Source organism: Tiliqua scincoides, chromosome 5, assembly GCF_035046505.1.
Source record: "Tiliqua scincoides isolate rTilSci1 chromosome 5, rTilSci1.hap2, whole genome shotgun sequence".
NCBI lineage: Eukaryota > Metazoa > Chordata > Lepidosauria > Squamata > Scincidae > Tiliqua > Tiliqua scincoides.
The window spans coordinates 136991437-137135085 of record NC_089825.1 but is presented as its reverse complement, the minus strand read 5'-3'; the positions used below and the strand labels follow the sequence as shown (position 1 = coordinate 137135085).

Below are 143649 nucleotides of genomic sequence, written 5' to 3'. Positions count from 1 at the left end.
ATTATTTCCACCACCACTACCATTACCACTACCACTACTAGTACTACTACTAGTAGTAGTATACCTCTAATTAATTATGCCTCTGAATATCCAAGTCCTTGGGAAGGACTTGATATTTAGGAAATACTAGCCACTATCAGGTGGACTGTGATTTACTACTACTACTACTACTACTACTACTACTACTACTACTACTACTACTACTACTACTACTACTAATAATAATAATAATAATAATAATAATAGACAAAGAGATGGGGATACTGCCTTTCTAAAAAGGAAGTGCACCATTCTATACAACAAGTGAGACCAATATTATCATCAGCAGGTTCCTGGGATGGGTGTGGAAAGAGTGGAAAACATGAAGATCTGGGAAAGAATGCCAGCCAGGATGAGGTCTCCAGACTGATAATACAGGTGCTCGTTGTGGGGAGGGTCGCCAATGGCACATTTCATGGGAGCATTGCAGGCCACCCAAGGAAGCAGTGCTGAAACAGAGATCATGAATAGCAGAGTCTTGCCTAAAGGTCTTCTTCCGAGGCACAAATTGACCTGCTTCCACATTGGCATGTGCGTGTCCCTCAATTGAACAGTCCCAGTTGTGCTGCCAGCATAGAGCTCTCGTGATCACACAGCCTGTCTCATCACGCTGACTGTCTCGTACCTCAGCATCTTAAGGGGTGGGGGCAGCCAGGAGACATGGGGAAGGCAGATCGCACTGTTCAGGGGGGCTACAGGGGCTTGGGTGCACTTGCAACCTCCACGGGGTGTGGGGAGCCCTGCACAACCTTCGGCAGGGCTCCCCAGGTCAGGGAAAGTGAAAGCGGAGCAATCGTGTCCCGCTCCACAAAACCGGAAGCGGAGCACAATCACTCCGCTTTCCCTCCTGATGGGGCTGCAGGGACTGGGGTGCACCTTCCAGTCCCTGCAGCAGCAGTGCCTGTGTGCGGGGAGCCCTGCATGTGCGCCTGCAGAGCTCCCTAGTTCAGGGAAGGGAGAGTAGGGTGATCATGACCCTGCCCCTTCCCCCTGCCCCTGCTTCCTCCCCCCCACCCCCGCAAAGACTTACTGTGGGTTTCAAATTCCCGGAGAGTTTGAAAACCTCAGCCTTACCTTAAGGAAGCCCCCTTGACTGCCTCCCCACTGCAGGAGGCAGTGCACACTACATTCGCAGAGCTATGTCAGTGCCGAAAAGTTGGTTAGGATTGCACCCTTAGACTATATACCATCTTACTCATCAGAAACAAACTGTACATTACTGGAACCTCCCGAAGCCTCTCCCGGCCTGGCAACCCGCTCTAGAGGCCTCTGAGAACCTTAGAATGGCGTTCAAAAGACTCCATAAGCCACTTCTTGTTTTCAGAACCAATTCCAAAAACCAGAAGTGTCTTATGGAGACTTCTCAAGACCATTTCGAGGCCTTCTGACACCTGTAGAGTGGGTTACTGGGCCAGGAGAGGCCTCCAGCACCATCAGGAGCATCATGACCCACCATTTTTTTTAGACTTGTGCTATGGTCTTACGCCAAGCAGTGGGCTCCGTTGATGCCCCTGAGGAGTGCCTTATAATGTCCTTTGAACTGGGCTCTGTGACAGCATGTGTGACTTTGCAGCTGTTCATTCTAGTGTTTGGCGTCCTTAAAATAAAAATAAAAACTTCTGTCATGCCTTTTACTTGGCACTCCAACAAACCTTCGGACCCACAGCCGGGGCATACAGCAGTCTGCAGAAAGAGGGGATAAGCAGCACAACCGGTGCTAACAATCTGCATGTTTCCCAGCAGCACTTGCCAACCAGAAGTGGTGGGATTTTCCTCCAATGGTTTGCCTGTTTGAGGGCAGTACATTTACTGTGGTGGGTGAGGCCAGTGATGCTCGCAGCCATGCCAATCCTTTGAGAATACCTACGCTTTCATTCCCAGAAGTGTGCTAAGGATTGCAGCATGATTTCTGGTGTCTTCCCCCACCCCTCAAGCTGCACAGAGGGGTTGATGTTCAAATCAACATGTTTTCTTCTGAAATGTCTCAGGGTGTCCATAACATTCAGGAGATGATTTTCTCCCCTTGTCATTATCAAATTAAGTATAATGACTTGATCGATTTCTCCAAGTCTCATGGGAATCATTGCTCTCTTCAGAAACATCTAAATATTTGGTGCAATCTGGATACGGTGAATGGGTTTACAAAAGGTAGATAGTCCTAGAGGATGTTGCAATTCATGGTGTTACTATTAATATGCCTGCCTCAAGGAGTGTACAGTACCCCTATTACGAAGTGTGCCGGAGGCGAACATGTTCCTCTCCATTACAGTTATTATGAGTCTGGAGACTTCATCATTGGTGGCATTATTTCTCAAAGCTACCTGATTTCTGACCCACAAACTTTCAGAAGACATCCATCTCAGGGACTGCTTGATGATCGCCTGTAAGGAGCTGACTTTCTTGAAACTTTCATGCATGTTTTCAGATATTATGTTCAGAAATACTGATTGGGCAGGTTGAGATGGGATTGAGATAGTCATGATTGCGATTGGAATGACTGGCAATAAGAAATTCCTTATCATAAAGCGAATCTTTTTGTATGACATGTAATACAGCATTAAATTGTTCCAATTTTTAGTTGGGTGACTAGCTGAGTGGGTGATGGAAATGCTGAGGACGCTATTTGTCCTGATTTTAGGAATACATTTGACAAGTGATGTATTGAGTTTCATATGAATGCCAGCAAACAGCTGAATCCTAACTAGAAATGCAGCCAGGTCAATGGGTTGCAGGCTGCGTCATACAGGAGGATATACCGCTATTCAACAGAAAGTTCACAAAGTGGTTTACAGAGAAAATCAAACAAACAACTAATGGCTCCCTGTTCTCACAATCTAAAAAGATGCAAAAGAACACCAGCAGACAGCCACTAGAAAAGACACTGCTGGAGTGAGGGGGGCCAGTTACTCTCCCCCTGCTAAATAAAAGAAGGGCACCCCCTTAAAAAGTGCTACTTACTGAGTTAGCAGGGGTTAAGAGAGCATTTGTTCCCTTACCCGTGGGGCATGTTTCTGTTGCTCCAATGTACCTCCTTGGAGTGTTCCAACCATTTTGCTGCAGCAGAAGTGAGGAGAGTAAGGGAGAGGGAAGAGAAGAAGTAATGGAGATGGAGTCTTTCCATATGCCGGTGTCACTGGGATCCATCCCCTCTCTCCTGCATTCCACCTCCCATCCTCCTTTTCCCACATGCCCCATTCCATCCCTTTCCTGACCCGCTCCTCCCACCACCCACCATCAGAGCCAACATCCTGGCATTGCTTCTGGGGACACTTGTGTAAACCACCCTGAATTGGCTTCCTCCTCTCTGGATGGTCCCTGAGAGAGTCACTCTGCCCAACACAACTTGAAGGAAATGGGCACAGATGCAGTCGCATGGATCAGCAGTGAGCCTTTGGGCAGCTGCCTAAGTACCCCAACCTCTGATGCAAGTCCTGGCAGCTGCAGTAATAAAAAAAATGTCTAGCTGGCAAGCATCTATGGATTTTCCTTCTGTACTTCCTTTCCATGCTTGCTTCCATATGCAGGAGGCTCCACTGCGTCTAGCAAAGCTTCCTTAAATTTAAGTGTAGTTAATGTCATATTGTGGAGTAAATGTGTTGCAATGTCTTATCACATTCTTCGTAGTCATTCAGAATTGCCAGCTGTTATTCAGAGAAGTTTACATTCCAGGTCTAGGCACCAATGGCTCTTCGCACTTCATCGATTGTGACTATTCTATTTTTGTAGTGTCGTTACCAAATATATGTTGGATTTCAAAGTGGAAAAAGTCATATTGTAAAACATACCCACTGTGATAGAACATGCAACTCTCGTTGTAGGGTTTTTATTCAGGCCTACCAGCATATCCTGGCCTTGGAATTTGCCATGAATGAGATAAATAAAAATCCCCATATCTTACCCAATGTCACTTTAGGCTTCAACATCTATAACAGTTATTTCTCAGCTAGCTGGACGTACTTTGCCTCGCTAGGACTTCTCTCCACAAAGGGCAAATTCAAACCCAACTACAAGTGTGACCTACAAGACAATGTAGTAGCTGTCACTGGGGGACCCAACTCTCCCATGTGGAATTACATAGCAAACATTCTGTGCAACTACAAGATACCACAGGTAAGCTGCCATCAGATTTCATTAAACTGCAGACAAGTGTAAGCTCTATGTCAGTTGTTTGATCAACTGGAATGATAGTTAGATAAATATGCATAAATATGCATAAATATAAGTTTATAAGTTTACTATCCATTCATAAATATTACCCTGATAACCAGTGACAGCCTGTGTCCCCCCCACTTTTGCCACCCCCAGGCTCATTTGTACATGCACCTGTGTAGATGAAGGGACAGGGCAGCTGGGGGATGAGTAAGCAAGGGAGACAACATGTGTCCAAGGCAGAGAGGGGGAACAGTGCCATCCACACCTCCCTTCCCTCTACTTAGAAGCAGAGCTGACCTTAGAACATTTGTGGTGGGGCCCCAGGTTCACAGCCACAGTCTGTAGTATCACAGAGCTATAAATATCACTTATAGATGTTACAGATCTATGAAAGGATGGAAAGCAATCAAAACATGTGCTTAAAAAATGCATGTGAGTTAATGCACCAGATGTATCCAAGCTCATTTTAATATAAATCATATACTAGGCTAGAGTCAATTTACCTAGCTCGGGGCCCAATTTGGAGCAATCAGTCCAATTAGCCTAAAGCTGGACCTACTTACAAGAGGTCTGCCTGCAGCCTCTCTCTCTCTCTCTCCTCAGTGTGGCTTCTATTTGAAGTGAGCATGAGTGGTGTGGGCTGGGAAGGAGAGGCTGCATGTAGAAGTCTGATACGTGAATGGGCAATTCCCAGTCTAGGAAGGGAGGAGGGGTGCCCCACCTCCCTTTCTCTTCACTTTTCCTTTGCTGCTCCTGTTCTTTTCAAACAGAGGAGGAGGAGAGGCTGTGTGCAGATCTCCAGTCAGTCCAGCTGAAAGGGTGGGGGAACCTCTGTCCTCCTCCCTAGCCAAGGGAGGGGAACCTGCTAAGCCATCTATGAACAGCGCTGCTCCTCATTGAAAGTCACACAGAGGAAGGAGGGAGGCCAAATGCCTTGTTCTGGAAAGAATCTGGACAATTGTGTACCTATAAGGGTCTGAGAAGAACATAAGTTGTTCTTCTTCCTCTAATTTATTGGCATGTTTTTACAACTTTAGTGCACCTCATTCCCCACATTGGGAAGCCTTGTGCATTCTCATGCCCATTTTCCCCAGCTATCATCTCTCTTTAGGTCTGTAATCAGTCTTGCTTTCTCTGAAGTTGCTTCCTTCCTCTTCCCTTCTTTTGATAGCATCCATCTTTTCACCATGCCTTTCATCTCTCCAGATCTGTGAAGCCTTGTTTACTCACATGGTAAGAAAAGCCCTGCTGGATCAGGCCAAAGGCCCGCCTAGTCCAGCTTCCTGGGTCTCACAGTGGCCCAAAAGATGCCTCCGGGAGCACGCTAGACAAGAGTATCTCAGAATACCTCCAGACTCTGGTTGCATCCAGAAGTCATAGTGGTCGTAGTGAACTGGACTTGCATATTCACTTATCATGGGTTTCAGTATCCATGGGAGGTCCAGGAATGGATCCCCTGTGGATACCAAGTTCCCACCTGTACTCTCATAACCCTCTCATAGAAAGAGAGACACAAGCATTTGTTTCTGTGTAGACATGTATCATTCCATTTTTTAATGTTCTCCAGCTTGTATATAGCTCTGTCCCAGTTCTGAATCTTGAAACCAAGGCTGTTTTCTTTCACCGGATGTTTCCAAAAAGTGACCAACAATATAAGGGATTTCTCAAGTTGCTGCTGCATTTCAGGTGGACGTGGGTTGGGGTGATTTATGTACCTAGTGACAGTGGAGAGTGGTTTGTTCAGAACGTGCTCCCCACATTCACCCAAGAAGGCATCTGCTTTGCTTTTGTAGAAGCCTTGCCCAAAGAATCTTTCTCCAATGAAATCTATGAAACGGTGGAGTTGTGGCATGGGGCATACAAAACGATATTAGGAAGCACTGCCACTGTTGTGCTCTTATATGGTGAAATTCAGGTCACTGCACTTTTTAGAACATTCCCCCTCATGAAAGAATATGAGGGTGCACCAATGAAGACAAAAGGCAAAGTTTGGATTATGCCGGCCCAGTCGGATTTCACATCACTTCCCTTTGAAAGAACCTTCAGTGTGGAGTTCATGCATGGCGCCATCTCCTTTGCAGTGACCTCAAAGGAGGTTTTGGGATTTCAGACATTCCTTCAGAGCAGAAACCCTGCCCCAGCTAGAGAAGACAGCTTTATCAAGGTCTTCTGGGAACAGGCCTTTGATTGCTTTTTCCCCGACTCTAACAAAGACAATGACAATGGAAATCCCTGCAGTGGGGAGGAGAAGTTGGAGACTCTCCCCTCATCTGTCTTTGAAGTGAGCATGACTTCCCACAGCTACAGTGTCTACAATGCGGTCTATGCTGTGGCACATGCTTTGCATGCCCTTCATTCATCCCATTTGAACCACAGAACAAAAGTGAACAATGAGAGATGGAAGTTTCTGAATCAGCAGCCATGGCAGGTAATGTCCAGAGCACATCATCTCTATCTGTGCAACCACTGTTGGTTGTCCCATAAATCTGTAAAATATTCTCCATTGATGTCAGCACTAAACTTTTGGCATTTAAGAGTCAATTCACCTGCCATTTTCAATGAGTAGTTTGGCCCTGAAATTTTGATTTGTTGTTTGTTTAAAAATACAAAACAACAACAACAAAACCTTGATTTGTGGCTGTGGGAGCTCAAGCAGAGTTGTGAGAGAGATGCAATAGTGGCGTCATTTACACCAATGACTCTGGAATGTTACTGGGGGGGATTTTATTTTATATGAAAATACAGTTTTGGTTGGATTATGCACATTTTAGTACATATATTAACATATATGAACACTTACACATTGTTGTACATATATATTAACATTTATGAACACTTATACATCATTTAAGTATATAGAGAGAAATTTTATTTAAAATATTTTTGAAAGAATCTTGATTTACACTATCTTGAATCATGTCACTTTAACCTTTCAAATGAAATACAGGTGTGCACCGCTTAACAACTCTTCGTTTAACGACAGACCCCATATATGATGGTGGTCACAGCACAATAAAGATGTTCTTAATGAGGCAATCACATTTCCCATAACCTGCAGCAAAGGGTCTGTTTACACAACAGAGAGGCTCTTAATGCAAAGAAGAAAGCGTCTGTCTCCAGTAGCCTGTGCAGCCAACTAGTGACTGGCAGGGATTGTCTGCACAACAAGGCAATAGCTTGGACTGAATGTTCACTTAATGGTCTAATTGCGTATCTAAGTATGTATCTAAGAATGTTTCTAAGAGAATATATCTAAGTGGCGCACACCTGTAGTATTAAGATCCACATTCTCTTACATAAAGATGCTACTCATACTTTCGGACCAATCATTAGATTTGGGTATTTCCACATTCTTGAATATCACGATTAATTGCCTTCTTCTGCATCAATTTAGCTCCACCGCTACCTGAGAAGTTCCATGTTCAACAACAGTGTTGGAGACACACTTTCCTTTGATGAAAATGGGGAATTAATAGCTGGGTTTGATATTATCAACTGGATCACATTCGCAAACCGGAGCTTTCGTAGAGTTAAAGTCGGAAGGATAGACCCCATGGGACCTGAGGTCCAAATGTTCACCATTGCTGAAGATGCCATTGTGTGGCCCAGCGTCTATGACCAGGTAGAGACTTCACCTTTCAAGGTGAAAGAATCCCTTTCACCATTTTGCAAGCTGTGCTTCACCACATAGCCTGTACCCAACTGCACTGAAATCGTTCTATCTCTGTGTCTTGTCAATCAGATGAGGTTGACCCAGATTCTGATTCTATACCCCAAATCTTCATTTTGCAAAATGTTGTCCCTGTCAGGTTTATATGATTCATGTGAATGAGAATGTTGTCAGGGCAATACTGCTGTTCGTATGATTCATGAAATCATGTGAAACAATGGAATTAACAGCTGAGCACTAATCAAGGGGTAACCTGCCACTCATATGTTCCATTGGAGAAGACTTTGGATAAAGTCTGGAGACAGTAAAAATAATTGTCCAATGAATGTTGTCATATCCCCCAAACTCTACAGCACTATGTCCAATGAGTTGGACATTGCAGGGCACTTAGTACTAACTAGAAGTAATGTGACCAAACGCTGGACATCTGTGAATAAAGCCTACATTATTTAAGCAGAAGTCAGGAATATCAGGTTGCAACTTTCTGTTCGTACCACTTCCGTTCTGTCATGCCGGCATTACTCATTTCTTAAAAGTAAAGTGATCAGTGAAATATAAAGTCCAAACTATGTCTTCTGAACATATAGTATGTTTAGATGCTTTCATAATGTCTTTCTGCTTTTGTTTACGGACAGGCACAACCCCTTTCTCTATGTAATGGCCATTGTCATTCTGGCTATAGCAGGAGAAAGGTGGAAGGACAACCCTTTTGCTGCTATGATTGCCTCCAGTGTCCAGAAGGGAAGATTTCAAATCAGAATGGTAGGACATGCCCTGCTTAAAGTTCATCAAATACATTGATGATAATCCAGAAATTTTCCTAATGGTGGGTAGCCGAATCCTGAGCAGACCGGCATGCTGGGCTGCAGCAGTGCCGGAAATGGCTTCCGCTGCATCCAGTAAGCTCCAGGCAGCCGCCGGTGTCTCCTCAGAAGAAGGGGACATTCATCCCCTTCCCCGTGGGTAAAGCAAGTAGCCCTGCAATGGAACTACTTGATTCTATAGTGACCCAAAGGTCAGCGTAGACTCAATAGACAGAGCCCAACACAGAGGCTCTCTGGATCTGGTGGAGTGAAGCTTCACCGGTCCTGCCTCCCTCTCACCCTACTCCCTCCCCTCGGAATGGCTTCTCCCCGCTCTCTCCCCACCCTCCCTCCATCTCCCCCCTTCCTGGAATGCCACTTCTCCACCTCCCCCCATGCCTCCATCTACCTCGCCACTGCTGAACAAACGCCGCCCCCCCAAAAAGTCTCATTTCCCTTGTATTTAAACAATTGTTCAGAATTCATAATGTTGAGCACTGATCAGAGTTCCTGGGCTGACGGAATCAATGATATGTGCAATCCTGGGTAGAGCAGCACCCATTTCACAGAAACAGAAAAGGGAACTTTTGACTTATGCAGACAAGTTGAATGTATTGAAAAGTTCTCCTTTGTGATGCCTAAGGTGAGAATAATGCATCTTGGTAATGAACGACAGGAGCCAACAACCTGGATTGGTCGTGGTTAACTGGGGATTGCCAAATACTTGGTTGAGAAAGGTAGAAACATATTTGCATTTGGACCTTGCGGCCCTCATTTAAGACAGCAGTCACCAAAGTCACATCTGCTGTTTGACGAAAATGCAGTCCCCATTCAGAACAGAACTTACATTCTGCTTCCGTGCCTCAAGTATTTCCAGTAGATCTGGGCACCGGGATGCTCTGGGCAGTTGCCTCTGTTACCCGGTGGCCCAGAAGGCTGTGCAACAGGACATCCAGGCAGATATGACTGCCCAGAGTGTCCCGGAGCCCAGTTCTACTGGAAATGCTTGCAGCATGGAAACTGCTAAGCTCTACTCACGGAGAAAAGGACTTTCCCCAAACCCTGGATTTGGCCCTTGGTTCAGGGTTTGGAAAGCCCTGATTCAGGACTTTCTAGTAATGCTTAAGTACATCACTGAACTCTATCCTGAGGGCCCAGTTATAGAAAATCCCCATGTTCTTTTTTTCAGACATGGATGACTGTTTTCACTGCCCAGAAGACCAATATCCCAGTAAGGACCAGGTTTTGTGCGTGCCAAAAGAAATGACCTACTTGTCTTATGAAGAAACTTTGGGGATCATTTTAGCAGCTCTGGCTTTTTCCTTTTCTTTCATCACTGCTTTGGTGCTTGGGATCTTCATGAAGAACAAGGACACTCCCATAGTCAAAGCCAACAACCGGAACCTCACCTACGTTCTTCTCGCCTCCCTCTTGCTCGCCTTCCTTTCTGCTTTCCTGTTCATCGGTCGACCTGAGAAACTGACATGCCTCCTTCGACAAACTGCTTTTGGCCTCATCTTCTCAGTGGCCATTTCTTGCGTGTTGGCCAAAACCATCATTGTGGTTCTGGCTTTCCTGGCCACCAAACCAGGGTCCAGCATAAGGAAATGGGTGGGCACAAGACTGGCGTTCTCCATAGTTCTTTCTTGCTTCCTAATGCAAGCTACTCTTTGTACTGTATGGTTAGCAAAGTCTCCCCCATTCCCAGATTTTGATATGCACTCAATGGCAACAGAAATTGTGCTGGAATGCAATGAAAGTTCAGCTGCCATGTTTTACTGCATTTTGAGCTTTATGGGTTTCCTGGCCATAATCAGCTTTGTTGTGGCTTTCCTAGCCAGGAAGTTGCCAGACAGCTTTAACGAAGCCAAGTTCATCACCTTCAGCATGCTGGTCTTTTGCAGTGTTTGGTTGTCTTTTGTGCCAACCTACCTGAGTACCAAAGGAAAACACTTGGTGGCTGTGGAGATCTTCTCCATCTTGGCCTCCAGTTTGGGGCTCCTGTTTTGTATCTTCTCCCCCAAGTGCTACATTATCATTGTGAGACCTGAACTGAATAAAAGGGGGCAGCTAATTAGAAGAAGGAATTAAGAAATCTTAAATGACGTGGACCCAAAATATCAAAAGTTAATTGTGGCTACGGCTGTAATGCGATACACACTAACCTGGGAGTAGGTGTCATTGAACCCAGTGGGATTTACTTCTGAGTTGACGTTAACTGGGGTGGGCAGGCCAGTTCTATGGAAATGCCACTGCACTGATGCCTTGTGGCATATACTGCATCCTGCAGGGGAATCGAGGTCTCCTTAAGGTAAAGGGACATTTGTTCCCTTGCCCTGAGGAAATCCTTAGCCGCTGTAGCAGATCTACTCAAACCTGTGTCTGCTAAATTGCTGGCACAGGTTTAAGGAGACCTATGCTGGAAGAACTTGCCTGAGAAGGAAAGCATATGCTTATGTCTCTATAGGTATACTGATAAATACTAATAGACTTGCAGAAAGGGCTAGACTTCAGCTGTTTTTCCAGAATTCATGAAATTGGGTCCCACGCTTTGGTGTGGCAAGCGAATCGGCCATGATCATAGCTGGGATCTCTGTGTGTTAAAGACTGGCAGAGGAGCAGAGGGTCTGTGCATTAGGCCCACCCACCTGCCCCTGTCTCCAATTGGCCTGAAATGGGCCTTCTGGAAGTGGTTGCTGGTGATGACATCCCATTACTTCCAACTACGTATTTTGGAATCAGATTTGCATGAAGCACTACCAGTGCTTGATTTGCTGCGGCTGCAGTTGTCACAAGTGCAATGTGAGTGGGATGCCCTGTTGGGAGGGTTGGGGGCATGGAAATGCTCCACTTTCGTCCCTCCCAGTCCTGTCTATACTGCACCATGAATGTTTAAAATCCACTTTTGAAGTCATCTAAACCCGTGCCCAACAACATCCAAACGTCCCACCAGTGACATCACTAGGGTTGGTGTCACCAATTGTGGTAACTCTTGGTGTCACCCCATTAATTTAGGACACAATCGTGGGGTGACCTTGGGCCAACACAAGTTGCTTGCATTGCAAAGCACAATGTCTTTATGTTGTGGGTCACAAATGTGCTGTAAAGCATGTTTGCACTTCCTTTAGAGTTGGTTTGGCCAGCACAGGGATGCACACCAGCCCACAGAGGCTGAATCCAACCTCCGCGTCGACTTAGGAATGGAGCCTTGTGTTGGCCAAGGTTGGCCAATGCAAGGCTCTGGGGTGGGCAGGAAGGAGGTGGGAGGGAGGTGTTCCGGGGTGGGGGGAGGCAGATGGATGGCGGCCCCAGGAACTGGGGCTGGGATCCGGCTGTTATGCCAGATCCTAGCCCCCATTCCTTAGTAGTGAGGAGTGGCTCTAAGCCGCTCTGCTCTCCTCGAACTTATGTCACCTCAGGAGGTGACGCAAGTCCGAGGAGACCCTTTCTGGCTACAGTGGCTTACCCAGGGTTATGGGAGTTTCCCCTTAACTTTAGCTGAGCCACTTTGGGGCCTTATCTTGCACTTGATACAGCACAGGCCTCCTGGCCTGCCTGTTCCAGCACAAGATAGGATGGCTCTGTTAATTTATTTGTTTTACTATATAACAGTACAGATCACCCAATAAATCAGTAACCAACAAAAAACCAATGGACAACTTGATAAGACATACCCAACTGAATAGGAGTCCTATTATTAGCTCATGGAAATGAGAACTGACTCATACCAACACCTTATCAGCTCCATCATGGGTCATAATAGCACCTCAGTGGCTCTCAGAACAGTCAGACTCATTGGTCAGCTCTGAGTTAAAGAAATCCACTTTTTGTAACATAAGGCGGTTGTGTTTTCCTTTTCTGGTTATTTTGCTATAACTGATAGAACACAGATAATTCAACAAAGTTTGTTTCAATGCATTCATTGTCAAATGACCAATCAAACAATCTACACCTTTCCACTATTATTCATAAACACTACACTACAGTTTCCACAGTGTTGGCCACTAGTTGTGCCACCCTCCCAAGAGTTTCACACAATTTGATCCCCTTACCCCTTCTAGCTGTGCCACTGATTCACACTCACACTCACACACACACCCTGACCCAACAAACAGAGAATGATTGCAGGTACAAGGTCTAACTAGAAACACCCTATCTAGTGAAGGTATGGAAGTAGAAACTCAGATCATGGTGGTATCTCTCTGAGAGAAAAGGCATGGGCTAGCCTGAAAGAGAAAGGTTCTGGCATATGCTTGTGCCCTGAGATCCACCCCTCCACCCCTCCCTCTTGTCCCTGCCCTTCCAGACCCTCCTCCGTGGCCCTCAAAACTCCCTGCTTTTGCCTTCCCTGCCCACAATGCACTTCTGTTGCCAATGTACTGGTGCTGAGGGAGACCTCTGGAGCCACTGCTGCATAAACGGAGCTGCTGCCTTTTTGCTGCAGCAGCCATCAGCAGCCTGGTTTTGTGCTACCAGAATGAGAGTTTGGGCAGTGCAGGGAGACCATAGTATTTGGCCCTTAAAGCCCCCTGTGGGCAACTGGCATTATGATTTAGAGATGGGTCATGCATCATTTCCACCTGAGATAGAACTGTAGGATACCCTTCTCCTTCTCACTTCTATGGCACAGAAGGCATATGCTCATCCAGTGTCCTGGCTGTCTTGCACTACAAGATGCCCACTATCAAGCCTCCCAGAGAAAATGTGGTATCAACCCTTTCCCAATCTCAAATCCCATTATCTTTCCGTAAACATAAAAGAATGTTCCCAAACCTGGGAGCCGGGCATTGGCCATCATTAGCAGGAGGTCTGGTCTAGAGGGTAGAGCATCCGTCTGCCTGAAGATAACATCCACAAGGCCGCCAGTTCGAGGCCACCAGCACCGTGCGACCTTGAAGCAGCTGACAAGCTGAAGCCGAGCTATTCCATCTGCTCTGAGCGTGGGAGGATGGAGGCCAGAATGTGAAGCCAGATTGGAATGAAACACCTTGAATGTAGTGGTTCTTGAAAGAAAGAACCTTCTTTCAAATTGTAAAAATCCCTATTTAATAAGGGATTTAAATAAAGCCTGCCTATGTAAACCGCCTTGAATAAAGTCTTGAATAAAGACCAAGAAAGGTGGTATATAAATATCTGTTATAATTATTATTATTATTAGCTTTCAGTGGGAAAAATCAGGAAAGACTCTAAATATTGTATTTAAATTCATGGTCAGAAAACCTAATAAGAAACCGAATCACAGACCCCCAAATTCTTCATTATCCCTCTCCTTCTGCTGTGTTTGAGAATGACCTACTAGAGCGTGTCACACACTCCCATCCATCTGCAATCCAGGACTCTCTCTACGAACCTGGCACCTCCAACATTCACTTCTTTGCTTGTACAAGTGTGTCCATTCTTTTACGCCCTTCCCTGTGCCTTTCCCTATTGTCCAGATGCAATTGTTCAGAGCCCACTGGGTCTTACCGATTGAACTTCGTCTTGCCTATTGCCTTCCACCTATGTCTTCCAACTCAACCTCAAAAACCTAGCCTCATGGTCCCCTCCCAGCCCAAGTTCCAAAGAAACTATCCCAGAAGTTGGAGATGTTATCCAGACACTCCCTGTCTTCCTTTTCAATGCTTATCACCCACAGACAAAACTGTTTGGTAGTCATTCACCAGTCACTTCCCCCGTGGAGTGAAACTCTCCTCAGATTCATTGCTGAATTTCTTGAAGTTCTAGAAAAGTTCTGAATGAACCGATTTTCCAAGAGCAGTAAATGAGCAGTAAATGAGCATGTCATAGGGAGCATATTTCCAAGAAAACTTTGTAGCTGAATTTGAACATTGTGTATGTGTTCAATCTGTGTGGTTTCAAGTTAGAAAGCTGATTTGTGCTGTCATTCAGAGAAGTTTACATTTCAAGTCTATGCACCAAAGTTTCTTTACACTTCATAGATTGTGGCCATACTATTTTAGTAGTGTCATTACCAAATATATGTTGGATTTCAAAGTGGCAAGAGTCATATCCTAAAACATACCCACCGTGATACAGCATGCAACTCTCATTGTAGGGTTTTGATGCAGAACTACCAGAATATCCTGGCCTTGGTGTTTGCCGTGAAGGAAATAAATGAAAATTCCAAGATTTTACCCAACATCACCCTTGGCTTCAACATCTTGAATAGCTACTTCATGGCAAGATGGACCTATCTTGCCTCAATGGAACTTCTCTCCACAAAGGGAAGATTTATCCCCAACTACAAGTGTGACCTGCAAGACAACATAGTAGCTGTCGTTGGAGGACCAAACTCGCACATCTGGAAGTACATAGCCAACATTCTGTTCAACTACAAGATCCCACAGGTAACTTGAACACATGGAACTGGAGAAAGAAATTAGGAAGGCATCCAAAGGAACATGTATGATAGTAAAGGGTGACTTCAATGATCCCCACACAGAGTGGGAAATTTCTTGTTTGGACCACGACCTACAGAGAAAAATTCTGGAGGCACTAAATGACTGTCAGTTCAATTCTAATTTGCACTGGAACAGGTAGACAGAGTTGCCTGTGTTGTATCCAGTTCAAGGCAGGTACTGGCTGGAGCGCAACTCAGGTTAAGGGGATATTTTACTCCTTTTCCCATGTTGCACAGCAGCCACCTGTATGGGGCTACTCAGATTTCCACCAGCGAATCCGTCAACACAAGTCTGAGCAGCCCATGTAAGACCGATCAGGTCAGAAGTGGGGATAGGATTTGAGCTGTGCTTCTGCATTTACAGGCCACTGACTCCAGCACTGCTGTTGACTATTTCCCATTCAACCAAGATGAAAATTATGACTATTTGTTTTTCTGTCCTGTTTGTGGCTTTCCCAAAAGCAGCTGGTTAACAACTAAGGGAAACAGGGTCTTCAACTAGACAGACCTCTGGCCCAATCCAGCAGGGGTCTTCTCACATTCTTATGGCACTGAAGGAGTGAATACAAGGGGAAGCTGACATATGTGTGGTGGATGCAAGTATAACTTACAGCCCAGTCCTCTCATAGCTTCTCCATTAAGGGCCCAATCCTATCCCATTTTCCAGTGCCAGTGCAGCTGTGCCAGTGGGGCATGTACTGCGTCCTGAGGTGGAAGGTCAGTCTCACAGACCTTCTCAAGGTATGGGAACATTGGTTCCCTTACCTTGGGGCTGCACTGCAGCTCCACCAGTGCTGGAAAGTTGAATAGAATTGGGCCCTAAGCCATTTCTGCCCAACATTGCATATATGCAACAGGAACAACAACAACAACAACAGTATTTATATACTGCTTTTCAACAAAAAGTTCACAAAGCGGTTTACAGAGAAAATCAAATATCTAATGCCTCCCTGTCCCAAAAGGGCTCACAATCTAAAAAGATGCAACACCAGCAGACAGCCACTAGAAAAGACACTGCTGGGGTGAGGTGGGAACCAAATGTGTACATCTGTGGGCTGGGCAAAAATGGGTTAATATTGAGCTAAATGTGAATATTTAGGTGTCTTATCATCTTCCTGTCATGGTTGCGCTGCTTATTTTACAAGACAACCAACCTGTACAATGCCGTTGAATTGGGAAAGGCAGGCCAAAATGGAGGGCAAAGAATGACATCCATTATGTCAAGGGTTCCCCATCACAATGTTGTCTCAGTTTTTGCCTCATTAACACCACCAGAATAATAGAATCAAATGTTGAATTCTCTTGCCTTCTAGATCAGTGAGTTTCAACCACTGTGCTGTGACACATTGATGTGTCTATGAATGGTCCACAAGTGTGCCACCTAATCCTGGGAAGTGTCATGTATTAGTAGGACCATAGGGGGATGTGAGCCCATGGCCAGCAGTGCAGTCTGCTCTTTCAACTGTCAAAAAAACTGATAGTGTCCCTTGACAGTGCCATGAGATGAAAAAGATTGGAAATCACTGTTCTAGATACATAATATAAATATAAATACCAACTAAAAATGAGACTTGATCTCAGTTGATGGGAGTCAATCCTCTGAGAACCAGACAACTGTGTCAGTTCCCTCACACATGAAATTCACAAACCAGAAGTGAGTTACCATTGCATTTTTTTCAAAATATTGAGGCAACGGGACTCCCTGCGCCCTTCCCCTGAGGTTGGCACAGACTGAAGTAAGTAAAACAAACAAACAAACCCCTTCTATCCCCGGCAGCAGCACAATCCTGGTGGCTGTAGCTCCCATTCTCCGTCCTGCCTCTTAAGGGGGAAAGACAGTGCTTCCTGGGCTGGTGGGTCATGACCCATCAGTTTACGAACCACTGCCTTAGCATATATGTGAAGCTTTGGTTTCTTGCCTCGATGTGTGTTTATACTTAATACTTTGTAAGTATATAGTTTATACTTACGTGCAATGAAGTACATCTGTCATTCTGCTGCCCATTCTCCCAGTTTGGAGTGATCTTTCTGGAGCTCTTCACACTCCCTTCTGGTCTTCACCACCCACTATACCTAAGCACAATTCCAACTGAGGAAACTTGAGTGAAACACTACCAACTTGCTTCATTCACTAGTGTTTTGTCAGCATCCAGTTTACTTGGATACACAGCTGTGACCATCACTCGCCTTCTAAAGATGGCATATTCTGGGATTCTGCTAATACTTGGGTTTCTTTTGCTCCAATTTAGCTCCACCACTATCTGAGAAGAGTCTCATTTAACAACAGTGCTGGAGATGAAATTTCCTTTGACCCAAAAGGGGAATGGATAGCTGGATTTGATATCCTCAACTGGATCACATTATCAAACCAGTCTTTTCTTCGAGTTAAAGTTGGAGAGATCGACCCAATGGCTCCTACGGACAATGTGTTCACTATAGATGAAGGTGCCATTGTTTGGCCCAGCGTCTATGACCAGGTAGACCCTGTTCACTTTTCAGGATCTTAGAGCTCCTTTCACCACATTTCAGACTGTGCTTCCCCAATCCAGCTGTACTGAACTGCACTTCAACTGGCACTGAAATCATTCTACCTTTGTGTTAAGTGTTGATTCAGGTGCTGACTCAAATTTGAGGAGAGGATCAGAACAAGAATCCTTTTTGATCCTGATGCCCCAAGTCTTCACTTTCCAGAATGTTCCATGTTCCTTGGCATGATTTCATGATCCACATGAATCATTGCGCCACTGAATACAGAAGCTCTTACTTGTCAATCATGCTGCACTGATCTGTTTTGGACAGAATCTTCGTGGTTGTGGAGGCTTTTTGGTGTCAGGGTTGTCTTTCTGTAAACTCAAACAGTCCTCAACAAATGGCAGTGACAGCCAGTTTCAGGGGCTTTGGAGGGAATTACTGACCATGGTGGTGGGCTTCTTTTCATTGCACTTTGGATAGCTGCAGTAACAGCACTGCTTCTCTGCTGGCTGCACAGCTACATCCAAGAATTATTTTGTACCCCACAGTCTATGAGGACACATAACATGCCCTGGTGGGTTTCAGTAATTAGCCAGAAGCCCAGCAGAGAATGTGGCCTTGCACCGATATCACTGTTGTCAGAATTAATGGCATATCATGTGCTAAGGAAGTTATATCCTCCCTTTGAAAAAGCCTGCTGATTTTGGGGGGTACCATTAAGTAAAAGAAGGCAGTCCTACCATTTCCCCTGGAATTTCTGGGTTATATAAAATGATGCAAGGGGGAGGCACTATCTTAAAGAACTTTTAGGAGTGGCAAAACATCACAACATTATGAATAACTAATATACAGCCATGAAAAGCAAATACATTGAATCTAACAAACGAACATTATTACAAAATATTTTAACATGTTCCCACTGAAAGGATGTTGTATAAGGTCAGGATCCAGTGAATATAGTTCCCTGATTAATGTTATCATATACATATATGGGGTTTCTGTTTTGTGGGCCCAGTGGATACAGAAACAGCAGATATGGGGAACTTTATATTGATTTCAATGCACGTCAACCATGCATCCCAACCCTATGCATGTAACCTTTTTTTTTTCTTTGCTAGCTGTGGAAGCCTACATGTGTGCTTTTTTTTTTTTTTTTTTAAACCCAAGGGTATTTTCCTGCTTAACTGAAGAACGCAACATGCAGGGCAAGCAACACGCATGCTACAGGGAGGAGAGTAAGCGAACATTAACAGGAAGCAGCTTCCTGTTAACTTTCTGGCTGTGTCCTTCTACCTTGCAGGATTAACTGTTTCATAAGTGCTGCAGGGGGGCTGCAGAGAACCATGGCTAAGTGAAACTAAGTGCATACTCGATCCGCTGATACGGAGGGATTGCTGTACTAAAAAGCAAACAAACCCTGCCATGGTGGAGAAGCTATCCTGTCAGCAGGACATTGTATGCCACATGGTGACAACTAGAAGTGAGAACACAAAGTGCTGGACAGCTTTCTTTCAATTTTATTTATTTATTTTTAATTAACACACACAAACATACAAACATATAACATACATTTGGGAGTGCTAAATACCATATGCCATTACGCATTAATCATACTATATCTCCTAATCTCCTACTCATCTACTTCTGCCTCTTATTAGTTTATCCATTTATTTATATAATATATGCTAAATTTTCCCTAATGCCCTGTACTATATAAATTTTCACTTTCTATCAAACATAAACTTACTTCAATTACTCATTAATATTAAAACAAAATAATCTAATTACCAAAATATAACAACATATAAAACAATTCTTCCATCTACGTCTAACTCTTCTACTCATTTATATATATCTTATATCAAATATAATAGATTTTTCCTAATTCCCTATGATATCTTTTCTAAATATTCACTTTTTATCATTTAACATAATAACCACCTATATAACAATTCATCCACATGCTAACATTTCCAGCTATTTTTTCTAATTCATTCTAATTCATATATATCAATTTCATATGTATTTGTTTTTTAAGTAAATTTAAACCAGTTATTAACTAAATAAAATCCTCCAATTCTCTTTAACCCTCAGGTTTCTTTTTCTTTCTTTTTTTCTATTTTTTCTCCTGTAATATCTTTAATAATTTATTTCCATAACAGAATCCAATAAGCCCACACTTTCTTATATAAGGTATGTTCATTCTTCCAATTAACTGCGATATGTTTTCTTTTTCTTGTTCCAACAAATTTTGTATTTTGTGCACCCATGTTACTCTGTCCATCTTCTCTATTTCAATCTCCATCAGCGTCCCCTCTAGACCCCGTTGATATTCCACTATTCTAATTTCTGTATCCACTCTTCTAATGATGATTTCATCCCTCACCATCATCTTTTCTGCTTTCTCTTTCTGTGTATCTTCTACTTGTTTCTTCATATCTTCCAGTTTCTCCTTGAACACATCTATCTGTTGAGAGAGAGTTTTTAAACTGGTCTGAATCTTCAATGACCACCTCAATTGCTATCTTCTCATTGTGAGCAATTTTTCCAAATTTTTAAGGATCATTTGAGTCCAAATATCTGGAACAGGTTCCATTTTGCAATTTCTCTCTAATCCACAAATTGTCCACAGTGTATTATTCTCCTTACTTCAATAACATGTTTCTTCAGTCAGGCATTCTTTGAATTTTTCTGACAGATAACAGTGTGGTTAATGGAGAAAAACAAAACAAAACAAAAATCTCAAGAAGACAAAACTCTTTCAAGTCTAATGAAAATTATGTCCACAAGCAACTCTGGATTTTAGTCCACACATCAAATTATATTTATAGTTATAAACCACAACCGATTTATTCCACGACAAAGATAAAGAGCACTTTCAACATCCTTAAAAATTTTCTCATTAAGGCCTTCAGTGTATCCAGGGCATTTAGCCAAATCAGTCAATCAAAGCCGGGGAAAATACTAACACATACTTATCTTAAATTTCCAACTTAAAATTTACGCTTCATGCTTTTTCTTCCATATGGTATCTTAGTCACCAACTTGATTGCAGACACTGCACCTCCCCCAGAACTATCCCTGACAATTAGGTTTCCGAGAAGAAAGCCCCCCCCCCAAGTCGGGCTTTCAAAATCTCAGATACCTGCACCTTGGAAAGATCTTATCTCTCCTGATAAAGATCTTCAGACCGTCTTTAGACCTGCAGTTTTTTGGGGGAAAACAGATGTCTCTCAGGAGCCCCTGGAGACATGTTTGTTCATCCACTGTTGGCTCCTCCTCCTCATTCAGTGCTGGACAGCTTTGAATAAAATCTAGATCATATGGGGAAAAGACCCCCAAAACAGGTTGCTACAGTCCTCGTTGTGTCCGTATAGATCCATTTCTTGCTAGTGTGGCTAATGAGACATGATATTCAAAACTCTGAATTTTCTGAATTTTAAAACTTCTTCTGCTTTCTTTCCTGGACAGTCACAGCCCCTCTCGAGGTGTAACCCACCCTGCCATCCTGGGTATCATAAGAATAAGTTGGAAGGGCAGCCATTTTGCTGCTATGAGTGCCTTCCATGCCCACAAGGGAAGATTTCAGATTGGAATGGTGAGAGACATGCTGAACAGAATTATACCAGTTGTATTGGCTGTCATCCAGGATGTGAACTTCAGGTTGGACCAACACTGGTGGTACTAGTTGCTGAGAAGTTAATACTGTCTGATGTAACCATTGATGTGCATGTATGCGCTTTTTTGAAGCACTTCCTTCACAGGTACATACTGTTTGGTCATCCTTATTCGCGGGTCCAGGACCTGTGAATTTGGCTTACCACAGGTCCCGACTTGCCATTGGAGGGCCTCACTGAACCGTCCGGGCACAACCAGACGTAATTTCCAGTCACACTTAGAAGGTGTTCTGAGGCATGGGGAGACCACAAGCATCCTCCCTACTCCTCAGAAAGGCTCCCAGAAGTTTCTAAGGGGCACTTCTGTTTTGACAAAACTAGAAGTGCATCTCAGAAGCCTCCGGAAGGCCTTCTGAGGTAAGCATAAGTCGCTTGTACCCTTCCCACATCTCAGAAGGGTTCCCAGAGGCTTCTGAGAGGATCTTCCAGTTTGTTAAAAAACAGAGGTGCTTGTCAGAAACCTCTGGGAGGACCCTGAGGTGTGGAGAGGCTGCATGCGGCCTCCCCACATTTCAGAACGACTCTGGACGCAACCGGAAGTCACTTTCAGCCATGTCCAGAGGTTGTCTGAGGACTCCCTCGTAGATATTAATATTCTCAGGTTTGGTATTCGTTGGGTGTCGAGGAACAGATCCCCTGAGGATACTGAGGGCCAACCTCCAAAAAAGGAAATATGAGCATATCCACACTGGAAGAAATAAGAGATAACCCTTTAGGGCGCAATTCTAACCCCTTATATCATTGCTTTCCAGCACTGGCATAGCGGTGCCAATGGGACATATTCTGCATCCTGCAGTTGGGTGTCACTCATGGAGGCCTCCTCAAAGTAAGGGAATGTTTGTTCCCTTACCTCAGAGCTACATTGCCCTTATGTCAGTGCTGGAAAGCACTGACATAAGGGGTTAGGATTGGGCCCTTAGGTGTTTTCCATTTATTACTACACCTAATACCTTAATACCCTCTTAAATACCCCTTAATACTGGTTAAGGACCCTTTAGTACTGCCTAAATACCACTTTGTAAACTCATTGTATCCCTTAATAGGTCCTAAGGGACTCTCAATAACTCCTTAAAGACCCATTTAGAGGCTATTAAATGGTTCTTACATAATATTTTTTATAGAAACTTTGGGGATTTTTAAGGTGCCTTTGGGATGCGCTTTAATATTAATACCCCTTTATTAATACCCATAAATGTGGGAATATTAATACCCCAAAAGAACCTTTTAGAGGTGTCAGTGGTGTTAGGGTTATTTTTATCCAAACTATTTTCCTTTATGTTTTTCTAGGCTAATAGTTTTTCACTTTACTGCACTGGTTCAGAAGAATAATTAGAATGAAAATAGTCAGAAACAATCTTTTCTTCCAAGATGACATGGGTGGACAGTCAAAACAACTCTGGCTCTGAAAAGGCCTGTCCTTATACCATTCACAGTGTAACTATCAGGTCTTTTGGTGGGGCCAATTTTAATAAACCCAATTTAAAAAACTGATGCCTGAACAAGTCATTCGTAGAAAGTGGGTTTTTAATGAAGTGCATTCTACACAACTAACTGCTTTCTCATTTTCAGATATGGCTAACTGTTTTCCATGCGCAGAAGATCATTATCCCAACCATAATAAGGATGTCTGCGTTCCAAAAGTTTACAGCTTCTTGTCTTATGACGAACCTTTAGGGCTCACTTTGACTACAATCACCCTTTCTTTTTCCAACATCACCACTTTGATCCTCAAAATATTCATTAAGCACCAGGACACTCCCATTGTCAAAGCCAACAACTGGAGCCTCACTTACGCTCTTCTCATCTCCCTCCTGCTCTGCTTCCTTTGTGCTCTGCTGTTCCTTGGACAACCCAATGCAATCTCATGTCTGCTTCAACAAACTGCTTTTGGCATCATCTTCTCAGTGGCTGTTTCCTGTGTATTGGCCAAAACCATCATTGTGGTCCTTGCTTTCATGGCCACCAAACCAGGGTCCAGGGTGAGGAAATGGGTGGGAAATAAATTGGCAACCTTGATTGTCTTTTCCTGCTCCATCCTTCAAGCCATTGTTTATGCAGTGTGGCTGGCAACCTCCCCTCCATTCCCAGATCTTGACATGCACTCAGTAACTGGATTAATTGTACTGGAATGTAATGAGGGCTCCACTCTCATGTTTTACTGTGTCTTGGGCTTTCTGGGTCTCCTTTCCATTATCCATTATGTGGCTTTCCTAGCCAGGAAGTTGCCAGACACCTTCAATGAAGCCAAGTTAGTAGTAGGAAGTACATACCTTATGTCAAACTAACTTTGACAGCTGGTCCCGCCCCTTTTTACTGTAAATCCCGCCCCCTAAGGGGGTTCAAGTGACCCCTCAAACAATACTCCCCGACACTTGGTTTGGCGGGAAAAGGAGCCCGCCAATGAAGTGTGGGAAAGGGGGTTCATGTGACCCCTCAAACAACTTGCCCCGTTCCCCTCGACCGCTAGGGAGGGGTTTTGTAGCACCCTGACATTTGGTTTGGCAGGAAAAGGAGCCTGCCAATAAAGTGTGGGAAAGGGCTTCATGTGACCCCTCAAACAACTGCCCCCATTGTCCTCGACCACTAGGGAAGGGTTTTGTAGCACCCCGACATTTGGTTTGGCGGGAAAAGGAGCCCGTCAATAAAGTGTGGGAACGGGGTTCATGTGACCACTCAAACAACTCGCCCCATCGCCGCCGACCAACAGGCGCAGGTTTCATAGCTCTCGGACCACCGTGTGGAGCCAATGGGAAAAAAGGGGGGAGTGGGAACAGGTCCAGACATGTCCTTGTATTTAAGGCCCAGGGCCTTCGGGGGGAGGGAGAAAGTCGTTCAGCCTTTGCGGTTGCTGTTGTTTCTGCCATGGCGTCCCCTCTGAAAAGCTCACCCACTTTGCCTTCTGAGACCGAGACTCCCCAGTTGGAGTGCGAATCCCCTGCCGGGGAAGAGAGTGAAAATCACACTATGGTGGTGGTCAAGATGGAGAGCCCCGAAGAAGAGAAGGAGAACGTGCCGCCTTCTGAGGGGTGGGAAACCCCGGTCAGACCCATGGATTCTCAAAACTACGTTCGCAAACTGCTCAAGATGGAGAGCTGCGATGAGCCGGAGACCCCAGACAGACCCACTGATTCTCAAAGCCCACCACAGGCACCTATGAAGAAGAAGCAAAAATGTAGGCGCTATGAGGATGACGGGGAGGATGAGGAGGATGACGTGTTACCGTTTCCATCTTTGAACCTGGTTTACCAATTTGCAATGGAAGAACCACCTGTACCTAGAGAAACTGAAGCAGAGGTAAATCATTGTGCTTGAGTGCATACGTGAGTGTGTTGCCTGAAATGTAAAATCAAAAAATACTTATTTGTGTTTTTTTTGTAGGCTATTCCAAAGAAGGATGTGAAGCAAGACGCTTTCAAAACGTTACGGAACATTTTAGGTGTTCTCCCGCTGGACAGACAGAACAAAAATCTGACATCACAGACAAGGCAGAGAATCACAAAGAGTGTGCTGAGAGCAAGTTTGTTCACCATTGTGAAGTATTGTGTATCAAAATTTCTCAAAGTGTCCTGTGAGGGATGTCGAACGAAGGCCCCAAACCAGGACGCCCACGTTTGCTTGGACTGGACTCAGGAGTTTATTCGAGACATGCTGCGCAGGGTTATGAAGAAATTGGATATTAGAAGTCTGCTGCACACGTGTATCTGTATTGCATTTTCATTAGGTTGTCTCGAGATGAAGCAGGAATTTCCTGAATATGTCATTACTGGATCATGTATATAAATTTGAATCTGAACCCCATAAAATAGCCGCTAAATTGCTTCAACCGCAAGATCGTGTTTTTCTTTTTTCTGTTGAAAGAGTGATCAAAGCCAAATCTTTTTGGTTTTATCTGAGATGAGCGGGTGGGGCTGATTTATTAATATCTGATTGTATGAAATAAAATACAGGTCTTGCATGCTAGGGAAAATGAACATAATGTAGAAGACGTGGATGAGGGAGGGGGTGCTTATTATTGTTCTATGTGTGTGTATGTATGTATGGAAATAAAAAAATAATTACAGGGCTCAAATCTTTTTGGTTTTATCTGAGATGAGCGGGTGGGGCTGATTTATTAATATCTGATTGTATGAAATAAAATACAGGTCTTGCATGCTAGGGAAAATGAACATAATGTAGAAGACATGTGGATGAGGGAGGGATTGCTTATTAAAATGTGCATGTTTAGGAATAAAAAATATATTCTTTATATGAACTTTTGACTGTTCTGTTGCTTACAGGGGGATTAATTCAAATGAATTTAGAAGACATGGGCCTGGGGGGCATGGGAGAATAGAACCTGCTCACATAGGGGCTACACCAAAAAAAAGGACTGAAAAATCAGAAGCTGATCAGACACATTTCTTTTGCTATATGGGAAAACAATTTCAGCTATTTTATATTCCATGAGACAGGGAATCAGATTCTGTGTCTGGATTTTTACACGTGCAAAAACCAGACACAGGTCAAAAACAGGGGTTAATCCAGGACTAATGCATTCCAATAACTTGGAAATTTTTCAAACTTTGACATGAGAACATAATCTGTATCTGGATTTTGCATGTGCAAAAACCAGACACAGGTCAAAAACAGGGGTTAATCCAGGACTAATGCATTCCAATAACTTGGAAATTTTTCAAACTTTGACATGGGAATCAGAATTTGGGGTCTGTTTTTCACGTGTATAACATCCGACACCCGTGACTTCTTTTAAGATTTATGGTGTGAAAATAAAAACATACTAACTTACCAACATTTTTGTTCATTGTATGGGCCTGGGAAGAAAAAACTAATTGGAATGTCCAGATGTGAGGCTTACAGAGATTTTTCCTATAAAAGGGGACACCTTATTGTGTGTGTCAGAACATCTTCCAAAAGAACTGCAACCTTCTTTCTTTTGGTAAGCATATTGCTCTCTCTCTCTCTCCTTTGCCTTGGAATTTGTATGTGTGGGGCATGTATGTGAATCTGATAGAATTAAATATTGCTTCTCTCTATCTATCTGTATGTCAGAATCTGTATGTCAGACTGCTTTTATTCAAGGTTTGTATTTTTCACTCTGCAAGTGCTCGGGGGCATTCTTGGTCTGAGAAAATCTTACACCTATATCGACAATATTACACCAATTTTGTATGATTGTACTATGCCAGCCAGCATGTCTGTGTGAAACTTGTCCCTCTGTGTGTGTGTGTGTGTGTGTGTGTGTGTGTGTATGATCCTATTAGGAAGCATGTCTTGAAATTTTGTCCATTAGGACAAAATGTCTGGATATTTGTGGGGTCTGATGTCTTTTTTTTTTCTGTGCATGCTCAGGGGTTATGTATTGACAGGAGTTTTTAAAAAATCCTAGCTCTCTCTCTCTCCTTTGCCTTGGAATTTGTATGTGTTGGGGCGTGTATGCTCCAGATACATCAGCCATTGTATAGCCGCAGAGGAAAATCGCTTTTTTATCAAGTCGTAGTTGTCCCATGGTAGAATAGCAATGGCATTGCTTTCTAAAAACATGTATCTAAAGATGGCCATTGCGACGCTAGCTATGGTTAAGTATTGAAACGGATCTAGCCCGTCCCTCCCTTCCGATTTAGTCATCCGTAGGATCTCATCCCTGGACAACATACGGGCCTTCCTCAATATTTTTACATCCTGTTGGCAGTAATGCGCTAGCTCTTTCTGGAGATTAAAAATGCTGTTCTTATTTTCCTCATACCACGTGAGAAAATCTTTTTTTCTCATCAGGCATCATGGTGTCATACCTGTAAAATTTCGGGTGGGGGAGAGGGCCTTGGTAATCCCAGTTTTCAGCAGTGTTAAAAAAGTGGGGAAAATATCCTTTACAGCCCTCAAACCCCAAAGCCTTGGGAAGTTTCCCAAGCTTCATGGGGAGGAAGTTTAAGCTGTTGATAAATTTTAATTTCAATTTTTTCACCGTCACGCACATAAGTTTACCTCCCTGTACAGTAAGTTTCACATCCATCCTTCCCTTCACCAGCTGGTTTGAGATAAAGTAGCTATAATACCCCTTTGCATTGTGTGCCAAAAAGGTGAATCCTTTGAACTTTGGGGAGATAAAAGTTGAAATGAAGTCTGAAAGACAGCCTTCGCCCTTAAACTCCCAAGTTTTCCCTTCCTTTGTCCCCATCGCATATATATAATTGGGAAAGTGAATTCCTGTCTCCTGAGTACACTCAAAGTCAAAAAAGATATACTTGTCTGAAAGTTCAGGTTCCCTAAGAGGGGGAATGTAACAGAGATGGTCAGGTAAAGGAATTCTGAGACACTCCAAGCACTTTCGTGGCTTGCATTTGTGTCTTTTAGCGACATAACCTCCACATTCTTCACACAGCCGTTTAGAGAAACAGTCAATCTCCTCTTTGGCCGCTAATTTTTTATGGATCTTTAAACAGGCCCGAGAAGGGCATATCAGTCTGCAGCTTTCACACCGCACCTCCACCTCCCTGGTACACTGTCTCCGTAAACAAAAATGACAGCGAAACCTACAAGTGTGTGTATGAGCATAAGGAGTTCCACAGATGGAGCAATAATTTCTAGAACCAAAGAATCCTTTCATGTTTAGAATACCATAATAATGCTCATCATGTAGCAGCAGAAAGTAGGACTTATCATGTATAAGTAGGCCCGATCTGAAGATTTCCCAGCCTTTATCACCATGTAGGACAACCCCTATATTCACTTGTAAATACCTTTCAAATCTCCTCAGGTCTGATAGTAGTATTTTTTTATCAGGGGCAATCCCAACTGCTGCATACAGCTGTCTTGCCATCTGTAATAAATGAAAATCAGTATACCCTTGGCCATTTATGATTGCTAAGAGACTCCCCCCAAAGCAAAGGTTGCTGCCCTCATTATTCAGGTCAACAAGGTGTTGTCTTTTCTTTTCTATGATCTTGCTATAAAGGACAGTGCTTAGCAGTCTTCGGCCCCTCCCACCTCTGTTTCTGATAACAGAAACAATGAGACGCAACAGACCATGAAGATGAACTTCTGCATTGCTCTGAATGAGATTCCCTATGTTAGCAAAAAATGATGCAGCGTCCAGAGCATTGATGTGTCTCCTCAAGGAGAAGAGGGGGTTATTTAACCCCCCTCCTTCAAGACGCAGTTGTACTAAATCCCCCAGATGTATTTCGCTACGTAATTCATCCATTAATTCCTGAATGTTATTTATTATGGTGTGTTCAACCAACAAAGGGTTACTTAAGTGCTCCAAGTTTACAAAACGGAAGGAAAAAGTGTATCGGGAGACAGGTAGTCTCTGAGCATGCCATTCCCAGCGCCCCTCCCTTTCCAGGTAGACTCTTGGTTCAGGCTCCTCCTCCCCCCCTGTAGTGTTCATGGTGGAATAACCGCTATCGGACAGAGGGTTTGGATTAGAGGAATAGCCACTATCAGAATGGTCTTCAACCATATCAGCACCTGCATCTGGTGTATGAACAGGTGGCCCCTGGGGGATGGGAGAAAGCCCTATATCATCATCCTCTGAATCAGAGGAGTCCTGTGGGGAGTGTGGGAAGCCTGCCCCAACCTGATTCACCCCTGCATCAGGTGGAGACTTGTGTGGTGTCTGGCTCAGGTCACCCTGCAGACTATCAGGATAGATGTGGAAGTTTTTAATATTTTCTTGAAAAGAAACAAGCATCTCTTTATCAAGCCCCTTCCCCTGAAACAACGAGCACCAGTGTTTTTTTAACTCTGAATTCCAGTAGATAAGCTGAGCTGAGAATTTTCTCTCCTTCTCAATAACAGAATTCATACACTGGTTCAATAATCCACCCAATTCAAAACATTCATCTGGGTCAAGGTTTCTGGTTTTCTTCTGTTTTTTCTTTGGAGCAAAATCTTCAGATTCACTTTCAGACAAGGCACCAGCATGACGCTTCTGGTCAGGGAGCGGTCTGCCCGTGGGAGTGACAGTTCCTAGAAGGAAAAGGCATAATTTTCTTTTACTGAATGGGGAGACTACATAACTGAAATAGGCAATTTATTATCATAAGAACAGACCATAGGCCCCCACCTAGTCCTGCGACCTGTATCTCACACTAGGTAAAAAAGAGACTCCCTTGCATAGTCCACTTCTAAAATCCTGGCTTGTAACCCACAATGGATTTTTTTTCCTTCAATCCCCTCTTAAAGGCATCCTGTCCCAAGAAGTAAAGAAATATTTTTTTGTCAAATTGAATGGAAAAATTTATACAAGTGGTTACCTTTCTGGTTGGGAGTAGTTGCTGAATTTGAAGTGGAAGGCCGCCCAACAGCTTTTCTTTGAAGAATATTTTGTACAGGCCCAGTATTTCCTGAATGTGGAAAAACCAAAATTTAAAATCGCAAGAAAATAGTGGCATAGGCTTTCCCATTAAAAAATATTCCTATTATGTAATTTATACAGGTAGTTACCTTTTTTGTGACTGTCCAGAGCAGGTGGTTTGGACGTGCTAGGCTTTGGACTCAATGGAGATTTTCCTCGGGATCCATTAACACCTGCGTGATTTTGCACAGGCCCAGTATTTCCTGAATGTGGAAAAACGAAAATTTTAAAATCAGTTTTCTTTTTTTTTCTTTTTTTAAAAAAAAACTGACCTCCATAAAAAAAAAAAAAGGCCTAGGATTACCTCCCCCTGTGCAGGATTTTGGTGACCCTCTAGCAACTAAAAGAAAAAAGGAAAATCTTTTTAATTTTTTATTGTTATTAATCAGGTTCATTACCTCTCTTTAAATGGTTTGTGCAACCATTGCAATTGGCTGAAACTAAATTTAGCTGCAACAGCATGGTTTCCTACAACTGAAATAACCAATTTTATTTTTTTATAATGTCTGATTATAGATGTGCAATATTAGGGACAAAACCATTTTTCCTTACCTCTCTTGAAGATGTCAGGTGAATCTCCTTCAAAAGAAATAAAACAGAAAAATTAATTATAATTTTTGTAGGGGAGTCAGAGTCAGTTTTGTTTTTTAAAAATAAAAGGTATAGTATAACATACCAGAACTTGGGGGAGTTAATCTGATACTTGAAGATACTCCACCAGTTACTTTAAAAAAGAAAAGGAAGGCCACATTACTGGATTTTTAAAGAAACTCTAGAAACTTATTTTTTTAAAAAATATAGGCACATACCTTTACGAAAAGTGCATGCCCTTTCCTTACACCCTGTAAAAATGTGGAAAATCAAATTTTAAAAATAGGCTTGATTATTCAGTAACTTTCCAGTTAAAATGTTATAGGCCCCTCTTACCAATTTTGCCATCTGACGTAGCAGGGCCTGCTTGAGTAAGTGGATCTGCAAAAACATAAAAGAACCATAGTTTTTTTTGCTTGCTCAGTTTTTATCTTAGAAAGGAAAATAAAAATAAAAAAAACCACTAAGAATTACCTTGGTTAGGAGTAGATTCGTTTAGGGCACCCATAAAGAGAACTGGATTTGAAACAGAAGACAAAAAAAAAATTGTATTTTGTACTTTTAAAAATTAATAGGATACTATTATTTAAGATGATTCTCGCCATCAGATTCTTGTGAATTTCCATCGTCGTCCTCAGACATTTTCAATCTAGAAATTATAACACAACAGGAAAAAAGCTCATTCATGATTTTCCCCATATCAACACACAGTCACACAGCACCTGCAGTGCTGAAAATGGTACAATCATACAAAATTGTGCAGCCAGTGATATAGGTGTAAGATTTTCTCAGACCAAGAATGCCCCCGAGCACTTGCAGAGTGAAAAATACAAACCTTGAATAAAAGCAGTCTGACATACAGATTCTGACATACAGATAGATAGAGAGAAGCAATATTTAATTCTATCAGATTCACATACACGCCCCACACATACAAATTCCAAGGCAAAGGAGAGAGAGAGAGAGCAATATGCTTACCAAAAGAAAGAAGGTTGCAGTTCTTTTGGAAGATGTTCTGACACACACAATAAGGTGTCCCCTTTTATAGGAAAAATCTCTGTACCCCTCACATCTGGACATTCCAATTAGTTTTTTCTTCCCAGGCCCATACAATAAACAAAAATGTTGGTAAGTTAGTATGTTTTTATTTTCACATCATAAATCTTAAAAGAAGTCATGGGTGTCGGATGTTATACACGTGAAAAACAGACCCCAAATTCTGATTCCCATGTCAAAGTTTGAAAAATTTCCAAGTTATTGGAATGCATTAGTACTGGATTAACCCCTGTTTTTGACCTGTGTCTGGTTTTTGCACATGCAAAATCCAGATACAGATTATGTTCTCATGTCAAAGTTTGAAAAATTTCCAAGTTATTGGAATGCATTAGTCTTGGATTAACCCCTGTTTTTGACCTGTGTCTGGTTTTTGCACGTGTAAAAATCCAGACACAGAATCTGATTCCCTGTCTCATGGAATATAAAATAGCTGAAATTGTTTTCCCATATAGCAAAAGAAATGTGTCTGATCAGCTTCTGATTTTTCAGTCCTTTTTTTTGGTGTAGGCCCTATGTGAGCAGGTTCTATTCTCCCATGCCCCCCAGGCCCATGTCTTCTAAATACATTGGAATTAATCCCCCTGTAAGCAACAGAACAGTCAAAAGTTCATATAAAGAATATATTTTTTATTCCTAAACATGCACATTTTAATAAGCAATCCCTCCCTCATCCACATGTCTTCTACATTATGTTCATTTTCCCTAGCATGCAAGACCTGTATTTTATTTCATACAATCAGATATTAATAAATCAGCCCCACCCGCTCATCTCAGATAAAACCAAAAAGATTTGAGCCCTGTAATTATTTTTTATTTCCATACATACATACACATAGAACAATAATAAGCACCCCCTCCCTCATCCACGTCTTCTACATTATGTTCATTTTCCCTAGCATGCAAGACCTGTATTTTATTTCATACAATCAGATATTAATAAATCAGCCCCACCCGCTCATCTCAGATAAAACCAAAAAGATTTGGCTTTGATCACTCTTTCAACAGAAAAAAGAAAAACATGATCTTGCGGTTGAAGCAATTTAGCGGCTATTTTATGGGGTTCAGATTCAAATTTATATACATGATCCAGTAATGACATAACATATTCAGGAAATTCCTGCTTCATCTCGAGACAACCTAATGAAAATGCAATACAGATACACGTGTGCAGCAGACTTCTAATATCCAATTTCTTCATAACCCTGCGCAGCATGTCTCGAATAAACTCCTGAGTCCAGTCCAAGCAAACGTGGGCGTCCTGGTTTGGGGCCTTCGTTCGACATCCCTCACAGGACACTTTGAGAAATTTTGATACACAATACTTCACAATGGTGAACAAACTTGCTCTCAGCACACTCTTTGTGATTCTCTGCCTTGTCTGTGATGTCAAATTTTTGTTCTGTCTGTCCAGCGGGAGAACACCTAAAATGTTCCGTAACGTTTTGAAAGCGTCTTGCTTCACATCCTTCTTTGGAATAGCCTACAAAAAAAACACAAATAAGTATTTTTTTGATTTTGCATTTCAGGCAACACACTCACGTATGCACTCAAGCACAATGATTTACCTCTGCTTCAGTTTCTCTAGGTACAGGTGGTTCTTCCATTGCAAATTGGTAAACCAGGTTCAAAGATGGAAGCGGTAACACGTCATCCTCCTCATCCTCCCCGTCATCCTCATAGCGCCTACATTTTTGCTTCTTCTTCATAGGTGCCTGCGGTAGGCTTTGAGAATCAGTGGGTCTGTCTGGGGTCTCCGGCTCATCGCAGCTCTCCATCTTGAGCAGTTTGCGAACGTAGTTTTGAGAATCCATGGGTCTGACCGGGGTCTCCCACCCCTCAGAAGGCGGCACGTTCTCCTTCTCTTCTTCGGGGCTCTCCATCTTGACCACCACCATAGTGTGATTTTCACTCTCCTCCCCGGCAGGGGATTCACGCTCCAACTGGGGAGCCTCCATCTCAGAAGGAGAAGCGGGTGAGCTTTTCAGAGGGGAGGCCATGGCAGAAACAACAGCAACTGCAAAGGCTGAACGGCTTTCTCCCTCCCCCCGAAGGCCCTGGGCCTTAAATACAAGGACATGTCCGGACCTGTTCCCACTCCCCCCTTTTTTCCCATTGGCTCCACACGGTGGTCCGAGAGCTATGAAACCTGCGCCTATTGGTCGGCGGCGATGGGGCGAGTTGTTTGAGTGGTCACATGAACCCCGTTCCCACACTTTATTGACGGGCTCCTTTTCCCGCCAAACCAAACGTCGGGGTGCTACAAAACCCTTCCCTGGCGGTCGAGGGGAATGGGGGCAGTTGTTTGAGGGGTCACATGAAGCCCTTTCCCACACTTTATTGGCGGGCTCCTTTTCCCGCCAAACCAAATGTCGGGGTGCTACAAAACCCTTCCCTAGCGGTCGAGGGGAATGGGGGCAGTTGTTTGAGTGGTCACATGAACCCAGTTCCCACACTTTATTGGCGGGCTCCTTTTCCCGCCAAACCAAACGTCGGGGTGCTACAAAACCCTTCCCTGGCGGTCGAGGGGAATGGGGGCAGTTGTTTGAGGGGTCACATGAAGCCCTTTCCCACACTTTATTGGCGGGCTCCTTTTCCCGCCAAACCAAATGTCGGGGTGCTACAAAACCCCTCCCTAGCGGTCGAGGGGAACGGGGCAAGTTGTATGAGGGGTCACATGAACCCCCTTTCCCACACTTCATTGGCGGGCTCCTTTTCCCGCCAAACCAAATGTCGGGATGTCCCCAAAACCCTCCCTAGTGGTGGGGGGCAGTGGGGAAAGTTGTTTGAGGGGTCACTTGAACCCCCTTAGGGGGCGGGATTTACAGTAAGAAGGGGCGGGACCAGCTGTCAAAGTTAGTTTGACTTAAGGTATGTACTTCCTACTACTCAAGTTCATCAGCATGTTGGTCTTTTGCAGTTTGGTTGTCCTTTGTTTCCTCCTACTTGAGCACCAAGGGGAAGTACATGGTGGCTGTGGAGATCTTCTCCATCTTAGCTTCTGGGGCTGGTTTACTGTTTTGTATCTTTGCCCCCAAATGCTTCATGTGTTGAAATGCAAATGTGTTGAGGCCTGAATTGAATGAACGGGGGCAACTGATAAGAAGAAAGGAATATAATATCTAAAATTTGTGGACCCAATCTAGTTCCAGTTAACTGTTTCTTACCAAAAGTTAGTCCAATGTACTTAGAGGTGCAGTGTTGTAAGCTTGATTGTACAAATAAATGCCCAACAGGGGATGTAGACCTCATTTCTGGAGTCCCTCCCATGCAGTGGGTTAGAACAGCATTTCACAAACTGTGGGTCCATGTGCGGTGGGTCACAACTCCATGTGTGCCAGACCCAACACAATGCTCCTGGTAGTGCTACAATGCCTAATTGGGAAGTTGTGGAGTCCTCTTCACCAGGCCTGTGACCCACTTTTTTGGTCACCGCAGGCCTCAGAATGTCCCACAGAACCAACTAGAAGCAACTTTTGGTTTGTGGACACAACTTCTCATTTTACCAGAAATTGCTTCCAATGTTTCTGCAGGGCATTCTGAGGCCTGCAGCTGCCAATATAGTGAGTCATGGGCCAGGCACGACCCAGCCTAGGCCTCTGGGGCCTGCAAATGGTTCTGCAACACTGCCAAGAGGGTGGGGAGGATGAAATGTGTTGTGGCACTGAAATGTTTGGCAACCATTGGGTTAGAACATTGTCTCTGGCTTAGCTTTCATTACATCTTTCAGCTCCTGCCAAGATTACCCGGTTCAAATCAACATGTTTTCTTCTGAAATGTCTCAGGGTGTCCATAACATTCAGGAGATGATTTTCTCCCCTTGTCATTATCAAATTAAGTATAATGACTTGACCAATTTCTCCAAGTCTCATGGGAATCATTGCTCCCTTCAGAAACATCTAAATATATGGCATAATCTGGATACAGCGAATGGGTTTACAAAAGGTAGATAGTCCTAGAGGATGTTGCAATTCATGGTGTTACTATTAACATGCCTGCCTCAAGGAGTGTACACTACCCCTATTATGAAGTGTGCCGGAGGCGAGCATGTTCCTCTCCATTACAGTTATTATGAGTCTGGAGACTTCATCATTGGTGGCATTATTTCTCAAAGCTACCTGATTTCTGACCCACAAACTTTCAGAAGACATCCATCTCAGGGACTGCTTGATGATCGCCTGTAAGGAGTTGACTTTCCTGAACCTTTCATGCATGTTTTCAGATATTATGCTCAGAAATACTGATTGGGCAGGTTGAGATGGGATTGAGATAGTCGTGACTGCGATGGGAATGAATGGCAAGGCTGGCATTTTAAGAAATTCCTTATCATCAAGTGAATCTTTTTGTATGACATGTAATGCAGCATTAAATTGTTCCAAATGTATTTTTTAATTGGGTGACTAGCTGAGTGGGTGACGGGAATGCCGAGGATGCTCTTTGTCTTGATTTTGAGAACACATTTCACAAGTGATGTAATTCTGAATTGAGTTTCATATGAATGCCAGCAAACAGCTGAATCCTAACTAGAAATGCAGCTGGGTCAATGAATTGCAGGCTGCATCATACAGGAGGATATACTGCTATTCAACAGAAAGTTCACAAAGCGGTTTACAGAGAAAATCAAACAAACAACTAATGGCTCCCTGTTCCAAAGGACTCACAATCTAAAAATATGCAAAGGAACACCAGCAGACAGCCACTAGAAAAGACGCTGCTGGAGTGAGGAGGGCCAGTTACTCTCCCCCTGCTAAATAAAAGAAGGGCACCCACTTAAAAAGTGCCACTTACCGAGTTAGCAGGGGTTAAGGGAGCATTTGTTCCCTTACGCTTGGGGCATGTCTCTGTTGCCCCAATGTACCTCCTTGGAGTGTTCCAACCATTTTGCTGCAGCAGGAGAGTAAGGGAGAGGGAAGAGGAGAAGTAATGGGGATGGAGTCCTTCCATATGCCGGTGTCACTGGGATCCATCCCCTCTCTCCTGCATTCCCCCTCCCGTCCTCCCTTCTCCCACGCGCCCCATTCCATCCCTTTCCTGACCCGCTCCCCCCACCACCCACCCTCACAGCCAACATACATGCATTGCTTCTGGGGACACTTGTGTAAACCACCCTGAATTGGCTTCCTCCTCTCTGGGTGGTCCCGGAGAGAGTCACTCTGCCCCACACAACTTGAAGGAAACGGGCACAGATGCAGTCGCATGGATCACTAGTGAGCCTTTGGGCAGCTGCCTAAGTACCCCAACCTCTGGTGCAAGTCCTGGCAGCTGCAGTAATAATAATAAAAAAAGTCTAGCTGGCAAGCATCTATGGATTTTCCTTCTGTACTTCCTTTCTATGCTTCCTTCCATATGTGGGAGGCTCCACTGCATCTAGCAAAGCTTCCTTAAATTTAAGTGTAGTTAATGTCATATTGTGGAGCAAATGTGTTGCAATATCATATCACTTTCTTCGTAGTCATTCAGAATTGCCAGCTGTTATTCAGAGAAGTTTACATTCTAGGTCTAGGCGCCAATGGCTCTTCACACTTCATCGATTGTGGCTATTCTTTTTTTGTAGTGTCATTACCAAATATATGTTGGATTTCAAAGTGGAAAAAGTGTTATCCTTAAACATACCCACTGTGATAGAACATGCAACTCTCATTGTAGGGTATATATTCAGACCTACCAGCATATCCTGGCCTTGGAATTTGCAGTGAAGGCGATCAATGAAAATCCCCATATCTTACCCAATGTCACTTTGGGCTTCAACATCTATAATAGTTATTTCTCAGCTAGCTGGACGTACTTTGCCTCGCTAGGACTTCTCTCCACAAAGGGCAAATTCAACCCCAACTACAAGTGTGACCTACAAGACAATGTAGTAGCTGTCACTGGGGGACCCAACTCTCCCATGTGGAACCACATAGCAAATATTCTGTGCAACTACAAGATACCACAGGTAAGCTGCCATCAGATTTCATTAAACTGCAGACAAGTGTAAGCTGAGGGTCAGTTGTTTGATCATCTGGAATGAGAGTTAGATCAATATGCACAAATATCTATGGCTCTTAAAGCAGCACGTTTTATAAGGACAGTGAACTTCCCATTCATAAATATTACCCTGATAGCCAGTGACAGCCTGTGTTCCCCCAATTTTGCCACCCCCAGGCTCATTTGTACATGCACCTGCGTAGATGAAGGGACAGGGTAGCTGGGGGTGAGTAAGCAAGCAGACTGGGGAGACAACATGTCCCTTCCCTCTACTTAGAAGCAGAGCTGACTTTAGAAGCTGTGGGGAAACATTTGTTGTGGGGCCCCAGGTTCACAGCCGCGGTCTGTAGTATCATCTTAGAGCTATAAATATCACTGATATATGTTACCTATGAAAGGATGGAAAGCAATCAAAACATTTGCCTAAAAAATGCGTATGAGTTAATGCACCAAATGTATCCAAGCTCATTTTAATATAAATCATATACTAGACTAGAGTCAATTTTCCTGGCACGGGGCCCAATTTGCAACAATCAGTCCAATTAGCCTAAAGCTGGACCTACTTACAAGAGGTCTGCCTGCAGCCTCTCTCTCTCTCTCCTCAGTGTGGCTTCTATTTGAAGTGAGCATGAGTGGTGTGGTCTGGGAAGGAGAGGCTGAATGTAGAAGTCTGATATGTAAATGGGCAATTCCCAGTCTAGGAAGGGAGGAGGGGTGTCCCACCTCCCTTTCTCTTCACTTTACCTTTGCCGCTCCTGTTCTTTTCAAACAGAGGAGGAGGAGAGGCTGTGTGTGGATCTCCAGTCAGTCAAGCTGAAAGGGTGGGGGAACCTCTGTCCTCCTCCCTAGCCATGGAATGCGAACCTGCTAAACCATCTATGAACAGCGCTGCTCCTCATTGAAAGTCACACAGAGGAAGGAGGGAGGCTGAATGCCTTGTTCTGGAAAGAATCTGGACAAGTGTGTACCTGTAAGGGTCTGAGAAGAACATAAGTTGTTCTTCTTCCTCTAATTTATTGGCATGTTTTTACAACTTTAGTGCACCTCATTCCCCACATTGGGAAGCCTTGTGTTTCCTCATGCCCTTTTCCCCAGCTACCATCTCTCTTTAGGTCTGTAGTCAGTCTTGCTTTCTCTGAAGTCACTACATTCCTCCTCCCTTCTTTTGATAGCATCCATCTTTTCACCATGCCTTTCGTCTCTCCAGATCTGTGAAGCCTTGTTTACTCACATGGTAAGAAAAGCCCTGCTGGATCAGGCCAAAGGCCCACCTAGTCCAGCTTCCTGTGTCTCACAGTGGCCCACAAGATGCCTCAGGGAGCACACAAGACAAAACAAGTGTCTCAGAATACCTCCAGACTCTGGTGGTCGTATTCAGTGGTCATAGTGGTCGTAGTGAACTGGACTTGCATATTCACTTATCATGGGTTTCAGTAACCATGGGAGGCCCAGGAATGGATCCCCTGTGGATACCAAGATCCCGCCTGTATTCTCATAACTCTGTCACAGAAAGAGAGACACAAGCATTTGTTTCTGTGTAGACATGTATCATTCCATTTTTCAATGTTCTCCAGCTTGTATATGGCTCTGTCCCAGTTCTGAATCATGAAACCAAGGCTGTTTTCTTTCACCGGATGTTTCCAAAAAGTGACCATCAATATAAGGGATTTCTCAAGTTGCTGCTGCATTTCAGGTGGACGTGGGTTGGGGTGATTTATATACCTAGTGACAGTGGAGAGTGGTTTGTTCAGAACGTGCTCCCCACATTCACCCAAGAAGGCATCTGCTTTGCTTTCATAGAAGCCTTGCCCAAAGAATCTTTCTCCAATGAAATCTATGAAACGGTGGAGTTGTGGCACGGGGCATACAAAATGGTATTAGGAAGCACTGCCACTGTTATGCTCTTATATGGTGAAATTCAGATCACTGCAATATTTAGAATGTTCCCCCTCATGAAAGAATATGAGGATGCACCAATGAAGACAAAAGGCAAAGTTTGGATTATGCCGGCTCAGTCGGATTTCACATCACTTCCCTTTGAAAGAACTTTCAGTGTGGAGTTCATGCATGGTGCCATCTCCTTTGCAGTGCCCTCAAAGGAGGTTTTGGGATTTCAGAAATTCCTTCAGAACAGAAATCCAGCCTCAGATAGAGAAGACGGCTTTATCAAGTTCTTCTGGGAACAGGCCTTTGATTGTTTTTCCCCCGACTCTAACAAAGACAATGACAATGGAAATCCCTGCAGTGGGGAGGAGAAGTTGGAGACTCTCCCCTCATCTGTCTTTGAAGTGAGCATGACTGCCCACAGCTACAGTGTCTACAATGCAGTCTATGCTGTGGCACATGCTTTGCATGCCCTTCATTCATCCCAGTTGAACCACAGAACAAAAGTGAACAATGAGAGATGGAGGTTTCTGAATCAGCAGCCATGGCAGGTAATGTCCTGAGCACATCATCTCTATCTGTGCAACCACTGTTGGTTGTCCCATAAATCTGTAAAATATTCTCCATTGATGTCAGCACTAAACTTTTGGAATTTAAGAGTAAATTCACCTGCCATTTTCAATGAGTAGTTTGGCCCTGAAATTTTGATTTGTTGTTTGTTTAAAAATACAAAACAACAACAACAAAACCTTGATTTGTGGCTATGGGAGCTCAAGCAGAGTTGTGAGAGAGATGCAATAGTGGCATCATTTACACCAATGACTCCGGAATGTTACGGAGGGGGGGGGGATTTTATTTTATATTAAAATACAGTTTTGGTGGGATTACGCACACTTTAGTACATATATTAACATATATGAACACTTTCACATTGCTGTACATATATACTAACATTTATGAACACTTATACATCATGTAAGTATGTAGAGAGAAATTTATTTTTATTTAAAATATTTTTGAAATATTTTTGAAAGAATCTTGATTTACACTATCTTGAATTGTTTCACTTTAACCTTTCAAATGAAATACAGGTGTGCACCGCTTAACAACTGTTTGTTTAACGACATACCCCATATATGACGGTGGTCAAAGCACAATAAAGATGCTCTTAATGAGGTAATCGAATTTCCCATAGCCTGCAGCAAAGGGTCTGTTTACACAACAGAGAGGCTCTTAATGCAAAGAAGAAAGCGTCTGTCTCCAGTAGCCTGTTCAGCCAACTAGTGACTGGCAGGGAGTGTCTGCATAACAAGGCAATAGCTTGGACTGAATGTTCACTTAATGGTCTAATTGCGTATCTAAGTATGTATCTAAGAATGTTTCTAAGAGAATATATCTAAGTGGCGCACACCTGTAGTATTAAGATCCACATTCTCTTACATAAAGATGCTGCTCATACTTTCTGACCAATCATTAGCTCTGGGTATTTCCACATTCTTGAATATAATGATTAATTGCCTTCTTCTGCATCAATTTAGCTCCACCGCTACCTGAGAATTTCCGTGTTCAACAACAGTGTTGGGGACACACTTTCCTTTGATGAAAATGGGGAATTGGTAGCTGGGTTTGATATTATCAACTGGATCACATTCGCAAACCGGAGCTTTCGGAGAGTTAAAGTCGGAAGGATAGACCCCATGGGACCTGAGGTCCAAATGTTCACCATTGCTGAAGATGCCATTGTGTGGCCCAGCATCTATGACCAGGTAGAGATTTCACCTTTCAAGGTGAAAGAATCCCTTTCACCATTTTGTAAGCTGTTCTTCACCACATAGCCTGTACCCAATTGCACTGAAATCATTCTATCTCCGTGTCTTGTCAATCAGATGAGGTTGACCCAGATACTGATTCTATATCCCAAATCTTCACTTTGAAAAAGGTTGTCCCTGTCAGGTTTACATGATTCACTTGAATGGGAATGTTGTCAGAGCAATATTGCCGTTCACGTGATTCATGAAATCATGTGAAACAATGGAATTAACAGCTGAGCACTAATCAAGGGGTAACCTGCCACTCATATGTTCCAATGGAGAAGACTTTGGATAAAGTCTGGAGACAGTAAAAATAATTGTCCGATGAATGTTGTCATATCCCCCAAACTCTACAGCACTCTGGTCTGAGTTGGACATTGCAGGGCACTTAGTACTAACTAGAAGTAATGTGACCAAATGCTGGACATCTGTGAATAAAGCCTACATTATTTAGGCAGAAGTCAGGAATATCAGGTTGCAACTTTCTGTTTGTACCAGTTCCATTCGGTCATGCCAGCATTACTCAGTTCTTAAAAGTAAAGTGATCAATAATAATAATAATAATAATAATAATAATAATAATAATAATAATAATAATAATAATAATAACAACAACTTTATTTTTATCCCGCCTTTCTCCCCAAAGGGACTCAAGGTGGCTTACAACATATAAAAACAGAATTTAAAAACAAATAAAAACATATTAACACATCATAAAAAACAGCAGTCAGAGTAAAAAATAGGTAAAAAGAGCATAGAGCAGCAGCAAGTCATAAAAGAAACAGGCCAGTAAAAATATTAAAAGATGTTAAAAAGATGTTAAAAGGCCGAGAACTCAGAAGGCCTGTTTAAACAGAAGGGTCTTCAGGCCTCGCCGAAAGGTCTCAAGAGAGGGAGCCATTCTTAAGTCAGGGGGAAGGGAGTTCCATAGCGTTGGTGCCACTACTGAGAAGGCCCTATTTCTTGCAGCCGCCCCACGTACCTCCCTAGGCAGCGGCACTTGTAAAAAGGCCTTCTCTGATGACCTGAGAGGGCGAGCCGGATTGTACGGGAGCAGGCGATCTCTAAGATACCCTGGTCCAGAGCAGTATAGGGCTTTAAAGGTCAATACCAGCACCTTGAATTGGGCCCAGAAACGAATGGGAAGCCAATGCAGCCGCTGGAGAAGCGGACTGACAGAGTCGAACCGCCTACCTCCAGTAACCAGTATTTCTGATCAGTGAAATATAAAGTCCAAACTATGTCTTCTGAACATATAGTATGTTTAAATGCTTTCATAATGTTTTTCTGCTTTTGTTTACGGACAGGCACAACCCCTTTCTCTTTGTAATGGCCATTGCCATTCTGGCTATAGCAGGAGAAAGGTGGAAGGACAACCCTTTTGCTGCTATGATTGCCTCCAATGTCCAGAAGGGAAGATTTCAGATCAGAATGGTAGGACGTGCCCTGCTTAGAGTTCATCAAATACATTGATGATAATCCAGAAATTTTCCTATGGTGGGTAGCCCAATCCTGAGCAGCCTGGCGCACTGGACTGCAGCGGTGACAAAAAGGGCTGCAGCCACATTCAGCGCACTCCAGGCAGAAGCCGGTGGCTCCTTGGGAGAAGGGGACATTCATCCCTTTCCCTGCTGGTAAAGCAAGTAGCCCTGCAGTGGAACTACAGGTTGAGACTAATTATTTGCATGGGTTCCGTTCCAAGCAGTCATGTGGATAAAAAAAATGCACTATAGCAAATCAATTTTTAAAAAAAGTTTCTTTGCTCCAGTGATTGAAAAACAGCCTTGCTGACCTTTTGACTCTAAGATAACAGTCATTAAGAAGACAATCCATCAGCACTTCACTCAGCCCCTCCCTTCACCAATATAAAATGATGATGTATCTTTCAAATGCTGAAGGAAGGGAGGGGTCTGAAGGAGAGAGAAGGATTGAAGGATTGTTAGCCTGCTGCCCTCTCTCTCTCTCTCTCTCTCTCTCTCTCTCTCTCTCTCTCATTAAGGAGGCTGTTGTTAAAGGACTGTTCAGTTTTTTAAACTGATTTTAAAGGGGTGCATTTTTCCCCTTCTCCAGGGATCAGCACATTCTTCCTCATTTGCAGGGGCCATTCGTGTTGAGTCAAATCCATGTATAAAAAATCTGCGTATAATTAGGTTGGACCTGTTCTCGATTCTATGGCAACCCAAAGGTCAGCGTAGACTCAAGAGCCTCTGTGTTGGACACTGAGCCCAACACAGAGGCTCTCTGGATCTGGTGGAGTGAAGCCTCACTGGTCCCGCCTCCCTCCCACCCTACTCCCTCCCCTCGGAACGGCTTCTCCCCACTCTCTCCCCACCCTCCCTCCATCTCCCCCCTTCCCGGAATGCCACTTCTCCACCTCCCCCATGCCTCCATCTACCTCGCCACTGCTTGACGGTTCACACCCCCCAAAAGCCTCATTTCCCTTGTATTTAAACAATTGTTCAGAATTCATCATGATGAACACTGATCAGAGAGCCTGAGCTGATGGAATCAGTGAAATGTGCACTTCTGGGTACAGCAGCACCCATTTCACAGAAACAGAAAAGGGAACTTTTGACTTATGCAGACATGTTGAAAGTATTGAAAAGTTCTCCTTTGTGTTGCCTAAGGTGAGAACAATGCATGAACCACAGGAGCCAACAACCTGGATTGGTCGTGTTTAACTGGGATTTCCAAATATACTTGGTTGAGAAAGGTAGAAACATATTTGCATTGGAACCTTTCAGCACTCATTTAAGACAGCGGTCACCAAAGTCACATCTGCTGTTTGACGAAAATGTAGTCCCCATCCAGAACGGAACTTACCATTCAGCCTCTGTGTCTCAAGTATTTCCAGTAGATCTGGGCACCGGGATGCTCTGGGCAGTTGCCTCTGTTTCCCGATGGCCCAGAAGGCTGTGAAACAGGACATCCAGGCAGATATGACTGCCCAGAGTGTCCCAGAGCCCGGTTCTACTGGAAATGCTTGCAGCGTGGAAACTGCTAAGTTCTACTCATGGAGAAAAGGACTTTCCCCAAACCCTGGATCTGGCCCTTGGTTCAGGGTTTGGAAAGCCCTGATTCAGGACTTTCTAGTAATCCTTAAGTACATCACTGAACTCTATCCTGAGGGCCCAGTTATAGAAAATCCCCATGTTCTTTTTTTCAGACATGGACGACTGTTTTCACTGCCCAGAAGATCAATATCCCAGTAAGGACCAGGTTTTGTGCATTCCAAAGGAAATGACCTTCTTGTCTTATGAAGAAACTTTGGGGATCATTTTAGCAGCTCTGGCTTTTTCCTTTTCTTTCATCACTGCTTTGGTGCTTGGGATCTTCATGAAGAACAAGGACACTCCCATAGTCAAAGCCAACAACCGGAACCTCACCTACGTTCTTCTCGCCTCCCTCTTGCTCGCCTTCCTTTCTGCTTTCCTGTTCATCGGTCGACCTGAGAAACTGACATGCCTCCTTCGACAAACTGCTTTTGGCCTCATCTTCTCAGTGGCTGTTTCTTGTGTGTTGGCCAAAACCATCATTGTGGTTCTGGCTTTCCTGGCCACCAAACCAGGGTCCGGCATAAGGAAATGGGTGGGCACAAGACTGGCTTTCTCCATAGTTCTTTCTTGCTTCCTAATGCAAGCCACGATTTGTACTGTATGGTTAGCAAAGTCTCCCCCATTCCCAGATTTTGATATGCACTCAATGGCAACAGAAATTGTGCTGGAATGCAATGAAGGTTCAGCTGTCATGTTTTACTGCATTTTGAGCTTTATGGGTTTCCTGGCCATAATCAGCTTTGTTGTGGCTTTCCTAGCCAGGAAGTTGCCAGACAGCTTTAACGAAGCCAAGTTCATCACCTTCAGCATGCTGGTCTTTTGCAGTGTTTGGTTGTCTTTTGTGCCAACCTACCTGAGTACCAAAGGAAAACACTTGGTGGCTGTGGAGATCTTCTCCATCTTGGCCTCCAGTTTGGGGCTCCTGTTTTGTATCTTCTCCCCCAAGTGCTACATTATCATCATGAGGCCTGATCTGAATGAAAGGGGGCAGCTAATTAGAAGAAGGAATTAAGAAATCTTAAATGATGTGGACCCAAAATAGCAAAATTTAATTGTGGCTAAGGCTGCAATCTGATACACACTTACCTGGGAGTAGGTCTCATTGAACCCAGTGGGATTTACTTCTGAGTTGACGTTAACTGGGGTGGGCAGGCCAGTTCTATGGAAATGCCACTGCACTGATGCCTTGTGGCATATACTGCATCCTGCAGGGGAATCGAGGTCTCCTTAAGGTAAAGGGACATTTGTTCCCTTGCCCTGAGGAAATCCCTAGCCACTGTAACAGGTCTACTCAAACCTGTGTCTGTTAAATTGCTTGCACAAGTTTAAGGAGACCTATGTTGGAAGATCTTGCCTGAGAAGGGGAGCAGATATGGTTTGCTAGCGCTGCTGATCCTGCCCCCTTCCAGAACCAGTTTGCCTCCACACCCTTCCCATTAGTCCTTTCCTGCCCCTCCCCTTACCTGCTTCTGCGTACCGTGTTCCTTATACTAGCAGGCCTTCCTGCATTAGCCCCAAACGTACGCTGTCACGAAGTGCTTTATGGCACTTTTGTGACAGCCTGAGCTGGGAAGCATGCACCTTAGGCTGTAAATACTTTTATAAGCAATGTGGATTAAATCACACACGACTGAATACCCACATGGGACTCGATTGTGAGGGATCAAATTTGTTTGTTTGTTTGTTTGTTTTGTACTTCTGTTAATATTTGAATGGAGAAGTTGTGAAAAGAGCAGAGTTAACCTAGCAGTGAATGAAAATTTAGGTTGTATGTATAGAACTATTTCTTGTTCCATCCTTTGGGCCGCAGTCCTAACCCACTTTCCAGCATTGTCTTAAGGGCAATGCAACTCCGAGGTAATGGAACCAACATTGCCTTACCTTGAGGGGGCCTCTATGACTACCCCCAAACTGCAGGATGCAGCACATGCCCCACTGCACAGCTATGCCAGCGCTGGAAAGTGGGTTAGGACTGCACCCTTAGTCAAATAAAAGTTGCTTCACTGGCGTAGCTAGAGGGGGTGCAAAAAGTGAAGTTTTGCAGGTACCTGAACATGCCTGCAAGTGGCACCTCCCCCATGCTTTGGAGCCATTCCGGGTGGGGGGAGCAGAGCGGAGGCATTTGCCCGGAGTGACTCCGGCGTGAGTCCCCCTGCCCAGAGTGACTCCGAATGGAAGGGGGGGGCGCTTGCACAGCGCATTCAACTGCCTGCAAAACTTAGCGCTTTGCACCCCCTCTAACTATGCCACTGGGTTATCTTATGGTACTTCATGGTGTGATCCTTCCAGTTGCAGAACTGTCTTCATAACTGGGCAATATCAGGGCTTCACACAATATAAAGAGGGATTTTAAGATGAAACTGGTTGTGCTTTTTTTTTTTTCTATTCCTCTCCATTCCTTGTCATTGCTGTACTAATCAAATATAGAAAATGACAAAACAAAATGAAAATAAAATTACTTTCCAGCATCACTTTAAACATTGTATAATCTGTGTCATGGTATTCTGCCATGCACCTTAAAGCAGTGCTTCTCAAACAGTGGGTTGGGACCCATTAGGTGGGTCGCGAGCCAATTTCAGGCATGTCCCCATTATTTCAGTATTTTATATTTACTATATTAGACTTGATGCTCCCATGGTATGTGACTGCATTTAAGGAAATGTGACAGACCTGTACTTTTAACAAGCTACTATGTATATTCTTTTAACAGATGGTCAATGGGACTTACTACTGGTTAAGTGTGGGTAGGACTGCAGCCTAGGATAGTTAAAAAATCTCCTGCTTGATGATGTTGCTTCCGGTCATGACATCACTTCCCGTGGGTCCTGACAGATTCTCCTTCTAAAAAGTGGGTCCCGGTGCGAAATGTGTGAGAACTACAGCCTTAAAGGATTTGTCAAATATTCTCCCTTGATAAAGGTTTCCAAAATATTGTTTTGTTTTGTTTTATAAGCTAAGCCTATTATGCATATATTTCACCGGAAGAGGCAGGCTGCCTGAGGGCTGTATAATCTAATTGTTAGAGCTCACCTACACCTTCCTGTTCTGCACTTTCCCTTTTTATTGAGTCAGTAGCTAAAGGGGGTGCGGAGAAACTGGTGGCTGCACCTGCTGCAAATATCCCAGGCAAAGGGGGACCATCTGAGGAAACCCCCATCCCAGAGACATGAGGTTTTGAATATACAGTTGGAAAACTAACATGACTGTCCAATATCTGTGAGTTTTGAGTCCTCAAAGGTGGCGAGAGGGTGCCCTCCATTGTCTCCTGGGGGAGCCCTTCATCAAAGCTGGGCCTCCCCTTGCTTTCTGATTTAAGGGCAGCAAAATCCCCCCCCCCAACTTGTATTAAGAAGGAGAGAAAGACAGAAAAAGTGACTTTAGCTTGTTCTTATGCTCTGGTTAGAATCTTGGGGGAGGGGGAGGAAAGGTGAGGGAGGGGAAGCCCCCATTCCTTCTCTGAAGGACAGCTAAGGGTGAGCAAGAGGAGGATCAAGGCAGTGGCAGCCCCCTTCATGCTGATCAGAACCTTGCAGGGGACCCACTGCTGATGGAGTGTTTGTTGTCAGTACCTTGAAGCGACCTTCAGTGGTAAAACCCCAGGCATTCCTACTCATAAGTACGGTAGGTCCCACTCACTGTGTTCAATGGGGCTAACTCCCCAAATAGTGTGTATAAGACACATGTTTTCTGAGTGTGGGTGTGAAGGAGTGTGGGGCAGCTGCTTCATTGACAGTCCTCATGTCTTTGGGTCACGATCGTATATGTGCTTGCTCAGAAGCAAGCCCCAAGGAACGGCCAAGCGCCTGCCCTTGGCATATGCTCTGTGCAGCTTGAGGGGTGGGGGAAGACACCAGAAATCATGCTGCAATCCTTAGCACACTTCTGGGAATGGAAGTGTAGGAATTCTCAAAGGATTGGCATGGCTGTGAGCATCACTGACCTCACCCACCACAGTCAATGTACTGCCCTCAAACAGGCAAACCATAGGAGGAAAATCCCACCACTTCTGGCTGGCAAGTGCTGCTGGGATACCTGCAGATGTCAGACTGTTGGCACCGGTTGTGCTGCTTATCCCCTCTTTCTGCAGACTGCTGTATGCCCCAGCTGTGGGTCTGAAGGTTTGTTGGAGTGCCAAGTAAAAGGCATGACAGACTCACGGTTTACATACAAGAAGTTTTTTATTTTTTATTTTAAGTACACCAAACACTAGAATGAACAGCTGCGAAGTCGCACATGCTGTCGCACAGCTCAGTTCAAAGGGCTAACCCATTGGCTCCCCATCAGTTGCGATGCCCAGGGACATTGTGAGGCACTCCCCAGGGGCATCAAGGGAGCCCACTGCTTGGCGTAAGACCATAGCACAAGTCTAAAAAAGTGGTGGGTTGTGATGCTCCTGATGGTGCTGGAGGCCTCTCCTGACCCAGTAACCCACTCTATAGATGTCAGAAGGCTTCAAAATGGTCTTGAGAAGTCTCCATAAGACACTTCTGGTTTTTGGAATTGGTTTTGAAAACAAGAAGTGGCTTACGGAATCTTTTGAACACCATTCTAAGGTTCTCAGAGGCCTCTGGAGCGGGTTGCCAGGCCGGGAGAGGCTTCCAGAGGTTCCAGTAATGTTCAGTTTGTTTCTGATGAGTAAGATGGTATTATAGCCTAAGGGTACAATCCTAACCAACTTTCTGGCACTGACATAGCTCTGCCAATGTGGCATGGGGAGGCAGTCAAGGGGGCCTCCTTATGGTAAGGGCATGCTTGTTACCTTACCTTGGTGGCTGCAGTGTGGCTGGAATGTTGGATAGGATTGCGCCGTACGTCTCATTGAACAAATGGGCTTAATTCTGAATAAAACAAATTACACAACTTCCAAATACCTCAACTACCTCAAATCCATTATGGGCTACAAGACATGATGCATATGTGCAACCTCCTGATTTTAGAAATGGGCTATGTCAAGAAGCAAGGGAGGCCACCAGGATGGAGGTCTCATGTTATCTGGTGTGCTCCCTGGGGCATTTGGTGGGCCGCTGTGAGATACAGGAAGCTGGACTAGATGGGCCTATGGCCTGATCCAGTGGGGCTGTTCTTATGTTTTTATGTTCTTATGAAAAGCGATACCAGTCCACTGAGTATGGCTCAGAAACAAGAGAGGTTTCATGTAGATCACAACATTCTGCAGTAGTAAGGTCAGAATAATGCACCCTCAAGCATACTGTGGTAACTGCAGTCTGAACCTGCTGCAGTTTCTGCTCCAAAAGGAGCCCTGTGTGCACTGTTTTGCAATTAAAGTTGGGTTAATATACCCAGAGAGTAAAACGTGCGGGTGTGTGATCCAATATTTCTTCAAACAGCTCTTGCCAGGGACATACTGTTCCTGGGAGTGCTCTTAAAACATGCATATGCAGGGAAAATGTAGTGGATGTATGTGGACTGAGTATGGTGGACAATGGATTAACTACCCAATCCTAAGCATGTCTACTCAGACGAAAGTCTCATTCGAGTCAATGGGGCTTACTCCCAGGAAAGTGTGGATAGGACTGGGCTGTCAATCAGTTGACTGGCATTCAAGAAGGAAGGGGCCAAAGTTGAATGTTCCAGCTGCAGCAGAAGTCCATGTTGGAGCTGCAGGAAAGGAAGAGAGTAGTCTGATGCTGTAACTGGTGCAGTGGTTCTAGGGTGGTGGAGAGAATGGGGATACTTAACACAGCACCAGCTTAAATGCAAATAAAAAGCATGACAGGCAACAGTAACTTGTGCATTATATGCTGTGCATTATATAGACTAAACAAATACTGAACATGAATGAATTTAATTTCATAGGAAGGAGCAGATTCAGTCGTGCACTACGTCACTGTTCTTGCAGGGGACTGTCTCATATCTACCAGCACATCCTGGCCTTGGCCTTTGCTGTCAAGGAGATCAACAAAAGTCCTGGGATCTTACCAAACGTCACTCTGGGCTTCCACATCTATAACAGCTATTACACAGCAAAGTGGACCTATCATGCCTCCGCAGATCTCCTCTCCACTTGGGGCAGATTCATCCCAAACTTCAAGTGCGACGTCCAGGACGATGTAGTAGCAGTCATTGGGGGACCAAATTCAGAAGTTTGTATCTTTATGGCAAGCATTCTGTCCATTTGCAAGTTGCCTCAGGTGAGATATGCAAATGGAGGATGGAAACTGCCTGTGCAATTGACGTTTCCTGAGACTTCACCTGCACCCTTAATTATTATCGTGGTTAAAGATGATAAGAAGCAAGTGATGGGCTATGGCAGTCATTCCTGAAATGTGGGCTGTGGTGCCTTCGGGTGCCACAGCACACTCACAGGGGAACTGTGGGATGTCCTCAGGTGCTCCTCCTACCCGCTCTCCCAAGTACTGCCATCTTGGATCTCATGAAATCTCACAAGATCCAAGACAAAGGCTCCCAAATCCCATGAGATTTGGACACTGCCATCTTTGAGATTTGGGCACTGCCATCTCGGGCCTCACAAGATCACACAAGATCTTGTCGCCACCATCTTGGATCTTCTGAGATTCAAGATGGCAGTGCCTAGCTGAGCCAGGAAGAAGAGGCTGTAGGGGCACTGTGACCGTAAAGTTTAGAAACCACTGAGCTATAGAATTCTAGTAAACTGCTGGTAATTTTTTTTTAATGTGCCTTTACTCAAGTTTAGAATAAAAGTCTGCCATTTCAGGATTCAAGACAGTACATAGTCATCCTGCAATGCTTTGATGTTGGTATCCACTATAGTTTGCTGGGCTCTTGGAGAAGGAAGCAAGATAGTGCTGGAGAACAGAGAAGGGCAAAAAGGCTGAACCCCACACTGGGTGCAATCCATGTTCTTAAAAAATAGGGATAGATGCTGATGGCTGGTGAGGTGGGAATATATGCTTCAGACTCCTGATGAATTCACACTGAGCACATAACAAAGATATAAATTGAAATCTGGGTAGGAACTCTTAAGATTTGGGGGGATACTCTGCTATCAATCTACTCCATCAAAGAAAGAGAAAGTGAAATTTACTTTATCTTCAAAATATCTTACTTCCTTACTGTTTTCTTTATTTTCCAAAGATCACCTACGGAACTTCTCCTGAAATGAATCAAAGAACCGAAGGTGCTTTTTTTCACCAAATGTTTCCACATCAGGACCTCCAGTATACTGGAATTCTTGAGCTGTTGCTATATTTCAGGTGGACATGGATTGGGGTGGGTTTAATAGATGACGAAAAAGGAGAGCGAATGTTACGGAACGTGCTTCCCAAGTTTTCTGAGAGGTATTTGTTTTGACTTCATAGTAAAACTGGGAAGAATGACATTTTCTGATCACATCATTGACATGGAGAAGGAGACCTTTGAAACATTAATGGCCATCACAAATAGTACTGCCACTGTTGTGGTCTTAGATGGTGACATTATGACCATTATGTTTTTGAGAATGCTTCCTGTGATTGCCGGGATGGAGGATGTTCCACTGAGTAAGGAAAGCAAAGTTTGGATTATGACAGCCAAGATGGATTTCGTGTCAATTTCTTTTCAGAGAGATTTGGACATCCACATACTCAATGGTGCCATATTTTTGGCACTGCCCTCTAATGAAATATTCGGTTTCCAAGACTTCCTTCGGAGCAGAAACCCTGTCCTGGAGGAAGAAGACGGCTTTGTGAGGCAGTTCTGGGAAGAGGCATTTGCTTGCTCATTCCCAAACACTGACTTAGAAAATACAGACGGGAAGATCTGCACTGGGGAGGAGAAGCTGGAGACTCTTCCTGGGTCTGTTTTTGAAATGCGCATGACTGGCCACAGTTACAGTGTCTACAGTGCCGTCTTCGCTGTGGCACATGCTTTGCGGTCCATGCATTCATCTAAATGCAAACTCAGAAGAGGAGTGCGTGGAGGAAACCATAAGCTTCTGAAACTACAGCCATGGCAGGTAACATCTCAAGCCAACAAAGGAAGATCAGTTCATCATACCTGCAGCTGAACGTTGAATGGGGTCTCTCTGTTCAGACTGGCATTTCGGTCTTTAAGTGCTCAGCCTGCCATTTTCAGCTGGTTTGATGCTACTCATGAAAATACCAGTGGACAAGACTGTTCTTACTACAACCTATGACTAAAAAAAAAAATTAAAAATATTTTAGTTCTAGGTGTATGCACAAGGGTTTTGTAAAAAATCATTTCTATTTAACTTCTTTTTTGCAGATTGCAACTAAATGGGTGTATGTGGTTTGGTGGGAAGAGTAGTAAATTCTGCTACCCCCCCCCCCCCCACACACACACAAACACACACTATGCTACAAAGTACTACAGGGTGGAATGTCTTTCCTTCTGAAATCAATGCCTGCACACACAGCCATCAACTGGATGTAGTAGAGAAAGGACTGCTTACTACAGCAGAATGAATGACTTTCTCATATGAACTCTAGCCAGTAGTGTACTGGAGGCACTGGTGGAAAGGCCTGTCGGCACCAGTCGAAAGCCTGCACCCACTGGAGCAGGTAGGCTCTCCATAGGCTGGCAGAGGGGCAGGAGAAGGATGGGACAGAGCAGTGGCAGCGCTGGAGGGGGCACAAGGCACAAGGTTTTGCAGGGAGCCTCACTGCTTAGGCACTTGCAGTTCTGCTTTGTGTTTGTGTTAATGTTGGTGCCCATTCAATGAAAACGGCAAGTGGCCCAGCCGCATCCCCTTCAGAATCAGGTGCAGGCATCTGTTTTGCTCCCCCCAGTAAGAATGGCTTCAAAGGGGAGGGAAGGGGCCACTTGCATGCCGTGGTGAGGCTCCCTGCAGAACTTAGTGTTTTGTGCCCCTCTAGCTATGCCACTGGTGGTGGGGAAGATCAAGTACTCAGCAAACAGTTTTTCTTATATCTGGTATTGCTATTCCAAAAAGTCTCCTTCCTGCACTTTTACCATTTCTATTTACTTTGGAAGGAAGTGATGATCAAACGTTGAAAGATGCTGCACTCTGATCCTTTCATCTCTCCATCCATGCACTGCTTAGGCACTTGCAGTTCTGCTTTGTGTTTCCCCGTTAATGTTGGTGCCCATTCAATGAAAACGACAAATATTTCCAAAGACACTGAAACCTCTTTAGATGGGGGGGGGGTGATGGTCTGAACACTACTAATACTAGCATCCAACAAGCTCTCAAGAGGTGGTTAAGCATCTATTTTGAATGATGAACATCCTCTCAAATATTCACATGTTCTCGAATGTTCCTGTTGATTGCCTTATTCGGCTTTCTTCCAGCTCCACCACTATCTGAGAAGGGTCTCATTCAACAACAGTGCTGGGGAGGTAATTTCCTTTGATATCAACAGACAGTTATTCATTCCACTCAATATTATGAACTGGATCACATTCCCAAATAAATCTTTTCTGAGAGCTAAAGTTGGAAAGATAGATCCCTTGAGTCCTCAGGATGAAATGTTCTCTCTGTCTCCAGATGCCATCGTGTGGCCCACCATATTTAACCAGGTATGCTCAGTCCATATTCCTGATAGCACAATCCTAACTATCACTAGCACCAGCACAGCAGTACTCCATGGGGGATTTTGGCTGCTGGAGGTCTCCTGGGGGTCCCCTTGCCCCGGGTGAGCTCCAGCAGCAGCTGTGGGTCAACGTGTACCTGTGACAGCTCCATTGCTGGTGCAAGCCTGCCTTGGCCTGGGAAAGCAGATCAGGACTGGAAAGGAGGTTAAGCTTTAGTCCAGGGGTGCTCAAACTTTCAACTTTAGGGATGCTGGACCTTTAACAAGTGTATAGAAGAGAGAATTTCAGCAGGTGCAACTTGTCATCCCATAGATGACAAGCTGCACCTGCTGAAATTATCTCTCCTACACAATTTTAAAGGTCCAGCATCCCTAAAGTTGAAAGTTTGAGCACCCCTGCTTTAGTCAATCCCAACCCCCTGAGCCTGACCTACCCTCCTCCCCATCCCATCACTGCCCCATTCTGTCTACCCTGCTTCATGCAACCCTCTTCCTGCCCCCATAACCCTCTGCATGGTAATCCTGCTCTGCATCCGTTTTGCTGTAGTGGCCCGGAATGGCTCCCCAGGGGAGGAAGAGGGGCCACTTGCAAGGCGTGTTGGGCTCCCTGCAAAACGTAGTGCTTTACACCTCCTCTAGTTACACTACTTCTGTCAGCAACAACAGAGGAGGAGGAAGGCAGAGGTACCAGGTGCACTACATGGGCATTTGGGGAGAAGAGCATTTGGGGCGTGAGGAACACACATGGGGGATCCACTGAGTTCTGCCACACTTGCTGACATCTTTTGAATAAGGCATTGGAGGGAAAGGAAGGGCAAAAGGCTGTGCTTTATTATAAAGGGGGAGGGAGAAATAAAGGAGGAGAAGGAATGGGAGTCCGGTAGCCCAAGCAGAGCACAGCTATGAATTGGGGGTGGTTATGAATGGGCAATTCCCTGAAAGACACATCAGGAGACATTGTCCATTTCTGGTGGGGGTGAGTCACTTGAGACTAACTGCATAAGTACTTATGCACATTTCTAAGAACATATTCCTGGCCACTTACTATTAAATGACATCACTTCCTGATTAATGACATCACTTCCGGCCCTCAGTAACGTAATGGGGAGCAGCGGCCAAAAGCCACATGGGTCAAGGGAGCCGCAAGCTGGAGAAGCCTGAGAACCGCTGCTTGAGCCCATTACATTCAAGTGTTCAGGCAGATCACTGCTGTTTTAGCTGACCAGCACTGAGCTATTTATTAAAGGAAGAATGACCAGCAATCTACAGTATATGGTCTGAATATCATAACATTCTTTGTGTTCATGTACGGACAGTCACGGCCTCTTTCTGTGTGCAATGACAACTGCCCTGCAGGTTATAGCAGGACCAAGAAAGAAGGGAAGCCCTTTTGTTGCTATGACTGCCTTCCATGTCCTGAAGGAAAGATTTCAAATTGGACAGGTAAGAAGTTATCTGAATAGAGTTTTGTTCATCATCATCATCATCATCATCATCATCATCATCATCATCATCATCATGTTGACTATGAGGAAATAGGCCCACATCACAGAGTCATTTCCCTGATTGTGAAAAAAAAGTTTGCATGTATGCAGTCCTGGGGGAAGAGAGCTGCCGATAAGGGCATCTCCACTGATACAGCTACTGAAACATTTCAGTTATGGTAACTAACTTCCCAAGGGAAAAAAGAAATTGGATTTTAGAAAAACACAGATATGATGGACAAGAATGATCCTGGCTGCTGCTTTCGGAAATCTAGGGAGAAAATTTACGTCAACTTGAGTCAATGGGGAGACTTATGAGACAGATTCCTTCTGGACGATCGCAGGGCATGGCTTCTTTCAAAGCTTGACAAGGATAAAACTGCAGTTTTCAGAAATGGATCCTGCAGACCTTAGACACATGTTGGTTACAGAAGCACAGCTAGAGGGGATGCAAAGCACTAAGTTTTGGAGGGAGCCTCACCGCGCCGTGCAAGTAACCTCTCCCCCCTCCCCTTCGGAACCATTCTGGGCCACTAGAGCAAAATGGAGATGTACGCCTGGCTCCAAAGTGGAGGGGCCACTTGCGTGGCACAGTGAGGCTCCCTGCAAAACTTAGTGCTTTGCACCCCCTGCACGTTAACTGCAGCGCACCAGAATTTCCATGTGCCAAAAACTATTCTTATTTTCTTTCCCAGATGTGGATGAATGTTTTCAGTGTGCTGAAGATCATTATGCAAACGAGGACCAGAATTCTTGCAATCAAAAATCTATAAACTTTGTGTCTTACGAGGAACCTTTGGGGATTGTCCTGGCTGCTCTTGCACTTTCCTTTCTTTCCATCACCATGTTGGTGCTTGGGGTCTTCATCAAGTACCAGGATACTCCTGTAGTCAAAGCCAACAATCGAAACCTCACCTATGCCCTGCTCGTGTCCCTCCACCTCTGCTTCCTTTGTACTTTGCTATTCATTGGCCAACCTGACAAGCTCTCATGTTTGCTCCGACAAATAACTTTTGGCATCATCTTCTCAGTGGCCGTTTCTTGTGTGTTGGCCAAAACCATCACTGTGGTCCTCGCTTTCCTGGCCACCAAGCCAGGGTCCAGCATGAGGAAATGGCTGGGAAATAAATTGGCAGTCTTCCTGGTCCTTTCCTGTTCCTCTGTTCAAGTCTTCATTTGTACGGTGTGGCTGGCAACCTCCCCTCCATATCCAGACGCTGACATGCACTCAGTGGCTAAAGAAATTGTCCTGCAATGTAATGATGGCTCAGCCACCATGTTCTACTGTGTCCTGGGCTATATGGCTCTCCTGGCTCTGGCCAGTTTCACGGTAGCCTTCCTAGCCAGGAAGTTACCTGACGCCTTTAATGAAGCCAAATTTATCACCTTCAGCATGCTGGTGTTTTACAGGGTCTGGATGTCCTTTGTGCCAACCTACCTGAGCACCAGGGGGAAATTCACAGTGGTGGTGGAGATCTTTTCTCTCTTAGCCTCCAGTGTTGGCTTACTGGGCTGCCTCTTTTTCCCCAAATGCTTCATTATTATCGTGAGACCTCAGCTGAACAACAGGGTACAGCTAACGCTAAGAAAGTGTTAGGGCATCAAATGTATACAAGAATTTGTCGTTATGCTACAATATATGTATCATTTATAACTGTACAATTTTAATTAGTCCACATTGTATAGATGCTACACGGCATTCAACCAATAGATGGGGTGAATAATGAAACCTAATGGAATGAGATTCTTATTATTTATCAGCACAAAGGTGGGAAATTGGATTCTGGTGCTTTTTCCCCTTGCACCAGTATGTGCTAGATGTAAATTGCTTTTCAATGCTCTTTCTTTTTGAATTTTACATTGTATTTTACGTATTTACCCATTTGGGTCTTTAAGCCTCCTTGGGCTTTCGTAAAGGAGGAAAACAAACAAACAAATGCAATTTTGCCTTTACACACTGACAGGATGTACCCTTCACATAAGATGTGGGCTGACTGTATGTTATGTAAATAATCCATTCATGTACTCATGTACTATCGTTCTCGTGTATTATAAATAAACTCAGTAAAATTCACTCATTCATATCAGTTCTGTCTATAATGTATTCATTTATGCAAATTTATTCAGATTTGAAAGGTAAATTAAGTCTTTATTTTCCTGGCCCCTGACCCAGTGTCCGAGAGATGATGTGGCCCTCCTACCAAAATGTTGCCCATCCCTGTTCTAAGCAATGGGATTTAACAGCCCAATCCTCTGGGACCTCAGCACCGGAGCTGTAGCCCCCGGGCACATTTGTGCCACCTGGAAGTAAACTGCACCAGTGGGGTGGCTTGTCGCATCCCGTTGATGCTGCACTCAGGGTGACAAGATCCAGTGGAGGACGGAGAGCCCATACCTTTAACCATTGTATAGTAAATCTGGCAGGAGCAGCTTTTTAAGCTCTTTCATGTTGAGCTGCACCTGTCAAACTTATCTCTCCTATACATGTGGCGGCTGGGGGAGGGGGAGGCAAAGGCATTTCTGGGTGGGGGGCAGAACAGGGTGTGACCATCAGAGGCCTCCTCTACCAAATTCCAATTCAGCTTGGAAGGTCAACACAGGGCTTTTCAAGTCTGCCCCAGCAAAACAGCCATGCTTTCTTCTCAGTCTGGGATGTCAAACAAAAGGCCTGTGGGTCAAATGCAGCCCCCCAAAGCGATTTATCTGGCTCCCATGATAACTGAGCTCTCCCAGTGTGACAACTGGGTCCTCTCTTATCTTTAAAATATGAACATGATTTGCAAATTTTCCCTTTGATCATTTGCAGCTAATATGTGCAGCTCACATATCTTCTATGTGAGAAGAAAGTGTTTATTTCTGGCCATCATCTGCTTTATGATGTCACTTCCTGCTTAATGATGTCATTTCAGCACTCAGCAGGCACAATGAATGCTAACTTCAGCCCTCTGTATGAAACAAGTTTAACACCCCTCTTCCAATTAGACATTCTTGGTCCCTTAACCAGTATGCTATATTCACTTGAGTGACAGGATAACCATGCCCTGGTCCAATTTGTTCCAGTATTGGACATTTGTGTGCTAACATACGTGTATTTATATTAGACATACTTTTTAAATTTAAAAAAGCAAAGGTAGGAGTGAGGGTTAGGGCTGGAATAAGAGGCTTAGGATATATAGGGTTTGTTATCCAGTTATCATTTGTTTGTTGCCCATTTATGCAAATGTAAAAAATCAGGACACAAAAAATAGACTTGAAGGCATTGCCCCACCCTTTGCATGGGAGAGGTCCATCGTGGGTGTGATGTGCTGCTCTCCCACACCAGGTGATGCAAACCCTTGTGACGCCACTGACAGGGATGACAAGAACTGCAATGCATTTGGCCAGGAGATAATCATCCAGGACCCAGCTGTCCTACTACCACCCACTTTTCTTCACAAGTAGGAAAACCCGCTTTTCAAAGTCTTGCAAAAATGTCTTGCTACGGTCTCATAAACATATTTTCTTCCACAATATCAAGAGAACCTATAATTCTGAGGAGGCGATAATGTCCCTTGTGGTTATCAAATTACCCATGATTAAATCTTGTGTTTTTGCTTCCTCCTCAATTTTCCAAGGGACATCTAGTGGTGACTCATAAAACTACAGACTTCAACTACAGGATGTTATTAATACCCACGGTGCAGTTCAGACATGGTGCAGAATCACACTGGATTCTGTTGGTCTGTTCCCTAATTGTTTACATTGTGCCATCTGCACTTCTATTCTGGGGAGCGAGTGGCCATTTATGTCCGCTGTGCTATTCCAGGATGCACAAATGAAAGGGGGGAAACAGAGGAATTATTGACATGTCTTAGATGCTGCAGGGCTGATTATTTCCCTGCAAGATGATTGTATTCTTGGTATCAGTGTTTCTGATGCTGCCACAGATTGTGTGCGAGGTTCCTATTGCGAAGTGTGCCATCGGTAACCCTCTTGCTATTCTCCACAAGTATTACCAGGCAGGAGACCTCGTCATTGCTGGCATTCTTTCCCAGATCTACATATTTTCAAATGAGATCACTTTCGTGAGACATCCATCACAGGAACTCTCTGATCAACACATGTAAGGGGTGTGTGTGTGTGCATTAATTGTATCCTACAGATGTGATGGTAATATCTTCAGGCAAACTGGTTGTAGTTTGGATCTAGTTTCAGAAGGTAGAGGATATTTGGAAATGAACCTTTATCACTTGACGTCCATTGATTGTCACTCTGTCACTGTTGCTGCAGAATGACAGAATGTATATTTACCTCTTTTCTTTTCTGAAAGACTGCCTTCCCTAGTTTCAGAATAACAATAATGATGATTATCCTCCCTTTTTTTCTTAGACAGTTATTATAGATCATCGAGGTGAAAGGCTTTAACACTGAATCAAGAAACCCCTGTATGCTGAAAAAACAAATACTGTGATCTTATTTACGTATGCTTGTCATGCTCATTGCAGGTTCCTGACTCAGAATTATCAGCACATTCTGGCCTTGGAATTTGCAGTCAAGGAGATCAATGCAAATCCCTTGATTTTACCCAATGCCACTCTGGGCTTCCACCTCTATAACAGCCACTTCATTGAAAGCTGGATCTATCTTGCCTCAGTAGAACTTCTCTTTGGGTGGGGCAGAATTGTGCCTAACTACAAGTGTGGCAGAAAAAGCATTCCAGCGGCTGTCATTGGGGGACCTACCTCTATGGTTCCTCTACATATGGCCACCATTCTGTGCATCTACAAGATTCCACAGGTAAGATGTGGAAGTTAGCAAAGCAGATGAAAGCGAGATGAATAAAATGTTTTTTTAGAGCTATGTCACTGGGAAACCTTTGGGTCAGGTGCACTATAAGTAAAGTTCCAAGAGAGACGGTCTGTCTAATGCACCCTTCAGCGAATATGCTGCCCTCTATTCCATGTTGTGAATTTGATTCTTGTCTGTTTAGATACAAAGGAACAGCAGAACTGGAAACGCAGCCCAGGAAAGGAATTGGAGAGTGTAGATATGCACCATGTCCTTCCAACAACCATCTAGGTGTCCAACAAACCTTGGCAGTCTAACAGTCTTCTAGTACTCTATTGCATGTTGCTAATCCACAGTGTACAGTCTTTACATCAAAATGCCTTCTGAAATTCTGCCTTTATAATTCCATCATATTGATCCAAATAAGTATTATTTTGACTCCTTCTTCTATATTGTCAATTGCAACCTTTTTCATCTCCTGGCACACTGGCAAGTTGCTAAAATTGTTTAGCATCGGTTTTTTGCCCATTGACAAGGCACACCATTCTGTTGGTGATGGGCTCACTTTTCCCAATGACCCTACTAATAAATGACCATCTCCCAAAGTCCCGTGGCATGCCTGTGGACCCCTCATGGTGCACCAATGTGCCATGGCACAGTGGTTGAAAATCACTGTTTTTGGCAAGTGCATCAGTATAAACCAAAACATATGCATAGAGTTTATTTTGAAACTATATCTTCCCATCCCCTTTTTCAAATTATCTTTAGTTTCTGTATGGCTGTCCTCCGGTGATGAACGACAACACTCAAGTCTTCTTCCATCAGATGGTCCCTGCTGAAGCCCATCAATATAGAGGGATTCTCCAGTTACTGTTACATTTTGAGTGGACGTGGATTGGAGTGGTTTCTCATAATGAAGATAATACGGAGGTATTTATAGACAACGTGCTTGCTGTGTTTACCCGGAGAGGCATCTGCTTTGACTTCATAACACGATTTCCAGCCATTTCGTCATCTATTCCCAAAATGGTGAGCGATGGTTTCCAAACAATCAACGCCATTATGAGAAGCACTGCCAATGTTGTGCTTGTATATGGAGAAATTCAGGCCACAATGACCTTGAGGATGCTGAACCACGTTGCAGATTTTGAGGGTATAGCAGCAAATATCAAGGGTAAAGTCTGGATTATGACAGCCCAGATGGAGTTCACATCATTTTCCCTCCAAAGACAATGGGACATTGATTTCCTCCACGGCGCTCTGTCTTTTGCCATTCACTCTGAAGAGCTACTTGGATTTCAGAAATTTATTCAGCTCAGAAATCCTGCCTCCCAAAAAGAAGATGGCTTTTTCTGGGAATTCTGGGAAAAGGCATTTGAATGTTCATTCCCCAGCTCTGTCGCAAATCAGGTGGGCAGAGAGATCTGCACTGGAGAGGAGAAGCTGGAGACTCTTCCTGGGTCTGTGTTTGAAACCAGCATGACTAGCCACAGCTACAGTGTCTACAATGCTGTCTATGCTGTGGTACATGCTTTGCATTCCATGTATTCATCAAAATTCAAAAACAGAGCAATGGCATATGGATGGAGAGAGAAGATCCGAAATCATCCACCATGGCAGGTAACGGTGAACAAAAAGATTAGTGGATGGGGATATCTCCCACAAGAAGAAAGTGTTTAGGGAGATTTAGACTAGAAAGAAGGTGCCTGGGGGAGGGGGCATAATTGAGACATGTGATATTATGCATGGGTTGGAAAGAGTGGGTAGATTGAAGTTCTTGAACATCTCACACAACTCCAGAACTGGATGGCTGATTGCGAGAGTGGGTTGAAATCTAGAGTCCCCTCCTTTTCAACAGCCACATTGCCATAATGAGGACTAATTCACCCAGTTTTCTCTCCTACTCATGTCTGCATCTTGTTATCCCCCTTCACCTTCCGTCAGCTCAGGGGCAGGAGGCAGGGGAGATGGAAGAAAAGGGACTAAGGCAGTAGTTCTCAAACAGTGGGTCCTGGACATGCCAGTGGGTCATAACCTACTTTTTGGTGGTTCATGAAACCCACAGGGCAGATTACGCTTTGTTTTCAAGGGCTGGACAAGCTGCTGCTGGAGGGGGAGCTCTGATGCCCCATCAGCATCAGGCAGCAGCCTCTAGGGCCTCTCAAAAGTTTGAAAACCACGGGACTAATAATATAATATAATATAATATACAGTATTTATATACCGCCTTTCTTGGTCTTTATTCAAGACTTTATTCAAGGCGGTTTACATAGGCAGGCTTATTAAATCCACGCAGGGATTTTTACAAATTGAAAGAAGGTTCTTTCTTTCAAGAACCACTACATACAAGATGTTACGCTCCGATCTGGTTTAACATTCTGGCCTCCATCCTCCCACGCTCCGAGCAGATGGAACAGCTCAGCTGCAGCTTGCCAGCTGCTTCAAGGTCGCACGGTGCCGGTGGCCTCGAACTGGCGACCTTGTGGATGTTAATCTTCAGGCAAATGGAGGCTCTACCCTCTAGACCAGACCTCCTGCCTTAAAAAGACTAAGGGATGGAATCAGATGGGAGGGTTGAATGAATCCATCATTCCTCAGTTCAGCATGTGCTTTACAGAGACAGAAAGCGATTCCAAGTGGATACCCAGAATTTCTTGGAAAAGGAGATAGTTCTTGCAAAATAGGCACACTCCTTCATTTATTATCCCATGCACAAGGCAGCATTTGCTTTGCTTTTAGGTTCATGTTAGTTCTCTTCTAAACCTGCTAGTAGGGTGTTGTCCTGATTGTCTCTGCTGTGTCTCTTTCTGGAATTGGATTTTGTTCCTCTGAAAAGTGTCGTGCACATAGAAGCACCTTCAACAATACAACACTACTAGCTTGCATTCATTGGTATTTTATTGCTACTACCACGACCACCACCATTACTAAAAGTAGCCTGGATAAAGCTTTTAAAGATCTGCACCCGTGGAAAGTGTGTTAAACCGGCGCAGGCTACTGCAAAAGTGCATTCAAGCATTTCACAAGAGTGCAGGAAACCGGCACGCCAGTAGGAAGGCCAGAGCCTTCCTGCATGTGCTGGGAGAGTGATGGAGGCCTGCTGGAGCAGGTAAACCTGGAGCAGGGGACAGAATAGACTGGGGCATCTGTGAGTTGAACATGGTGGGGGAGAGTGGAACAGGGAGGGGATGGGAGTGGGGGTGGGCATATTGGGTCCAGGAGGGGGTTGAATTGGTAACAGTGAGCACCGAATCCTGAGCCCCTCTCTGGGCCTGATCCACCTGCACAGATCGGTGTGCTAGCAAATATCACGGGAGCAGGTCAGAATGGGCCCATTGTGGCTGCTGAGACATACCCTGGAGCACGGGGATAAATGTCCTCTTACCCCAAAGAGACCACCAGTGCCAAAAATTCCCCACAGGATGGTAGTGTAGTCCGTGCCAATGCTGCTACATCACCATGTGGGGATTTAGTTAAGTTCGAGCTCTTCATCCTATCCCTCGATTGTCAAAGATGAACACACTCTTATGTATTAGTATGTCTTGTGCCTCCTTTGAAATTCTTCTCTGTTGTGGTTCCTTGTAGCTCCACCACTATTTGAGAAACGTTGCCTTTAACACCACTACTGGGAAAAGGATTTCCTTTGATGAAAATGGGGAATTATTAGCTGGATATGATCTTATCAACTGGGTCACATTCCCAAACATGTCTTTTCTGAGAGTCAAAGTTGGAAAAGTAGACCCAGTGACTTCCACAAACAAGGGGCTCACCGTTCATGAGGATGCCATTGTTTGGCCCAGCAGGTTTAACCAGGTGTGGTATTTGAACTTTTCAAGTGTATCTTATAGATTCCTCAGTGATGACTGCTGCCCAGTCACCATTATAGCCACTGAGGCTTGAGCAGCTGGTAAAGTGAAATTTTTTTAACGTAGGTCCTGATGTTAAAATGTTTGCGAACCACTGCCTTGGAACAATGCTTTATGCTTAGTTGGGTCAATACCACAGGACTTCTTGGCGATAAAAGCATGGCTGCCAAAAGCAGCCTCTGAGAAGAGCTCCAGTTACCAATTTTGCCATGTCATCAATATGAATCAATAAATATGTTTTCAAGGTTGAAACCTGCAAATGAGACTATGGGTGCAATCCTGAAAGTGCCCTGGAACGGCACACGTCCCTTGCGTTGGCCCATCAGTGTCACAAAAGTGTTGTAAAGCACTTTCGCGCCACTGGGAGAGGAATCCTATCCTCATTCCAGGGCAGTCTGTAGCAGTTCTGGGCTGCTAGGATCAGTGGCAGAGATTTGAGTAACCCCATTAGGGCTGCTGCCGCCGCTTTACCTGGGGTGAGGGAAAGCAATTCCCCTTACCCCAGGCTGAGCCGCTTTCAGTCCTAACCCTACCTTGGATGTGGGGCAGGCCCGCCGGCCTACCTGGTCCAGGGTAGGTTAGGACTGGTCTGCATGAAACTTAAGGGGCATTTTGGGTTAGCCTTACTTTAGGATGCCAAGTCTATTATAACAGGAGCAGGAGCTGTAAAGTGATCAATTTAGCAACTGACCAAAAAAAACGCCAGGGTGGAAAAGCAAAGCCAATTGTAATGCATTTGTAACAAGCATGAAGGAGCAGAAGCAAACTGGAACCACTTGATTGCTGGTTTTGCAGGTGGAGCTGTTACTCATGCCCAGCCCATTCTTGAGACAGTGAAGTCCTCCTGGCTCCCCATCACACATTAAGGCAGGACTGGTGGGGTGCACAGGTAATGATTGTGGGGAAGCAGAGCCAGTAGCAGACCATCTTCTTTGAGAGATGTTTATTCCCAAAACACATCTCATGATGCTGAAATATTCCCCACTCCCATTTCCCAGCAGGTACTGCCCCTTTCAGTGTGCAATGACAATTGTCATTCAGGTTTCTTCAGGAGAAAGAAGGAAGGGGAGCCTTTTTGCTGCTATGACTGCCTCCCGTGTCCAGAAGGGAAGATTTCAACTCAAGACAGTAAGATATGTCATGTCCACATCAACATATGTATAGGCAGCATCTCTGTATCAGATTGTCCAAATCAGTAGAGTAGCTAGAGGGGGTGCAAAGCACAAAGTTTTGCAGGCAGCCTCACTGTGCCATGCAAGAGACCAGTCTTCCTCCTTTTTGGAGCTGTGCTGTGCTGCTAGAGCAAAACCTAGGCGTGTAGAAAGGCTCCAAAGGGGAGGGGGCAGTTTGCAAGTCACGGTGAGGCTCCCTGCAAAACTTTGTGCTTTGCACCCCCTCTAGCTACACTACTGGAACAGATAAAAATGGCTCAAATTAGAAAGTGTTGTTAACTGGTTGTCACACCTGCTGTCTGATAAGACCATAAAGCACACTGTACCTGCTGAATATACTCTTTTTACAGCAACGTGCAATGTGAATTTACTCTTTTACTCCACTTGATAAATCAATCGTCCATCCGTCAATATTTTCTGTATTGTTCAATCAATCAATAATAATTTACAATGGACATTGGTGCTGTTACATAAATAATAATCCACAATGTGTTGTTAGTGTTAACTTCAAATATTGCCATCCATGGTTAACTGGAATCGACCAGATCACATCCCACTAAATTGGGGGGAGGAATTGACCCCCATCCCAACTGCAAAAAAATCCTTTCAGTTTCAAATTAGCAGCTTTGATTCCAGATTCTGTATTATGAATGCTTAGTTAGAGCAGTGAATTGTGTATGTGGCTGTCATATACTGAAACCAGCTCTTGTTTTCCAGACACTGATAATTGCTTTGAGTGTCCAGAAGATCAGTATTCAAACCCTGGCCAGGATTCCTGTGCTCCAAAAATCATCAGCTTCTTGTCTTATGGGGATCCATTGGGAATTGGTTTGGCCACTTCAGCCCTTTCCTTTTCTTTCATCACAGCTTCTGTGATGGGCATCTTTATGAAGAACAAAGACACTCCCATTGTCAAAGCCAACAACCGGAACCTCACCTACGCTCTCCTCATATCTCTCTTGCTCTCCTTCCTTTGTGTTTTGATCTTCATTGGACAGCCTGGGAACATAGCGTGTCCACTTCGACAAACTGGTTTCAGCATCATGTTCACAGTGGCTGTTTCCTGTATATTGGCCAAGACCACCATTGTCATTTTAGCTTTCATGGCTACCAAGCCAGGCTCGAGGGTGAGGAAATGGGTGGGGAATCAACTGGCCAGCTCGATGGTTCTTTCCTGCTCCCTTTTTCAAGCCACACTTTGTACTGTGTGGCTCTCAACATCCCCTCCATTCCCAGATGCTGACATGCACTCAATCACCAAAGAAATTGTCCTGCAATGTAATGAAGGTTCAGCTCTCATGTTTTACTGTGTCTTGGGCTTTATGGGCTTCCTGGCCATTGTTAGCTTCACTGTGGCTTTCCTAGCCAGGAAGTTACCAGATACTTTCAACGAAGCCAAGTTCATCACCTTCAGCATGTTGGTCTTTTGCAGTGTTTGGTTGTCCTTTGTGCCAACGTACCTGAGCACCAAGGGGAAGTACATGGTGGCTGTGGAGATCTTCTCCATCTTAGCTTCTGGGGCTGGTTTACTATTTTGTATCTTTTCCCCAAAATGCTTCATTATAGTGCTGAGGCCTGAATTGAATGAAAGGGGGCAACTGATAAGAAGAAAGGAATATAATATCTAAAATATGTGGACTAGTTCCAGTTAACTGTTTCTTATCAGAAGTTAGTCCAATGTACTTAGTGGTGAAGTGTTGTAACCTTGATGGTACCAATAAATGCCCAACTGGGGATGTAGACCTCATTTCTGCAGTTCCTCCCATGCAGTGAGTTAGAACAGCATTTCACAAACTGTGGGTCCATGTGCCACATGTGGGTCACAACTCCGTGCTGGGTTACAGGGTTGTGTTTTTGCTCCCAAATGCTATATTATCCTAATGAGGCCTGAGCTGAACATGATAAAGCAGTTCATGGGATGAAAGAAGTAATTAATTCCGAACACCATTAACTCTGTCCCTGTGAGATTTTAAAGAGATAGCATGGCAGGTAAAAGGCCTGTTATTCACCACCAAATCCACATTAAATATTTCTGCATCAATGTTCTTGATGTGTTGATGCATTAGTTTCCTAATTCTCACGAATGGGAAAATCCAGCACAAAGTAACTCAAGTCAAGTCACAAGTCTCCATCCCCCTGTTACTTGACTCAAAAATGGGCACTTTCCGAGTCGCCGAGTCACCCTTTTGCAATTTTGAAGTCAAGCCACTCCCTTTAAAAACCCAGCCGTGGGAAAAAACAGTGCTGCTGCCGGGATGTGTGTGTTGGAGTTCACTTTAAACACTTACCTGCTGCTCCATCTCATCCGTAAACAGGGCAGGAGGGGGTGGGACGGACTGCAAGAGATCCGGGACAGAAGAGGCAAGAGGGAAGAGGGTCACGTGCAGCTTGGCGGTTTGCCAGGACGACCTGATCCTTTGCAGCTCTACTCCAAAGCAGTCCCACTGAAGCTGGTCATTCAATGAGGATTCCTCTCCCCACCAGCCATGCAGTGGAAAACATGATCACTATGAACTGCCTCTCCTCCCCCCCCCCCCCGCTTCCCTGCCTCCTCCCTGGGCTTTGCCAGACAATCATAAGGCAAGAACCCTCTTGGGCTCTCCCTCCTGCCATTCCTCAGCCAAAGAAAATATCAAACCTCCCATCCTTTGTCCAATGAGCATCGATTCCTTCCTTCCTTCCTAATCAGAGATGGGCAAAAGAGCTCGCTCCCACCTCCCCCCTCCTGCTCAGATGCTAAGCAAACATTAACCCTTCTCTGCCTCCCTGCTGCTCACGGTCAGAATGCTGGGTTCTGGTGGCATGAGAACAGAAAGCAAGCATACCCAGGCACAGGCAGACTCCAGTCAGCATGCGTGGGGACAAGTGCCAAGTCAGGGCGCCCTTGACTCCAGTGTTTTTCTGAGTCTTCCATGTGCGACTTGAGTGTCAATGACTTTGAAACCATTTCATTCAAATGCAGAGACACCACCTTATCATTCCATCACAATCCCTCAATCCTTTGCCAATTAAATTTAACAGTGCAATCACTGTATTCAAAAGAGTCTAGTTAGTCACCAATTAATGCTTTCTAACATCCTTTTTGCTGCTAATTTATTGATTTCCAGCCTCATTCTCTATCTGTTCCTAAGTTGATTTGACTTAACATAAACAACACATAGGATGATTCCAACCAGTGCATTTGACAGATGACACAGGCCAACACACATTTTGCTTCCTTAAACATTACACCAATTCCTGCATATATTTAGGGTGCTGATTCCAAACATGGCATCCGTTTAGCCCTATCACGTCTAGTTTCGGAGATACGGCACAGCCTCTTTAGTGAATGGTTCAAGCAGCTTCCTCATGAGTAAGCCTACACCATGGCTTCCTCATGAGGAAGCTGCTTGAACCATTCACTAATGAGGCTATACTATTTCTCCAAAACTAGATGTGATAGGGCAAAACGGGTGCCATTTTTGTAATCGGCACCCCAAATTCATATCAAAGCACCATAAAGTTTGGGAAAAACTTTCTGACCCTCAATTTTGTAGGCCTGTGTAATTTTTTGATACCTCTTCTCTGTTTTTAGCAGCCCTCCTCTATTTGGGGTTTTGGAGAAAGGAGGAATCCACTAACCCTCGTAGCTAATCTCCATGGTGTGCTAGGGATCTTTGGGGCAAGTTGGGAAGCAGAGGACAGGGCAAGAGGAGGGGGGTCTGGCTGGGCTGCAGAAAGGTTGGGGGCAAGTGGGGATGCGGAGTGGCAAGCAAGAGCCTTGCCCAAATGGTTCTTTCTCAGGGGCCCAGTGGGATGTGGCAACCATGTTCACCCTATGCTTCCTCTTACCTTTGGCATGCTGGCCGTGCCAACCCCTTCCTGCTCCTCCTGGCTCCCTTTGCAGTGCACCAGAGGGCAGATCGGCAAAGCAGTGCTCCCAGCATGTTCCTCACTCCCACTTGCTTCCCTGTGGAATATAATACACAGGACTTCCCATGTCCTTTAGTGAATTTCTTCAATGAAAATGGACCAACAGGCAGCAACATGGACACCTCTATGTATTTCACTGTGTGCTGCATGGATAAAATGGATCGTAGCAGCCAGCATGTCTGACACGGGTGTGGCTGGAGCAGAAGCAATGCTGGTGTCCCTTTATCATGCTCCTGTATCTGGTACCTGGAGCGGACTGCACGTCCCACCCCTTATTGCTATGCCACTGAGTCAAGCCATCTCGCTTGCTCACAATTATTTTTGACTATTTTTTACTTACCTCCTGTTAGGCCACTCAATTTTCCCGCTCACTTATTGTTCTCCATGGACCAAGCAAGCCATTTTGCTGACACAGGTTGGAGGAGAGGCAGGAGCTGTTCTGGGATGGGAAAAATGGCATAGGATCCTGGAGCAAGTCACTGCCACCAGGATCCACCTCCCCCCTAAATTGCCCACCAAGTTTGTGGCAGCAGCTCCAGCTGGGCCAAGCTGCAGCGCAACCTTTGCACCTTTGCTGGGCCTTTTGCTACAGCACTACACTCATCTCGCTGTCCTAAAAGGTCCATAGGATTGGATGATAAGGCACTTGAAGCAGTTCATAATATTAAAACTACTTTTCAGTGAAGATGTAAAAAGCAGTATTATCTCAGGTACTTGATGGTTTCTAAAGAAACGCGGGTGTTCCATGGTCCAGGCTTCTGCAAAAATTTTACATACTATAGGCCAGTATCTATGGTAGATTAGGAAGCCACAAGACGTAAACTTAGTAATAATTATTGGGTGGAAAGTTGTACCATAACAGGGAGGGGGAAAGAAAACAAAAATATATAATGAAATAAACTGACACAGCCATATCTGGAACACAGAGAAGCAGAGATGCATTAGAATTTGCAAATGTGCTCACAGCACTCTTACAGAAGGAGAGACGCAAGCACTTGTTTCTCTACAGATATTCATCATCCAATTTTTAATACTTTTCAGCTAGTATACCGCTCGGTGTCAGTTTTGAATCATGAAACGGAGGCTGTTCTCATTCACCAGATGTTTCCAAAGAGTGACCATCAACATAAGGGTCTTCTCAAGTTGCTGCTGCATTTCAGGTGGACATGGGTTGGGGTGGTTTTTTTACGTAATGACGGTGGAGAGTGCTTCGTTCAGAATGTGCTCCCCACATTTTCCCAGGAAGGGATCTGCTTTGCTTTCATCCATGCCATGCCCAAAGTATCATTCTCCAGTGATGCCCATGAAATGTTTGACTTGTGGCTTGGAACATATGAAGCAATATTTGGAAGCACTGCCACAGCTGTGCTCTTATATGGTGAAATTCAGACCCCATGGGACCTAAAGACCAAATGTTCACCACTGCTGAAGATGCCATTGTGTGGCCAAGCATCTATGACCAGGTAGAGATTTCAACTTTCAAGGTGTAAGAATCCCTTTCACCAATTTGCAAGCTGTTCTTCACCACACAGCCTGTACCCATCTGCATTCAAATCATTCTATCTCTGTATTCTGTTAATCAGATGAAGTTGATCCAAATTCGGATTTGGTATTCCACATCTTCGCTTAGAAAAATGTTATAGCTGAGTTGCTTCACATGATTTCATGATTCTCATGAATGGCAGAATGTCTCACAGAATATAGCAGCTTTTACTTGCAAATACTGCTTCATTCATTCATTCATTCATTCATTCATTCATTCTAGCCGGAACCCTTGTGGTTTTGGAGAGCAATTTTTGGTGCCTGGGCAATCCTACTGATAACTGAGGAATTTTATCTTATACTAACAAGCAAACAGGACCATACCATGGTAGCCCTCATTTCAGCTGGATATTGAATACCACACAGTGATAACTAGAAGTGAGGACACCAAGTGTCCAAGTGCTGGACAGCTTTGAATCAAATCTATATCTTATGGGGAAAAGATGTCAAGAACAGATTTCAACTGTCCATTTGTACCAATATGCTGTGTCAGTATGTGTCCGTTTCTTAACTGTACTGTGCCTAGTGAGACATGACATCCAAAACTCTGGTCTCTGAAGCTTTTTCTGCTTTCTTTCCTGGACAGTCACAGCCCCTCTCGAGGTGTAACCCACCCTGCCATCCTGGGTATCATAAGAGTAAGTTGGAAGGGGAGCCATTTTGCTGCTACGAGTGCCTTCCGTGCCCACAAGGGAAAATATCCGATCAGAATGGTGAGAGACATGCTGCGTAGAACAGTATCAGTTACACTGGGTGGGAAGCTTGACAAAGGAGGGGTTAGGATCTTTTGTGCACCATCACCACCAAATCAACCCTGCCGTGCAGCTTCCCCGCTCCCTTTCTCCCCCCATCCAGTTTCACGCCTAGCCTGCCCCATTACCACCACCACCCCATGGTTGCCTTCCCTAGTCGGATGGGCACGGCAGGGCCCTCTTGCAGCAGCACTCACAGAATGCTCCACACTCCATCGGCAGCCATTTTACAACCATGGAAGTGACTTCCACTGTCATAATAAGCTCAGCAGCACAACCCAATTGGGCTGCCAGTGCATCGTACCAAAGGTGAGAAGTTGCCCTCCTTGATGAGGTGCTTTTTCCCCCTTGGTTGCAGGTTCTTAAGATATGAATTGCCTCTGAGTAGAATTTCATGAAAGCAACATTGTTTCAGTAAGCTAATTTTTCTAAGGTTTTGAGCCAGCCACCCTCATTCAGTGCTTTATAATTCCAAGCGCTGATCAATGTAGGGTGCAGGCTGGCCCCCGTATCCACATAATCTAATATCAGCTGTTCTGGTTATCTGCGGATATGCCCCCCGCCCTTTACTGTCAATAAGCAGCTTACTCAGCAAAGATTTCTTGCTAAAACAAGTCGCTATAAGCATTTGCGCTCATAGTGCGATGTGAACAGGCTGCCAAAACACTTGATGAAACCAGCTCAAATGCTAAACTGGAAGTGGTTAACTTCCGCTTCCTGTCTAGCAATAGAGACAGATTAATTATTTAGAATGTTGGCAGCCTGTTCACGTTGCACCATGAGCTTATAGCAACTTCTTTAAACAAGAAAACTTTGACAGGTAAGCAGCTTAACAATGTGAATGCAGGCATGGGGGTTAGTGCTGCATGGGGGGCACCATTGAAACAGGTGTCAGGTGTATCTGTGATTTCCGTATTTGCAGGGCTTTTGTGGTACAGATCCTTTCCATATATGGGAGAATGCCTGTACTATACGCAGCTTTTCTCATTTTTCTCATTTTTCTCATTTTTCTCATTTTCTCTTTTCTCTGAAAAGACATGGACGACTGTTTTGAATGCGCAGGAGATCAATATCCCAACCGTAATAAGGATAACTGCATTCCAAAGGTTTACAGCTTCTTGTCTTATGAAGAGCCTTTGGGGATCACTTTGACTATGTTCACACTTTCTTTTTATTTCATCACTGCTTTGATCCTCCGAATATTCATTAAGCACCAGGACACTCCCATTGTCAAAGCCAACAACCGGAGCCTCACCTACGCTCTTCTCATGTCCCTCCTGCTCTGCTTCCTTTGTGCTCTGCTGTTCCTTGGACAACCCAAAGCAGCCTCATGCCTGCTTCGACAAACTGCTTTTGGTATCGTCTTCTCAGTGGCCGTGTCCTGTGTGTTGGCCAAAACCATCACTGTGGTTTTGGCTTTCATGGCCACCAAACCAGGGTCCAGGGTGAGGAAATGGGTGGGAAATAAATTGGCAACCGTGATCGTCCTTTCCTGCTCCTTCCTTCAAGTCATCATCTGTACGGTGTGGCTGGCAACTTCCCCTCCATTCCCACATCTTGACACGCACTCAGTGACTGGAGTAATTGTAGAGGAATGTAATGAAGGCTCCACTCTCGAGTTTTACTGTGTCTTGGGCTTTCTGGGTCTCCTTTCCGTTATCAGCTTCACTGTGGCTTTCTTAGCCAGGAAGTTGCCAGACACCTTCAATGAAGCCAAGTTCATCACCTTCAGCATGTTGGTCTTTTGCAGTTTGGTTATCCTTTGCTTCCTCCTACTTGAGCACCAAGGGGAAGTACATGGTGGCTGTGGAGATCTTCTCCATCTTAGCTTCTGGGGCTGGTTTACTGTTTTGTATCTTTGCCCCCAAATGATTCATTATAGTGCTAAGGCCTGAATTGAATGAAAGGGGGCAACTGATAGGAAGAAAGGAATATAATATCTAAAATTTGTGGACCCAATCTAGTTCCAGTTAACTGTTTCTTACCAAAAGTTAGTCCAATGTACTTAGAGGTGCAGTGTTGTAACCTTGATTGTACAAATAAATGCCTAACAGGGGATACAGAACTCATTTTTGCAGCCCCTCCCATGCAGTGGGTTTGAACAGCATTTCACAAACTGTGGGTCCATGTGCCACATATGGGTCACAACGCCATGTGTGCCAGACCCAACACAATGCTCCTGGTAGTGCTACAATGCGTAATTGGGAAGTTGTGGAGTCCTCTTCACCAGGCCTGTGACCCACTTTATTGACCTCTGCAGGCCTGAGAATGTCCCACAGAACCAACTAGAAGCAACTTTTGGTTTGTGGACACAATTTCTCGTTTTACCGGAAATTGCTTCCAATGTTTCTGCAGGGCATTCTGAGGCTTGCAGATGCCAATATAGTGAGTCATGGGTCTGGCACGACCCAGCCTAGGCCTCTGGGGCCTGCCAAATGGTTCTGCGACACTGCCAAGGGTGTGGGGAGGATGAAATGTGTTGTGGCGCTGAAATGTTTGGCAACCATTGGGTTAGAACATTATCTCCAGCTTAGCTTTCATTACATCTTTCAGCTCTTGCCAAGTTTACCTGGTTCAAATCAACATGTTTTCTTCTGACATGTCTCAGGGTGTCCACAACACTCAGGAGATTATTTTCTCCCCTTGTCATTATCAAATTAAATATGATGACTTGACCGATTTCTCCAGATCTCATGGGAATAACTGCTCTCTTCAGAAACATCTAAATATATGGCACAATCTGGATACGGTGAATGAGTTTACAAAAGGTAGATAGTCCTAGAGGATGTTGCAATTCATGGTGTTACTATTAACATGCCTGCCTCAAGGAGTGTACAGTGCCCCTATTACGAAGTGTGCCAGAGGCGAGCATGTTCCTCTCCATTACAGTTATTATGAGTCTGGAGACTTCATCATTGGTGGCATTATTTCTCAAAGCTACCTGATTTCTGACCCACAAACTTTCAGAAGACATCCATCTCAGGGACTGCTTGATGATCGCCTGTAAGGAGTTGACTTTCCTGAACCTTGCATGCATGTTTCAGATATTATGCTCAGACAGGCTGATTGGGCAGGTTGAGATGGGATTGAGATAGTCATGATTGCGATGGGAATGAATGGCGAGACTGGCATTTTAAGAAATTCCTTATCGTAAAGCTAATCTTTTTGAATGACATGTAATACAGCATTAAACTGTTCCAATTTTTAGTTGGGTGACTAGCTGAGTGGGTGATGGGAATGCTGAGGATGCTATTTGTCTTGATTTTAGGAATGCATTTGACAAGTGATGTATTGAGTTTCATATGAATGCCAGCAAACAGCTGAATCCGAACTAGATATGCAGCCAGGTCAATGGATTGCAGGCTGCGTCATACAGGAGGATATACCGCTATTCAACAGAAAGTTCACAAAGCGGTTTACTGAGAAAATCAAACAAACAACTCCAAAAGGACTCACAATCTAAAAAGATGCAAAAGAACACCAGCAGACAGCCACTAGAAAACACGCTGCTGGAGTGAGGAGGGCCAGTTACTCTCCCCCTGCTAAATAAAAGAAGGGCACCCACTTAAAAAGTGCCACTTACTGAGTTAGCAGGGGTTAAGGGAGCATTTGTTCCCTTACCCGTGGGGCAAGTCTCTGTTGCCCCAATGTACCTCCTTGGAGTGTTCCAACCATTTTGCTGCAGCAGAAGTGAGGAGAATAAGGGAGAGGGAAGAGGAGAAGTAATGGGGATGGAGTCCTTCCATATGCTGGTGTCACTGGGATCCATCCCCTCTCTCCTGCATTCCACCTCCCGTCCTCCTTTTCCCACATGCCTCATTCCATCCCTTTCCTGACCCGCTCCCCCCACCACCCACCCTCACAGCCAACATACCTGCATTGCTTCTGGGGACACTTGTGTAAACCACCCTGAATTGGCTTCCTCCTCTCTGGGTGGTCCCTGAGAGAGTCACTGTGCCCAACACAACTTGAAGGAAATGGGCACAGATGCAGTCGCATGGATCAGCAGTGAGCCTTTGGGCAGCTGCCTAAGTACCCCAACCTCTGATGCAAGTCCTGGCAGTTTCAGTAATTTTAAAAAAAAATGTCTAGCTGGCAAGCATCTATGGATTTTCCTTCTGTGCTTCCTTTCCATGATTGCTTCCATATGCGGGAGGCTCCACTGCGTCTAGCAAAGCTTCCTTAAATTTAAGTGTAGTTAATGTCATATTGTGGAGTAAATGTGTTGCAATGTCATATCACTTTCTTCGTAGTCACTCAGAATTGCCAGCTATGATTCAGAGAAGTATACATTCCAGGTCTAGGCGCCAATGGCTCTTCGCACTTCATCGATTGTGGCTATTCTTTTTTTGTAGTGTCATTACCAAATATATGTTGGATTTCAAAGTGGAAAAGTGTTATCCTTAAACATACCCACTGTGATAGAACATGCAACTCTCATTGTAGGGTATATATTCAGACCTACCAGCATATCCTGGCCTTGGAATTTGCCGTGAAGGCAATCAATGAAAATCCCCAGATCTTACCCAATGTCACTTTGGGCTTCAACATCTATAATAGTTATTTCTCAGCTAGCTGGACGTACTTTGCCTCACTAGGACTTCTCTCCACAAAGGGCAAATTCAACCCCAACTACAAGTGTGACCTACAAGACAATGTAGTAGCTGTCACTGGGGGGCCCAACTCTCCCATGTGGAACTACATAGCAAACATTCTGTGTAACTACAAGATACCACAGGTAAGCTGCCATCAGATTTCATTAAACTGCAGACAAGTGTAAGCTGAGGGCCAGTTGTTTGATCATCTGGAATGAGAGTTAGATCAATATGCACAAATATCTACGGCTCTTTAAGCAGCAAGTTTTATAAGTGAACTTTCCATTCATAAATATTACCCTGATAGCTGGTGATAGCCTGTGTCCCCCCACTTTTGCCACCCCCAGGCTCATTTGTACATGCACCTGTGTAGATGAAGGGACAGGGCAGCTTGGGGGTGAGTAAGCAAGGGAGACAACATGTGTCCAACGCAGAGAGGGGGAACAGTGCCATCCACACCTCCCTTCCCTCTACTTAGAAGCAGAGCTGACCTTAGAAGCTGCGGGGAAACATTTGTTGTGGGGCCCCAGGTTCACAGCCACGATCTGTAGTATCATCATAGAGCTATAAATATCACTTATAGATGTTTTAAATCTATGAAAGGATGGAAAGCAATGAAAACGTGCTTAAAAAATGTGTGTGAGTTAATGCACCAAATGTATCCAAGCTCATTTTAATATAAATCATATACTAGGCTAGAGTCAAATTTCCTAGCACGGGGCCCAATTTGCAACAATCAGTCCAATTAGCCTAAGGCTGGACCTACTTACAAGAGGTCTGCCTGCAGCCTCTCTCTCTCTCCTCAGTGTGGCTTCTAATTGAAGTGAGCATGAGTGGTGTGGGCTGGGAAGGAGAGGCTGCCTGTAGAAGTCTGATATGTGAATGGGCAATTCCAAGTCTAGGAAGGGAGGAGGGGTTCCCCACCTCCCTTTCTCTTCACTTTTCCTTTGCCGCTCCTGTTCTTTTCAAACAGAGGGGGAGAGGCGGTGTGTGGATCTCCAGTCAGTCAAGCTGAAAGGGTGAGGGAACCTCTTTCCTCCTCCCTAGCCATGGAATGCGAACCTGCTAAACCATCTATGAACAGCGCTGCTCCTCATTGAAAGTCACACAGAGGAAGGAGGGAGGCTGAATGCCTTGTTCTGGAAAGAATCTGGACAAGTGTGTACCTGTAAGGGTCTGAGAAGAACATAAGTTGTTCTCCCTCTAATTTATTGGCATGTTTTTACAACTTTAGTGCACCTCATTCCCCACATTGGGAAGCCTTGTGCTTCCTCATGCCCTTTTCCCCAGCTACCATCTCTCTTTAGGTCTGTAATCAGTCTTGCTTTCTCTGAAGTCACTACATTCCTCCTCCCTTCTTTTGATAGCATCCATCTTTTCACCATGCCTTTCGTCTCTCCAGATCTGTGAAGCCTTGTTTACTCACATGGTAAGAAAAGCCCTGCTGGATCAGGCCAAAGGCCCACCTAGTCCAGCTTCCTGTGTCTCACAGTGGCCCACAAGATGCCTCAGGGAGCACACAAGACAAAAATAGTGTCTCAGAATACCTCCAGACTCTGGTGGTCGTATCCAGAGGTCATAGTGCTTGTAGTGAACTGGACTTGCATATTCACTTATCATGGGTTTCAGTATCCATGGGAGGCCCAGGAATGGATCCCCTGTGGATACCAAGATCCCACCTGTACTCTCATAACCCTCTCGCAGAAAGAGAGACACAAGCATTTGTTTCTGTGTAGACATGTATCATTCCATTTTTTAATGCTCTCCAGCTCGTATATGGCTCTGTCCCAGTTCTGAATCATGAAACCAAGGCTGTTTTCTTTCACCGGATGTTTCCAAAAAGTGACCATCAATATAAGGGATTTCTCAAGTTGCTGCTGCATTTCAGGTGGACGTGGGTTGGGGTGATTTATATACCTAGTGACAGTGGAGAGTGGTTTGTTCAGAACGTGCTCCCCACATTCACCCAAGAAGGCATCTGCTTTGCTTTCATAGAAGCCTTGCCCAAAGAATCTTTCTCCAATGAAATCTATGAAACGGTGGAGTTGTGGCATGGGGCATACAAAACGGTATTAGGAAGCACTGCCACTGTTATGCTCTTATATGGTGAAATTCAGATCACTGCACTTTTTAGATTGTTCCCCCTCATGAAAGAATATGAGGATGCACCAATGAAGACAAAAGGCAAAGTTTGGATTATGCCGGCCCAGTCGGATTTCACATCACTTCCCTTTGAAAGAACTTTCAGTGTGGAGTGCATGCATGGCGCCATCTCCTTTGCAGTGCCCTCAAAGGAGGTTTTGGGATTTCAGACATTCCTTCAGAGCAGAAACCCTGCCTCAGATAGAGAAGACGGCTTTATCAAGTTCTTCTGGGAACAGGCCTTTGATTGTTTTTTCCCCGACTCTAACAAAGACAATGACAATGGAAATCCCTGCAGTGGGGAAGAGAAGTTGGAGACTCTCCCCTCATCTGTCTTTGAAGTGAGCATGACTGCCCACAGCTACAGTGTCTACAATGCAGTCTATGCTGTGGCACATGCTTTGCATGCCCTTCATTCATCCCAGTTGAACCACAGAACAAAAGTGAACAATGAGAGATGGAAGTTTCTGAATCAGCAGCCATGGCAGGTAATGTCCAGAGCACATCATCTCTATCCGTGCAACCACTGTTGGTTGTCCCATAAATCTGTAAAATATTCTCCATTGATGTCAGCACTAAACTTTTGGAATTTAAGAGTAAATTCACCTGCCATTTTCAATGAGTAGTTTGGCCCTGAAATTTTGATTTGTTGTTTGTTTAAAAATACAAAACAACAACAACAAAACCTTGATTTGTGGCTATGGGAGCTCAAGCAGAGTTGTGAGAGAGATGCAATAGTGGCATCATTTACACCAATGACTCCGGAATGTTACGGAGGGGGGGGGGATTTTATTTTATATTAAAATACAGTTTTGGTGGGATTACGCACACTTTAGTACATATATTAACATATATGAACACTTTCACATTGCTGTACATATATACTAACATTTATGAACACTTATACATCATGTAAGTATGTAGAGAGAAATTTATTTTTATTTAAAATATTTTTGAAATATTTTTGAAAGAATCTTGATTTACACTATCTTGAATTGTTTCACTTTAACCTTTCAAATGAAATACAGGTGTGCACCGCTTAACAACTGTTTGTTTAACGACAGACCCCATATATGACGGTGGTCAAAGCACAATAAAGATGCTCTTAATGAGGTAATCACATTTCCCATAGCCTGCAGCAAAGGGTCTGTTTACACAACAGAGAGGCTCTTAATGCAAAGAAGAGAGAGTCTGTCTCCAGTAGCCTGTGCAGCCAGCTAGTGACTGGCAGGGAGTGTCTGCACAACAAAGGCAATAGATTGGACTGAATGTTCACTTAATGATATAATTGCATAAAAATGGGGATTGGAGAATGTATCTAAGTGGCGCACACCTGTAATATTAAGAGCCACATTGTCTTACATAAAGATGCTGCTCATATTTCTCACCAATCATTAGCTTTGGGTATTTCCTCATTCTTGAATATCACGATTAATTGCCTTCTTCTGCATCAATTTAGCTCCATCGCTACCTGAGAAGTTCCATGTTCAACAACAGTGTTGGAGACACACTTTCCTTTGATGAAAATGGGGAAGTGATAACCGGGTTTGATATTATCAACTGGATCACATTCGCAAACCGGAGCTTTCGGAGAGTTAAAGTCGGAAGGATAGACCCCATGGGACCTGAGGTTCAAATGTTCACCATTGCTGAAGATGACATTGTGTGGCCCAGCATCTATGACCAGGTAGAGATTTCACCTTTCAAGGTGAAAGAATCCCTTTCACCATTTTGTAAGCTGTTCTTCACCACATAGCCTGTACCCAATTGCACTGAAATCGTTCTATCTCTGTGTCTTGTCAATCAGATGAGGTTGACCCAGATTCTGATTCTATATCCCAAATCTTCACTTTGAAAAAGGTTGTCCCTGTCAGGTTTACATGATTCACTTGAATGGGAATGTTGTCAGAGCAATATTGCCATTCATGTGATTCATGAAATCATGTGAAACAATGGAATTAACAGCTGAGCACTAATCAAGGGGTAACCTGCCACTCATATGTTCCAATGGAGAAGACTTTGGGTAAAGTCTGGAGACAGTAAAAATAATTGTCCGATGAATGTTGTCATATCCCCCAAACTCTACAGCACTCTGGTCTGAGTTGGACATTGCAGGGCACTTAGTACTAACTAGAAGTAATGTGACCAAATGCTGGACATCTGTGAATAAAGCCTACATTATTTAGGCAGAAGTCAGGAATATCAGGTTGCAACTTTCTGTTTGTAGCAGTTCCGTTCAGTCATGCCAGCATTACTCAGTTCTTAAAAGTAAAGTGATCAGTGAAATATAAAGTCCAAACTATGTCTTCTGAACATATAGTATGTTTAAATGCTTTCATAATGTTTTTCTGCTTTTGTTTACGGACAGGCACAACCCCTTTCTCTTTGTAATGGCCATTGCCATTCTGGCTATAGCAGGAGAAAGGTGGAAGGACAACCCTTTTGCTGCTATGATTGCCTCCAATGTCCAGAAGGGAAGATTTCAGATCAGAATGGTAGGACGTGCCCTGCTTAGAGTTCATCAAATACATTGATGATAATCCAGAAATTTTCCTATGGTGGGTAGCCCAATCCTGAGCAGCCTGGCGCACTGGACTGCAGCAGTGACAAAAAGGGCTGCAGCCACATTCAGCGCACTCCAGGCAGAAGCCGGTGGCTCCTCGGGAGAAGGGAACATTCATCCCTTTCCCTGCTGGTAAAGCAAGTAGCCCTGCAGTGGAACTACAGGTTGAGACTAATTATTTGCATGGGTTCCGTTCCAAGCAGTCATGTGGATAAAAAAAACATGCACTATAGCAAATCAATTTTAAAAAAAAGTTTCTTTGCTCCAGTGATTGAAAAACAGCCTTGCTGACCTTTTGACTCTAAGATAACAGTCATTAAGAAGACAATCCATCAGCACTTCTCTCAGCTCCTCCCTTCACCAATATAAAATGATGATGTATCTTTCAAATGCTGGAGGAGGGGAGGGGTCTGAAGGAGAGAGAAGGATTGATGGATTGTTAGCCTGCTGCCCTCTCTCTCTCTCTCTCTCTCTCTCTCTCTCTCTCTCTCTCTCTCTCTCTCTCTCTCTCTCTCTCTCTCTCTCTCATTAAGGAGGCTGTTGTTAAAGGACTGTTCAGTTTTTTAAACTGATTTTAAAGGGGTGCATTTTTCCCCTTCTCCAGGGATCAGCACATTCTTCCTCATTTGCAGGGGCCATTCGTGTTGAGTGAAATCCGTATATAAAAAATCCATGTATAAATAGGCTGGATCTTTCCTCGATTCTATGGCAACCCAAAGGTCAGCGTAGACTCAAGAGCCTCTGTGTTGGACACTGAGCCCAACACAGAGGCTCTCTGGATCTGGTGGAGTGAAGCCTCACTGGTCCCGCCTCCCTCCCACCCTACTCCCTCCCCTCGGAACGGCTTCTCCCCACTCTCTCCCCACCCTCCCTCCATCTCCCCCCTTCCCGGAATGTCACTTCTCCACCTCCCCCATGCCTCCATCTACCTCGCCACTGGTTGACGGTTCACACCCCCCAAAAGCCTCATTTCCCTTGTATTTAAACAATTGTTCAGAATTCATCATGATGAACACTGATCAGAGAGCCTGAGCTGATGGAATCAGTGATATGTGCACTTCTGGGTACAGCAGCACCCATTTCACAGAAACAGAAAAGGGAACTTTTGACTTATGCAGACATGTTGAAAGTATTGAAAAGTTCTCCTTTGTGTTGCCTAAGGTGAGAATAATGCATCTTGGTAATGAACGACAGGAGCCAACAATCTGGATTGGTTGTGGTTAACTGGGATTTCCAAATATACTTGGTTGAGAAAGGTAGAAACATATTTGCATTGGAACCTTTCAGCACTCATTTAAGACAGCGGTCACCAAAGTCACATCTGCTGTTTGACGAAAATGCAGTCCCCATCCAGAACGGAACTTACCATTCAGCCTCTGTGTCTCAAGTATTTCCAGTAGATCTGGGCACCGGGATGCTCTGGGCAGTTGCCTCTGTTTCCTGGTGGCCCAGAAGGCTGTGAAACAGGACATCCAGGCAGATATGACTGCCCAGAGTGTCCCAGAGCCCAGTTCTACTGGAAATGCTTGCAGCGTGGAAACTGCTAGGTTCTACTCATGGAGAAAAGGACTTTCCCCAAACCCTGGATCTGGCCCTTGGTTCAGGGTTTGGAAAGCCCTGATTCAGGACTTTCTAGTAATCCTTAAGTACATCACTGAACTCTATCCTGAGGGCCCAGTTATAGAAAATCCCCATGTTCTTTTTTTCAGACATGGACGACTGTTTTCACTGCCCAGAAGATCAATATCCCAGTAAGGACCAGGTTTTGTGCATTCCAAAGGAAATGACCTTCTTGTCTTATGAAGAAACTTTGGGGATCATTTTAGCAGCTCTGGCTTTTTCCTTTTCTTTCATCACTGCTTTGGTGCTTGGGATCTTCATGAAGAACAAGGACACTCCCATAGTCAAAGCCAACAACCGGAACCTCACCTACGTTCTTCTCGCCTCCCTCTTGCTCGCCTTCCTTTCTGCTTTCCTGTTCATCGGTCGACCTGAGAAACTGACATGCCTCCTTCGACAAACTGCTTTTGGCCTCATCTTCTCAGTGGCTGTTTCTTGTGTGTTGGCCAAAACCATCATTGTGGTTCTGGCTTTCCTGGCCACCAAACCAGGGTCCAGTATAAGGAAATGGGTGGGCACAAGACTGGCTTTCTCCATAGTTCTTTCTTGCTTCCTAATGCAAGCCACGATTTGTACTGTATGGTTAGCAAAGTCTCCCCCATTCCCAGATTTTGATATGCACTCAGTGGCAACAGAAATTGTGCTGGAATGCAATGAAGGTTCAGCTGTCATGTTTTACTGCATTTTGAGCTTTATGGGTTTCCTGGCCATAATCAGCTTTGTTGTGGCTTTCCTAGCCAGGAAGTTGCCAGACAGCTTTAACGAAGCCAAGTTCATCACCTTCAGCATGCTGGTCTTTTGCAGTGTTTGGTTGTCTTTTGTGCCAACCTACCTGAGTACCAAAGGAAAACACTTGGTGGCTGTGGAGATCTTCTCCATCTTGGCCTCCAGTTTGGGGCTCCTGTTTTGTATCTTCTCCCCCAAGTGCTACATCATCATAGTGAGGCCTGAACTGAATGAAAGGGGGCAGCTAATTAGAAGAAGGAAGTAAGAAATCTTAAATGATGTGGACCCAAAATAGCAAAATTTCATTGTGGCTAAGGCCGCAATCTGATACACACTAACCTGGGAGTAGGTCTCATTGAACCCAGTGGGATTTACTTCTGAGTTGACGTTAACTGGGGTGGGCAGGCCAGTTCTATGGAAATGCCACTGCACTGATGCCTTGTGGCATATACTGCATCCTGCAGGGGAATCGAGGTCTCCTTAAGGTAAAGGGACATTTGTTCCTTTGCCCTGAGGAAATCCCTAGCCACTGTAACAGGTCTACTCAAACCTGTGTCTGCTAAATTGCTGGCACAAGTTTAAGGAGACCTATGTTGGAAAATCTTACCTGAGAAGGTGAGCAGATATGGTTTGCTAGCGCTGCTGATCCTGCCCCCTTCCAGAACCAGTTTGCCTCCACACCCTTCCCCCTTCTCATTAGTCCTTTCCTGCCCCTCCCCTTACCTGCTTCTGCGTACCGTGTTCCTTATACTAGCAGGCCTTCCTGCAATAGCCCCAAATGTACGCTGTCACAAAGTGCTTTATGGCACTTTTATGACAGCCTGAGCTGGGAAGCATGCACCTTAGGCTGTAAATACTTTTATAAGCAATGCGGATTAAATCAAACACAACTGAATACCCACATGGGACTCGATTGTGAGGGATCCAATTTGTTTGTTTGTTTGTTTGTTTTGTACTTCTTTTAATATTTGAATGGAGAAGTTGTGAAAAGAGCAGAGTTAACCTAGCAGTGAATGAAAATTTAGGTTGTATGTATAGAATTATTTCTTGTTCCATCCCTTGGGCCGCAGTCCTAACCCACTTTCCAGCATTGTCTTAAGGGCAATGCAACTCCGAGGTAATGGAACCAACATTGCCTTACCTTGAGGGGGCCTCTATGACTGCCCCCAACTGCAGGATGCAGCACATGCCCCACTGCACAGCTATGCCAGCGCTGGAAAGTTGGTTAGGACTGCGCCCTTAGTCAAATAAAAGTTGCTTCACTGGCGTAGCTAGAGGGGGTGTAAAACACTAAGTTTTGCAGGCACCTGAACATGCCTGCAAGTGGCACCTCCCCCATGCTTTGGCGCCATTCCGGGTGGGGGGAGCAGATCGGAGGTATTTGCCCGGAGTGACTCCGAAGTGAGTCCCCCTGCCCAGAGTGACTCCGAATGGAAGGGGGGGCACTTGCACAGCGCATTCAACTGCCTGCAAAACTTAGCGCTTTGCACCCCCTCTGACTATGCCACTGGGTTATCTTATGATACTTTGTGGTGTAATTCTTCCAATTGCAGAACTGTCTTCATAACTGGGCAATATCAGGGCTTCACACAATAAAAAGAGGAATTTCAAGATGAAACTGGTTGTGCTTTTTTTCCCTATTCCTCTCCATTCCTTGTCATTGCTGTACTAATCAAATATAGAAAATGACAAAACAAAATGAAAATAAAATTACTTTCCAGCATCACTTTAAACATTGTATAATCTGTGTCATGGTATTCTGCCATGCACCTTAAAGCAGTGCTTCTCAAACTGTGGGTTGGGACCCACTAGGTGGGTCGCGAGCCAATTTCAGGCGTGTCCCCATTATTTCAATATTTTATATTTACTATATTAGACTTGATGCTCCCATGGTATGTGACTGCATTTAAGGAAATGTGACAGACCTGTACTTTTAACAAGCTACTATGTATATTCTTTTAACAGATGGCCAATGGGACTTACTCCTGGGTAAGTGTGGATAGGACTGCAGCCTAGGATAGTTAAAAAATCTCCTGCTTGATGATGTTGCTTCTGGTCATGACATCACTTCCCGTGGGTCCTGACAGATTCTCCTTCTAAAAAGTGGGTCCCGGTGCGAAATGTGTGAGAACTACGGCCTTAAAGGATTTGTCAAATATTCTCCCTTGATAAAGGTTTCCAAAATATTGTTTTGTTTTGTTTTATATGCAAAATCTATTACGCATATATTTCACCGGAAGAGGCAGGCTGCCTGAGGGCTGTATAATCTAATTGTTAGAGCTCACCTACACCTTCCTGTTCTGCACTTTCCCTTTTTATTGAGTCAGTAGCTAAAGGGGGTGCGGAGAAACTGGTGGCTGCACCTGCTGCAAATATCCCAGGCAAAGGGGGACCATCTGAGGAAACCCCCATCCCAGAGACATGAGGTTTTGAATGTACAGTTGGAAAACTAACATGACTGTCCAATATCTGTGAGTTTTGAGTCCTCAAAGGTGGTGAGAGGGTGCCCTCCATTGTCTCCTGGGGGAGCCCTTCATCAAAGCTGGGCCTCCCCTTGCTTTCTGATTTAAGGGCAGCAAAATCCCCCCCCCCAACTTTTATTAAGAAGGAGAGAAAGACAGAAAAAGTGGCTTTAGCTTGTTCTTAAGCTCTGGTTAGAATCTTGGGGGAGGGGAGGAAAGGTGAGGGAGGGGAAGCCCCCATTCCTTCTCTGAAGGACAGCTAAGGGTGAGCAAGAGGAGGATCAAGGCAGTGGCAGCCCCCTTCATGCTGATCAGAACCTTGGAGGGGACCCACTGCTGATGGAGAGTTTGTTGTCAGTACCTTGAAGCGACCTTCAAGGGCAAAACCCTAGGCATTCCTACTCATAAGTACGGTAGGTCCCACTGTGTTCAGTGGGACTAACTCCCCAAATAGTGTGTATAAGACACATGTTTTCTGAGTGTGGGTGTGAAGGAGTGTGGGGCAGCTGCTTCATTGACAGTCCTCATGTCTTTGGGTCATGATTGTATACGTGCTTGCTCAGAAGCAAGCCCCAAGGAACGGCCAAGCGCCTGCCCTTGGCATATGCTCTGTGCAGCTTGAGGGGTGGGGGAAGACACCAGAAATCATGCTGCAGTCCTTAGCACACTTCTGGGAATGGAAGTGTAGGGATTCTCAAAGGATTGGCATGGCTGCGAGCATCACTGGCCTCAAACAGGCAAACCATTGGAGGAAAATCCCACCACTTCTGGCTGGCAAGTGATGCTGGGATACATGCAGATGTCAGACTGTTGGCACCGGTTGTGCTGCTTATCCCCTCTTTCTGCAGACTGCTGTATGCCCCAGCAGTGGGTCTGAAGGTTTGTTGGAGTGCCAAGTAAAAGGCATGACAGACTCACGGTTTACATACAAGAAGTTTTTTATTTTTTATTTTAAGTATGCCATGCACTAGAATGAACAGCTGCAAAGTGACACATGCTGTCGCAGAGCCCAGTTCAAAGGGCTAACCCATTGGCTCCCCATCACTTGCGACGTCCAGGGACATGGTGAGGCACTCCCCAGGGGCATCAAGGGAGCCCACTGCTTGACAGTAAGAACATAGCACAAGTCTAAAAAAAGCGGTGGGTCGTGATGCTCCTGATGGTGCTGGAGGCCTCTCCTGGCCCAGTAACCCGCTCTACAGATGTCAGAAGGCTTCAAAATGGTCTTGAGAAGTCTCCATAAGACAATTCTGGTTTTTGGAATTGGTTTTGAAAACAAGAAGTGGCTTACGGAGTCTTTTGAACACCATTCTAAGGTTCTCAGAGGCCTCTGGAGCGGGTTGCCAGGCCGGAAGAGGCTTCCAGTACTGTTAAGTTTGTTTCTGATGAGTAAGATGGTATTATAGCCTAAGGGCACAATCCTAACCAACTTTCCGGCACTGACATAGCTCTGCCAATGTGGCATGTACTGCATCCTGCAGTGGGGAGGCAGTCAAGGGGGCCTCCTCAAGGTAAGGGCATGCTTGCTACCTTACCTTGGTGGCTGCAGTGTGGCTGGAATGTTGGATAGGATTGCGCCGTACGTCTCATTGAACAAATGGGCTTAATTCTGAATAAAACAAATTACACAACTTCCAAATACCTCAACTACCTCAAATCCATTATGGGCTACAAGACGTGATGCGTATGTGCAACCTCCTGATTTTAGAAATGGGCTATGTCAGATGCAAGGGAGGGCACCAGGATGCAGGTCTCTTGTTATCTGTTGTGCTCCTTGGGGCATTTGGTGGGCCGCTGTGAGATACAGGAAGCTGGACTAGATGGGCCTGTGGCCTGATCCAGCGGGGTGTTCTTATGGGTCTTCTGGAATGGCTCCTGTTTTGAGCCAAAACTGCACAAGGGTGGGAGGGAGGGCCCACATCATGACTCATTGTGCTTGGGCTTGTGACCCACCAGTGGGTCACAACCCAGGTCTTTGGAAACTCTGTCCTGTCCCCAAGATGCATAGACACAAAGTGTCTTTCTTTTTTGGGCTCTTCTTTGCCATCTCTTCTGTGTCTTGCTATCTCAAAGGAGTCTTCTGATGATTTCTACTGAAGAGCAATAAAAATAAACATGTTTTCTTTGGAATCTACAGCCATGAGGAGGCAATTGTCTTCCCCGTTATTATCAAATTAAGTCTGATCACATCTTTTTCTTCCCCAAGTCCATGAAGAGATGCAGGTGCCATGAGTTAAAAGGGAACCTGAGGCTTTATTAATTAAGATATTAATATCTAATAAGATGCTGAGGTACGAGACAGTCAGGGTGATCAGACAGACCATGTGATCACGAGAGCTCTATGCTGTGAGCACTCAACTGGGACTGTTCAATTGAGGGACACGCACATGCCAATGTGGAAGCAGGTCAATTGGTGCCTTGGAAGAAGATCTTTATGCAAGACTCTGCTATTCAAGGTGTTGCTATTAGCACTGGGATCTGTGCCTGGGATTTTTTCATTGCAATACAATGTGTTGTTACACAATGATTGTATAATACACTATCAGACACATAGAGGTGATCCCACAGCTGAAATTCCTCAGGTTAAAAAAAGGCAGGAATGTGGCACAAAACATTACTTCATTAAGGGCACAATCCTATGCAGGTCTTCTCAGAAGTAAGTCCTATTGTGTTCAATGGTCTTACTCCCAGGAAAGTGTGGATAGGATTGCAGCCTTTGAGCAGAATCCTATGCATATCTACTCAGAAGTAAATCTCATTATAGTCAATGGGTCTTATTCCCAGGAAAGTGGAAGTAGGATTGCAGCCTTAGGTCATAATCCTATGCAGGTCTACTCAGAAGTAAGTCCTATTATGCTCAGTGAGGCTTTCTTCTAGCACCTGTGCAGTCACAATGCAGCCCTGAGGTAAGGGAACAAATGTTCCGTGCCCCCCCCACCACAGGATGCAGTGCATGCCCTATTGGTACAGCTGCACTGGCACTAGAAAATTGGATAGGATTGGGTCCTAAGTCCTCTTAACTGTAACTTTCCAGCACCAAGTCCTGGAGGTCTCCTTGTGACAAGGGAATGTTTGTTCCCTTACCTCAGGACTGCAATGTGGCTGCATTGGCTCTGGAAAGTTGGCTAGCCCTCAGGCTGCAATCCTACTCACACATGAGAAGCAAGCCCAATTGACTATCTAATGTGATTTACTGCTGTGTAGGCTGGATAGGATTGGGCTGCTGTTTCCAGGTAAGTGTGCTGAGGATGGTACAGTTAGCATTGCTTCTTCTCTAGCAGAAAAGTTCCTTTAGGTTATTCTCCCTCTCCCCATGCAAGTGAAGGGGCAGGCTGACTAGAAATTGAAGATTTTTTGAACAAGTTTGCAAATTGGGTTTAGGTCTTATCACCTAATGAAGAAGAACTGGAGAAGCACTGGCAAGAACTTGTGATCAGGGTGAACCTCAAAACCTGCAAGTCTTGTTACATGTGCTGGTAGTTTTCATTTTTAGTCTGCTACTTTATGTTGCGAGAAAAACCAGAAGGTCTACAACAATAAGAAGGAGCAGCCCTAGAGGAAGTGCAAGCCCCCAACACCTTCTCTTCCACTCAGCTGCTTATGAAAGCAAGGGGGCACTCTGAGATGTGGTGAACTACAGCAATCTAGAGGTCCCTCCCTTATCTTGAGCTCTCACTCTGCCACCTTCCTCTAAGCATCATGTTTGCTTTATTTCAATCATAGTTTGTTCATCCTGTTTATTTCAAAAATGTTGGAGAACATTTTTCAAAGAGGAGTTCAAAAAGAGGCCGGGGTAGAATCCAGGTTGCTGCCCTCCACTACAGCTTGCACCCCATCTCTCCTTGCCCGCCAGCTTTTCTAAGCAGTAGGGTGGACCATGTGGTGACTTTTTTGTCCTTCCACCAGAGGTGCTGGAGGTGGGCTGCTGCCGTCCCAATACTCACTCTCAGTGAGCCAGAGTGAGGAGATGAGCAGATATGAGGTGAAGCAAGCAGTTCACTTCACCTTATTGTTAGGCTGGCCTTGATGATGGCATCCCCCCCACCTCTCATATACTGGTTGTTTTCAGTTCTTAGACTGAATGACCCCTAACAACCCACCAAAGGACAAGAAGCATCTGAGATCATCTGAACGTGTATCAGTAAAAGAGGCGGTTTGTAAAAGGAAACAAGAACAAGAGAATGAACCACAAAGTAAGAAACTACTTGTGAGAACAGCCCCCAAACTTCTACAGAAAACTGGCAATTTCCTCAAAGCTTAATTTTCTCAATTGCATCGGTATGTAAATACTGCTTGTGTAATTGAATACTGTTGGTAGTGTTTGGCCATGTAAACAATCCAGTAGTAATTATTGTTGCTGACTTTCCAGTTACCTACTAAGAGAGTACAGACAGTGAGAGTGAGGGGGGAGAGACTACCAGTATGGGTAATTTCTTTATGCATATGTGAATTGTTTTGTGAGCTATTTTTTTGGTTGAAAAGCAGTAAAGTATATAAAAATTATTCTTAATAAATTCCTCTTTCATTATTATAACTGCCTGTGCTCAAGTGCACTTGTGCGCACGCACTCTATGCAACTCAGGTCATTAACTCATGTCAGAACCAATGGCTATTGATTTTTGCTAAAGATTAGAGGCACAAATATCAATTCACATCACATGCACATTATTAATTTGAGGGAATAATGTACAGTAATAGGGAGGAGAAAGAAAAGATATCACTGTTCTGAATGGTTAAATTAAATGCTTAAAATAACAGTAACAGAGGCCCAGCGGAAGTGTATACCGCAAAGGAAGAAGGACTTGACTAACTCCAGGATGGTTCCCACATGACTGACCAGCCAAGTTAGAGAGGCCATAAAGGGCAAGGAAGCTTCCTTCCGTAAATGGAAGTCTTGCCCCAATGGGAAGAATAAAAAGGAACATAAACTGTGACAAAAGAAATGTAAGAAGGTGATATGGGAGGCCAAGAGAGACTATGAGGAACACATGGCCAGCAACATTAAAGGTAATAATAAAAGCTTCTTCAAATATATTAGAAACAGGAAACCCACCAGAGAAGCGGTTGGCCCTTTGGATGAAGAGGGAGGGAAAGGGGAGATAAGAGGAGACTTAGAGATGGCAGAAAAATTAAATGAGTTCTTTGCATGTGTTTTCATGGCAGAAGACCTTGGGCAGATACCGCTGCACGAACAGCCCCTCCTGACCAAGGAATTAAGTCAGATAGAGGTTAAAAGAGAAGATGTTTCAGACCTAATTGATAAGTTAAAGATCAATAAGCCACCTGGCCCTGATGGCATCCACCCAAGAGTTAAAATACTGTTCGGTATATCTTTTGCTATACTTAAAATGGCCATTAGGACATAGAACCTGTTGTCAATTTATTTGAATCCGACCAATGCTCTGTGCTCCACTGGATCTGATTACCCTGACTGCAGTGGGAGCCTGCATGCGGAGGCTGGGGGGAGGGGGAGGCAAAGGCATTTCTGGGTGGAGGAGGGTGGGGGGCAGAAAAGGGTATGACCGGTAGAGGCCTCCTCTTCCAAATTTTAACCCCTGTGTCGGCTCGGAAGGTCAACACATGGCTTTTCAAGTCTGCACCAGCAAAATAGCAATGCCTACTTCTCAATCTGGGGTGTCAAACAGAAGGCCTGTGGGTCAAATTGAAGCAGTTTATCCAGCTCCCATTATAATTGGGCTCTCCCAGTGTGACAATTGGGCTCTCTCTTATCTTGAAAATATGAACTTGATTTGCGAATTTTCCTTTCGATCAGTTGCAGCTAATGAGTTTCTATGTGAGAACACAGTGCTTATTTCTGGCCATCATCTGCTTAATGATGTCATTTCCTGCTTAATGATGTCATTTCGGCCCAAAGCAGTCACCATGAATGCCAACTTCAGCCCTCTGTACGAAACAAGTTTGACACCCTCTTCTAATTGGACATTCTTGGTCTCTTAACCAGTCTTGGCACTTTCCCGCCACCAGGAGAGGAATCCGATCCTCATTCCTGGGCAGTCTGTAGCAGTTCCGGGCTGCTAGGATCAGTGGCAGAGATTTGAGTAGCCCCATTAGGGCTGCTGCCGCCGCTTTACCTAGAATAAGGGGAAGCAATTCCCCTTACCCCAGGCTGAGCTGCTTTCAGTCCTAACCCTACCTTGGATGTGGGGCAGGTCCGCCAGCCTACCTGGTCCAGGGCAGGTTAGGATTGGTCTGTAGGAAACTTAAGGGGCATTTTGGGTTAGCCTTACTTTAGGATGCCAAGTCTATTATAACAGGAGCAGGAGCTGTAAAGTGAACAATTTAGCAACTGACCAAAAAAAGCACCAGGGTGGAAAAGCAAAGCCAATTGTAATGCATTTGTAACAAGCATGAAGGAGCAGAAGCAAACTGGAACCACTTAATTGCTGGTTTTGCAGGTGGAGCTGATACTCATGCCCAGCCCATTCTTGAGAGAGTGAAGTCCTCCTGGCTCCCCATCACACATTAAGGCAGGACTGGTGGGGTGCACCAGTGATTGTGGGGAAGCAGAGCCAGTAGCAGACCATCTTCTTTGAGAGATGTTTATTCCCAAAACACATCTCATGATGCTGAAATATTCCCCACTCCCATTTCCCAGCAGGTACTGCCCCTTTCAGTGTGCAATGACAATTGTCATTCAGGTTTCTTCAGGAGAAAGAAGGAAGGGGAGCCTTTTTGCTGCTATGACTGCCTCCCGTGTCCGGAAGGGAAGATTTCAACCCAAGATAGTAAGATATGTCACGTAAACATCAACATATGTATAGGCAGCATCTCTGTATCAGATTGTCCAAATCAGTAGTGTAGCTAGAGGGGGTGCAAAGCACAAAGTTTTGCAGGCGGCCTCACCGCGCCATGCAAGAGACCAGTCCCCCTCCTTTTCGGAGCCATTCTGGGCTGCTAGAGCAAAACTGAGGCATATAGAAAGGCTCCAAAGGGGAGGGGGCAGCTTGCACCTCACGGTGAGGCTCCCTGCAAAACTTAGTGCTTTGCAACCCCTCTAACTACACTACTGGATCAGATAATAATGGCTCAAATTAGAAAGTGTTGTTAACTGGTTGTCACGTCTGCTGTCCGATAATACCATGAAGCACACTGTACCTGCTGAATTTACTCTTTTTACTGTAATGCGCAATGTGAATTTACTCTTTTACTCCTCTTGATAAATCAACCGTCCATCAGTCAATATTTTCTGTATTGCTCAATCAATCAATAATAATTTACAAGGGACATTGGTGCTGTTACATAAATAATAATCAATAATGTGGAGGTAGTGGTAACTTCAAGTATTGCCATCCGTGGTTAGCTGGAATCGACCAGATCACATCCCACTAAATTGGGGGGAGGAATCGACCCCCATCCCAACTGCAAAAAAATCCTTTCAGTTTCAAATTAGCAGCTTTGATTCCAGATTCTGTATTATGAATGCTTAGTTACAGCACTGAATTGTGTATGGGGCTGTCATATACTGAAACCAGCTCTTGTTTTCCAGACACTGATAATTGCTTTGAATGTCCAGAAGATCAGTATTCAAACCCTGGCCAGGATTCCTGTGCTCCAAAAATCATCAGCTTCTTGTCTTATGGGGATCCTTTGGGAATTGGTTTGGCCACTTCAGCCCTTTCCTTTTCTTTCATCACAGCTTCTGTGATGGGCATCTTTATGAAGAACAAAGACACTCCCATTGTCAAAGCCAACAACCGGAACCTCACCTATGCTCTCCTCATCTCTCTCTTGCTCTGCTTCCTTTGTGTTTTGATCTTCATTGGACAGCCTGGGAAGATAACGTGTTCACTTCGACAAACTGGTTTCAGCATCATCTTCACAGTTGCTGTTTCCTGTATATTGGCCAAGACCACCATTGTCATTTTAGCTTTCATGGTTACCAAGCCAGGCTCGGGGGTGAGGAAATGGGTAGGGAATCAACTGGCCAGCTCGATGGTTCTTTCCTGCTCCCTTTTTCAAGCCACACTTTGTACTGTGTGGCTCTCAACATCCCCTCCATTCCCAGATGCTGACATGCACTCAATCACCAAAGAAATTGTCCTGCAATGTAATGAAGGTTCAGCTCTCATGTTTTACTGTGTCTTGGGCTTTATGGGCTTCCTGGCCATTGTTAACTTCACTGTGGCTTTCCTAGCCAGGAAGTTACCAGATACTTTCAACGAAGCCAAGTTCATCACCTTCAGCATGTTGGTCTTTTGCAGTGTTTGGTTGTCCTTTGTGCCAACGTACCTGAGCACCAAGGGGAAGTACATGGTGGCTGTGGAGATCTTCTCCATCTTAGCTTCTGGGGCTGGTTTACTATTTTGTATCTTTTCCCCGAAATGCTTCATTATAGTGCTGAGGCCTGAATTGAATGAAAGGGGGCAACTGATAAGAAGAAAGGAATATAATATCTAAAATTTGTGGACCCAATCTAGTTCCAGTTAACTGTGTATTACCAAAAGCTAGTCCAATGTACTTAGTGGTGCAGTGTTGTAACCTTGATGGTACAAATAAATGCCCAACTGGGGATGTAGACCTCATTTCTGCAGTTCTTCCCATGCAGTGAGTTAGAACAGCATTTCACAAACTGTGGGTCCATGTGCCACATGTGGGTCACAACTCCATGCTGGGTTTCAGGGTTGTGTTTTTGTTCCCAAATGCTACATTATCCTAATGAGGCCTGAGCTGAACATGATAAAGCAGTTCATGAGAAGAAAGAAGTAATTAATTCCGAACACCATTAACTCTGTCCCTGTGAGATTTTACAGTGGTACTATGGCAGGTAAAAGGCCTGTTATTCACCACCGAAACCTCATTAAATATTTCTGCATCAATGTTCTTGATGTGTTGATGCATTAGTTTCCTAATTCTCACGAATGGGAAAATCCAGCACAAAGTAACTCGAGTCAAGTCACAAGTCTCCATCCCCCTGTTACTTGACTCAAAAATGGGCACTTTCCGAGTCGCCGAGTCACCCTTTTGCAATTTTGAAGTCAAGCCACCCCCTTTAAAATCCCGGCCGTGGGAAAAAACGGGACTGCTGCCGGGATGTGTGTGTTGGAGCTCACTTTAAACACTTCCCTGCTTCTCCATCTCATCCGTAAACAGGGAAGGAGGGGGTGGGACGGACTGCGAGAGAGCCGGTACAGAAGAGGGAAGAGGGTCATGTGCAGCAGCTTGGCGGTTTGCCAGGACGACCTGATCCTTTGCAGCTCTACTCCAAAGCAGTCCCACTGAAGCTGCTCATTCAATGAGGGTTCCTCTCCCCACCAGCCATGCAGTGGAAAACATGATCACTATGAACTGCCTCTCCCCCCCCCCGCTTCCCTGCCTCCTCCCTCTCCCTGGGCTTTGCCAGACAATCATAAGGCAAGAACCCCCTTGGGCTCCTCCTCCTGCCACTCCTCAGCCAAAGAAAATATCAAACCTCCCATCCTTTGTCCAATGAGCATTGATTCCTTCCTTCCTTCCTTCCTAATCAGAGATGGGCAAAAGAGCTCGCTCCCGCCTCCCCCTCCTGCTCAGATGCTAAAGCAAACATTAACCCTTCTCTGAAACTCCTTGCTGCTCACGGTCAGAATGCTGGCACCACAAGGTTCTTCATGGCACGACAACAGAAAGCAAGCACACCCGGGCACAGGCAGACTCCAGTCACAGGGGTGAGTGCCAACTCAGGGAGCCCTTGACTCAAGTGTTTTTCTGAGTCTTCCATGTGCAACTTGAGTGTCAATGACTTTGAAACCAATATATTCAAATGCAGAGACACCACCTTATCATTCCATCACGATCCCTCAACACTTTGCCAACTAAATTTAACAGTACAATCTCTTTATGCAAAAGAGTCTAGTTATTTACCAGTTAATCTTTGCTAACATCCTTTTTGCTGGTAATTTATTGATTTCCAGCCTCATTCTCTATCTGTTCCTAAGTTGGTTTGACTTAAAATATACAACATATAGGATGATTCAAACCAGTGCATTTGACAGTTGACACAGGCCAACACACATTTTGCTTACTAAACCATTACACCAATTCCTGCGTATATTTGGGGTGCTGATTCCAAACATGACATCCATTTTGCCCTGTCACATCTAGTTTCGGAGACACGGCGCAGCCTCTTTAGTGAATGGTTCAAGCAGCTTCCTCATGAGGAAGCCTACACCATGGCTTCCTCATGAAGAAGCTGCTTGAACCATTCACTAATGTGGCTATACTATATCTCCAAAACTAGATGTAAAGGGCAAAACGGGTGCCATTTTTGGAATCGGCACCCCAAATTCATATCAAAGCACCATAAAATGTGGGAAAAACTTTCTGACCCTCAATTTTGTAGGCCTGTGTAATTTTTTGATACCTCTTCTCTGTTTTTAGCAACCCTCCTCTATTTGGGGTTTTGGAGAAAGGAGGAATCCACTAACCCTCGTAGCTAATCTCCATGGTGTGCTAGGGATCTTTGGGACAAGTTGGCAAGCAGAGGACAGGGCAAGAGGAGGGGGGTCTGGCTGGGCTGCAGAAAGGTTGGGGGCAAGTGGGGATGCGGAGTGGCAAGCAAGAGCCTTGCCCAAATGGTTCCTTCTCGGGGGCCCAGTGGGATGTGGCAACCATGTTCACCCTATGCTTCCTCTTACCTTTGGCATGCTGGCCGTGCCAACCCCTTCCTGCTCCTACTGGCTCCCTTTGCAGTGCACCAGAGGGCAGATCGGCAAAGCAGTGCTCCCAGCATGTTCCTCACTCCCAGTTGTTTCCCTGTGGAATAGAATACACAGGACTTCCCATGTCCTTCAGTGAATTTCTTCAATGGAAATGGACCAACAGGCAGCAACATGGACACCTCTATGTATTTCACTGTGTGCTGCATGGATAAAATGGATCGTAGCAGCCAGCATGTCTGACACGGGTGTGGCTGGAGCAGAAGCAATGCTGGTGTCCCTTTATCATGCTCCTGTATCTGGTACCTGGAGCGGACTGCACGTCCCACCCCTTATTGCTATGCCACTGAGTCAAGCCATCTCGCTTGCTCACAATTATTTTTGACTATTTTTTACTTACCTCCTGTTAGGCTGCCCAATTTTCCCGCTCACTTATGGTTCTCCATGGACCAAGCAAGCCATTTTGCTGACACAGGTCGGAAGAGAAGCAGGAGCTGTTCTGGGATGGGAAAAATGGGATAGGATCCTGGAGCAAGTCACTGCCACCAGGATCCACCTCCCCCCTAAATTCCCCACCAACTTTGTGGCAGCAGCTCCAGCTGGGCCAAGCTGCAGCGCAACCTTTGCACCTTTGCTGGGCCTTTTGCTACAGCACTACACTCATCTCGCTGTTGTAAAAGGTCCATAGGATTGGATGATAAGGCACTTGAAGCAGTTTAGAATATTAAAACCACTTGTCAGTGAAGATGTAAAAAACAGTGTTATCTCAGATACTTGATGGTTTCTAAAGAAATGAGGGTGTTCCATAGTCCAGGCTTCTCCTTCCTTACTTTTTCAGGTCAGACAGATCGTGCATCCTGATCTCATGCTTACTAAAACTTCAGCAGACTGTTTGTGTTGTCTGTAAAGCATATTCCACCCTGATATGCTAATTCCTCCAGTGGCCCACCAGTTTAGGATTGGCCCATTGATCTGTCAAGATTATGCTCTTGACCTCATGGCATATGAATGCCTCCTAACTAAGGAGGCATATGAATGGTTAGGGCACTAAATTAAAACAGAGCATGTCATTATCACTTCCAATTCAATCAATTCAATCAAGCAATCAATGTCCCTAACCCGGGTTACAAGTCATAGTAGGTTACAGGTTACAAGTCAAATGGGTTACAAGTCATAGTAGGTATGTTCAAGCTCTTGGTTTTAGAGGCAGGCTGCCTGTGATTGCCAGATGCAGGGCAGGGCACTGGGACGCAGGTTGTGTCTGTTGTCTTGTGTGCTCCCTGGGGCATTTGGTGGGCCACTGTGAGAAACAGGAAGCTGAACTAGATGGGCCTTTGGCCTGATCCAGCAGCGCTCTTCTTATGTTCTTATGTTCTAACCCTTTCCACAGCTGTAACAACATGTAGTAGGAATCTGTTCTGAATGACTGAGTGTGCTAACATTCCCCTGTACCATGTTTAAAAATTGAATGCATTTCCCAAGTCAAAATATGCCAGTGTCTGTCCATTTGGTACCAACTGTCATGAAATCTTAGGACGCCTTAACAAACATGTGTTAGATGATTGTTCCATCAGTGCAAGGCCCAGAGAAGTTTGAACTGTAAGATTCTTTAATGTGTTCTCTTTATTAGATGCTCTCTGATATTCAGCTCAGGATACATCAAAATAATAAAACATTTGGGGAAAAAGATGCAACTCAATAAGCCAGCACTGGAAGCCAAGATGGAGAAGATCTCCACAGCCACCATGTACTTCCCCTTGGTGCTCAAGTAGGAGGGAACAAAGGACAACCAAACACTGCAAAAGACCAACATGCTGAAGGTGATGAACTTGGCTTCGTTGAAAGTATCTGGTAACTTCCTGGCTAGGAAAGCCACAGTGAAGCTGACAATGGCCAGGAAGCCCATAAAGCCCAAGACACAGTAAAACATGAGAGCTGAACCTTCATTACATTGCAGGACAATTTCTTTGGTGATTGAGTGCATGTCAGCATCTGGGAATGGAGGGGATGTTGAGAGCCACACAGTACAAAGTGTGGCTTGAAAAAGGGAGCAGGAAAGAACCATGGAGCTGGCCAGTTGATTCCCTACCCATTTCCTCACCCTCGAGCCTGGCTTGGTAGCCATGAAAGCTAAAATGACAATGGTGGTCTTGGCCAATATACAGGAAACAGCAACTGTGAAGATGATGCTGAAACCAGTTTGTCGAAGGAGGCACGCTGTCTTCCCAGGCTGTCCAATGAAGATCAAAACACAAAGGAAGGAGAGCAAGAGAGAGATGAGGAGAGCATAGGTGAGGTTCCGGTTGTTGGCTTTGACAATGGGAGTGTCTTTGTTCTTCATAAAGATGCCCATCACAGAAGCTGTGATGAAAGAAAAGGAAAGGGCTGAAGTGGCCAAACCAATTCCCAAAGGATCCCCATAAGACAAGAAGCTGATGATTTTTGGAGCACAGGAATCCTGGCCAGGGTTTGAATACTGATCTTCTGGACATTCAAAGCAATTATCAGTGTCTGGAAAACAAGAGCTGGTTTCAGTATATGACAGCCCCATACACAATTCACTGCTGTAACTAAGCATTCTTATTACAGAATCTGGAATCAAAGCTGCTGATTTGAAAATGAAAGGATTTTTTTGCAGTTGGGATGGGGGTCGATTCCTCCCCCAAATTTAGTGGGATGTGATCTGGTCGATTCCAGTTAAACATGGATGGCAATATTTGAAGTTAACACTACCACCACATTGTGGATTATTACTTATGTAACAGCACCAATGTCCATTGTAAATTATTGTTGATTGATTGAGCAATACAGAAAATATTGACGGATGGACGGTTGATTTATCAAGTGGAGAAAAAGAGTAAATTCACATTGCACTTGGCTGTAAAAAGAGTAAATTCAGCAGGTAAAGTGTGCTTTGGGGTCTTATTCTTATGGTCAACATACGTGACAACCAGTTAACAACACTTTCTAATTTGAGCCATTTTTATCTGTTCCAGTAGTGTAGCTAGAGGGGGTGCAAAGCACTAAGTTTAGCAGAGAGCATCACCGTGACGTGCAAGCTGCCCCCTCCCCTTTGGAGCCTTTCTGCACACCTCGGTTTTGCTCTAGCAGCCCAGAACGACTCCAAAAAGGAGGGGGACTGGGCTCTTGCATGGCGCGGTGAGGCTGCCTGCAAAACTTTGTGCTTTGCACCCCTTCTAGCTACACTACTGATTTGGACAATCTGATACAGAGATGCTGCCAATACATATGTTGATGTTTACGTGACATATCTTACTGTCTTGGGTTGAAATCTTCCCTTCCGGACACGGGAGGCAGTCATAGCAGCAAAAAGGCTCCCCTTCCTTCTTTCTTCTGAAGAAACCTGAATGACAATTGTCATTACACACTGAAAGGGGCAGTACCTGCTGGGAAATGGAAGTGGGGAATATTTCAGCATCATGAGATGTGTTTTGGGAATAAACATCTCTCAAAGAAGATGGTCTGCTACTGGCTCTGCTTCCCCACAATCACTACTGGTGTACCCCACCAGTCCTGCCTTACTGTGTTGGGGAGCCAGGAGGACTTCACTCTCTCAAGAATGGGCTGGACATGAGTATCAGCTCTACCGGCAATCATGTGGTTCCAGTTTTCTTCTGCTCCTTCATGCTTCTTCCAAATGCATTATAATTTGCTTTCATTCCCCCCCCCCCCTCCTGGCGCTTTTTTTGGTCAGTTGCTAAATTGATCACTTTACAGCTCCTGCTCCTGTTATAATAGATTTGGCATCCTAAAGTAAGGCTAACCCAAAATGCCCCTTAAGTTTCCTACAGACCAATCCTAACCTGCCCTGGACCAGGTACGCCGGCGGGACTGCCCCACATCCAAGGACTGAAAGGGGCACAGCCTGGGGTAAGGGGAATTGCTTTCCCTTACCCCAGGTAAAGCGGCGGCAGCAGCCCTAATAGGGCTACTCAAATCTCTGCCACTGACCGTAGCAGCCCAGAACCGCTACAGACTGCCCAGGAACGATGATAGCATTCCTCTTCTGGTGGCGCAAAAGTGCTTTACGACACTTCCGTGACACTGATGGGCAAACGCAAGGGATGTGTGCTGGCCCAGGGCACTTTCAGGATTGCACCCATAGTCTCATTTGCAGGTTTCAACATTTAAAACATGTTTATTGATTCATATTGATGACGTGGCAAAATTGGTAACTGGAGCTCTTCTCAGAGGCTGCTTTTGGCAGCCACCATTTTAATCTCCAAGAAGTTCTGTGGTATTGACCCAACTAACCATAAAGCATTGTTCTAAGGCAGTGGTTCCCAAACCTTTTAGCTCAAGACCTACGTTAAAAAAAATTTCACTTTACCAGCTGCTCAAGACTCTGTGGCTATAATGGTGACTGGGCACCAATGGTGAATGGGCAGCAGTCAACACTGAGGAATTTATAAGATACACTTGAAAAGTTGAAATATCCCACCTGGTTAAACCTGCTAGGCCAAACAATGGCATCCTCATGAACAGTGAGCACCTTGTCTGTGGAAGTCACCGGGTCTACTTTTCCAACTTTGACTCTCAGAAAAGACATGTTTGGGAATGTGACCCAGTTGATAAGATCATATCCAGTTATTAATTCCCCATTTTCATCAAAGGAAATCCTTTTCCCAGTAGTGGTGTTAAAGGCGATGTTTCTCAAATAGTGGTGGAGCTACAAGGAACCACAACAGAAGAAGAATTTCAAAGGAGGCACAAGACATACTAATACATAAGAGTGTGTTCATCTTTGTCAATCAAGGGATAGGATGAAGAGCCCGAACTTAACTAAATCCCCACATGGTGATGTAGCAGCATTGGCACGGGCTACACTACCATCCTGTGGGGAATTTTTGGCCACTGGTGGTCTCTTTGGGGTAAGAGGACATTTATCCCTTTGTCCAGGGTATGTCTCAGCAGCCACAATGGGCCAATTCAGACCTGCTCCGGTGATATTTGCTAGAGCAAGTCCACACTGATCTGTGCAGGTGGAACAGGCCCAGAAAGTGGCTCAGGATTCGGTGCACACTGTTACCAATCCCACCCCCTCCTGGACCCAATATGCCCACCCGCCACTCCCATCCCCTCCCTGTTCCGCTCTCCCCAACCATGCTCAACTCACAGAAGCCCCAGTCTATTCTGTCCCCTGTTCCAGGTTTACCTGCTCCAACAGGCCTCCATCACTCTACCAGCATGTGCAGGAAGGCTCTGGCCTTCCTCCTGGTGTGCTGGTTTCCTGCACTCTCGTGAAATGCTTGAACGCACTTTTGTGGCAGCCTGCACCGGTTGAAAACACTTTCCACCAGTACAGATGGTGGAAAGCCTTAGGGTTTAAAGTCAAGGTTTAAAAGCTTTATCCAGGCTACTTTTAGTAATGGTGGTGGTGGTAGTGGTAGTAGCAGTAAAATACCAATGAATACAAGCTAGCAGTGTTGTTCTGTTGATGGTGCTTCTATTTACACGACACTTTTCAAAGGAACAGAATCCAATTCCAGAAAGAGACACAGCAGAGACAATCAGGACAACACCCTACTAGCAGGTTTACAAGAGAACTAACATGAACCAAAAAGCAAAGCAAATGCTGCCTTGTGCATGGGTAAATAAATGAAGGAGTGTGCCTATTTTGCCAGAACTATCTCCTTTTCCAAGAAATTCTGGGTATCCACTTGGAATTGGTTTCTGTCTCTGTAAAACACATGCTGAACTGAGGAATGATGGATTCATTCATCCCTCCCATCTGATTCCATCCCTTAGTCCAGTGGTTCTCAAACATTTTCGAGGCCTAGAGGCTGCTGCCTGATGCTGATGGGGCATCAGAGTTCCCTGTCCAGCAGCAGCTTGTCCAGCCCTTGATAAACAGAACGTAATCTGCCCTGTGGGTTTCATGAACCACCAAAAAGTAGGTCATGAACCACTGGTGGTTCCAGGACCCACAGTTTAAGAACTACTGCCTTAGTCCCTTTTCTTCCATCTCCCCTGCCTCCTGCCCCTGAGCTGACGGAAGGTGAAGGGGGACAACAAGATGCAGACATGAGTAGGAGAGAAAACTGGGTGAATTAGTCCTCATTATGGCTATGTGGCTGTTGAAAAGGAGGGGACTCTAGATTTCAACCCACTCTTGCAATCAACCATCCAGTTTTGGAGTTGCGTGAGATGGTCAAGAACTTCTCTCGATTCACTCTCTCCAACGCATGTATAATATCACATGTCTCAATTATGCCCCCCCCCGGCACCTTCTTTTTTAACTGAATAGCCCCAGTGGACTTTCCTCTTATGGGAGATATCCCCGTCCACTAATCTTTTTGTTCACCATTACCTGCCATGGTGGATGATTTCGGATCTTCTCTCTCCATCCATATGCCATTGCTCTGCTTTTGAATTTTGCCGAATACATGGAATGCAAAGCATGTGCCACAGCATAGACAGCATTGTAGACACTGTAGCTGTGGCTAGTCATGCTGGTTTCAAACACAGACCGAGGAAGAGTCTCCAGCTTCTCCTCTCCAGTGCAGATCTCTCTGCCCACCTGATTTGCGACAGAGCTGGGGAATGAACATTCAAATGCCTTTTCCCAGAATTCCCTGAAAAAGCCATCTTCTTTTTGGGAGGCAGGATTTCTGAGCTTGATAAATTTCTGGAATTCAAGTAGCTCTTCAGAGTGAATGGCAAAAGACAGAGCACCATGGAGGAAATCAATGTCCCAATGCCTTTGGAAGGAAAATGATGTGAAGTCCATCTGGGCTGTCATAATCCAGACTTTACCCTTCATCTTTGCTGCTATACCCTCAAACTCTGCAAAGTGGTTCAGCATCCTCAAGATCATTGTGGTTTGAATTTCTCCATACACAAGCACAACATTGGCAGTGCTTCTCTGAATGGTGTTGATTGTTTGGAAACTCTCGCTCTCCATTTTGGTAATAGATGATGATATGACTGGAAATCGTGCTATGAAGTCAAAGCAGATACCTCTCCGGGTAAACACGGCAAGCACATTGCCTATAAATACCTCCGTATTATCTTCATTATGAGAAACCACTCCAATCCACGTCCACGCAAAATGTAACAATAACTGGAGAATCCCTCTATATTGATGGGCTTCAGCAGGGACCATCTGATGGAAGAAGACTTGAGTGTTGTCGTTCATCCCTGGAGGACAGCCATACAGAAACTAAAGATAATTTGAAACAGGGGATGGGAAGATACAATTTCAAAATAAACTCTACACATACGTTTTGGTTTATACTGATATACTTGCAAAATGGTTTCAGGGCAAGCATTTGGCCACTGAGATCTAATCAAGTTTCAATTTGCAATTCAGTCAGTCTTTTTTTATATATATAAAACAGTGTTTTTCAACCACTGTGCCATGACACATTGGTGCACCATGAGGGGTCCACAGGCATGCCACAGGACTATGGGAGATGGTCATTTATTAGTAGGGTCATTGGGAAATATGAGCCCATCACCAACAGAATGCTATGCCTTGTCAATGGGCAAAAAAACCGATGCTAAACAATTTTAGCACCTTGCCAGTGTGCCAGGAGATGAAAAAGGTTGACAATTGCCGATATAAAGAAGGAGTCAAAATAATACTTATTTGGGTCAATATGATGGAATTATAAAGGCAGAATTTCAGAAGGCATTTTGATGCAAAGACTGTTCACTGTGGATAAGCAACATGCAATAGAATACTAGAAGACTGTTAGACTGCCAAAGTTTGTTGGACACCTAGATGGTTGTTGGAAGGACATGGTGCATATCTACACTCTCCAATTCCTTTCCTAGGCTGTGCTTCCAGTTCTGCTGTTCTTTTGTATCTAAATAGACAAGAATCAAATTCACACAAAGGAATGGAGGACAGCATATTTACTGGAGGGTATATTAGACAGACCATCTCTCTTGGAACTTTAATTATAGTGCACCTGACCCAAAGGTTTCCCAGTGATATAGCCATAAGAAAAAAAACATTTTATTCATCTCGCTTTCATCTGCTTTGCTAACTTCCACATCTTACCTGTGGAATCTTGTAGATGCACAGAATGGTGGCCATATGTAGGGGAACCATAGAGGTAGGTCCCCCAATGACAGCCGCTGGAATGCTTTTTCTGCCACACTTGAAGTTAGGCACAATTCTGCCCCACCCAAAGAGAAGTTCTACTGAGGCACGATAGATCCAGCTTTCAGTGAAATGGCTGTTATAGAGGTGGAAGCCCAGAGTGGCATTGGGTAAAATCAAGGGATTTGCGTTGATCTCCTTGACTGCAAATTCCAAGGCCAGAATGTGCTGATAATTCTGAGTCAGGAACCTGCAATGAGCATGACAAGCGGACGTAAATAAGATCACAGCATTTGTTTTTTCACCGTACAGGGGTTTCTTGATTCAGTGTTAAAGCCTTTCACCTCTATGATATATGATAACTGTCTAAGAAAAAGGGAGGATAATCATCATTATTGTTATTCTAAAACTAGGGACAGGCAGTCTTTCAGAAAAGAAAAGAGATAAATATACATTCTTTCATTCTGCAGCAACAGTGACAGAGTGACAATCAATGGACGTCAAGGTTCATCTCCAAATATTCTCTAACTTCTGAAACTAGATCCAAACTACAACCAGTTTGCCTGAAATTATTACCATCACATTTGTAGGATACAATTAATGCACACACACACCCCTTACATGTGTTCATCAAAGAGTTCCTCTGATGGATGTTTCACAAAAGTGATCTCATCTGAAAATATGTAGATCTGGGAAAGAATGCCAGCAATGATGAGGTCTCCTGCCTGGAAATACTTGTGGAGAATAGCAAGAGGGTTACTGATGGCACACCTCGCAACAGGAACCTCACACACAATCTGTGGCAGCATCACAAACACTGACACCAAGAATACAATCATCTTGCAGGGAAAAAATCAGCCCTGCACCATCTAAGACATGTCAATAATTCCTCTGCCCCCCCTTTTCATTTGTGCATCCTTGAATAGCACAGCGCACATAAATGGCCACTCGCTCCCCAGAATAGAAGTGCAGATGGCACAAGGTAAACCGTTACGAAATAGACCAACAGAATCCAGTGTGATTCTGCACCATGTCTCAACTGCACCGTGGATATTAATAACATCCTGTAGTTGAAGCCTGTAGTTTTACAAGTAGCCACTAGATGTCCCTTGGAAATTTGAGGAGGGGGCAAAAACACAAGATTTAATCACGGGTAATTTGATAACCACAAGGGACATTATCGCCTCCTCAGAATTATAGGTTCTCTTGATATTGTGGAAGAAAATATGTTTATGAGACTGTAGCAAGACATTTTTGCAAGACTTTCAAAAGCAGGTTTTCCTGCTTGTGAAGAAAAATGGGTGGTAGTAGGACAGCTGCTTCCTTGATGATTATCTCCTGGCCAAATGCATTGCAGTTCTTGGCATCCCTGGGAATGGCATCACAAGGGTTTGCATCACCTGGTGCGGGAGAGCAGCACATCACACCCATGATGGACCTCTCCCATGCAAAGGGTGGGGCAATGCCTTAGGCAGTGGGCATGGTGTTGTTCCATTGCCCCACCCCTCTGTTTTTTGGGCTAAAACTTTGGATAGAATAGAAATATTTCAACACCAGTTGTTTCATTGCATCCCGAATGAAATTACGCATCAAACGATATATAAGATGATGGTATTATTCAAAAATACCAAGATTTAAACATTTTTGGCTAGTAGTGGTGTCACCCCCATGTGTGGTGTCACCCCCCTGTGTGTTGTCACCAGGTGCGACCTGCACCCCCTGCGCCCCCTAGCGACGCCACTGATTCCTGGACATTCAAGTCTATTTTTTTGTGTCCTGATTTTTTACATTTGCATAAACGGGCAACAAACAAACGATAACTGGATAACAAACCCCATATATCCTAAGTCTCTTATTCCAGCCCTAAACCTCACTCCTACCTTTGCTTTTTTAAATTTAAAAAGTATGTCTAATATAAATGCACATATGTTAGGACACACATGTCCAATACTGGAGCACATTGAACCGGGACATGGTTATCCGGTCGAGGACACAATGGTCCTGTCACTCAAGTGAATATAGCATACTGGTTAAGAGACCAAGAATGTCCAATTAGAAGAGGGTGTCAAACTTGTTTCGTACAGAGGGCTGAAGTTGGCATTCATGGTGACTGCTTTGGGCCGAAATGACATCATTAAGCAGGAAATGACATCATTAAGCAGATGATGGCCAGAAATAATTACTGTGTTCTCACATAGAAACTCATTAGCTGCAACTGATCGAAAGGAAAATTCACAAATCATGTTCATATTTTCAAGATTTTCAAGATAAGAGAGAGCCCAATTGTCACAAAAATCAGGTGTGCTCCCTGGGGCATTTGGTGGGCTGCTGTGAGATACAGGAAGCTGGACTAGATGGGCCTATGGCCTGATCCAGTGGGGCTGTTCTTATGTTCTTATGACAGGTGCAGCTCAAAATGAAAGAGCTTAAAAAGCTGCTCCTGCCAGATTTGCTATACAATGGTTAAAGGTATGGGCTCTGTGTCCTCCACTGGATCTTGTCACCCTGACTGCAGTGTCAACGGGATGCGACAGGCCACCCCACTGGTGCAGTTTACTTCCAGGTGGCACAAATGTGCCCTGGGGCTACAGCTCCGGTGCTGACGTCCCAGAGGATTGGGCTATTAAATCGCATTGCTTAGAACAGGAATGGGCAACATTTTGGTAGGAGGGCCACATCATCTCTCGGACACTGGGTCAGGGGCAAGGAATAAAAGACTTAATTTACCTTTCTAATCTGAATAAATTTGCATAAATGAATATATTATAGACAGAACTGATATGAATGAGTGAATTTTACTGAGTTTATTTATAATACACAAGAGAACGATGTACAGGGGGTATAAATAACTCCTGAGCCCACACCTCCAGCCTGAGCACACGACACCTGAGTATACACCTCCAAGGGAGTGCACAGTCACCAGTCAGCACAGGCTCGCACAGTCTCCAATGGACCAGAGGCCCACTGGAGACTGGGGGCTCCCTGCAAGTTGAATTGGGGGTCCCCGAGGGCCGCAAATGGCGTGTGGGCTTTGCCTCCCCAGCTTAGAATGCAATGTACTCAAAATTTCACATGAATGGATTCTTTACCTAACATACAGTCAGCCCACATCTTATGTGAAGGTTACATTCTGTCAGTGTGTAAAGGCAAAATTGCATTTGTTTGTTTGCTTGCTTGCTTGCTTGCTTGCTTGTTTGTTTTTTCCTTTCTGGAAGCCCAAGGCGGCTTAAAGACTCAAATGGGTACATAAAATACAACGTAAAATACAAAAAGGAAGAGCATTGAAAAGCGATTTACATCTAGCACATACGGGTGCAACTGCAGTGTCCGCTGAATTGTTATCCACTGATTTGATTCACCACCAATCCTCAGGTCCACCTTTAAATGCCTTGTAACAAGGGGGAAAAAACACCAAAATCCAGTTTCCCACCTTTGTGCTGTTAAATAATAATAATCTCATTCCATTAGGTTTCATTATTCACCCCATCTATTGGTTGAATGCCATGTAACATCTATACAATGTGGACTAAATAAAATTATACATTTATAAATGATACATATATTGTAGCATAATGACAAATTCTTGTTTAATTTTGATGCCCTAACTTTCTTAGCGTTAGCTGTACCCTGTTGTTCAACTGAGGTCTCACGATAATAATGAAGCATTTGGGGAAAAAGAGGCAGCCCAGTAAGCCAACACTGGAGGCTAAGAGAGAAAAGATCTCCACCACTACTGTGTATTTCCCCCTGGTGCTCAGGTAGGTTGGCACAAAGGACATCCAGACACTATAAAACCCCAGCATGCTGAAGGTGATAAATTTGGCTTCATTAAAAGCGTCAGGTAACTTCCTGGCTAGGAAGGCTACCGTGAAACTGACCAGAGCCAGGAGAGCCATATAGCCCAGGACACAGTAGAACATGGTTGCTGAGCCATCATTACATTGCAGGACAATTTCTTTAGCCATTGAGTGCATGTCAGCATCTGGATATGGAGGGGAGGTTACCAGCCACACCGTACAAATGATGACTTGAACAGAGGAACAGGAAAGGACCAGGAAGACTGCCAATTTATTTCCCAGCCATTTCCTCATGCTGGACCCTGGCTTGGTGGCCATGAAAGCGAGGACCACAGTGATGGTTTTGGCCAACACACAAGAAACGGCCACTGAGAAGATGATGCCAAAAGTTATTTGTCGGAGCAAACATGAGAGCTTGTCAGGTTGGCCAATGAATAGCAAAGTACAAAGGAAGCAGAGGTGGAGGGACATGAGGAGGGCATAGGTGAGGTTTCGATTATTGGCTTTGACTACAGGAGTATCCTGGTACTTGATGAAGACCCCAAGCACCAACATGGTGATGGAAAGAAAGGAAAGTGCAAGAGCAGCCAGGACAATCCCCAAAGGTTCTTTGTAAGACAAAAAGCTTATAGATTTTTGATTGCAAGAATTCTGGTCCTCGTTTGCATAATGATCTTCAGCACACTGAAAACATTCATCCACATCTGGGAAAGAAAATAAGAATCGTTTTTGGCACATGGACATTCTGGTGCACTGCAGTAAATGTGCAGGGGGTGCAAAGCACTAAGTTTTGCAGGGAGAGTCACTGCACCACGCAAGTGGCCCCTCCACTTTGGAGCCAGGCATACATCTCCATTTTGCTCTAGTGGCTGTAATGGAAGATCAGAAGATCATCAGGTGGATGATGTGGTGTTGACAGTGATCCCATGTTTTGACAGCTGTTTGATAGCTCTGGGAAGGGCAGGGCTGGCTCCACAGCTGCAATCAATGAATGCCAATGGAGACCTGGTTGGAAACCTGAGCTTCATTTGACCTTGATGGGGCTTTGAATGAGCTAAGGAGGTAGCTCACAGCTGAGCTGCATTTGCACTTAATGGGACACAAAGGATAAAAAGCAGCTTCAGAAGGACCAAAGAAGCGGGAAGCTGACCCAGCCGGAAGCCGGACGCTGACCCAGAGGGAAACGCTACCTGACCCGGAGGGAACCAGACCAAGAGGGCTACCTGACCCAGACCTACAGGAGAAGGGGACTGCCAGGACTCTGCTGGAGGACACAGAAGACTAGGAAGACTGGACTGTTCTTTGGAGACCGGATTGGACTTGAATTGGAGGCTTCAGACCTTTACCCACTGAGTTAAGTGGAGTTTTGGGAAGGGAAAGCCTCTGGATAAGAGGACTTGCATGGAGTGTCTGTGTTCATAGCAATAAATTTGGGTAGTTGCTATAGATAAGGAGTTCTGTGTTCATTCCTTTGCACACCACAGCGGTTGCTCTAGAGATAAAGAGGGTGTTAATTAGCCAAAAAGCGGGCATTAGAGGGCGTTGAGATATTTGGACAAATTGGCGTAGTCGGCAGGATTCAAAAATTAGGATAGGACAGTGGCCCAGAATTTTTCCAAAGGGGAAGGGGGAGATGTTGCTTGCACGGCGCAGTGAGGCTCCCTCCAAAACTTAGTGTTTTGCATCCCCTCTAGCTGTGCTTCTGTAACCAACATGTGTCTAAGGTCTGCAGGATCCATTTCTGAAATCTGCAGTTATATCCTTGTCAAGCTTTGAAAGAAGCCATGCCCTGCGATCGTCCAGAAGGAATCTGTCTCATAAGTCTCTCCATTGACTCAAGTGGACAAATATTTTCTCCCTAGACTTTCGAAAGCAGCAGCCAGAATCATTTTTGTCCATCATGTCTGTGTTTTTCTAAAATCCAATTTCTTTTTCCCTTGGGAAGTTAGTTACCATAACTGAAATGTTTCAGTAGCTGTATCAGTGGAGATGCCCTTATCGGCAGCTCTCTTCCCCCAGGACTGTATACATGCAAACTTTTTTTTTTCACAATCAAATAAATGACTCTGTGATGTGGACCTATTTCCTCATAGTCAACATGTTGATGATGATGATGATGAACACAACTCTATTCAGATAACTTCTTACCTGTCCAGTTTGAAATCTTTCCTTCAGGACATGGAAGGCAGTCATAGCAACAAAAGGGCTTCCCTTCTTTCTTGGTCCTGCTATAACCTGCAGGGCAGTTGTCATTGCACACAGAAAGAGGCCGTGACTGTCCGTACATGAACACAAAGAATGTTATGATATTCAGACCATATACTGTACATTGCTGGTCATTCTTCCTTTAATAAATAGCTCAGTGCTGGTCAGCTAAAACAGCAGTGATCTGCCTGAACACTTGAATGTAATGGGCTAAAGCAGTGGTTCTCAGGCTTCTCCAGCTTGCGGCTCCCTTGACCCATGTGGCTTTTGGCCGCTGCTCCCCATTACGTTACTGAGGGCCAGAAGTGATGTCATTAATCAGAAAGTGATGTCATTAAATAGATAGTGGCCAGGAATATGTTCTTAGTAATGTGCACAAGTACTTATGCAGTTAGACTCAAGTGACTCACCCCCACCAGAAATGGGCAATGTCTCCTGATGCGTCTTTCAGGGAAACCCCCATTCATAACCACCCCCAATTCATAACTGTGCTCTGCTTGGGCTACCGGACCCCCGTTCCTTCTCTTCTTTATTTCTCCCTTCCCCCTTTATAATAAAGCACAGCCTTTTGCCCTTCCTTTCCCTCCAATGCCTTATTCAAAAGATGTCAGTGAGTGTGGCAGAACTCAGTGGATCCCCCACATGTGTTCCTCACACCCCAAACCCTCATCTCCCCAAATGCCCATGTAGTGCACCTGGTAACTCTGCCATCCTCCTCCTCTGTTGTTGCTGACAGAAGTAGTGTAACTAGAGGAGGTGGAAAGCACTACGTTTTGCAGGGAGCCCAACACGCCTTGCAAGTGGCCCCTCCCCCTCCCCTGGGGAGCCATTCCGGGCCACTACAGCAAAACGGATGCAGAGCAGGATTACCATGCAGAGGGTTATGGGGGCAGGAAGAGGGTTGCATGAAGCAGGGTAGACAGAATGGGGCAGTGATGGGATGGGGAGGAGGGTAGGTCAGGCTCAGGGGGTTGGGATTGACTAAATCTTAACCTCCTTCCCAGTCCTGATCTGCTTTCCCAGGCCAAGGCAGGCTTGCACCAGCAATGGAGCTGTCACAGGTGCACGTTGACCCACAGCTGCTGCTGGAGCTCACCCGGGGCAAGGGGACCCCCAGGAGACCTCCAGCAGCCAAAATCCCCCATGGAGTACTGCTGTGCTGGCGCTAGTGATAGTTAGGATTGTGCTACCAGGAATACAGACTGAGCATACCTGGTTAAATATGGTGGGCCACACGATGGCAGCATCCGGAGACAGAGAGAACATTTCATCCTGAGGACTCAAGGGATCTATCTTTCCAACTTTAGCTCTCAGAAAAGATTTATTTGGGAATGTGATCCAGTTCATAATATTGAGTGGAATGATCAACTGTCCGTTGAGGTCAAAGGAAATTACCTCCCCAGCACTGTTGTTGAATGAGACCCTTCTCAGATAGTGGTGGAGCTGGAAGAAAGCCGAATAAGGCAATCAACAGGAACATTCGAGAACAAGTGAATATTTGAGAGGATGTTCATCATTCAAAATAGATGCTTAGCCACCTCTTGAGAGCTTGTTGGATGCTAGTATTAGTAGTGTTCAGACCATCGTTGCCCACCCCCCACCCCCATCTAAAGAGGTTTCAGTGTCTTTGGAAATATTTGCTGTTTTCACTGAATGGGCACCAACATTAACGGGGAAATACAAAGCAGAACTGCAAGTGCCTAAGCAGTGCATGGATGGAGAGAAGAAAGGATCAAAGTGGAGCATCTTTCAATGTTTGCTCATCCTTTCCTTCAAAAGCAAATAGAAATGGTAAAAATGCAGGAAGGAGACTTTTTGGAATAGCAATACCAGATAGAATAAAATCTGTTTGCTGAGTACTTGATCTTCCCCACTACAGTGTTTGTGTGTGTGTGGGGGGGGGGGGCAGGTAGCAGAATTTACTACTTTCCCGCCAAACCATATACACCTATTTAGTTGCAATCTGCAAAAAAGAAGTTAAATAGAAATGATTTAAAAAAAAACAAAAAAAACCCTTGTGCATGTACCTAGAACTAAAATATTTTTTATTTTATTTTTAGTCATAGGTCATAGTAAGAATAGTCTTGTCCACTGGTATTTTCATGAGTAGCATCAAACCAGCTGAAAATGGCAGGCTGAGCACTTAAAGACCAAAATGCCAGTCTAGACAGAGAGACCCCATTCAACGTTCAGCTGCAGGTATGATGAACTGATCTTCCTTTGTTGGCTTGAGATGTTACCTGCCATGGCTGTAGTTTCAGAAGCTTATGGCTTCCTCCATGCACTCCTCTTCTGAGTTTGCATTTAGATGAATGCATGGACCGCAAAGCATGTGCCACAGCGTAGACGGCACTGTAGACACTGTAACTGTGGCCAGTCATGCGCATTTCAAAAACAGACCCAGGAAGAGTCTCCAGCTTCTCCTCCCCAGTGCAGATCTTCCCGTCTGTATTTTCTAAGTCAGTGTTTGGGAATGAGCAGGCAAATGCCTCTTCCCAGAACTGCCTGACAAAGCCGTCTTCTTCCTCCAGGACAGGGTTTCTGCTCCGAAGGAAGTCTTGGAAACCAAATATTTCATTAGAGGGCAGTGCCAAGGATATGGCACCATTGAGTATGTGGATGTCCAAATCTCTCTGAAAAGAAACTGACACGAAATCCATCTTGGCTGTCATAATCCAAACTTTGCTTTCCTTACTCAGTGGAACATCTTCCAACCCGGCAATCACAGGAAGCATTCTCAAAAACATAATGGTCATAATTTCACCATCTAAGACAACAACAGTGGCAGTACTGTTTGTGATGGCCATGAATGTTTCAAAGGTCTCCTTCTCCATGTCAATGATGTGATCAGAAAATGTCATTCTTCCCAGTTTTACTATGAAATCAAAACAAATACCTCTCTGAGAAAACTTGGGAAGCACGTTCCGTAACAATCGCTCTCCTTTCTCGTCATCTATTAAACCCACCCCAATCCATGTCCACCTGAAATATAGCAACAGCTCAAGAATCCCAGTATACTGGAGGTCCTGATCTGGAAACATTTGGTGAAAGAAAGCACCTTCGGTTCTTTGATTCATTTCAGGAGAAGTTCCGTAGGTGATCTTTGGAAAATAAAGAAAACATTAAGGAAGTAAGATATTTTGAAAATAAAGTAAGTTTCACTTTCTCTTTCTTTGATGGAGTAGATTGATGGCAGAGTATCCCCCCAAATCTTAAAGAGTTCCTACCCAGATTTCAATTTATATCTTTGTTATGTGCTCAGTGTGGATTTGTGATCCCAGAGAATTCATCAGGAGTCTGAAGCATATATTCCCACCACACCAGCCATCATCATCTATTCCTATTTTTTAAGAACATGGATTGCATCCAGTGTGGGGTTCAGATTTTTTGCCCTTCTCTGTTCTCTAGCACTATCTTGCTTCTGTTTTTGCCCTTCTCTGTTCTCTAGCACTATCTTGCTTCATTCAACAAGGGCCGAGCAAGCTACAATGGATACCAACATCAAAGCATTGCAGGATGACTATATGCTGTCTTGAATCCTGAAATGGCTGACTTTTATTCTAAACTTGAGTAAAGGCACATTAAAAAAAATTACCAGCAGTTTACTAGAATTCTATAGCTCAGTGGTTTCTAAACTTTACGGTCACAGTGCCCCTGCAGCCTCTTCTTCCTGGCTCAGCTAGGCACTGCCATCTTGAATCTCAGAAGATCCAAGATGGTGGCGACAAAATCTTGTGTGATCTTGTGAGGCCCAAGATGGCAGTACCCAAATCTCGAAGATGGCAGTGTCCAAATCTCACGGGATTTGGGAGCCCTTGTTTTGGATCTTGTGAGATTTCATGGGATCCAAGATGGCAGTACTTGGGAGAGCCGGTAGGAGGAGCACCTGAGGACATCCCACAGTTCCCCTGTGAGTGTGCTGTGGTACCCGAAGGCACCACAGCCCACATTTCAGGAATGACTGCCATAACCCATCACTTGCTTCTTATCATCTTTAACCACAATAATAATTAAGGGTGCAGGTGAAGTCTCAGGAAATATCAATAGCACAGGCAGTTTTGATCCTCCATTTGCATATCTCACCTGAGGCATCTTGTAAATGGATAGAATGCTTGCCATAAAGATACAAACTTCTGAATTTGGTCCCCCAATGACTGCTACTACATCGTCCTGGACATCACACTTGAAGTTTGGGATGAATCTGCCCCGAGTGGAGAGGAGTTCTATGGAGGCATGATAGGTCCACTTTGCTGTGTAATAGCTGTTATAGATGTGGAAGCCCAGAGTGACGTTTGGTAAGATCCCAGGACTTTTGTTGATCTCCTTGATAGCAAAGGCCAAGGCCAGGATGTGCTGGTAGATTTGAGACAGCCCCCTGCAAAAACAGTGACGTAGTGCATGACTGAATCTGCTCCTTCCTATGAAATTAAATTCATTCATGTTCAGTATTTGTTTAGTCTATATAATGCACAGCATATAATGCACAAGTTACTGTTGCCTGCCATGCTTTTTATTTGCATTTAAGCTGGTGCTGTGTTAAGTATCCCCATTCTCTCCACCACCCTAGAACCACTGCACCAGTTACACCATCAGACTGCTCTCTTCCTTTCCTGCAGCTCCAACATGGACTTCTGCTGCAGCTGGAACATCCAACTTTGGCCCCTTCCTTCTTGAATGCCAGTCAACTGATTGACAGCCCAGTCCTATCCACACTTTCCTGGGAGTAAGCCCCATTGACTCTAATGAGACTTTCGTCTGAGTAGACATGCTTAGGATTGGGCAGCTAATCCATTGTCCACCATACTCAGTCCACATGCATCCACTAGATTTTCACTGTGTGTGCGTGTTTTAAGAGCGCTCCCAGAAACAGTATGTCCCTGGCAAGAGCTGTTTGAAGAAATATTGGATCACACACCCGCACGTTTTACTCTCTGGGTATATTAACCCAACTTTAATTGCAAAACCGTGCACACAGGGCTCCATTTGGAGCAGAAACTGCAGCAGGTTCAGACTGCAGTTACCACAGTATGCTTGAGGGTGCATTATTCTGACCTTACTACTGCAGAATGTTGTGATCTACATGAAACATCTCTTGTTTCGGAGCCATACTTAGTGGACTGGTATCGCCTTTCACTTGTTTTGGTCCATTATTTCTACGTTATTGTCGACACTTGCAGGATTAAGCCCACCCCTTGAGCTCCTTAGACCCCAATCCTGAACAGGCATTGGAACTAATAAGAAGGATGTTATTATAATTATTTCCTCCACCCACTACCATTACAACTACCACTACTACTACTAGTAGTAGAAGTAGTAGTAGTAGTATACCTCTAATTAATTATGCCTCTGAATATCCTAGTCCTTGGGAAGGACTTGATATTTAGGAAATACTAGCCACCATCAGGTGGACTGTGATTTACTACTACTACTAATACTACTAGACAAAGAGATGGGGATACTGCCTTTATAAAAAGGAAGTGCACCATTCTACACAACAAGTGAGACCAATATTATTTGGACAGTTGTATAATATTGCAAAAAAAAAAATGCAGGTCCATCTTCTTACACAAGGTCATCAGCAGGTGCCTGGGATGGATGTCTGCTGAAGGTTATAAGAGTGGAAAACATGAAGATCTGGGGAAAAATGCCAGCAAGGATCAAGTCTCCAGACTGATAATACAGGTGCTCGTTGTGGGGAGGGTTGCCGATGGCACATTTCATGGGAGCGTTGCAGGCCACCCAAGGAAGCAATGCTGAAACAGAGATCATGAATAGCAGAGTCTTGCATAAAGATCTTCTTTCGAGGCACCTACTGACATGCTTCAACACTGTCATGTGAGTGTCCCTCAATTGAACAGTCCCAGTTGAGTGCTCCCAGCATAGAGCTCTCGTGATCACACGACCTGTCTCATCACCCTGACTGTCTCGTACCTCAGCATCTTATTAGATATTAATATCTTGAAGCTTCGGGTTCCCTTTTAACTCATGGCACCTGCATCTCTTCATGGACTTGGGGAAGAAAAAGATGTGATCAGACTTAATTTGATAATTACGGGGAAGACAATTGCCTCCTCATGGCTATAGATTCCAAAGAAAACATGTTTATTTTTATTGCTCTTCCGTAGAAATCATCAGAAGACTCCTTTGGGATAGCAAGACACAGAAGAGATGGCAAAGAAGAGCACAAAAAGGAAAGACACTTTGTGTCTATGCATCTTGGGGACAAGACAGAGTTTCCGAAGACCTGGGTTGTGACCCACTGGTAGGTCACAAGCCCAAGCACAGTGAGTCATGATGTGGGCCCTCCCTTCCACCCTTGTGCAGTTTTGGCTCAAAACAGGAGCCATTCCAGAAGACCCATAAGAACAGCCCCACTGGATCAGGCCACAGGCCCATCTAGTCCAGCTTCCTGTATCTCACAGCGGCCCACCAAATGCCCCAAGGAGCACACCTGATAACAAGAGACCTGCATCCTGGTGCCCTCCCTTGCATCTGACATAGCCCATTTCTAAAATCAGGAGGTTGCACATATGCATCATGTCTTGTAGCCCATAATGGATTTGAGGTAGTTGAGGTATTTGAAAGTTGTGTAATTTGTTTTATTCAGAATTAAGCCCATTTGTTCAATAAGATGTACGGCGCAATCCTAACCAACTTTCCAGCACTGACTTAGCCACAGTGCAGCCCGCAAGGTCAGGTAACAAGCATGCCCTTACCTTGAGGAGGCCCCCTTGACTGCCTCCCCACTGCAGGATGCAGTACATGCCACATTGGCACAGCAATGTCAGGGCCGGAAAGTTGGTCAGGATTGTGCCCTTAGGCTATAATACCATCTTACTTATCAGAAACAAACTGTACATTACTGGAACCTCTGGAAGCCTCTCCCGGCCTGGCAACCCGCTCTAAAGGCCTCTGAGAATCTTAAAATGGCGTTCAAAAGACTCCGTAATCCACTTCTTGTTTTCAAAACCAATTCCAAAAACCAGAAGTGGCTCATGGAGACTTCTCAAGACCATTGTGAGGCCTTCCGACATCTGTAGAGTGGGTTACTGGGCCAGGAGAGGCCTCCAGCACCAACAGGAGCATCACGACCCACCGCTTTTTTTAGACTTGTGCTATAGTCTTACGCCAAACGTTGGGCTCCCTTGATGCCCCTGAGGAGTGCCTCACAATGTCCCTGGGCATCGCAAGTGATGGGGAGCCAATGGGTTAACCCTTTGAACTGGGCTCTGCGACAGCATGTGTGACTTTGCAGCTGTTCATTCTAGTGCTTGGCGTCCTGAAAATAAAAAATAAAAAACTTCTTGTATGTAAACCGTGAGTCTGTCATGCCTTTTACTTGGCACTCCAACAAACCTTCAGACCCACTGCTGGGACATACAGCAGTCTGCAGAAAGAGGGGATAAGCAGCACAACCGGTGCCAACAGTCTGACATCTGCATGTATCCCAGCATCACTTGCCAGCCAGAAGTGGTGGGATTTTCCTCCAATGGTTTGCCTGTTTGAGGGCAGTACATTTACTGTGGTGGGTGAGGCCAGTGATGCTCGCAGCCATGCCAATCCTTTGAGAATACCTACGCTTTCATTCGCAGAAGTGTGCTAAGGATTGCAGCATGATTTCTGGTGTCTTCCCCCACCCCTCAAGCTGCACAGAGCATATGCCAAGGGCAGGCGCTTGGCCGTTCCTTGGGGCTTGCTTCTGAGCAAGCACGTATACAATCATGACCCAAAGACTTGAGGACTGTCAATGAAGCAGCTGCCCCACACTCCTTCACACCCACACTCAGAAAACATGTGTCTTATACACACTATTTGGGGAGTTAGCCCCACTGAACACAGTGGGACCTACCGTACTTATGAGTAGGAATGCCTAGGGTTTTGCCCTTGAAGGTCGCTTCAAGGTACTGACAACAAACTCTCCATCAGCAGTGGGTCCCCTCCAAGGTACTGATCAGCATGAAGGGGACTGCCACTGCCTTGATCCTCCTCTTGCTCACCCTTAGCTGTCCTTCAGAGAAGGAATGGGGGCTTCCCCTCCCTCACCTTTCTTCCCCTCCCCCAAGATTCTAACCAGAGCATAAGAACAAGCTAAAGCCACTTTTTCTGTCTTTCTCTCCTTCTTAATACAAGTTGGGGGGGGGGGATTTTGCTGCACTTAAATCAGAAAGCAAGGGGAGGCCCAGCTTTGATGAAGGGCTCCCCCAGGAGACAATCGAGGGCACCCTCTCGCCACCTTTGAGGGCTCAAAACTGACAGTCATGTTAGTTTTCCAACTGTACATTCAAAACCTCATGTCTCTGGGATGGGGGTTTCCTCAGATGGTCCTCCTTTGCCTGGGATATTTGCAGCAGGTGCAGCCACCAGTTTCTCCGCACCCCCTTTAGCTACTGACTCAATAAAAAGGGAAAGTGCAGAACAGGAAGGTGTAGGTGAGCTCTAACGATTAGATTATACAGCCCTCAGGCAGCCTGCCTCTTCCGGTGAAATATATGCATAATAAGTTTTGCATATAAAACAAAACAATATTTTGGAAACCTTTATCAGGGAGGAATATTTGACAAATCCTTTAAGGCCGTAGTTCTCACACATTTCGCAACAGGATGCACTTTTTAGAAGGAGAATCTGTCAGGACCCACGGGAAGTGATGTCATGACCAGAAGCAACATCATCATGCAGGAAATTTTTTAACTGTCCTAGGCTGCAGTCCTACCCACACTTACCCAGGAGTAAGTCCCATTGACCATCTGTTAAAAGAATATACATAGTAGCTTCTTAAAAGTACAGGTCTGTCACATTTCCTTAAATGCAGTCACATACCATGGGGGCATCAAGTCTAATACAGTAAATATAAAATATTGAAATAATGGGGACATGCCTGAAATTGGCTCACAACCCACCTAGTGGGTCCCAACCCACAGTTTGAGAAGCACTGCTTTAAGTTGCATGGCAGAATACCATGACACAGATTATACAATGTTTAAAGTGATGCTAGAAAGTAATTTTATTTTCATTTTGTTTTGTCATTTTCTATATTTGATTCGTACAACAATGACAAGGAATGGAGAGGAATAGGGGAAAAAGCACAACCAGTTTCATCTTAAAATCCCTCTTTATATTGTGTGAAGCCCTGATATTGCCCAGTTATGAAGACAGTTCTGCAACTGGAAGAATCACACCATGAAGTATCATAAGATAACCCAGTGGCATAGTCAGAGGGGGTGCAAAGCGCTACGTTTTGCAGGCACCTGAATGTGCTGTGCAAGCGGCCCCTCCCCTTCCATTCGGAGTCATTCCGGGCAGGGGGAGTAAAATGGAGGCAAACGCCTCCGATCTGCTCCCCTCACCCGGAATGGCTCCAAAGCGTGGGGGAGGTGTCACTTGCAGGCATGTTCAGGTACCTGCAAAACTTAGTGTTTTGCACCCCCTCTAGCTACGCCAGTGAAGCAACTTTTATTTGACTAAGGGCGCAGTCCTAACCCACTTTCCAGCGCTGGCATAGCTGTGCAGTGGGGCATGTGCTGCATCCTGCAGTTGGGGGGCAGTCATAGAGGCCCCCTCAAGGTAAGGCAAAGTTTGTTCCATTACCTTGGAGTTGCATTGACCTTAAGACAATGCTGGAAAGTGGGTTAGGACTGCGGCCCAAGGGATGGAACAAGAAATAATTCTATACATACAACCTAAATTTTCATTCACTGCTAGGTTAACTCTGCTCTTTTCACAACTTCTCCATTCAAATATTAACAGAAGTACAAAACAAACAAACAAACAAACAAATCTGATCCTTCACAATCAACGTATTCAGTTGTGTTTGATCTAATCCACATTGCTTATAAAAGTATTTGCAGCCTAAGGTGCATGCTTCCTGGCTCAGGCTATCACAAAAGTGCCATAAAGCACTTCATGACAGCATAGGCGCTTGGGGCTATTGCAGGAAGGCCTGTTAGTATAAGGAACACAGTACGCAGAAGCAGGTAAGGGGAGGGGCAGGAAAGGACTAATGAGAAGGGGGAAGGGTGTGGAGGCAAACTGGTTCTGGAAGGGGGCAGGATCAGCAGCGCTAGCAAACCATATCTGCTCCCCTTCTCAGGCAAGATCTTCCAACATAGGTCTCCTTAAACTTGTGCCAGCAATTTAGCAGACACAGGTTTGAGTAGACCTGTTACAGTGGCTAGGGATTTCCTCAGGGCAAGGGAACAAATGTCCCTTTACCTTAAGGAGACCTCGATTCCCCTGCAGGATGCAATATATGTCACAATGCATCAGTGCAGTGGAGTGGCATTTCCATAGAACTGGCCTGCCCACCCCAGTTAACGTCAACTCAGAAGTAAATCCCACTGGGTTCACTGAGATCTACTCCCAGGTAAGTGTGTATAGGATTGCAGCCTTAACCATAGTTAACCATTGCTATTTTGGGTCCACATCATTTAAGATTTCTTACTTCCTTCTTCTAATTAGCTGCCCCCTTTCATTCAGTTCAGGCCTCATGATGATAATGTAGCTCTTGGGGGAGAAGATACAAAACAAGAGCCCCAAACTGGAGGCCAAGATGGAGAAGATCTCCACAGCCACCAAGTGTTTTCCTTTGGTACTCAGGTAGGTTGGCACAAAAGACAACCAAACACTGCAAAAGACCAGCATGCTGAAGGTGATGAACTTGGCTTCGTTAAAGCTGTCTGGCAACTTCCTGGCTAGGAAAGCTACAGCAAAGCTGATTATGGCCAGGAAACCCATAAAGCTCAAAATGCAGTAAAACATGACAGCTGAACCTTCATTGCATTCCAGCACAATTTCTGTTGCCATTGAGTGCACATCAAAATCTGGGAATGGGGGAGACTTTGCTAACCATATAGTACAAATAGTGGCTTGCATTAGGAAGCAAGAAAGAACTATGGAGAACGCCAGTCTTGTGCCCACCCATTTCCTTATGCTGGACCCTGGTTTGGTGGCCAGGAAAGCCAGAACCACAATGATGGTTTTGGCCAACACACAAGAAACAGCCACTGAGAAGATGAGGCCAAAAGCAGTTTGTCGAAGGAGGCATGTCAGTTTCTCAGGTCAACCAATGAACAGGAAAGCAGAAAGGAAGGCAAGCAAGAGGGAGGCGAGAAGAACGTAGGTGAGGTTCCGGTTGTTGGCTTTGACTATGGGAGTGTCCTTGTTCTTCATGAAGATCCCAAGCACCAAAGCAGTGATGAAAGAAAAGGAAAAAGCCAGAGCTGCTAAAATGATCCCCAAAGTTTCTTCATAAGACAAGAAGGTCATTTCTTTTGGAATGCACAAAACCTGGTCCTTACTGGGATATTGATCTTCTGGGCAGTGAAAACAGTCATCCATGTCTGAAAAATAGAACAGGGGGATTTTCTGTAACTGGGCCCTCAGGATAGAGTTCAGTGATGTACTTAAGCATTACTAGAAAGTCCTGAATCAGGGCTTTCCAAACCCTGGGCCAGGGGCCAGATCCAGGGTTTGGGGAAAGTCCTTTGCTCCGTGAACAGAGCTTAGCAGTCTGTTCCCATGCTGCAAGCTTTTCCAGTAGATCTGAGCGCTGGGACACTCTGGGCAGTCACATCTGCCTGGATGTCCTGTTTCACAGCCTTCTGGGCCACCGGGTAACAGAGGCAACTGCCCAGAGTGTCCCGGTGCCCAGTTCTACCGGAAATACTTGAGACACTGAGGCTGAATTGTAAGTTCCGTTCTGAATGGAGACTGCATTTTCGTCGAATTGCAGTTGTGAGTTTGGTGACCGCTGTCTTAAATGAGGACTGCAAGGTCCAAATGCAAATATATTTCTGCCTTTCTCAACCAATTATATTTGGCAATCCCCAATTCACCAGGAGCAATTCAGGTTGTTGGCCCCGTTGGTTCATGCATTGTTCTCACCTTAGACATCACAAAGCAGAACTTATCAATACATTCAACTTGTCTTCGAAAGTCAGAGGTTCCCTGTTTTGTGTCTGTGAAATGGGCGTGCACACCCAGGAGCGCATATATCATTGATTCCGTCAGCCCAGGCTCTCTGATCGGTGCTCATCATTATGAATTCTGAACAATTGTTTAAATACAAGGGAAATGAGGTTTTCCAGGGGGTACGAACCGTCAAGCAGTGGAGAGGTAGTTGGAGGCATGGGGGAAGGTAGGGAAGTGGCATTCCAGGAAGGGGGGATTGGAGGGAGGGTGGGGAGAGGGCAGGGAGAAGGCATTCCAGGTGGAGGAAGCAGGACGGGATGGAGATGGGACCGGTGAAGCTTCACTCCACCGGATCCAGAGCCTCTCTGTTCCACCAACACAGAGGCAACACAGAGGCTCTTGATTCTACGCTGACCTTTGGGTCGCCATGGAGTCAAGTAGTTCTACTGCAGGGCTACTTGCTTTTCCTGCGGGGAAGGGGGTGGATGCCACTGCCGGCAGCCTGGAGCGTACTGGATGCAGCGGCAGCCATTTTCAGCACCGCTGCAGCCCTGCATGCCAGGCTGCTCAGGATTGGGCTGCCCATCATTAGGAAAATTTCTGGATCACCGTCAATGTATTTGATGAACTCTAAGCAGGACGCGTCCTACCATTCTGATTTGAAATCGTCCCTTCCGGACATTGGAGGCAATCATAGCAGCAAAAGGGTTGTCCTTCCACCTTTATCTTGCTATAGCCAGAATGACAATGGCCATTACACAGAGAAAGGGGTTGTGCCTGTCCGTAAACAAAAGCAGAAAGACATTATGAAAGCATATAAACATACTATATGTTCAGAAGACATAGTTTGGATTTTATATTTCACTGATCACTTTATATTTAAGAAATGAGTAATGCTGGCATGACAGAATGGAAGTGGTACGAACAGAAAGTTGCAACCTGTTATTGGTGACTTCTGCCTAAATGATGCAGGCTTTATTCATAAATGTCCAGCATTTGGTCACATCACTTCTAGTTAGTACTATGTTCTCTGCAATGTCCAACTCAGATCACAGTGCTGTAGAGTTTGGGGAATATGACAACATTCATCAGATTATTTTTACTGCCTCCACACTTTACCCAAAGTCTTCTTCATTGGAACATATGCGTGGCAGGCTACCCCCTGATTAGTGCTCAGCTGTTAATTCCATTGATTCACATGATTTCATGAATCACATGAACAGCAGTATTGTCCTGACAACATTCCCATTCAAGTAAATCATATAAACCTGACAGGGACAACATTTTGCAAAGGGAAGATTTGGGATATAAAATCAGAATTGGGATCAATCCCATCTGATTGACAAGACACAGAGATAGAAGGATTTCAGTGCAGTTTGGTACAGGCTATGTGGTGAAAAACAGCTTGCAAATTGGTGAAAGGGATTCTTACATCTTGAAAGATGAAATCTCTACCTGGTCATAGACACTGGGCCACACAATGGCATCTTCAGCAATGGTGAACATTTGGTCTTTAGGTCCCATGGGCTCTATCCTTCCGACTTTAACTCTACGAAAGCTCTGGTTTGCAAAAGTGATCCAGTTAATAATATCAAACCCAGATATTAATTCCCCATTTTCATCAAAGGAAAGTGTGTCTCCAACACTGTTGCTGAACATGGAACTTCTCAGGTAGTGGTGAAACTAAATTAAAGCAAAAGAAGGTAATTAATTAGTGATCTCTAAGAATGTGGAAATACACAAAAGCTACTGATAGTTCAGAAAGTATGAGTAGCATCTTTATGTAAGAGGACATGAGTCTTCAGGCATAATTATTTTGTCTGAAAGGTTCAAGAGACACTGAAGCAGGGCAAGATGCTGCTTTGGGGAGCAACCAAGGCTTTTGGGGCCTTTGTTGCTTGCTGGGAGTGCAGAGCACTGAAAGATTTTGTAGTTTGACACTGCTTGGGAAGCCCACAATGCCTAGGGCTTTGTGGCTTGCTGGGAGTACAGAAAGCAGATGCACTGAAGAGTTAGTAGGCACTGAAATAGCAAGGAATCAGAGCAAGGATGAGATGGCAGTCATGGGTTCAAAGGGTAAAATGCTGGCAGGAGAGCTAGAAGCAGAACGCTGGGAGATCGAGAGAGAATGCGCTCCTCCCGGCTAGCCCGCTCAGCCTTTATTGAATCTTAAAAACATGACACAATACTATTACAACATTAAGGGCTATTAAAGGTTAATAAGATTATATTGGATGCCACTAGCTAGTTCTAGCTTAACCGCAATCCACATTCCTAGATATGATTCTCCATAACATCTTCTTGTTGACAGGCTAAGGAGTTTCAGACTCAGCATGTCACCAAGGCCGTGCCGAGTGTGCTCTGCGCAGGTGCAAAGTGTGTTTGGCTTTATTGCCAACGTACCAAGGCTAAAACTAGCACCTCCGCATAAACACTACAAGACACAATTCAAGATTGCAAAATTCAAGGTTCTGATAAGAATATTTTAAGTAAAAATTAATATCTCGTTACATACTAAAAATACATTTCTTGCTACATACTGACATAGACATATGCATTCTTCCAAATGTATAACTGTTCATATATGTTAATATATGGACTAAAGTGTGTGCTATCCCACCCCCACCCCAAAAAACAAAAAAACAAAAAAAAATCTGCATTTACATACAGGTCATGCCTCATTATCCAAGAAACCTGGAATTGGGTCTTTAAAGCGATTTTTTCCACTGATCTGGTATCCACTGATTGTTTTTTTTTAATCCGCTGAGGATTTCAGAGTCATTGGTGTACATGGCACCAGTCTCACAACTCTAGACAGCAACTGTTACCCTGCACATGCCTGATCTTGTCTGATCTTGGAAGCTAAGCACGGTCAGGCCTGGTTAGTACTTGGATGGGAGACCGCCTGGGAATACCGGGTGCTGTAGGCTTATACCATAGTCTTTCGAGACTGAAGGTTGCCAACCATCTCACAACTCTCTTTGACCTCCCACAGCTGCAAGAAAAGTTTTAGTTTTAGTTTTTTGTTTTTTTTAAAATAAACCAAAAAATTTTTCAGGAGCAACCTACTAATTGAAAATGGCAGGTGAATTTACTCTTAAATGCCAAAAGTTTAGTGCTGACGTACATGGATAATATTTTACAGATTTATGGGACAACCAACAGTGGTTGCACAGATAGAGATGATGTGTTCGGGACATTACCTGCCATGGCTGCTGATTCAGAAACCTCCATCTCCCACTATCCACCATTGTCCTGTGTTTGTACTTGGATGGATGGAGGGCACTCACAGCATGTGCCACAGCATAGACCGCGTTGTAGACACTGTAGCTGTGGGAAGTCATGCTCACTTCAAAGACAGATGAGGGGAGGGCCTCCAACTTCTCCGCCCCATTGCAGGAACTTGATGAAGCCGTCTTCTCTATCTGAGGCAGGATAGAGATATCTCTATCTCTATCCACCATTGTCCTGTGTTTGTACTTGGATGGATGGAGGGCACTCACAGCATGTGCCACAGCATAGACCGCGTTGTAGACACTGTAGCTGTGGGAAGTCATGCTCACTTCAAAGACAGATGAGGGGAGGGCCTCCAACTTCTCCACCCCATTGCAGGAACTTGATGAAGCCGTCTTCTCTATCTGAGGCAGGATAGAGATATCTCTATCTCTATCCACCATTGTCCTGTGTTTGTACTTGGATGGATGGAGGGCACTCACAGCATGTGCCACAGCATAGACCGCGTTGTAGACACTGTAGCTGTGGGAAGTCATGCTCACTTCAAAGACAGATGAGGGGAGGGTCTCCAACTTCTCCGCCCCATTGCAGGAACTTGATGAAGCCGTCTTCTCTATCTGAGGCAGGATTTCTGCTCTGAAGGAATTTCTGAAATCCTACAACCTCCTTTGAGGGCACTGCAAAGGAGATGGCACCATGCATGAACTCCACACTGAAAGTTCTTTGAAAGGGAAGTGATGTGAAATCCATCTGGGCTTGCATAATCCAAACTTTGCCTTTTGTCTTCATTGGTATATCCTCATATTCTTTCAAGAGGGGGAATATTCTTGAAAGTGCAGTGCTCTGAATTTCACCATATAAGAGCATAACAGTGGCAGTGCTTCCTAATATCGTTTTGTATGTCCCATGCCACAACTCCAGCATTTCATAGACTTCATTGGAGAAAGATTCTTTGGGCAAGGCTTCTACAAAAGCAAAGCAGATGCCTTCTTGGGTGAATGTGGGGAGCACGTTCTGAACAAACCACTCTCCACTGTCACCAGGTACATAAATCACCCCAACCCACGTCCACCTGAAATGTAGCAGCAACTTGAGAAATCCCTTATATTGATGGTCACTTTTTGGAAACATCCGGTGAAAGAAAACAGCCTTGGTTTCATGATTCAGAACTGGGACAGAGCCATATACAAGCTGGAGAACATTGAAAAATGGAATGATACATGTCTACACAGAAACAAATGCTTGTGTCTCTCTTTCTGTGACAGAGTTATGAGAATACAGGCGGGATGTTGGTATCCACAGGGGATCCATTCCTGGGCCTCCCATGGTTACTGAAACCCATGGATAAGTGAATATGCAAGTCCAGTTCACTACGACCTCTATGACCTCTGGAGACGACCACCAGAGTCTGGAGGTATTCTGAGACACTCTTTATGTCTTGTGTGCTCCCTGAGGCATCTCGTGGGCTACTGTGAGACACAGGAAGCTGGACTAGGTGGGCCTTTGGCCTGATCCAGAAGGGCTTTTCTTACCATGTGAGAAAACAAGGCTTCACAGATCTGGAGAGACGAAAGGCATGGTGAAAAGATGGATGCTATCAAAAGAAGGGAGGAGGAATGTAGTGACTTCAGAGATAGCAAGACTGATTACAGACCTAAAGAGAGATGGTAGCTGGGGGAAAAGGGAATGAGAATGCACAAGGCTTCCCGATATGGGGAATGAAGTGCACTAAAGTTGTAAAAACATGCCATTAAATTAGAGGGAGAAGAACAACTTATGTTGTTCCTTGTGTTTATTAACCACCATGTTAAAACATGAGAGTGGAGCCTTCATTACATTCCAGTACAATTACTCCAGTCACTGAGTGCATGTCAAGAACTGGGAATGGAGGGGAAGTTGCCAGCCACACCGTACAAGTGATGACTTGAAGGAAGGAGCAGGAAAGGACGACCAAGGTTGCCAATTTACTTCCCACACATTTCCTCACCCTGGACCCTGATTTGGTGGCCATGAAAGCCAGAACCACAGTGATGGTTTTGGCCAACACACAGGAAATGGCCACTGAGAAGACGATGTCAAAAGCAGTTTGTCGAAGAAGGCACGAGACTGCTTTGGATTGTCCAAGGAACAGCAGAGCACAAAGGAAGCAGAGCAGGAGGAAGATGAGAAGAGCGTAGGTGACGCTCCGGTTGTTGGCTTTGACAATGGGAGTGTCCTGATGCTTAATGAGTATTTGGAGGATCAAAGCAGTGATGAAAGAAAAAGAAAGTGTGAATGTATTCAAAGTGATCCCCAAAGGCTCTTTGTAAGACAAGAAGCTGTAAACCTTTGGAATGCAGATAACCTGGTCATGGTTGGGATATTGATCTCCTGCGCATTCAAAACAGTCATCCATGTCTTTTCAGAGAAAAGATAAAATGAGAAAAATGAGAAAAGCTGCATATAGTACAGGCATTCTCCCATATAAGGAAAGGATCTGTACCACAAAAGCCCTGCAAATACGGAAATCACGGATAAACGGGACACCTGTTTTAATGGTGCCCCCCATGCAGCACTACGCCCCCATGCATGCATTCACATTGTTAAGCTGCTTACCCGTTGAAGTTTTCTTGTTTAAAGAATTTGCTATAAGCTCATGGTGCAACGTGAACAGGCTGCCAACAATCTTCATAATTAATCTATCTCTATTGCTAGACAGTAAGCAGAAGTTAACCACTTCCCATTTAGCATTTGAGCTCATTTCAGCAAGTGTTTAGGCAGCCTGGTCACATCGCACTATGAGCGCAAATGCTTATAGTGGCTTGTTTTAGCAAGAAATCTTTGCTGGGTAAGCTGCTTAATGACAGTAAAGGGCGGGGGGTGTTTCCAAAGATAACCAGAACCACTGATATTAGATTATGTGGATCCGGGGGCCAGCCTGCACCCTGTATTGATCAGCACTTGGAATTATAAAGCACTGAATGAGGGTGGCTGGCTCAAAACCTTAGAAAAATTAGCTTATTCAAACATGGTTGCTTTCATGAAGTTCTACTCCGAGGCAATTCATATCTTAAGAACCTGCAACCAAGGGGAAAAAAGTACCTCATCAAGGAGGGCATCTTCTCACCTTTGGTATGATGCACTGGCAGCCCAATTGGGTTGTGCTGCTGAGCTTATTATGATAGTGAAAGTCACTTCTGTGACTACCAATGGAGCGTGGAGCATTCTGTGAGTGCTGCTGCAAGAGGGCCCTGCCATGCCCGTCGGACTAAGGAAGGCAACCATGGGGTGGTGGTGGTAATGGGGCAGGCTAGGCGTGAAACTGGATGGGGGGAGAAAGGGAGCGGGGAAGCTGCACTGTTACCAAAAAGGCGGTTTTTTTAGGGGAATTAGTATATTAGCCTTTTGGAAACTTTTAGAATCGCAGGCTGGATAACAAGACAGCATACAGCAAAGAAATCCCTTGTTTAGCTTAAAGAGGAGACTGGGAGAAAGGTAACTTTCAATCAAAGGATTATATTTTTATTGCAAAAACACACATAGGTAAACATAATACACATGGAGAATTGATAAGTATAGATTTCTATTACTTGTGTCTAGTGTACCTAGCTTATGGTGGCTGCATGTGCTATGTATTTGGGTGCATCCAGAAAGGAATCAGAAACGGATAGGTTGTAGGGAAGTATTTTAGGGGTTCCTTAATCTGCTGATAGAAAGACCTTGGATTTCTTTGTTTTCCAATTAGGAGCCAAAATGAAAAGTCAAGATTTGCTCTACTTCAGATGTTTTATTTGCTAACAGGCTCAGACAGACTTGTCAAGGACAAGACCATACCCCCTTGAACCTCCCCTTTTGTGATCACTTTTATAACAGTACAAAAACAACTGTGCATAACAACTATGACGCACTTTGGATTCTCGGGACTTTCCAAACTTTCCAGAATTCATAAACTCGGGTCATTGCACCCTAGAACTTTCTGACATGGTCTTCTCATTATCCTGATATATCTGTTCCCTTGCAAAAGTCCCTGGATGTCAGCCACAGTCAAAAGCTGAAAAACACATTCCTTCTTATCTATGTAAGCAGAAAACTGCACAACCAAAATCTGTATCCATATTTGTAGGGCCGAGAACCAGTTTCAGAGAACAATATACATTACTTGAGTTAGACAAATACATAAGTCTACATAAGAAGATATATCAATGCAGATAAACCTTAAAAATCTCCCTCAGTGCCTCCTCTTGGCACAGATGAACTAGTGAATCTGAGCCACCAACATAATCTCCTATTCTGTATATATTGATACATGATAATATAAGTTGATATATGTGAAATGTGATTATACATTCCATTAACTGTCATTTCTTGTAAATACCTTTGCTAGCATTAATATACTCTCTTGGGTTCAGGTGTTGTGCATGCTTTAAACACTATTATCTTACCCATGCAACAAGTACATTTTACCAAAACATATATCAGTAACAGAATACAGATAAAGACAACCAAAGTCCTTATTAGGTTATGCAACCAACCACCCACATCAGGGAACCAACTGAACAGATTAGCCCAAAATCCTACCACCAGTTTGCCTGCCATATCTTTAGCAACTGTGCAAATGTGATGTGCACGATCCCAGGTAGCATTGTACGTATCTGGAATGTAAACACAACATTCCTGGCCAATTAAGGCACACACACCTCCCTGAGCAGCCAATAAATGATCGAGAACAATGTGATGTTGTATCACAGTTTGCCTTAGTTGCCTCTGCTCAGAAGTTAAATCAAGTAAGGCTCCTGCTGTATTTTTTGCCATTTGTTCAAGTACCCCTTGGACATGAATCAGGCCCTCACCTACTCTCCAGAAAGCTCCACTACAAGCCCAAAGAAAGGCTGCACAGGTACCTGTCCAATCATTCAGTGCTCTCCATGTCAGAAGGTGCGTCCTATCCACATCTTCCTTAGCAATTTTGCACATTCCGCACTCTTTCGTTTTGCAGTTGTTCCCTGAACAAAACTGGAGGATTCAACCATGCTAGGTAGCATGAACCATCCCATGAAGTTGGAAGAATGATATAGACTTTGTCCCCACATACCCATTAAACACCATAGAGGAGACTAACTCTATGAAGAGCTGATACTGCATAAACTCGTAGGGCCCATCCTGACCACACAACTAATCCCTTGAAGCGTGGTTCTATAGCCCTATCCTCACAGTAGCAGAGGTAGCCTCTACTATCCTCTTTAAGTGAACCTGGATACACTGGGACACAATCCAACAGAATCCTCTCTCATAGTAATTTAGGGTTTTGAACATCAGAGTACAATTTAAAGGCTTTGTGTATGCCCAATAGGCTCTGCTCTGGGAATATCCATCTTCCAGATTTATTCCTTGCCCCCTCTGTGTTCCAAAATGTGTACCATTAAAATATCCTTTATAAACACTAGTGCCCACAGATTGTGCACCTTGACTTAAGAAACACCACTCTCCCACTCTTGGCAGCACTATGAACATAAGAACATAAGAACATAAGAACAGCCCCACTGGATCAGGCCATAGGCCCATCTAGTCCAGCTTCCTGTATCTCACAGCGGCCCACCAAATGCCCCAGGGAGCACACCAGATAACAAGAGACCTCATTCTGGTGCTCTCCCCTACATCTGGCATTCTGACTTAACCCATTCCTAAAATCAGGAGGTTGTGCATACACATCATGGCTTGTACCCCATAATGGATTTTTCCTCCAGAAACTCGTCCAATCCCCTTTTAAAGGCGTCTAGGCAAGATGCCAGCACCACATCCTGTGGCAAGGAGTTCCACAGACTGACCACGTGCTGAGTAAAGAAATATTTTCTTTTGTGTGTCCTAACCCGCCCAACACTCAATTTTAGTGGATGTCCCCTGGTTCTGGTATTATGTGAGAGTGTAAAGAGCATCTCCCTATCCACTCTGTCCATCCCCTGCATAATTTTGTATGTCTCAATCATGTCCCCCCTCAGGCGTCTCTTTTCTAGGCTGAAGAGGCCCAAACGCCGTAGCCTTTCCTCATAAGGAAGGTGCCCCAGCCCCGTAATCATCTTAGTCGCTCTCTTTTGCACCTTTTCCATTTCCACTATGTCTTTTTTGAGATGCGGCGACCAGAACTGGACACAATACTCCAGGTGTGGCCTTACCATCGATTTGTACAAAGGCATTATAATACTAACCGTTTTGTTCTCAATACCCTTCCTAATGATCCCAAGCATAGAATTGGCCTTCTTCACTGCCGCCGCACATTGGGTCGACACTTTCATCGACCTGTCCACCACCACCCCAAGATCTCTCTCCTGATCTGTCACAGACAGCTCAGAACCCATCAGCCTATATCTAAAGTTTTGATTTTTTGCCCCAATGTGCATGACTTTACACTTACTGACATTGAAGCGCATCTGCCATTTTGCTGCCCATTCTGCCAGTCTGGAGAGATCCTTCTGGAGCTCCTCACAATCACTTCTGGTCTTTACCACTCGGAAAAGTTTGGTGTCGTCTGCAAACTTAGCCACTTCACTGCTCAACCCTGTCTCCAGGTCATTTATGAAGAGGTTGAAAAGCACCGGTCCCAGGACAGATCCTTGGGGCACACCGCTTTTCACCTCTCTCCGTTGTGAAAATTGCCCATTGACACCCACTCTCTGCTTCCTGGCCTCCAACCAGTTCTCAATCCATGAGAGGACCTGTCCTCTAATTCCCTGACTGTGGAGTTTTTTCAGTAGCCTTTGGTGAGGGACCTTGTCAAACGCCTTCTGAAAGTCCAGATATATAATGTCCACGGGTTGTCCCACATCCACATGCCTGTTGACCTTTTCAAAGAATTCTATAAGTTTTGTGAGGCAAGATTTACCCTTATAGAAGCCATGCTGAGTATGGTATACTTATCAGAAACAATCCCCACATCATTCCATGTCACGAAGCTGCTTCCTGTGGGATCCTTTAGAGAAGGTGCCCAAGTCATATTTTGTGCTGTTAGATGCGTTGGTATCATTGGAAAACCATTTTCACTGGACACTGGTAAAAGAGAACAAACCCAGCAGGATGTATTCTGCAAGGCTGGCATACGCCTCTTCATCTGGTGAGCAAACTGAATAAAAGCATTAGTATCATCAATTTGTCCTAATCCAGGAGCCACATGCAAAGCCAAACCCACAATACACAGGCACAAGCTGCAAAAGTCCAAGCTATGATTCGTGGCCATCCTTCTGGAAATGGACACCAGAAAAGTTCCTCTGTTGAAGGTGCTTCAGGCTTCCCAAAAGGATAGCAAGTCATTTAAAGTTTAGTCATTCAAAGTTCAATCAAAGTTATTTAAAGTTCAATCACTCAAAGTTCAAAACTTCTGGCCTGCCTTTCAGGTCGGTCAGGCTGCGTTGCTCCTGCGCTGTCAGCAACTTTTGGCTCACCTTGACGGTCAGTGAGCTGCGGTGCTCCTCGTTGTTTCATCGGTGCAGACCCCTTCTGCTGTGCACTTCTTGACCCTGGTGTGATAAATCCACGTAGGAAGTTCCTTCACTCGATCTGCAGTGGGACTCAACAACAGGGTTTCAAAGGGACCTTGCCACTTAGGACGCAACGATGCCTTCTTGTAGGACTTCACCCAAACAAAATCACCTGGGGAGATAGAATGGACAGCTTCCCACAAAGGTAATGACTGCGATTGAGCGGCATATCTATGCAAAGTCACTAGATGTCGTTGCAAAGCTTTCACAAACTTAGAAGTCTCCTCAGTTAACCCACTAGCCCCACAGTCTTTTGGAATAGAGGTTAATGGCATTAGGGTAGGAGGAACATGTCCAAACAAAAGTTCATACGGTGACAACCTTGTCCTCTTGTTAGGCAGGGTTCGAATAATGTACAAAGCTAGTGACAAAACCTTTGTCCATTTCATCTTAAGCTCCATACATAGCTTTGTTAGAATATTTTTCAAAGTACAGTTCATCTTCTCGACCTGTCCCGATGATTCCGCATGATGAGGGGTGTGGTAAGCCCACCTGGTACCTATAGCTTCAGTCAGTAATTTGCATATTTTAGCAGTAAAATGTGACCCTTGGTCAGAGTCCAAGATTTTTGGTGGGCCAAATTTAGGGTAAATTTCATTTAAAATTAGTTTACACACAGTTACTGCATCAGCTCGTTTCACAGGAAAAGCTTCCACCCATCCTGTTAATTGATCTACCATTACAAGTAGATACTTCTTCCCTTCTGAAGGTACCAGTTCAGTAAAGTTAATTTGAATATGCTGCATAGGTCTATGAGCCCAAGGTCGCCCACCTGGGGTTTTCACTTGAGATTTCCCTTTTGGATTACATTGCTGACAGTAATAACAACTTTCTACTATTCGTCTAGCAGTTTCATGAATTCCGGGAGATATGAATTGTCTAAGCACAAGTTCAGCCATTTTTTCAGCTCCCCCATGAGTATTTTCGTGAATCTTTTTCAATACTTCATATTGTTTACTTCGAGGAAGCACCATCCTGTGCTCAGATTTCCATATCCCATTGTCATCAGGTTGCAATCCCCATTTTCTCCATTTTTCCTTCTCCACCTCTGGAGCAGCTTCCTGCCACTCACTTATCGGTGTAGTTAGTTGAGCTGCCTGCATTTCCTGCACAGCAGCTGCCTTTGCAGCAGAATCAGCAAATTTGTTTCCCAAAGAGATAGGATCAGTTTTGGTTAGTATGAGCCTTGCAATGCATAATAGCTATCTCTTTAGGCATTTGGATTGCCTCAAGTAGCTCAGCAATTTCTTTACCATGGGCAACTTGACTACCAGAGGATGTAATTAATCCTCGTTGCTGCCAGATGGATCCAACAAAATGACACAAGCTGAAACAATATTTGGAGTCTGTAAAAATATTAATTTGTTTACCTGTGGCATATTTACAAGCAGCTGTTAAAGCAAGTCACTTAGCAAGTTTTGCACTTACTCCAGATGAAACACATTTTGCGATTAACACTGTATTCTGAGTAGTAACCGCATAGCCTGCATATCTCTTCCCTTCTTTGTAAAATGCAGACCCATCCACAAACAACTCAAGGTCTGGAGATTTTAAAGGAACATCTTTTAAATCAGTACGTGGAGTAGATAACAAATCAACTGCTTGCAAACAATCATGCATATATTGCTGCTCATTTCCCTCATCTTTTGGCAATAAAGAGGCTGGATTGAGATTAGAACACCTCTTCAAGGTGACTCCATGAGTCATCAACAAAGTTATCTCATATTTCATCTACCTTTGATTTGTCAAATGCTTGTGATGCTTAGAATTCAATAATCTTGCCACTGCATGAGGAGTATGCACTACTAGGGGGTGTCCTAAGACAATGTCTTGAGCCTTTTCTACAATCACTGCAGCTGATGCTACATTTCTCAAGCAACCAGGTAATCCCCTTGCAACTGGATCCAATTGTACAGACAAATAGGCCACAGGCCTAGGTGATCCCCCAAAGTCTTGTGTTAAGACCCCTGAGGCCACTCCCTTATGTTCATGGACAAAAAGATCAAAACCTTTTTCATAGGAAGGAATACCCAATGCAGGAGCAGTGCTAAGTGCTGACTTCAATTCTTGAAATGCTCTCAATTGCTCTGCATTAGGTTTCAAAGTTCCTCAGCCTCTTCACATGTCAGTTCAATTAAAGGCTTCAATAACTCCCCTGCTGATACTATCCATTGGCGACAGAATCCAATCACCCCCCAAAACCCATGCATTTCTCTTTTGGTTCTTGGGAAAACATAGTTTTGGATTACTTTGATACAATCAGGATCTAACCGGAGTACTCCTGGTTCCAAAGTATATCCTAAAAACCTCACTTCCTGCATTGCCCATTTCAATTTTTAAGGAATTACCTTATGCCCCTTCATGACTAATTGATTCAACAGGTAAATAGAGTCTTCCTCATTGTCCTAGCGTGTTTTTGAGGCAAGCAAAATATAATTAACAAAATGAAGAAGAGTAGAACCCCTAGGTAATCGCACATCACTTAAATCATTCGCCAACACCTTTGAGAATATCTATGGAGCCTCCACGAATCCCTGGGGCATTCTAGCCCATGTTATTTGCCCAGGTATGCTCACCTGTGCATGCCCAGGTAGGTTAGGTACACACCTGTGCAAACCTGGTTGACCCCAAGTAAAAGCAAACAAATATTGCTTATCTTCAGCGACCCTTACACTGAAGTAAGCATTCGATAAGTCAATCAATGAATAATATTGGGCATCAGAAGGTACCTGAGCCAGTATCGTACTTGGGTTAGGCACAACTGGGAAAGATGGTATCACATAATCATTAATTAACCTCAGATCTTGCACCATCCAATAGAGAGGTTTTCCATCTGATCCCACCTGTTTTATCTTCACTGCAAGTACAGGTGTATTACAAGGAGATTCACAAGGAACCAAAACCCCTTGTTTTGCATCTATGAGAGGTGCAAGACCTTGGATTGCTTCAGGTTTCAATGGATATTGCCTTTGCCTTGGCAGAGGCCTCCCCTCTTTCACAACAGGAGAAATAGGAGCCGCTGATTTCACTAACCCCACTGTATGTTTGTCTCCCCATACTATAGGGTTCACTTCATTTTGTAATCTTTCAGGCAGTGTTGCAATCTCCTTAGCCTCTAGCCCTGCCAAGAGATGCATTTGATGCAAAGGAAATTTAACAGTTATACCATCAGGTTCACAGAATATTTGTGCGTGCAGTTTAGTAAGCAGGTCACGTCCCAAAAGGGCAGAAAGGTCATTTTCTCCCCTCTGGGTCATCAACAGAAAAGAATGCTCAAAACTAAGGGGACCCAGAGAAGCTGAGCACTCAGTGCTCATGAAATGTCTCTCTGGTTTCCCTGTGACTCCCAAAACTTCCTTTTCCACTTGTCCTCTTGGAGCCGCCCCCCCTGGTAAAGCTGTATGAGAAGCCCCTGTATCAAGCAATAAATTAAAAACTTGTTCTCCCACTCTTAATGGAATAGTGGGGAATCTTGGATCACATTTAAACTGCAAAAATCCAGCCTCATACACTTCTGGACTCCAGGGGAGCGGTGCGCAACTTCAGTCAGTAGGTTCCATGAATTGCCCAGCAACAACCCCTTGGCTTATCTGTCTGGGAACCTCCTGGAACCCCAAAGGACAATTTCTTCAGATATGTCCCAAGAACCCGCACCTGTGACAGATGATTTGATTTCCCCTTGTGGAGTCATGCTACCTCCCATATTAACTCCTCCTTGATTCATTGGCCTTCCCCTTCCACGACCTCTTCCAATCCCCCCTTTGTTCTGGAAAGAACCACCTTGAAATCCCCTGCTTTGAAAACCCCTTGCCTCTTCTCTGCCAGCTGCAACCATAGCTGCAAGAAGAGAAACCTGTTCTTTCATTTCAGCCTGTTTTTCCTTCTTTCTCTGCTTATCCTTCAAATCCCCCCATGCGTTGAACACTCTGGTGGCAATGCTTACAATCTCAGGTAGATTTTTTCCTTGCATGCCATCAGGATGTTCCCTAAAGCAACGGGCAATATCTTCTGAACATTGAGCCATATACACAGTTTTTAATACCTCCTGCCCTTGATCTGATTCCGGATCCAGAGCTCCATGCTTTCTAAACTCACGTGTCAATCGTGTACAAAAATCAGAAGGATGCTCATCAGAGCGTTGCATGCAGGCTGTAATTTTACTCTAGTTTGGAGTAACTTCTCCTGCAGCTTTAATTCATTCCAAAACAGCTTCCACAAAATTTGATAATGCCAACTTGCCATCTGGAATATTTGGATCCCATTCAGGATTGTGCCCAGGCCATTCTACCAAAATCTAAGTAGGAAAAGCAGGTTTTCCTCTTATATATTCTGTAGCTTTCAGTTTAACCTTTTGTCTCTCATCCTCCGTTAACAGATGGCCCATTAACTGCATAACATCAGCCCTGACCGGGGAATGAGTGGCAAAAATGGTTTTAAACTTCTGATACACCACATCTGGACTATCTCATAGACGTGGTATTGTCTGCTGCCAGTTCAATAAATCAGAGGTAGTGAAAGGTGTATGAGTAAATACCAGCTCAAGACCATCAGCTGTAGGAACTGGGTAGGCCCTCAGTGGAGCCAAATTTCCCGGGGTACTTGTCTGTGGCCTAAATCTATCAATTCTATTGGTTGTACGTGTTGGGGAGAAGGACCAATCTACAGTTGAAGGTATTTTACCTTCAATTTGTGCCTTAGCATAAATTTTTGCCATCTTATTGACTGATTTAGCCACAGACAAATCATGATCAGTAAGTGGACTTGTCTCGAGCACAGTAGGATCACAGCTTTGCCTACCATAGGTCCTAGAAGGGACCTCCAGGTTCAAAGCCTGACAAATATTAATAGACTCAGCTCCCCTGGAAAAATCAGATAACCCAGGGGAATCTTGCCCCCAAACCTGGCTATGCAAGACAGGACTAGCCAATCGATCTTGAGAAACTATAGCCCTCAATGTGTTTGGAGGTTGCCCTCCCATTCCTTCAGTTCCAGTTACAACTACCTGAGGCGCTGGAGCAGCTCCAGCTTGTCCCCTAGGAGTCAACAAATGAAATGGATACAGGGCTGGGTTATATTGATCATCTTCTTGAGAAGTGGGATCAATTTTTTAGGGGGGTGGACTGTTTGGGGATACCTCACATTTATTTTCCCCCAAACACATAGCCTGTATGGCCAGTTGCCCATCAGGAGGTATATAATTATACCATACAAATAAGTAATCCACCTGACCAGGATGCTGGTCTAACAAAATATCTTGTAATATATTCATCCTTTCCTCAGAGAATGTTTTGCAACTTGGCCACTGTTCAGATTCTGGCAAGCAAGAGGTAAAACTTGGCCAGGTGACAGTGCATAAGGTAACCATGTGTTTTTTAGCCAGCCCCACTGTTCCTGGGATACTACCCCAGCCCCTCAAAATCAGGGAAAGAGGAGCATCAGAGGCACAGCTAGTTGTTTGGCCCATTTTAAGACAATCTGATTTACCTGCAGGTAATAAGCCCAAAATGTAGGGTTGAACAATCCCTTTTCAATCAGCTTCATTCATTCACAGTCCCTTTCTCATTCATTCACAAGCACACCAAGCAGACTTAAATTCACAGGCCAGCCTAACAGGATACGCACAATGACACTGAGCAAGCCCTTAGTTTAAAAATAACTCTGCTACACAAGCAGTCCGGGAAGAATGCCAAGCAATGGCTGAACGCCCAGACTCTCAGCACTGCTCATCGCTTCAACTGAACCACTCCCTAACTTTGCAAACTCAGGTCAGAGAATTCACAGCATTTCAGCTGAAAACCAGGACAAAAGTCCAAAAAAAACAAAACAACAACACATGGGATCATTCATTTATATACCTGGCAAACCTATATTTTCCCCTGCCTGGCCAGGCCACCCAGAGTGCCAGCACACTGCCAGAGTCTCTTGGAATAGACTCTGTGAGTTCCCTTCCTCACAGCCTGTTAAACACCCTAGCTGACAGAGGATCTCTCAGCCAGCTAGTAAAGTCAGCTAGTCAAGCCAACTAATCAAGTCAATGAAAAAAGCACACAGACAGAACCATTTAGACCTAAAAGAACCATTTAGACAGACAGACAATCCTGAGACAAGGCACAAGGAATAAACAACATGGACCAGAACAAAAGACAGCCACAAGACAACATAGACACATCACACAAAGACACAGGACAGTACACAGAACATAGCGAGAGCATAGAACAAACAACAGAGAGGACACAAACATCTCACCCTTCCATATGCTGAATATTGCAAATTTGGAGCCAAATCAGACAGTCTGTCCGTCCTAAGCCAGGGGAAGGTCACTGCATGACAGCTGTCCCAGCAGAACAGCCACAGCCACCTCCAGGCACGCTTCTCCTCCCAAAAATAAGGGAAGGTGCGTTCAAAGCACACCCAGCAAGAGGCGAGGCACCCACCAAGCCAACTGTCTGCTTTGTCCCATCTGGGGTGCCAACTGATAGAAAGAACTTGGATTTCTTTGTTTTCCAATTAGGAGCCAAAATGAAAAGTCAAGATTTGCTCTCCTTCAGATGGTTTATTTGCTAACAGGCTCAGACAGACTTGTCAAGGACAAGACCATACCCCCTTGAACCTTCCCTTTTGTGATCACTTTTATAACAGTACAAAAACAACTGTGCATAACAACTATGACGCACTTTGGATTCTCGGGACTTTCCAAACTTTCCAGAATTCATAAACCCAGGTCATTGTGCCCTAGAACTTTCTGACATGGTCTTCTCATATCCTGATATAGCTGTTCCCTTGCAAAAGTCCCTGGATGTCAGCCACAGTCAAAAGCTGAAAAACACATTCCTTCTTATCTATGTAAGCAGAAAACTGCACAACCAAAGTCTGTATCCATATTTGTAGGGCCGAGAACCAGTTTCAGAGAACAATATACATTACTTGAGTTAGACAAATACATACGTTTACATAAGAAGATATATCAATGCAGGTAAACCTTAAAAATCTCCCTCACTGCTAAACCCAGTTTGCTATCTAAAGATGGGGGGAAAAGGGAGGAATAGATAGGGAAGAAGGGAGGGAGTTTTAGACGCAAGATATATTTACCTGTCCCGGGGAGCAGTAGGGAGGGGAAAGAGTCCTAGGAAGGACCACTCCCATGGGAGGGCAGCCAGAGAGAGACATGTGCTCTGAGTTATCTCTTAAAAGGGTTGTGTTTGACCTGGAAGCTGATCTAGAATGACCGGATCCCAGAGCTGTGCACATGCTCAGTACACACAATGGTACACGTGGAGTATGTGATGAACCAGAAGGAAGTCAGCTTACCAGCCAGGCTGACCTTCTGGGAGAGGGAGGCAATTTGTATAAGGTGCTTAAGAGTGTTAAAGCTACAACAAAAGAACAATAGACCTTTTCCTCTGGAGGTGCATGCTTGTTTTGCATAATGAGGAGACACAGTGATTAGGTTATACATTGACCTGCAAGGAAGTGCGGGTTGTGTAATTCATGTGCTTGTAGCTTGACCAGGGCCTTTGGAAACATGTGCTGGGGGAGGAGTGGCCTGCTTGCTTGGTCTGTATGATCCAAAATAACATAACCAGATATAAAAATCACAACTTGGAAGGGAAAAGGGGATTTTCACGTAACAGCACAGCAGGGTTGATTTGGTGGTGATGGTGCACAAAAGATCCTATCCCCTCCTTTTTCAAGCTTCCCACCCAATGTAACTGATACAGTTCTACGCAGCATGTCTCTCACCATTCTGATCGGACATTTTCCCTTGTGGGCACGGAGGTCACTTGTAGCGGCAAAATGGCTCCCCTTCCAACTTATTCTTATGATACACAGGATGGCAGAATGGGTTACACCTCGAGAGGAGCTGTGACTGTCCAGGAAAGAAAGCAGAAAAAAACTTTTACAATTCAGAGACCAGAGTTTCAGATGTCTGAGTTATCAGTAGATTGCCCAGAAAAAAAATAGCTCTCCAAAAGCACGAGGGTTCCAGCTAGAATGAATGAATGAATGAAGCAATATTTGCAAGTAAAAGCTGCTATATTCTGTGAGACATTCTGCCATTCATGAGAATCATGAAATCATGTGAAGCAACTCAGCTATAACATTTTTCTAAGCGAAGATGTGGAATACAAAATCCGAATTTGGATCAACTTCATCTGATTGACAGAACACAGAGATAGAATGATTTGAATGCAGTTGGGTACAGGCTGTGTGGTGAAACCCAGCTTAAAAAATGGTGAAAGGGACTTGTATTTCCTGAAAGGTGAACAGACTCTACCTGGTTATAGACACTGGGCCACACAATGGCATCTTCAGCAATGGAGAACATTTGGACTTCAGGTACTATGGGGTCTATCCTTTCAACTTTAACTCTACTAAAGCTCTGGTTTGTGAATGTGATCCAGTTGATAATATCAAATCCGGATATTAGTTCCCCATTTTCATCAAAGGAAAGTGTGTCTCCAACACTATTGTTGAACATGGAAATTCTCAGATAGAGGTGAAGCTAAATTAATGCAGAAGAAGGCAATTATCGAAGTATGTGGAAAAACAACAAAAGGTAATGATTGCGCAGAAGGTATGAATAGTGTTATCATGACAGAGAATGCAACTCTTCCTCCTACATAATTCAAAGTCCTCTGAAAGTTTCAAGTGGCAAAATTCAAGATTCTGTCAAAAATCAACTTCAATAAAAATAAATTTCTCACTACATTTGGGTGTGATCTTATACATTAGGAACAACATACTAATGTTAATATATGAACTATAGTGAACTATATATATGAACTCCAGCATTGTGGGTACCTGGAAATTGGAAAGAGCGATGTGTGAGTGAAACGAAAGGTGTGGGGGGGAAAGGCATTGTGGGTACCTGGAAATTGGAAAGAGATGTGTGAGTGAAAGGGAAGGTGCGGGGGGAAGGGCATTATGGGTACCTGGAAATTGGAAAGAGTGATGTGTGAGTGAAACGGAAGGTGCAGGGGGAAGGGCATTGTGGGTACCTGGAAATTAGAAAGAGTGATGTGTGAGTGAAATGGAAGTTCAGGGGGGAAGGGCATTGCGGGTACCTGGAAATTGGAAAGAGTGATGTGTGAGTGAAACGGAAGGTCAGGGGGGAAGGGCATTGCGGGTACCTGGAAATTGGAAAGAGAGATGTGTGAGTGAAACGGAAGGTGCGGGGGGAGGGCATTGCGGGTACCTGGAAATTGGAAAGAGTGATGTGTGAGTGAAAAGGAAGGTGCGGGGGGAAGGGCATTGTGGGTACCTGGAAATTGGAAAGAGATGTGTGAGTGAAACGGAAGGTGCTGGGGAAAGGCATTGCGGGTACCTGGAAATTGGAAAGAGTGATGTGTGAGTGAAACGGAAGGTGCGGGGGGAGGGCATTGCGGGTACCTGGAAATTGGAAAGAGATGTGTGAGTGAAACGGAAGGTGCGGGGGCGGAGCTAACTTTCAGCAAAGTTGCAGTGAACTTTGGGGGTTCCCGAAGAGCCTGCGAAATAGATATGTTTTCATGTGCCTAAACAACTAAGGCATGCTTCGGTGCCAGGAATACTGTACGAAGAGCTGAGAGCTTGAACGGGGAGTCCTTAGAAACAGGCAATTTCACGGATTTCTCTCTTTTGCTCTGTGCTGAAGCATATCTATCCAGGGAGACATCTTTGAGAAGCTCGGAGAGCTGAAAACCCGTCCTTCCTTGGCCTAGATACAACAACATCACAGCGAAAAAAGCTATTAAGAGTGAGCGAACGTGGCTCGTTAAAAAGTTTTGCTGAGAACTGTAAGTAAGAAGTCTGGAGGAGGAGATAATTCAAGATTATTCATGCTGGCCGTTAGCCACCCAGGGGGGGAATAGGTGAATTGGTATTTCCCCTGCTGGAGTAAGTACAAGATTATATTTTTTTAATGGTATGTACCGAAGAGAAATAAATAAGTAATCTTCAACGAAGGAAATAAAGTCTACCTTCATTTTCCCAGCAAAAAGCCTTTATTTAAGCCTGGACTCTGCTACTTTCGGTTTCGGTTTCTCAGCAAGAGGCTTGAATTTTTTTTTCTTTTTTTGGTCATTTAAAGGCATACTAACCTAATTTGACTGTGGATTTGATTGATTTTTTTTTTTTTTTTTTTTTTTGATATAAAAATTTGGAAAGTAGCCCTGGATACAAAATTAGAAAGTAGCCCTTTAGGAAGTGGCTTGAGTTGGTGTTGATAAAAATGGCTTTTGAAAATCTAAAAGATGATCGTGAAAGCCAGGCCTTGTTGGTGGACTTTCTGATGGATTTTAGAAGAGAAATGGAGCAACAAGTCAGAGAACTCTCTGAACAAATTGGGCAAATAAGCTCCTCCCTTGTAAACTCGCGGGAACAGATTATGAACTATAGAGAAGAAAAAAGAATGGATTAGATGTCAGGTGAAGTTAAAGAAGTGGAGTATTTTGAAATGGGACACGAGATGGAAGAAGCAGATGTCATAATAACTGAGAATCTTAAGGAAGAAACAAGATGAAATGTTCAGAGACCAAGCTGTCTCAAGAAGAGGAAGAATTTATGGATTGAATTCAAGAATAACAGAATGAAAAAGAAGAAAGAAAAACAGAGGGGGGGACTTAAGAAGAAAAAGAAGAAGTGGAAGAACCAGTAGGAGGACTAAGAGGGAACACCAATAAGATAGAGTACAAAGTAAACAATAAGAAGGGCAAAATGGTTGAATAATAAATAGAATTTTTTTTTAAACATATTAAATTAAAATAGATGCAAATGAAAATTTGAAATATAAATATTGCAGAAATTAAGTGGTATTAAGATATAATATTTTATTAATTAGATTAAATTAAAGTGGATGAAAAGGGAATTTGGAATATAAGTATTGTGAAAATTAAAGTGGTAAATATATGAAATAAATTAGATGGAACTGCAATTTTGGAATATAAGTATTGTGGATAAGCGAAGTATAATATTGTAATTGGAGATATTTGTTTTTAGATGTGATATTAGAAATTAAGAATCAGATAAGAGATTGTATTTTAGAGGTTAGTTTAGTGGTAAGAAGAATCTATAAGTAAAAATTTGAAGCCTTTTTTGATTGGATAGTTATGGAAAATGATGTATAACATTTTATAAGAGATATTGAAGGAGGTAATACTACTGTAATCAGAGACTTCTTTTTTAGATGTCATATTAGAAATTAAGAATTAGATAAGAGATTTTATTTTAGAGACTAGTTTAGTGGTAAGAAGAGTGTATAAG

General features: G+C 44.5%; 6 protein-coding genes across 6 annotated transcripts; 5 read left to right on the top strand and 1 right to left on the bottom strand.

Annotated features, from left to right (window-relative positions):
- The first annotated feature begins 2204 nt into the window (after positions 1 to 2204).
- Positions 2205 to 10755, top strand: LOC136651051 (vomeronasal type-2 receptor 26-like). Its single transcript, XM_066627121.1, has 6 exons — positions 2205 to 2422; positions 3972 to 4149; positions 5759 to 6619; positions 7586 to 7813; positions 8497 to 8623; positions 9854 to 10755. The coding sequence occupies exons 1-6, from the start codon at positions 2205 to 2207 to the stop codon at positions 10753 to 10755; spliced, it is 2514 nt and encodes an 837-aa protein (XP_066483218.1).
- A 24423-nt stretch (positions 10756 to 35178) lies between these two features.
- Positions 35179 to 44949, top strand: LOC136650976 (vomeronasal type-2 receptor 26-like). Its single transcript, XM_066626973.1, has 6 exons — positions 35179 to 35396; positions 36977 to 37154; positions 38761 to 39621; positions 40609 to 40836; positions 42189 to 42315; positions 44048 to 44949. The coding sequence occupies exons 1-6, from the start codon at positions 35179 to 35181 to the stop codon at positions 44947 to 44949; spliced, it is 2514 nt and encodes an 837-aa protein (XP_066483070.1).
- Positions 44950 to 54735: 9786 nt separating this feature from the next.
- Positions 54736 to 56512, top strand: LOC136653783 (vomeronasal type-2 receptor 26-like). The gene is made up of 2 exons (XM_066630663.1): positions 54736 to 54874; positions 55611 to 56512. Exons 1-2 carry the CDS (start codon positions 54736 to 54738, stop codon positions 56510 to 56512), a joined length of 1041 nt encoding a protein of 346 aa, XP_066486760.1.
- Positions 56513 to 58799: 2287 nt separating this feature from the next.
- On the top strand, positions 58800 to 66348 carry LOC136653782 (vomeronasal type-2 receptor 26-like). The gene is made up of 6 exons (XM_066630662.1): positions 58800 to 59017; positions 59514 to 59691; positions 60451 to 61302; positions 63268 to 63495; positions 64550 to 64676; positions 65438 to 66348. The coding sequence occupies exons 1-6, from the start codon at positions 58800 to 58802 to the stop codon at positions 66346 to 66348; spliced, it is 2514 nt and encodes an 837-aa protein (XP_066486759.1).
- Positions 66349 to 73711: 7363 nt separating this feature from the next.
- Positions 73712 to 82837, top strand: LOC136653781 (vomeronasal type-2 receptor 26-like). The gene is made up of 6 exons (XM_066630661.1): positions 73712 to 73929; positions 75487 to 75664; positions 77291 to 78151; positions 79123 to 79350; positions 80032 to 80158; positions 81936 to 82837. The coding sequence occupies exons 1-6, from the start codon at positions 73712 to 73714 to the stop codon at positions 82835 to 82837; spliced, it is 2514 nt and encodes an 837-aa protein (XP_066486758.1).
- A 14458-nt stretch (positions 82838 to 97295) lies between these two features.
- Positions 97296 to 102611, bottom strand: LOC136653780 (vomeronasal type-2 receptor 26-like). The gene is made up of 4 exons (XM_066630660.1): positions 102018 to 102611; positions 100149 to 100376; positions 98964 to 99090; positions 97296 to 98197 (listed from the first exon to the last, which is right to left on the bottom strand). The coding sequence occupies exons 1-4, from the start codon at positions 102609 to 102611 to the stop codon at positions 97296 to 97298; spliced, it is 1851 nt and encodes a 616-aa protein (XP_066486757.1).
- Between the last annotated feature and the right edge of the window lie 41038 nt (positions 102612 to 143649).

What these genes read in the sequence shown, in the direction of transcription:
- LOC136651051 (XM_066627121.1), top strand. Translation starts at nt 2,205, where the DNA reads ATGTTGCAATTCATGGTGTTACTATTAATATGCCTGCCTCAAGGAGTG. An exon ending in GGACTGCTTGATGATCGCCT is followed by an intron (nt 2,423 to 3,971) that starts GTAAGGAGCTGA and finishes CATCTATAACAG; the next exon opens with TTATTTCTCAGCTAGCTGGA. An exon ending in GGCCCAGCGTCTATGACCAG is followed by an intron (nt 7,814 to 8,496) that starts GTAGAGACTTCA and finishes GTTTACGGACAG; the next exon opens with GCACAACCCCTTTCTCTATG.
- LOC136650976 (XM_066626973.1), top strand. Translation starts at nt 35,179, where the DNA reads ATGTTGCAATTCATGGTGTTACTATTAACATGCCTGCCTCAAGGAGTG. An exon ending in TGAATCAGCAGCCATGGCAG is followed by an intron (nt 39,622 to 40,608) that starts GTAATGTCCTGA and finishes GCATCAATTTAG; the next exon opens with CTCCACCGCTACCTGAGAAT. An exon ending in GAAGATTTCAGATCAGAATG is followed by an intron (nt 42,316 to 44,047) that starts GTAGGACGTGCC and finishes TCTTTTTTTCAG; the next exon opens with ACATGGACGACTGTTTTCAC.
- LOC136653783 (XM_066630663.1), top strand. Translation starts at nt 54,736, where the DNA reads ATGTACGGACAGTCACGGCCTCTTTCTGTGTGCAATGACAACTGCCCT. An exon ending in AAAGATTTCAAATTGGACAG is followed by an intron (nt 54,875 to 55,610) that starts GTAAGAAGTTAT and finishes TTTCTTTCCCAG; the next exon opens with ATGTGGATGAATGTTTTCAG.
- LOC136653782 (XM_066630662.1), top strand. Translation starts at nt 58,800, where the DNA reads ATGATTGTATTCTTGGTATCAGTGTTTCTGATGCTGCCACAGATTGTG. An exon ending in GAAATCATCCACCATGGCAG is followed by an intron (nt 61,303 to 63,267) that starts GTAACGGTGAAC and finishes GGTTCCTTGTAG; the next exon opens with CTCCACCACTATTTGAGAAA. An exon ending in GGCCCAGCAGGTTTAACCAG is followed by an intron (nt 63,496 to 64,549) that starts GTGTGGTATTTG and finishes ATTTCCCAGCAG; the next exon opens with GTACTGCCCCTTTCAGTGTG.
- LOC136653781 (XM_066630661.1), top strand. Translation starts at nt 73,712, where the DNA reads ATGTTGCAATTCATGGTGTTACTATTAACATGCCTGCCTCAAGGAGTG. An exon ending in GTAACTACAAGATACCACAG is followed by an intron (nt 75,665 to 77,290) that starts GTAAGCTGCCAT and finishes AATGCTCTCCAG; the next exon opens with CTCGTATATGGCTCTGTCCC. An exon ending in GGCCCAGCATCTATGACCAG is followed by an intron (nt 79,351 to 80,031) that starts GTAGAGATTTCA and finishes GTTTACGGACAG; the next exon opens with GCACAACCCCTTTCTCTTTG.
- LOC136653780 (XM_066630660.1), bottom strand. Translation starts at nt 102,611, where the DNA reads ATGGAGAGCGAGAGTTTCCAAACAATCAACACCATTCAGAGAAGCACT. An exon ending in GAAATCATCCACCATGGCAG is followed by an intron (nt 100,377 to 102,017) that starts GTAATGGTGAAC and finishes GGTTCCTTGTAG; the next exon opens with CTCCACCACTATTTGAGAAA. An exon ending in GAAGATTTCAACCCAAGACA is followed by an intron (nt 98,198 to 98,963) that starts GTAAGATATGTC and finishes CTTGTTTTCCAG; the next exon opens with ACACTGATAATTGCTTTGAA.